The sequence below is a fragment of the Coturnix japonica genome, chromosome 5, assembly GCF_001577835.2.
Source record: "Coturnix japonica isolate 7356 chromosome 5, Coturnix japonica 2.1, whole genome shotgun sequence".
Taxonomy (NCBI): Eukaryota; Metazoa; Chordata; class Aves; order Galliformes; family Phasianidae; genus Coturnix; species Coturnix japonica.
In genome coordinates this window covers 24409007-24553185 of record NC_029520.1, presented here as the reverse complement: position 1 = coordinate 24553185, position 144179 = coordinate 24409007, and the positions used below count along the sequence as shown (strand labels likewise).

Below are 144179 nucleotides of genomic sequence, written 5' to 3'. Positions count from 1 at the left end.
GGCTTCCCAAAGAACTTACTTGTTTATATTCTGAAATCTCATGTTAGCAGCATTCTTAACAATGAAGCCTAGAAAAACACTGATATGTCTTCCTGCTCCATTCTAACCTCTGCTGCTGGGAGAGTGATAAGGAAATGCATTAAGACATGGCTACAACAATTATTCTTCTTTCTCAGACTCACTCATCTCTCCTCCTGCTTTAAGACAAGAAGGCAGTTTTAACTCAGCATCTATTCTTGAGAAAATGCTACATTGGAACAATCAAAGTAGGACAAAGAGACAGGGTCAGTCACTCCTAAATAACACAAAAGCTTTATCTTGGTCTGATGCTGGGGCTTCAGTCAAGATTTTTTTATTAGAAACCCTAAACTCTCACTGTACGGAGGCTAAAATTCAAGCATGGACAAGATCCTCGAGAATTACTTCTGAATAACTAAGGGACTTTTTCCTCCAGCATTTTTACCTTTCAAATATCCTGCTCTAAGCAAATGCAACTTTGGCATTCCTCCTGCAGATTTGTTCTAGGTCCACACTTGTCAGATGCGCATCCATCTGATCCCATCAGCCACAGACCTAACAGTAGCCCACTTCCAGCTGAGCAGGAAAATCCACTATGATACATGCTAAAAATGTGCCATAGCTTCTTAGTATTAGCTATAGTTGACTACCTGCACATCATTAGCAATCAGATATAAGAACTGCCCTAGGATCAGATATATTCCCCAGGCAACCTGATTTAGCTGTGGATGTCCCTGTTCATTGCAGGGGATTTGGACTAGATGGCCTTCAGTGTCCCTTCCAACTCTTAAGGATTCTATGATATTAGGAAATCTACAGTAAATACAAGGGAAACAAGATTGCATATTGGCTCACTTAAAGAGTATATGAGATTATTTAGAAAAAAATATGTTCTCAAAAAACATACTTTCACCTTTAAAAGCAGCAGCAACCAATATGAAATTATCACCTTTTAGATTGGAAATACAGCTCTTCCGCAGGCCAAAAACCACCAGGAAATATACTTTGTGCCTTGTTATTGTTTATCTTGTAGAGTTACATAATAAAAGCATAATCTTAATTTTTGGAACTGGTTTTATTTTTCCACAAGGAATTTCAACGTCACAGAGCCAAACAGTGTTTTCCTCGGTGCTCTCACCATTCTAGCCTCAATTGTTTATCTAGAGCAACTCTTAAAACTTATCCTTTATTTCCACTTCATCTGTATAAATGAGGTAGCTCAGGGTAAAAGAAAAGAAATCAACCAGAAACAAAGTCACTACACAATCCTCAAATCCTTCTTTAGGACTCAATTTAACTATACTGCCAATAGATTCCCAAGCAGCTAGTATCCTCTTGTCTGCTCCTCGCTAGAATAAGATAGAAAATTTCACCCTCATATTGGTTAATTTCTGTCAACCTCCATTTTCACTTCCCCCACTTCTGTTTTATGCTTCTACCTTGAAAATGTTTTAGGTTAAAGCACAGATAAAATAACATTGGTTTCTGTCTTGGGCCCAAAAATACTACAGCATCAAGAACAAATAACTGACAAGGATGGGATAGAGACAGCCACAGAATCATGTATTCAGAATTCTAATTGACAGATAAGGAGAGTTAGCAATAGCATGCTTGTTTCCACAAAGGTTTATGCAAGTCAGCAAATGGATGCACATGAAATGTTTGTATCACGTTTGGCCTGATGTACGATGAAGAAAACTACAGTACTGAAAAGCCACATCCTTCCAGTTCCAGTTTCTTCCAGAAAACAACCAAAGGCCCTAGCAAAGATGCACATGAAACAGAAGGCACCTAGCAATACAAGATGCACCTAAAACACACAGATGTAATTCACAGGCTTAAAAAGACCAGCACAAGTATCCATGCTCACTAGGTAAAATGATGCTCCTTGTCATTTGGAAACAAAGAAAAAGAAGATTCTTTCTATCATGTACAGAAAGAGGTGAAATGCGGTTCTTGTATACAACACTAATGAAGTTTTTTCTACTAGGAAAAAAGAGTTTCTTGCTACAGAAGGACAGTAAGAATTCTGGTAGCTATGTGAGACACAGTCACTAGTGGGAAATTACCTTATAATCAAGCACATACCTCTGAGGCTGGGAATGACTGTTTTTAACATACAAAAATAAAGCTGATGTAGGTGATTTCTGAAGCTGTATTTGTCTCTGACCAAGAGTAATGCTGCTTAAAAAAGCTGAATGTGAGAAAAAACAAAAGCAAATGAATATTAAAACTATAGCACGTAACATTCTACTACTGTATTTAATAAGATGGGAGTAGCAAAGTGAGCCATAAATGCATTTTGGTGTTGCTCTGTGAAACTGTGAAAGCAGAGCTGAAGAAACAAACTTTTCTTAAGACTTGTTTGCTAACCAAAAGAAATTGGAAAGTCTAAGCCACAGACCAGGTATGGAAATACAAAAAAATAAACATTTGGTTAAAACTCCATTCTGTCCAGTGAGATGCGAGACCAGAGCCTGTGCCAAGCACCTTATTCTAATCTTACCAAAGTAAACTATAAAGAAAAACATAGGAAGGCATTCTTTCTTAAAGATACCTTAATAATATAATGAACCAAAGTATTCATGAAGTCATAAAATTATCCTTTGTGACAGCATGATCATGTTTTGGTTTTGTTTGTGCACATGCTATATTTATTGCTTGTTTGCAAATATATATTTTAACATATGCCTCTCCTGTCAGTGTTCACATCCAGTTTTACCCAAATTATAGCCTTAAGCAAGTTATAAATATAGAAGCAAAGGAAAGCAACTACCCTGTAGCAAAAGGGATCAGAAATTTTCATTTCTAAATGTTCCTTTGTTTTGTGTTAAAAGAAGGATCTATATTGCTGTGCAAGATAAGCCTTCCTATTTTCCATAGAGCAGATAGAGTTTTTAAGAATATTTCCAAAACACACAGAAAACATTAGAAAGTAATAAGCATCTTTTTCCAAGAAGAAAAGTTTCAAAAAACCCAAAGAAATAAACATTAATAATAGCTTAGAGTTACTTAAAATGGCAACAAGCCAACATTGAATTCTGGGATATAGTAATTACGTCTGGTTCCATACATCTAATGGGTCTTCAGATCCCATGCTCATTCCATAGAAATGAATTAAGTTCAGATAAAAGTCAGATAAAAGATAGACAGGTGGTGGTTCAAGTTAGGAGGTTTCCTGTCATTTGCTATTTAATAAAGCACTCCAAATGGCAAAGACCTCTCTTTACATGACCTTTACTGCCTCACCTTCAGCAGAATGAGAGGTATCCAGTTTCATCCAGTAACATCTCTATGCAGCACTGTCCATAAGTCTTAAGATAACAGCATGCTATGAAGAGGAAGGCAACTACTCCCATTCCTAGAGGTACAGAAAAATAAATCATAAAAGCATACCAAACCCAAACAGGTCTTTCCACATCACTAATGAAAATTTTACTTTGAAAATACTCATTTTGTTAGAAAACAATTGCAAAAAGAATATTTTCATTGAAGTTCCCTGCCCCACACTGAATAACAATCCACTGCAATAATAATCTGAAGGGAAAAGGGTACCTATAAAAAGTTATATTTGCACCTCAGAAAAGACTCAGTGGAGATAAGGTCTACTTGATGGTGAAACTGAGCATTGTGCAGTCCATAGGAAGCAACAATATTACAAAGAATCCATAACCATTATCGCTTAAGTTTTGACACAAAAGCCTTCTTCTCTCTACCTGTCCCACATTCAATTTCTGTGAAACCAGCAGAAATGTTTTTAAAAGGAATTAAGGTTTTTTTTTTTTGCACTGTTGCTATGTCTGTGCTTTCTCCTCAGTTTTACAGGAAAAACAGGCAGACTGCCAGATAGCCTATTCTCAAGAGCTGGCAAACATATTCTAAATTTCTAAATCAGTTACATCAATTAGTGATATATATATATATATATATATATATATATATATATATATATATATATATATATATATATATATATATATAGCCAGTCAACTATTTAAAAGAAAACCTGCATGTATTTCCAAATCTGAAAAACTGATTTCACAGCAATGACATTTTGTAACTGATACTAAGAGTAATGAGGTTATTTCTTCTCTGTGAGCTCTATAATGATATTAATACGTTTTACTCCATTCTTTCATCATTATTTTAGGCTGCTCAGTAAATTTGTGCTCTCATGCTCTCTTTTTCTCAGCAGAAAGTGCAACTTATTCAGGTATTCAAGGAAAAAACACATTTATGCTTATAGCAAAATTTTCACCATTTTCCTCAAGAATTCTGCTAGCAGGTGTTTCAATGTAATGATGAAATGTTTGTCTTGCTGACAAATAAATGAAAGCCAATAGATTAAAAAAAAAAGTTATGTGAGCTTTCTGACTGGCTCATGTTTTCTTGGTATGTAGTGGACTACAGTGAAGCTCTTTTGGGGACCTGGGGCACCTCACCACCTGCAGCTGGGAAGGAAAGATAACTAATAGATTAAGGCAGGAGACTAATCAAACCAGTACAGGATAGATGGATAAATGAAAAGATTACAAGCTAGCTTGAACATTCAGATGGCCTCTGGGCCTCAAGGCACCAGTGGCAACAGCTTTCAGGATGCATACAGTAAAACACATGACAACTCTTTGCCTTGAGAGCCCTCTGCCTGTCAGAAAACATCCCACCACTCGCTAAAGCAAACAGCTTTGTTTTACAGCAGATTCCTCTTGCTCGGTACCCTCTGGTAAGTCACAGAGCTCCAAATTGGAAAGCTTACTTAGGGACTGATGCTCAAAGCCTACCTTGTTTTTATCTCATGCACAAGATTCAATTAAGATAACTGCATCTAAGGAGCATTTATCAAACAGTGTTCCTACATTGCCTTTCTAGCAGCTTTGTAATAGAGAATATCTAAGCTGGAAACCCTGATCTGGATGTATGACTCTTTACCACCAGTGTCATCCAGTTCCTTTGTTGTCCATATGGTGTTAGGGCAGATGCCATTTGGCACAAAATCCTCCTATTGTTGGCTACCCATCACCTTCACCAAGCAGTTATCTAGAAGTGAGAAAGAAGGGATTCTGACACCTCATTAACCTTCCTACACAAAAGAGCAACTCTAGATTACATCTTTGCAGATCAAATGCTGCTTCCCATAACTTTGGAATAACATTTTTTTGCATAGAAAGAACAGCTGATCCAGTTTTGTCTCAGACTTTCAAAAACGGTAAGGGAGACTGAAAACTACATAGTTTTAATGCCTTGCTTTATGTTCCTCTGACACAAGTTCCGATCGAGCTTCTCATGAGGTGCTTTTTGCTGGTGTGTGTTTGTTTTTAAAGTTCCTGGATCACAAACACATTGAGGTTTTAGAAATGGAAAGCAAAAGGATGAACAGATAAGAAATAATAAAAATGCTAAAGGTTTACATTTAACAAAAGTGCCAGAAACATCAATTTTTCTAAGTTTCTTTGCCACACACCAGAGTCCCTTGTCTACACAGTCAACAGTCTACCCAGCACTAGCAGCTAGTGTAGCATCATTAAGGCTAGCTCTGGAGAGTTCAGTGGAGTAGGCAGCAAAAAGAAATTCAACCATCAAACAAATCTTGTGGAATGTGATGAACAAGAAGCATGACTTTCCTCAATGGTAACATACTGCACTTGCCTGCTAAGAAGGTACACTTGATCAACAGCAACATTATGCTTTTAGCCTTCAAACTGAATTAAAATTACTAAGGAGAGTATTTCCCCACACATGCTGGTTTTTAACATCAAGGTTGTAAACATCTAAACACTCATGTTCTCTGTGCTGCTGCAAGAAAGTATTCATCTACAGTGCCTTCACAACAGGACTGGACTTCCCTGACAGGAAGGCAGCACTGCCAAATCAGTTATCTGCATCCAAATGGCAAGCAGGTTAGCAAAATGAGCAGAGATCTGTACAAGAAGAGTGAACAGATAAGCTGTACTCTGCAATAAAGCAAACTACCCTAACACGCTCATATAAAAAGGCCACATCCCTTATTTATAACGCCAAATGGGAACAAATGAAGCTCTCATTAAACCCAATAACACAGGCTTGCTGGGGGTGCAGACACACTTGCAGGCACTGAAGAAAACTGAGCACATGCATGCATTAGTTGTATGACTTCCTCCTTCAGGACAGGTCTTCTTACCTAGTCTTCCTTGCCAAAGTACAAGCTTTTATGAATTTGAACAAATGTTTTACATGCCTATGCTGCCTTCCACAAAAAGATCTCAAAGAACTTTGAACATACTACATAGGTCCCACCCCCCTTGTGAGGTAGGTATTATCCCTGTTATTTACAGATGGGGAAATTCAGGCACGGAGAGGTTACATTATTTGCCCAAGGTCACAGTCAGTCAGTAACTAAAGAAGACAGAATCCAGATGTTCTGATTCCTATTTGCACAATTCAACTAGGAAAAACACAAGCCTCAATTTCTAAAGAGCCTTGAACAAGTAGCAGCGTGCACAGGAACCATCTTGGCTTTACAGGGCCACTCCTAAAAAGCATGAGAAAGTCAGAAAAACAGGAAGAAGAAAGAATGAGGGAACATAACTTACTTCTGCAAGCCAACACACAGCATTAAAGAAAGAGTTCCTGTCCATTTCCCTCCCAAAGCTGAGACAACTCAACTATGAATCTGTGTTACAGGGGGGAGAAAAGAGGCAAATGGGACCACGGCTAGAAACAAAAAAACAGGCTGAAGTAAGTAGACCTAACACCCCCATTCACTATTTTGAAAGCAAAGGGTCATGGAAAAATAGGGCTGAGAGGGACCTCAAAAGATCATTGAAGCCCACTCACCCTGCCTTGAAGCCAGGATAACTACACCTACTCATTCCCAGCCTTCCAGTCTCTTCTCCAAGAAGTCCACCAATGGAGATGCCATGGCCTTCCTCAGCAATCTTCTCCACCTTACAGTAGGACATAAACAAAACAGGGCAAGCAAGTGTAAGACCGCTACTTCTGCTTCTTCAGTGGGGGCACCGTGATAGCCAGGCCTATCTAATGACACATTTCAGAGAAGGTAGTCTCCAGATATTTACTTGTTTCTTTCCTGGAATTTTGGGGAAAAATAAATACTGGCGTCTGCTGTGTTATATAGCATTTGAGTTTTGAAAACACTGATGAGTACCAGGATAGATACTTACTGCAAGTGCCAAATCCTACAAGGTCAGTAACAAAGACTTGGATATAATTTTAGCTTACTGCAGATACAAACTGCAATAAGGTGACAGGGAAGACTACAGAAAAACCCCACAACAAAGGCAGCAGCTTTGAGTTGCCAAATTACAGCCAACTGCAGACAACAATCAGGCAGTTGAACAACACCTTCAGCAGAGGCAGCACCATACGATCTCCGTAGCTTCTATCTCATTTGTCTTCAAAGTGCATTCTCAGTGCAAAAAGTAGAATTGAATTTAGAGGGGCTTACTGTCCCGAGTGAATTTCATACTAAGACCAGAATTCTTGCTTGAGTTCATATGCTGTAGCTTTGTGTGTGTTAAGTTCACTTCTGCATAGCGGAATGGTGCTGTCTTGGCTCTGTCCCTCAGCATCTATGTCCAACAATGTCCGCTCCTCTACAGGATGACTCCCCTGGAAAGGAAGCAGTGCAGGAAGTCCGGGTCTCTCTTCTACAGTGCTGCTGCTACTAGCAAAACAAGAGTCCAGATTACTTGGAGTGTCAGTACTTGAACTGTTGGCAGAAGATTCACCCTTGGCATTGCTGGGTGACACAAACCACCAGGGATCAAGCCGCTGCCGGCTGGCTGCGGGCCGAGGCCGAGGCAGGAACTCCAGTGTCTTGGGTCTTTCCAGCGTGGGGTCCTGCTGTGCATTCCATCGTCTCGGGGTTGGAGGAAAAACAAGGTTGGGATCTGGCAGGCGAGGGACCTCATTTGGATCTCTACTTGGACTAGGTGTTTTTAATACACCTATCCAGAACAGAGAATGTGAAAGAAGAGGGAAACATGTTAGATGTCACTTCTAAAAGGTTCCGACAAATCTTACTGTATGTACACTGTGAAAACATTTTCAAAGCAGAAAGCCTCCATTCAGAACCTACAATCTCCATATCTTCAAGACTGAAGAGAATAACTGGTTTCTTTATTCCTATATTGTTCTCAACACATTGTGAAACACCTGATTAACTTGCCTTGCATAAGCAGAGTATTTTGTTCATTCTCTGATTTGTTTTCTTCCTTTTCAGACTGTACAGCATGGATTTGACCTCCTATCAGAGGTAAGAACTCTCCAAATCCTTTGGAAGGTACGTTATCCATTAACAGCTTGAATGGATCGGGGAGACACTTGCACAGCAGGATGTGTGACACCTGTTTGCAGTGAGTTAGACCAACTCCCTAGGAGAGCCATTTAATAAAATCTAACGTAGACACTTTCTGTTGTTCTTGTTTGGTTGTTTCTAAAACAGAACATAACTTTTCGTGAATGTTTTAATGAGCATTAACCCGCATCTTACTGCAGACTTCCATTCAACAGACAACCTCACATTTTGTTTAGTCTAATTAAATTCATATTCTAGTCCTCTTTTTTCTCGTGAATTACTAGGGGAAAGCATCTTGTCACAGCCACTCCTAAAGACCATAACAATAAGATTACCTATAAGAATAAGAGCAAGAGCAGCAGAGGTCCCACACTGTTTTAGAGATCCGTTCTTCACTGCCTTAAAAGTTATAACCTGCTTTGAAGTTGTAACAATAATACAAACAAGTGTACAAAGGCAATAGAGATGGAATTCTGAGAAACTACTAAAAATGAACAGTGTTTGTACCTTGATACAATAACATGCTCTGCCTCACAACATGATGCAGAGAGTTCCTTGGTGTACAGGTGATGGAATAGAGACTGTTACTGTATTATTCCAGTCATTATTTTTGAAAAGACAATATCCATGAGCCCTACCTGTGGGCTGGCAACAGATGCTGTATATGCAACATGTTTATTTCCTAAGAAGTATGATATACTTCGTAACAAGTATACTATACTGTTTGGGCCCTTCTTCTGAAGAAGAAAAGGAAGATGGCTGAAAACCTACCTGCTCCCAGTGCTCCAGTTAAACAGCTACTGGAAGGGCATCCACTGGTTGGGCACCCATTGACAACTAGTCCAGTCCCTTTGATGGCCCCATCAGAAGGTGTGCGCCTGTGCCCGCCTTGCTGGGTGTGGGAAGAGACCGTCACGTGTGTGGGAGTGAGGGACTGGTTGGGGTCTTGTTTGAATCTCTCAATCTGGACATTAACTAGTGGGTTATTAATAGCTGGCAAGGGAGCCTTGACTGTCACAGGGCTGACAGGCATTTCGTATACCACAATCTCATCACTGTCTGAGCGCAGCAGGGAACGGGTGGAATTACATTCGGAAATGGAAGACAGGGAAAGAAGGGTGAGGGATGTGGATGGCTCGCCAAGCAACAACATGGGCTCGTCTTTCTTGAAGATTTTTCGAGAAGGTGGGCTAGTGCTCCTGCGTGGGCGCCCAGCTCGCTGGAAAATGCTGTCACGTTTTTTCTTCTCTTCCTTGGGCGGTTCTGGCTCCTCTTCAATCAGTAGCTGACACTTCCCTGCTTCTAGCAGATCAAACCCCAGGCCTGCAGCAGCCAGAACCGCTCCACAGCCAAGCAAGGCAACCTCGCACCGTTTGTGGTGGGAGCCACTACGTTTGAGGCTGTTGGTGGGTGTCAGCTGTGGGGTGCTTGTAGCAGAGTTCACAGGAGTGGACTCCTCATTGGCATCACTAGAAGGCCCGTCCCAGTCATCATTCTTCTGAAAGGGGATGCAGAGGTATGACTGGTTGTGCCCAGGTGAAGGGTGCACTTTGCCCTCCCCGTTAAGACATTCACTGTCTTCATCATCTGGAAAGCAAATGAAAAAAAGAGTACTTTGCATGGATGCAACACTTCGGCTAATTCCACTGTCTTACAAATACACATGGGAGTTAAGCTTCTTCTCAGAAGATGCAACCATCCTTCTCATTACAAGCACAGTTTACCAGCTGCCTAATGCTTACAAGCTATTGATCCCAAAACAGATAGGTTGAGACAAGTACCTGGAAACACCACCAAAGAAGTTACTGAAATGTTGATTTTTTCAGGATCCATTAAGGAAACGGCATATCAGAAATAATCTGTCTTTCCGTTATCTCCAAAGTTTCTATGTATGGAAGTGATGAATGAAAAGGTAGGAAAATGATAAGGATCTCTCCTTGCAAGTAAAGGTGTAACCACACTGCTCATCTAAATATTATCAGAAAAGGAGTTGAAAGGTAGCACAGAAATAAGAGGGGAGGTTACGTGAAGCTTGCTAGCTTACAAGAATAAACAAAAAAATAAAATCCAAAATGTGAAGGTTGTCATTTCACTAAGAATAAAGAAAAAGCAGACAACATCAAAAAGAAAACATTAATGTAAACATTGCTGTAAGTTGAAGACAAGGAAAAGCTCACTCATGTGAATGGAAGCACAATATCAAAGCAGAATACCAAACGAGAATATCAAGTCCAGGCAAATCCTTTACCCATCTCTGCTAAGCTGGTGAATCCTGGAAAAGCAGGTGCAGTTCTCTGGATCTTCCCTAGGTTTGGTGCACTGGATGACCACTGTTTGTATCCTTCTACCAGAGCTTTCAGACTGAAATAACAGAAAGAATAAGATGTAATAATGTGCTGACAAGAAACTAACTCCTCCCTTCTATATTGTCTATTACTCTATTTAGGGTACACATGAACCCACCTTAATTACACAGCTTTAAGATCCTGCGCTAGCAAGACATTTCACAACACTTCCCTCATTTGTAACAATGTAGCAGTCAAAAGATCTCTGATGATAAACAAAAGCCATAAATGCAGAGTAATACAAAGCACAAGGACAGAAATCAGACCAGACCGTTTCTTTTAAAACTAAAGCAAACACGCCATGGTGAGTACAAAGTAAAGTGCTCAGCAGGAGGATGGGAAAAATATCTCCAAAAACACTTCCAAGTTAACTACCAGTAAACAGGGAAAAACAAAAAAATCACTCACTGGGAATACAGTACGTTACATTCACAACAACAGAATCATGCTTCTATATTATACAAGTATATTATATTCCTCTAAAGAAAATATTGTGTTAAAGCACAAAGTTATAAGCATAAGCTAGAAATTATGGACAAAATGGGTAACTAAACACCATAATTCATTATAATCTTTTAGTTACAGACCAAAAATAGAAAAAACAAACAAAACCAAAGCAAATTCCTACATCAAAGTCATCTGAGTTTAAAGGCATCTTTCTTTGCACCTAAGCTTATTAGTAGTCCCTGTTAATAGATATTCATTGCTATCACCCCATATGTATTCTGCACCGCTTTCACAATATCAGAAACAACAGCAATAAGCTGCACACTTTTGATATCTCAACAAGCCAACTAGATTTATTTTTTAATCATCAGTAGTCTCTGAACTGATAGTTTTGTAGCATCCTACCCAAATAGCTGCTATAGTTTTGTAGCTGCTACCCAAATAGTGTCATGGGAAAGCTTAAACTGGACTATTCTGTGCTAAGTCCATCTCTTCACTTAAATCTTTTATCCCTCTATCCTCCCAAATTAGAATTGGGAAAAAACAAACAAACAAACAAAAACAAAAAATAAACAAAAAAAATCCTAAAAAGAGCAAGTACTCTATCATCTGTGGCACTAATTTTTACTGCAGCCCTATTCTATTTAAATAATATGCAGTCTGACATGATCTTTTTGGTATCCAACAGACAGGCTGCAAGAAAGAAGACAATGGACTCTTTTGCAGGCTCTGTTGGGATAAGACAAGGGAAAATGGTTTCAAACTAATAGAAGAGAAATTTAGGTTAGATATAGGAAAGAAGTTCTTTGAAATACAGGCTGTGAAGCACTGGCACAAGTTGTTCAGAGCGGTGGTGGGTGCCCCATCCTTAGAGACATTCAAAGTCAGGCTGGACAAAGCTCTAAGCATCCTGATCTCACTGTGGGTGCCCCTGTTCATTGGATTAGATGGCCTCAAGGGGTCCCTTTCCAACTCAAATGATTCTGTGACTCAATTATCTCAGCAAGAGGCAGATCATTTATGTTAACCACACTGCCCTCTCAGCAATACTATCACATTTCAAGCACTCTGCAAAACACTGTCACCTTACTAAGAGCAATCACAGTCAGGAAGTAACTCTTTCTCAGGAGTTCATGCTCAAAAGCAACTCAGTTCTGGACCTCTCAGCTCAGGACTGGACCTCTAGCAAGGGAACAAATCTGTTTAGACTTTCTAAAGTCTTCGGTACAGCAAATATGTAAGCAGATAAGCGCTCGCAAGAGGACAGGCAAATCTCCTGGGAAACAGCTCATAACCAGTTTCAAAACATGGACATCAATCTAATTCCAGGCCTTCTTCTCTTACCTGTCCTCTCCTGCACCTAACTCCTTGTGACAAAGTGAGCTTGGTCCCCAAGTGCGTCCTTTTTTCTTCTGGCCTCTCTTCTCTTCTTCCTCTCCTTCCTCCTTTGGAAGGACTGAGTTTCGTCCCCATGTTTTACTGCTTTCAGCAGGAGTCACTTCAAAAAGAGTTGAAAATAGGAAAAAAGCCAATCAGGTACACACGTGGGTCCCAATGCAACACAAACAACACAAGCCAGAATAATGCTAGAATGAAAACGTTCATTCAGAGTTATTTCCCAAAATTCTCATCACACATCAATGTTGATCTAACAAATAGATCCCTTCAAAATGACTACAGAGTTCAGTTTCATATGGTTTTCTCCTTCAGAAGAATTAGTTGGCTATCAGAAACAAGAATTGTGATATCCAACACAAACACTATGCGTTAACATTCCTTTCATACTTCTAATACACATTTATATCCCTAATTCTGGGCTATTAGGAGAACACCATTTTAATGATAAGCACCCTATGTTCTCTTTCTCCCCATCAGTAACTTAATCTACTTCAATAAAATTTCACAAATCTACTCTGCAAACTAATATTCTAAATGTTAGCCTATAAATTCAAACAATACGATCTCTGTACAATCTAGCATTAATCTTTCAAGAGCATAGGTAAGGGTCAGACTCCAAATAATACCAAACTCACCACCCTCCCAGATAATTGTCAAAACACTTTTTCTCACTCTAAATTCATACATGCAGGGCACAAAGCCAACATTTTAGGAACATTTCTTTTTACAGTCCTGTCCTAGATATGGAATCTTGGCATCTTACCACGCTGACAGACTGCACATTTCCCAAATTCAATACTACATTGAGCTCCTTACACTGTATGGCCCTGAGTCTGGGAATAATAGTAGGACTTGCAGGAGGGCTGGAGCAGCTACTGATCAAGCTCTTCCTTTTATCCATTGTTGGAGAAGCCTGCACAGTGAATTTATGCTGGAAATCTGTTACCGAAAGATAAAAAGAATCAATACAAAAACCAAAAAAACAGTTAAAATTCTTTTTTAATACAAGAAAAAAAAAAAAGAAATAACTGTTGATGGTTAATTTGTAACTATGTCAAATTTTCAGGGTTTATATAGAAAGTGTTTTACAGCTAATTGCTACCCTTTCCATATACAGTTACCTCAGGCCAAAGACCTGCTAACAAAGGAAAACACTAAGTGGTTTCTCAGACAGATTGCCAGTATTTAAGGTTTATTCAGGGTTACATTAGAAGTCATCTGTGTGTTAACACATGAAGCTGGGTAGTGCTACAGCATCAAAGCTACAACATATTTCTGATAATTTCTTGATTCTTGCCTCAAGAAATCTGAGAGCTTATGGTTTCAGCTGCAGCATTATGTAAAATATTCCCAGAGCAGGAACACCTGCTTTAAACAACCAAACCAATATCCTTTATCAAAATGATCGTTTTGAGCACTAATGCATTAAACTGCAACATTATTACTATGAATTATATATACTAACAAATGCGTAACATCATAACTCCACTTCTTGTCTCTATAATTTGACCTGATCCTCTTGAGGAATGCTAGCCGCAAAAACATCAAGTTTAGTTCCTAGATGCCAAAGGTATTCCAAAGTAAATCCAATAATTTAAAATGTGCAAGTATGAGCTCAGAGGAGACACCAAAGCTACAGGTTTTCACCTGCCCCTCCCATCTCTCCTGACACTGTTTCAATCTCACCAACCTGAAGGCAGGCTGATATTATTGCCATCTTTTAACTTGAGCCGACTCTTCTTGAACTTCCCCATGCGTTTCTTCACACGAGGCTTCTCCTGACACAGCTGGTGGATGATGATGTTGAGCTCCCTTTCCAGAATGTCAATCTCACGTTCTGCCAGCTCCTGTTCCCGTCTTCGGAGCAACTCCTCATGGTTCTTCTGTTCAACAGCAGCACGAGTCAGCTCTTCTTCCCATGTGCGAAGCTCCTGCAGGGGGATCAGAAATGAGAAAGAACAGCTACCTTGTGACCTGCGGGTTAAGGCTAACAATGCCTATTCTGAAGGTACAGCAGCACTGACTTGTGTTCACAGCACAGCTAATGCCACCATTCAAAGACTCAGCAGAACATCAATAAACTGATAACAATGTTTAAGAAATTCTGTGATTGCCATCCAAGGTCCTTCAAATCAGTATTAACATATGGACAATTTTTTTTTTTTTTAGGAAAAATTCTCTACTCAGCACTCATAAGGCCACATCTGGAGTACTTTCTGTCTCCTTAACAGAAAAGAGACATAGACGTATTGGAGAAAGGCCAGCAAGAGCTACTGAAATGGTGAAAGAACTGAAATATCTCTCCTATGAGTAAAGGCTGAGAGAGCTGGGACTGCTCAACCTAGAGAAGAGAAGGCTCCGGTATTTCTTATCAATACGTACAAATATCAGAGGGGAGGATGCAAAGACAACAGTACCAGATTGTTCTCAGTGGTGTTCAGAGATAGGAAAAGCAGCAGTCGGCACAAACACAGAAGGCTGTCTGAACATTAGGAAGCTCTTTCATACTGTGTGAGTGATGGAGCACTGGCACAGGCTGCCCAGAGAGGTTGTAGAATCATCTTCCTTGGAGATCTCAGGAGCCGCCAGGACAAGAGCCTGGGCAACCTTCTCTGGTTAGCCCTCGTCAAGCAGAGGTCGGAGTAGATGACTCCTGAGATCCCTGCCAACTTAACAACTCTGTGATTCTGTGAAAAGACACTGAATCCTAAATGCAGTGTCATGAGAAAAAATGCTGACATGCACATTTTCAAGAATAAAATAGCACAAAACCCAACTCTACCATAAAAATCAACTAAAATAAATACAACAAAGAGGTTGTTCCCACCAGTTTTCACCAAATGTGGCTGCTTCTCAGGCATAAAAAAGAAAAATGAAATTGTCTGTGAGATCTCAAAATCTTCTGTTCTTCTCACTTCACTCTTCTCACCAAAAGGACAAAAGAACTCAGCACTTGCAGTAACTATCTCCAGCTGGATAACTCCACCACAGAAGGTAAAAATCGAAGAGTTCAAATTGAATTTCATCTTATCAGAATTTTATCTTACCTCTTCTTTTTTTTCTCCAAAAGCTGCTATAGTACATGCACAGAAAATGTTTTATGAACCACTGTAGGACTTATCCCTGTTCACAAGATGTCCTCTCTTTTTCTCTGTCTTCTAAATCCAACTTCTGAGCCAAAATCAAGTCGTCTGTTTATTATGACTTTTATGTGAGAGGACGTCAACTCAAAAAACCACTACTTCAGTGAATGACTGCAGTACTTCATACCAACATCTGTAATATCCATAAGGATCTTAGCAAAGATGCAGCAAACTGCTTTCTTTCTGGCAGTACACATGAAGAATAAGACTTGAATTCTTTTCACTTAACCGATGCTCACAGTTCCTTTTATTCCTGATAGGATCTTCATTCCCTGCTGTTTACCAGGTGAATTTTAATTACAACAGCTGTTGGATTTTTCCCTTGGTAGTACTTGTGTTTATTTTATTTTATCCCCTTTGGCTGTACCCACAGCCTTGAAGACACAAACTGGGCAGAAATATAGAAGAGATGTTTGTGGAAGCACGTAGTCTGAATCTCTGTCTTATTTTTAATGTTAACAGTTATTGTTGGGCTTCTCAGTTACCACACTGGCAGTGAAATAGTTACCAGATGTATTAAACAAAGATAATTCAGAGCAGAAATTTGCATAGTGTATAACAGACACTATGCTCACTACAACATTAGAGCAGCAGCTAAAGATGCAGACGTTTATTTTACTTATGAATCTGCCCCAGCATGCATCATAACTCCCATTTACTCAGGGACTGACTACAAGCCGAAATAGAGCACATGAATTATTAATTTTGAGATGTCCTAAAACATTATCCCTGAACAGGAAGTATTCTATCAAACAGAACACAAGCAAGGACTGTTTTTCTCTACTTACCTTTTCTTTGGCTCTGAGCTGATCAAACATTTCTTGGATTTCTTGTTTCCAGTCTTCTTGAAGGGAATGGAAGGAATCTTTGGGCATTTCAAAGAAACCAGACTCTTCTATAGCGGTGAGATGGCCTAGGATACTGGCAAAGGAAGGTCGTGAGTGTGGGTCAGGATTCCAACAATCTAGAACAGGACAAAGACAAGCAACTATTAAGTATCTCTCGGTAAGAAGGCTTGAGATAATGAGTGGTACTTTACTGATCCCCAGTGGCTGAGAATGGCACATACACTATGTTACCCCATCTCCTATTTCTCACTTTCACTGACTATTGTGTGATCATAAAGTGTGTAATTTTTAAACTACCATCTGTACTTTGTGAGCATGTACATGTAAGATGCTTATACACAGTTCTTTTACCACATTTACACTGCAGAGCTACCAGCTGTACTGTAAAAGGGTATCTATAAGACCCCCTTCAAAAGCTAAGCCGAGTCACTATGAATCTCTTTCACAGAACAGAAAAACTCTCTTGCAAAGCAGCTTGGACATACTTAGATAAAATACTGGGGACTTTAAGTGAAAACACAATATTCAAGTAGATTATGACAACAAATAGTACACACTTGGGGTTTTCTTTTTTGTTGTTGGTGGGTTTTTTTTGTTATTATTTGTGAGGTTTGTTTAATAAGGCTTTCCCCCCCCATTTGCTTTTATGAGAAAACACAGACAAACAAGATTTTTCATTAAACAATCTAATGCACTAACTTAACCAATCACAGAGTTGTAGAAACACAGAATGTTAGGTACACTTATTACCACAAAAGGCAATTCAACTCGTGATGGTATGGAAAGGTTCACCCTCTTACAGCGAGGGAATCACAGAATCACAGTAGTGGTTGGAAGGGACCTCCAGAGATCATTGAGTCCAACCCCCCTGCCAAAGCAGGTTCCCTACACCATGTCACACAGGTAGGCGTCCAGGCAGGTCTTGAATATCTCCAGAGAAGGAGACTCCACAACCCCCCTGTGCAGCCTGTTCCAGTGCTCCGTCACCCTCACTGTAAAGAAGTTCTTGTGCACACTTGTGCGGAACTTCCTATGCTCGTTTCTGTCCATTTCCCCTTGTCCTGTCTCCACACACTGCTGAAAAGAAGCTGAACATTGAAAACAAATGGAAAAAGAAAACACTACAGAATAACATCACCATCTATGATCCTGTTTTTAAAAGTTACTGAATGAAAGAATCTGACTTAGCAGTGCTTTTGAATGTGAAATTATTACTCATTCAGTCCTCTCTGACTTGACCATTATTTCAACTCCTGCAGAAAACATCATTTGCTCATTCTATATTTTCCCAAACTGGCACTTACACAGGTTATTCTTTAATATGTATCCTTATTCTTTCTGGTACTGCAATATTCCTGCACATATAACTTTGACAAAAACTAAACAGGGAATTTAACATTCAAACATTTCTCAAAGCTACGGACAACAGCTTTTTTGTACAAGTGGAAGACACTAAAATGTGGGTCTCTCTCAATACGCTCATGCTACCATTACCTAGAATGGTCACTACGTATGTTATGGCACTACGAGACACAACTTGCCACATTAAGAAGCAAGAATATAAATGTTCAAAAGTTTCCTAGTCTTTACTATTAGGTAACAAGAGCGGTATTACTTCCAAAAATTTCCAGTGTTGTCCTAAAAAGCATTCGCTTAATCCATTCTATGGACTGAGATACATCAAGGAGCATGTGTAAATAAAAAAACTGAATAAAATTTCACAAAATCTGTGCAACTGCTGATGCTTCTTTCTGCACATCTTTTCTCTGCTTTGATTTTACTGTTACTGACATTTGGCATTTGGGAGCTTTGTTTTTGAAACTGCTGATATCAAGATGGTATTTAAGCATCTGATCAAGTTCCGGGAGGCATAAGCTGGAACACATTTGTCTTTGTGGATTTCAAATTGCTTCTCTTACCAAAACAGAGAATCAAGGATGTTAAAAGTGCTCTGAAGGTCCCCTGCTGCTGACCAATTAGCAGCAATGGGTGATACAGCTGGACTGTCAGTGGCATAATCTCTGCCCCCTAGCTCAGGTTTTAAGCATGGCAAAGCAAACATGACCCAAAGTAAAACAAAATGCTGCGGCCAGCCAAATGCATGAATGAGTGAGCAGGATAACTATGCAGGTGGCCCCTGGTTTTTTGTTTTTTTTTTTCCCAGGCCCAGATCTGCCATTATTTGCACTAATGAGGACAGTGGAAACGTACAAATCTTTTCTGTGAAGAGGTAAAGTTCAGCTTTTGTTTTCTCACTGACGACCACCAGAGGAGTAATTCAAAAGCAAAGGCAGCATTAGGGGAACAAGAGTTCACAGAGATGGGAAAGAGCCAAACTGAAAAACAGTTCTGGTGAAGGGGCAGAAAGTAATTGTTCCTTTGTTCTCTTCTTCTCCCTGCACATGGAGAAACCTAACATTTCAGAGCCAAGGATGCTTATCCCTGTGCCCCTGGGTTCAAGCACAGGCCATGCACCTCTATCCAACTTGCCCAAGAGAGGGCATTATTTTTAATACCATCAGCAGATACATCACTTACATTTAAGAAATTCAGGGTGCCTTGTTTTAGGGAGCCACACCAAAATAAGCCACCTTGGTAAAACACTGTACTCTAAGTTTCATAAGCTGGTTTCAGTTGCAGTTAGCCTACACTTCTGAAGGCCACAAAACTGAAGCTCAACGTTCAACATCTGTGAGTCTATGATTCCAAACCAACCTGACAATGGCCAGCAAGGTGTTTAAGCGACGACCTTCAAAACAAATTTAAGTTTTCATCTACATTGATATATATCAGGTTTTGGTGTCAGCACATTTTCACTACAAGAAAACAAGCTAGATGATGACAACAATAGCACACATAGTAAAAAATGGATGGGAATTTCATATATTACTGTTGTAACAGAATAAATGTTACAGCCCATGAACAGCTATACCAGGGCCCCATAATAACTTGCAGCATCAGATAATCTACCTGAGTAATCTATGCTCTTAGGCATCAAAACCAACAGCAGGACGCAATGCTAACCAGCACTCTAGGAACAGTACAAACTGATCTAACCATACTCACGCTGGAGATGGCTTACCTTCCATTAGTTTGGCAAAAGGCTCTGGACACGTGGAAGGGATTGGAAGAGCAAGTTTATTCATGGCAACACCGTAGGCTACTGCAAGACCATCAATTCCTCGGAATGGCACTTCCCCTGTTAGGAGCTCCCAAAGCAGCACACCATAACTATAAGGAAAGGAAAGAGAAAAGAGTATAAGAGTTTGATTTTAATGCATTCTTGGTTAAGCAAGACGACAGTACATGAGCCTATCAGGGTGCCTCTGGTACAATGACATATTTACATCTTTTCTGAATAAGTTCATTGTGGCTGTCAAACTGGCAAAGTTTGTTATTTTACCTCATTTTGTTGTGTGTGTTTTTTAAATAACAAAAACAAAGTGCAGTGTGTAAGTTAAAATATTTTGGAAGCGTGCTAACATCTATGTTGACATTCAAAAATGCAAAAATATCAAAAATATCTTTGTTGATAACTTTGGGAAATCTTTAAGGATATTGAACAGGTTCACTTGTAAAATCATTTCTTGTTCTTTTATCATGCATGTATGTTACACATGAACTAGACAGATAACCTGTGGGAACTCTTCAAGATTAATATTTGACTAAATTGCAAGAGAGGAATGTGAAGAAAAAGCTTCTTATCAGAGTAAGAATGAGAACTGCTAAAATGTGAGTGGATAAAGGTCACCTGAGGGGCATTTACTTGTAAAAAGATGCATATCACCTCCCTTCTCTTAACTGCTAACATTTCATCAAAAACTCCAGTGAAATTGTCACACAGTAATCTAACAATCCTAACCTCTACATTCATAATTCTGGATTGATGATAAGAATATAAAAAAGAATATTACTTAATATCAGGCAATAAAACCAGGATTTTTTTCTTATTTGATAGCAATAGCAATCCTAAAAGGACCAAGGTTGTTAAGTAACATAATGCAGCAGATTCTTCCTCTTGAATCCTGTGGTCACAAAGGAAAAATCCTTTACTAGCTCACCGATCCCCTCATCAGTCAGTTTTAAACCCAACCACAGCACAGAAAATATTTATACTTCAGCAGTTTCTAACTTTGCTTTGGTTTAAATACAAAGAGACTCCTGTAAAAACCACCATCAGATGAATTAATGACTAACCACAAACTGTAATCATTTCTCTAACTAAACCAAAACTGCACCTGAAGCAGTCAAGAGTCCTGTCTTACATCTTTAAGTAACCTTTGAGCAACAGCAAGTAATTTTTTCACGTAACATGGTAACTTCATTTCCTTGAGTTCAGGATATGATACAGCAAACCATCCAAGTGAAAATGGACACTGTCAGTCAACAGCAATACATTAATTTTAAAAAGTAAAGCTAAATCAGCGTATTTCAGTTTATGTAGGTCATCCTTGAAGTCATGCCTCCTATGTATATAGGAGAGCCTACCACAGAGACTACTATAGATACAATAGGCGTAATCATACGCTTGTTGATTGAGGAAATTTTCAGCTACAAAACACTATTTTTCAACATAGCCGTCACCACTATTAACTACACATTTTTGCAGCAATGAACAAGAGTCTCCATGCTGTGCTCATAAAAAGGAGATGCACCAGAGGAGATGACCCACTGTTTCACAGCTGCCTTCATGGTGTCATTTCCTATCCATTTGCTCTGCATTTCCACATAGCTTCCTTAAAAGATCCACTTTGACCATCATGAACTTGTGTAACCACTTCTTATTGTTTTTAAAAAGGGTTTCTCAATATTGTTACCACACTCCTTCAGATTAAAGCAGTGCTCTACCACACTTTATTACTGCTCTTGGGAAGACGTTAATCCAAAGCACGTATTTTTTAACTACTGGCACACTGCACCATGTTGAAGGCCTCCTAAATACACCTGAAGTTCAAATGAGCTTTTCCTCCTGAAAGCTCCCTGAAACATGAAACAGCTTTCCATGAAACAGTAACCTCAGCAGCTAAAATATGCATCTGTTCTTCATGGTTCAAAGCGTCATTTGATATACCCATTTGGAAGTAATCATTTTTCATCACCATCATCTATTTTTGCCATCTCCCCATCCCACCCCTACCAAGCCTTTTTCCTTGTGACTGCAGTCTCCCAAGTTAGAAACTCTTATTGATAACTTTTCCTAATTAAATGTGATATTTCAGTTGCTAAGGATTCCATCTTTACTGCTAATATAGTTTACTTCTTGAAAACAAAATATTGTTTTTCCATCTATGCAACCTTTTGAATTTTTTTTCCTATTTAATTCATACTTTTCATACCATAATGTCCCACTGACTATTTCTTTCCATCACAGATTTTTTATTTCTCACTACAGTAATAACCTCACTTGAAAAATAGAACTTCAGACTTTCTTTTTGTCCTCCAAGTATGCATACAAGGCACACTGGAAGAAAATGAATACTGGACTGAATATATGCCTATCTTGTTTAACTCAGATTGTTCGTTGTACTCTTTGGCTTGGAGAGCTATGAGAGTTTTGACATCAAAAGTTACCTCTTCAGTATTCTGTCCTATTACTTTATTGCTTGTTCTGGATAAAGCAGGAATAAGATAATTTCCCTCATGGAATTGTTAGGAAATACTAGCGTGCTCAAAACATCCCTGATGCAGAGTATATGTGTATATATAAGATATATTAAGATATAATTTAGATCTGTCCATGTATTATTTTTTAATATGGCACAAGACATACATGTTGCAGGAAAGCACTGTTTGTTTCTAGGAGAACCTAAAGGCATCCCCCTGTTAGCTAGTGAGCTAACTAGCTAGTCTAATCTAGCTAACTAGGCTGAGAATGCTGCTTCCACACAACTAGTGTCATTATAACAAAAATCATCCCAAGTTACTAAGCAACAAGAGAGGGCTGCTGAGAAGAGCGCTCTCCATTCTCTAGAAAAAGATTGTGAATTATAAAGCAAAAGAACAGAAGAGATTCCTATGAAAAAGGTCTGTGAAGAAAGCATCAATGAGTTGCATGCATTTTCAACTGGGAGGAAAGTGCAATTATTTTCCCAGCATCCACTGGTATTTTTTGGACTTTAATTACAAAATTGAACCATGTGATACACACCGTGTGTTCAAGTCAACTGACACTTGTATGAATAATTAACCATTTCCCAGTGATCCAGTAATCCCTTAAGCCATTTAACATCAGGTTCAATCCTACACATTGAATTCTGCAGAAGGAGGAGGCTGGAGGTCTGCAGGATTTCAGATGTGATTTTGCCACCTCCCTTGCCAACCTGTGAACTCTAAAAAACCCACTAAATACTTCTCACTGTTATTGTTCAATGGTATTTCCACTGTAGGTTCCTATTCTGCACTGTCCTTGGTGCAGCGCCTTCTATAATAAAGCAACTATCAACACACCAAGTAGACCAAAGCAGCAACAGAAACTAGAATATTACTTTTGCTAGGACAAAAAATAATAATAATAATAATTGAACTTATTATTCAACAGGTAATTCCAGAGATAACATGTAGTTATTTCACAACAGTCAGTTGTGTATGATTTTCTCACATGAATTTCTAACAGTACTGTTACTCAACCATTATCTGCCAGGAATTGGTATCTTGCCAGTGCTTCATTTCACACAGAAGTCTACAGAAGCCTGCAAGCAGTCAGCTGAGGATGAAAGTGCTTGCCAACAATTGATTCAAATGAAGTATTCTAGTGACCAAAGTATCTACATCAATGAATGCATGGAATAACTTGATCTGCTAATCAGGTATTTTTAGTTAGCTTTGGCATTCCATTCCGAAACAGAGATTCAATTCCTAATTATTTAACTGGTCTCAGAGTAGATACTGCTAAGATTAATCTGAATTGAGGAACCTTAGGAACTCAGATGAAGGCTGTAAAGTTGTGCCTTATCTTTCAGTAACAAATATGTTACTTATGATGGAATAAAAGACTGACTTAGGAAATTTCAGTGGTGGCCAGCACCATCTTCAGCCGCTACCTGCATTTGTGCAGAGGGAACACATACACAACAAGACTCTTGTTGAAAAGCTGGGCAACACTTCAGCCTGTAGTACTATTCTAACAAGCTTTTCCAGAAAAGTGCTTAAAGAAAAGGTTCTGTGACTGTTAGGGACAGAAGCATTCCAGTTTTGTTGATGGTACACAGACCAACTAGAAGGTCTTTTATCGGCAGAAAGCACCTTCAACACCAGTGATTAACCAAGAGGTCTGAAGCGGACAAGAGGAGCAGCAAATCTAACAGGATTTAAAAACTTCATCCTGTTTACAATTTCAAGCTGTGTCCATGGGTGGGGAGAGGATTTATTACATACATGCTTTGCTGCTTTCATAAAAATCAAGCACTTAACCACTGACACAGTAGTAGTGATTACACCGGCAAGCATCTACATAGATGCTGCAAACACCAAGCTCTTTTCAGCTTATTTAAGTACGATTTGAGGTTTTGGCCGCCTCAGACATAGGGTTATTCAGATAGAACATACCATAGCACTTTCAATGGTGATGACCCTGCTTAAGAGAAAGTATTCAGAGGAATTCAACCTGTTCTCAAGGAAAAACTGCTGACCATAAAGAGAAGTGATGAAAATTTACTTCTGGGAAGCTGAGAAAAAAATTGTACATGATTTACAGTCAAATACCAAACTGATATTTTTGCACAGATACAGTGGCTCTTCAGCTACCCTGAAGAAAATCCTAAACTGACCCTCGCAATTCACTCAGAGTGAAAGCCTGTTTTTTCACAGTTCCTCCCAGATTACTAACGGGTTTGCACATCTAATGACAGTCTTAAGTCAATCCGTACAATTAACTGTGCAGAACAAGCTCAGATTTATGCATAAGGCAATACATTATCTATCCATTTTGCATAACTAGATAAGGATATTTAGAACTCCACACCAAATATCTTCCTTAACAGCCACACAATTCTTCCAGCTGGAATATTTCTTCACCCTGAGAGCTTTCACACATACTTTGTGGGAGCACAGATGACCAATGAGAGATTCTTATTGCTTTAAACACCTGGTCACCTCAACATTTCAATACCTCCGCCCCACACAGGAAAACAAAATTCTATCTACTTTGTTTCAGATGTTTAGGACTAATTACGTGTCTCTCAATATCCACAAAAGTAATTATCTTAGGACAACAATGGGCAATTTACTGAATTCTGAATTTAATTCACTTAAGAGTCACAATCAAATAATTTATAAGCAATGTAAAAAAACACTACAATCAAGCTGAAACTGCAGGGAGAACTTAGAGAAGTATTGTGTGATTGTGCACATTATGTACTGTGACAAATTACAATCAAAATTAAATGATCTTGCTCTTGGTAAAATGTTAAAAGAAAAAATCAGCAACTTTAAGTACTTCACAGCCAGTAGTTAAACGGAGGCTATGAATCTTAGGATGATCTGAAGGTAAATGCAAGGAACAACAAAAATTTAGAAGCACACAGGAGGTGATACACAAATTCCTACAGGGAAAAAATGTTTACAATTAATATAGAAGTAGTCTCAAAGACAGGTACATGGAAAGCCAGTGGACAGTTTTCTTAAGCCCAGAAATTTAATATCTGTTTCATCACTCATTCCTAAACAGAATACGTTTCCTAACAGTTCCTCAATACCCAATCACTCAATGCCAAATCAATACCTCCACACATCGCTGCCTTTGGAGAACATGGAGGAGCGGATGACCTCAGGAGCCATCCAAGCATATGTCCCAGCTGCACTCATTTTGGTAGTTTTATGCCATTCCCTGGCCAAGCCGAAATCCGTGATCTTCAATATCTTGTTGCTCAGATCTCCATTTTCCACCTTTTCGAGTATCAGTACTGGAGAAAAGGGAAGGGAGGGGAATAAAAGGCATGTAAAGTAAGACTAGTATTTATACAAAAAGGTCTTCCTGGAGATTTCTCGAAATTCAAGATTCTCCCCGACTTTTGGTTATTCAAACATTTCACTTCATTACACGTTATTTCAAGCTAATCTTTTAAAGTGATAAGTGAAAAATCTGTCTAACAACTTCAAATCTAAATGGAACACTGAACCCCAGAGCAAAAACAGTGAACTATTTAATACACTATTAGTGTTCTTTAGAATAATTCTCTACTAATAGGAAGTGAACCACTGTAACTTCTAGAAATCCAGATAAGGGAAGACATTTCCTAATTAATCCTCTTCTCAACAAGCCAGTAATAGAATTGTTTTCTTGAACTGCTTAGAGGACTTTTTTTTTTTTTAAATCCAGATATACACATAGGCTGGATATACTCCTTGAGTAAACAAAGAGTGCAAGCTCTATATATGTTGTTTTTGTTTGTTTGTTTTTTAAATTCCTAATTAATATAAAAGATCAGTGATAACATGTCCAGACCAAAACTTCACCAACCCTCGCATGTTACAGACCCATTTCCCCCCCAAACTACAGCAAGGAACAAATGAAACACAAGACACAGAAGTACAGAAGCTTTGTTCAACCCTCATCTCCCAGCTATCTTTTTCTATTATTACTTCCAGCAGCTGAAAAATTGTTAACAGAAATTCCCAGCAAGTCTCTCATTGATTGCAAGAGTGAACAACTTTCCTAAGACTCATGCTCTAACTTCTTCTTTCAGCATGTAATGATTGCACCTAAATAACTGGCAGAACAATATAAATGAATTCATAATTTAATAGCAACAGTAAAGATACAGTGAAGTTGTAATGATAAACTTTGAAGCAAACAGAAAAGCGTGGGTGTTAGGCATGTTTTCACTTCAGTCCAGAAGCATAAGCAACAAATGAATCTGCACTTCACAAGGCAGATCATACGGTGTGAATTGCTCAACCACAGGACAGGGGGCCAAAGATCACAGTTTGGCTGCACACACCTTCCTCAAAAGAGACCATTTAAATCAAATTACCTTTCCCTGCTGTACATCTAAGAAAATAATTAGTACTTACACAGACCCTTTGTATCCATAAACTTTTTCTTTTGTCAGATACAGGCTGTACGATAAATTAACATAACAAAAGCCCACAGAGAAGGACAATAAAATAGCTGCATTTACTTCAAGTCTTTAATTCCTTGGTTACATCCTTGTTTTCTCTCTTATTTCCTTATAATAACAAACTCTACAACCTAAAATTACATAAAATAGTGTTAAGAATTATAGCTCTCTCTAGCATCTGAAACAGTTCTCCTCATCCCAGTCAGTACCAACAGGCTTCTGACTGTCAGGAATCTCCCTAGCCTATCTGTCAGACTTACAAGCCCAAAGCCTCAGCTCTCCCTCCAGTTTTCAATGAGGTATCTTGTAAATAGGTGAAATATCAATTCCTTCCAGTTTCTCCCTTAATCTCCTTTTTGGTGAATACAAGCCAGGCTGCTAGGACACCACACATGCATTTCACTCTTGCAGATCAATACAGCCTCTCTCTTGTGGGCTTGATACATAACCAGTTATTGCCTCCCATTTGCTTTCAGTGCAAGTCCTCTTCTGCAAGTACCACATCTTCTGCACTTGCCAGAATCTATCACAGACTACAACACAGATAAGATACTCCACGCACTTGCAGAATTTGTACTTAACTTACCTACCATGCCATCATCTGCAAACAGATGTGACCACTCAGAGCAGAACTGTTGCCAAACACAGTTATTTTTGATAAGTCAACAGAAACAGCCAGAGAGAGAGCATCTATACCAAAAAACCCAGTTAACCTACCTCTTAAGTAGCGGCAAATCACCAACATTATGTTTGTTGCCTAAAGCATGTGCAAAGCAAAACATGAAGGTTTAAACTAAGTTGTAGCAACTTCAGGTGAGGGATACCTCATGGAACATGTACTGACAGGAATAATAACCCAGAAACACTACATAAATTTGCATATATTCCTGAAATATTCCTTTGAATTCCTTTGAACTTGTCCTTCAGAAAATAAGTGCTTGTCAGGGAGGAATTCATTATAGCTCAGATTAATCCTGCCCAACAAGCCAGCCCTTCCATATCACAAGGTGTCCCAGTTGAGAGAACAAGAAAAGAATGGAGCCAAAAAGGCCCTGTTAGCTCCAAGCAACATCTGCCCTTGATCAGGCAGTCATGAAGACAAATGCACATCATTTAGATATGTCATTTGCACTACTAGGATTTTAGTAATAACTTCATTACAAGGACTCTGAAGAATTATTACCATTCATGATTCAGCCCCACTGTTTAACTTCCTAAGAGCCAGCAAAACTGAACTGCACTGAAAATACTTGGAATATCAGATGTCAGAGAACCATCTGGTGAAAGTCAACGTACTTGTAGCTGCAAGATTTTGTTAGTGCTCTGAAATTCTTTTAATTAAAGTTTCCAGAAACATACTGTTCTATTAGGAGGACAGCAAATCTAAATCAGAATGATACTGTTGTTAAATTAGTCTTAAATAAAAATGCCCTTGGTAGCACATTGGCAGCTGGAAGTCACGGTTCATTGCATTTCGCACCACTTGCGCTAATGATCAATGAAACATCTGAAAAGTCAATGGCAGACGTGTTTGTCAAATGCACAAAACCTTTCTGGAAGAAGGAATTCATTTTCAGGTATTAAGCAGCTGTGTTTTCACTCCTCATGCATCTACCAGAAACAGATTAGACAAAGATACAACGGCAATGAAAAGGCAGGAGTACACACCTTCATACCGCTTCATCAATGTACATGTAAGAATTCTGCCTGCACTGCAAGAAATCCCAAAGAGGGCTGCACTGCACTGCCCTTAGTATGCATGAAAAGAGGTACCTTACTTTCACAAGATTTTCACAAGAGAAATAAAGAACGTTATCTTTGGCAACATTAACAGATACTGTTTTAATTCTTTCTTCTCTTGTTACAATAGCTGAAGGAACCTATCAAACACAAACTTCCCCTGGAAGGCAGTAACAGTCACATTTGTCTCTACTTGTTTCTTTCAGGAGAATTATTACATTTTTCAACCACACTTTTGGACAGTTGGATTAAGCTGCCTTTTCACTCCTGAGCAGGGCCAAGTAGTGGACAAGGCGGCAGCTACAGTGGTAGGTGGGTGACACTATCAAGGAAAGGTTATAAATAAGATTAGGATGTAATTTTACTTGATGCAGAACTACGTAACTATAATAGTTAAATCACTAAGTAGCCATCTAACTACTTGCAAAGACTTAGTGAAGTTTATTCCCTAGTCTCCCACCTCCTTATCTGGGCTCATGCAGGATTTTTCCTTTATTCTCACTGCTTCACTACATCCATTCCTATTTTGTTAGGTTGTAAATTGAGAAGACCACTACTTAAGAACTCCAAGGCTGAAGAAAAAAAAAAAAAAGCAGATGAATTTAAATCCACACAAAAAACCATAGAGCTGCTTACACACAGTAGAGTCATTCTCAAACAGTACCATGATTTTTTTCCGCAGTTAAATCACTTCAGAGATACTCAACCTCCTATACAACAATCTAGTAACAGAATTCCCCAACCCCCCCCCAACAGGCCTTCACTCATCTATGCATATCTGACTCACTGTTACTCTACGATCACTGTTTTTGACAGCAGTAAAGGTCAGCAAGCAGCTACAAAGGGGAACTAATGCTTATCCTGTAGTAACTGGAATGTGAAAGACTTCTGCTGCAGCTGAGCACTCATTCTGAGTGGGGATATTGGACGCATTTTATTTCTTGCTCTATCAGGCAAGCAGAACAGATCGCTATGGCTTCACTTACCAAAATGCAAAAAAAAAAAGAAAAACATGGAAGTTTTATCAGATAACAGATAAGCCTCAAGATACTCACTTCCTCTATTAAGAAAGTTCATGAGCTACAAGAAATACCAGATATTGAGTCCAAATGCCAGATAAAAGAGCTTTTCTAAAAGAAATGAACAGAGTAAAATCTTTGAAGAAAACAATGCTCATTCATTCTGAGATCTTTCAATGCACAACATGACCAGAGTTTCAGTTTGAAAGCTGCAAGACTTTTCCACTGAAGGATTTAAGGGCAATCCACGTCCCTATAAGGAAGTACTGCCAATAAAACTTCTCCCTGACAGGGAGAAGCGTCCTCAAGTGCAAGAATTGAAGGAAACAGGATATTCTGACCTCGTTTCCAAAGGAAATTCCAAATTTACACCTTCCCCCTCCCCCCCCCCCAACTAATAAATAAATAAGCCTTACACAAGTTTCAGAAGTCATTTAGAGGCTGGGTGAAGCTGAAAGCATACCAGAGGGGGAGAAGACTGATTAACGTTAAAGGATCCAATCCAGACTCTCTCACCCAGCCCACAGCAGAACATGCTAATCCATTACATGAAACCTTGTCTTGAACAAAAGCTCTTCACTCGACCTTGCGTGTTTTCAAATGACCTGCTTTACAGACTACAGAATACAGTTAGCCAAGCTAGATCAACTCAGAAGGCACTTTCTGAAGAACTCTCCTCTGAGGAAAGGGTCCATGAATGCAATTAATACTACACTTACATTTCATCTTCCTCCCTGGCACACACACACATTGGAATTTCACAGTTACAACAGCCAATTTCAGTTTGAAACATTTTTGTACTCTTCTCCTTACAATCTAGGTAGAATCTTCAGTTTGTCCAAGTCCACTTAACTGTCTGACAGATCTATTATTAGTCCAAACGTTTTCAGCTACTGGAATGTTTTGATGTTCCTTTCAATGTAGTTTCACTTTTATTCCGGAGACCAGTTGAGAAAAACAAAAAAAAGACAAGTATTTTTCATCCCTTGCATGGTCCAATTACAACTTGTTATCTTTATTTTTATCTGGAAAATAAAAAAAGTTAGAAAATTTCACTGTTCTCCAAAGAAACATAAAGACATTCTGTCAAAACTTCAAGTCTCTTATTTAGTAAGTACTACAGTAATAGCAAGCATTCAGTATAGCACCATAGCTCTTGAACAATCCTTACTTGAACAAGAAAAGTACATACAGATGAAATGAAAATACTTTTGCATAGAAGAGGATGGCTTTGCTGAACTTCCTATGATTGTTCCAGTCCCAGTCACCCCTCCCATGAACAAGCAAAATCTCCAAAGATAAATTTCAGCTCAAATGACATTGGGGGAGGGAAACACGTCAGACAACTTAAGAAAAGGACAGCCTTCGTTTATTTCTTCACATTGCCGCATTCTCTGAGATGCATGGTCTCAAGAGCCAGAAGGCAGCTAGTAAGCCTACATTCTGACTAACAGGACAAAAAAAGCAGTGTCATTGGAAGAGGGATGAGGAACTAAGATTGCTGGGTATTTTTTTTTTTTTTTTAAATTACTAAATCCCATTGGAAGTACAAAAGCATCCTGCCTTGAGCAGAGAACTAAGCTTTCGGGAAAGGATTTCAAACACTTGCTCCAAAATAAAATCCTGTAGTGTAATGGCTTGCCAAAATTTCAATTGTAATTTTAGTTGTATCTTCCATAGTCAGCCTGCACAGCTTTGCTTCCCAAGTATCCAGATAATGAGCAATCTGCTCCTGATCCCACATTCAAAGTACTTAAAGTGATTAACAGATCCGCACGTGGACTGAGTCCGAGCTTTCCACATGCAGCCTTCACCTACCTTCTGTTGTGTACTCTGTTGTACATTTCAGAAGGAGGGCATCTTCATTCTAATGCCTGTTTGCTGCGCAGAAGGTTACACATTGCTCCCTAACATCCTGTACACCACAGAATTCAAGTCCTGCTAAAAATATTACATCTTACAAGGAAAACCAAAGAACATAAGCGTTGCCTTTAAGTAATAAACAAATACTTTCTATTATTAACCATTCTGTAACATCACATTAAAATATATACTCACACACTTTGAAATGGAGAAGTATTTGAATTATTGGCTACGTGAGGGTTCACTAAAGCCATAAAGCTGGCCAACTGTCTTCTTCTATCAACCTAGAAGAGGTGATGGATGTGACAGCACAGCAGTTCTCAGAATTTAAGCCGTGCAGTATAGTAACTGTAAAGAGCTAATGCATAAGGGGGAGGGGATAGGAAAGGCCTCCAGAGCCATAGTAAATTTAGAATCCATTCTTTCTCCTAGCCAAGCTGAAGAAGTCTTACCGCATTAGTGATCTGGTACTAAACACCTAGAATGCTCCTGGAGAACACTCAGGTGACTTCACTGGAAAAATGGTGCTGTTTGACTCCGGATTCTGATTAAATCCTACATACTGCTTACATTAGAACAACCTTCTTGCTCAGGCTTGGATCATTTTATTCTTCATTATCAGTTAAATGCTCCAAGGAAAATCATAACAATCTCTGCACTCAATACAGTACTTCGTCAAATTGTATCAGCTTAAAAGCTTGCAACAAGTTCAGTATAAGAACAGTATCAGGCAACAGTAAAAACAAATAAAAGGGAACAAGGAAAGTAGAATCACATGAATAACATTCACTGTCACTCAGGAGACCTTCCAAAAAGCTTAATAATAATGTTGGTTCGGAGGGAGCATTTCCAGACAAACCTAACCATGAAACTAATGATGGGAAAGGAATACAGAACCGTCTTGCTTTGGGTTCAAATAAGACATCTCCATGAATCAATTAACAAATACCAAATATCCTTAATTTCTGGAACAGATGGATATTCCACAATCCAGAACGTAAAAGGGGCCTTAAAAACTCCGTAGGAAGCAGCAAAAAAATCCACATCTAAAGTTTTTAGTTTTGTTTTTTAAGTCAGACTTTAGTGCAAGCATTAAGAAAACAGAAGCATATTTCCACTAATCCCAACAAATGTAAACAGGTTCAGAAATGTCCAATCAACACAAAACTAGAGCTGACTACAGTAAAATCCAGGCTTCCTTAAATACTGCAGCTTTAATTAAGCTGAGTAAAAGAAATTGCCAGCTGCTGAGAAAGAGGGCAGTCCTGCACCATTGCACAAGCCCACATAACACAACAGCTCATGCCACCAGAAAAGCTCACCAAAACCATCAGAAAGATGTCTACTTTTTGAGGTGTTAGATTGCTTTCAGTTCTGACTTATGCTCTTTAATCAGTGAGCTACAGAGTAATGCGATGAAACATTAGGCATGTCCTTCAGTTGCCAGATGACCACAATCATATCAAAGTCACGTTACATGAATGATTACAAACAAAATTTCGATCAAAGGCAAGATTGATAATACTTCAGTAAGTAGAATTAGACACAATTTTCTGTTGACGATAAAAGTTGTGATTTTTTTCCTTTCGAGGATCATTTCACAATGTTTAAAAAAAAATTTAAAAAAATCAAGGCCAATGGAAGGTTATTCTCTCTAATATCTTTTCCTAGACATACACCCAAATAGGAGAAATATTAGGAAAGCCTAACATCTCATCCCTGGAAGTGTTCAAAGCCAGCTGGAGAGGGCTGGTGATCCTGTTCATTGCATGCACCTGAGCTTCCCTGGGTTGGTCCTGCCTTTCCACCAGGTGCTCAATCACTGGTTCAAGCCATGACTTAGCATTTCCACTACAGATCTAAAAAGCCATCTTTAATCACCTCCAAGAATATACTCTGGCAGTATAAAAGACTTGGTTTTACTATATGGACTATTTTAATCAAAATTAATCACACAGCTTTTGTCAAAAATATTACTTTTATCTCACTTTCCTCTCACAGGAGAAGGACCAACCAACTGAAGCCAAATCAATAATCCACGCAGCACAGAGTACTCAGATGTCCTTAAAATAGTTTTGCTATGCTTTAGACGAAGCATTACTCACATTCATTTCATAGCACTGACAAAGGAAATCCATTTGGGTAGAAAGCACAACACTGGAGAATTACTCAGCAAATTACATTGAAGTGCGAGAAGCAGCAATAGCAGTGTAGACTTGCAAACTGCTCTGCCAACGTGCATTAACCAGACCCTGAGAAAACTTTACTCTGTGATACCATCAGTCAGATCAAGAGGTTTACATTAAGCATTTTTTTGTCTCAGAATTGACAAACAGGGAGAACACCATTTACAAATAGATTGGGATTCCAATACTGCACCAAGAAATGAGATAACCGATCACATGTCAGCAGCATTGCTATTTAATATTCAAGTCACATTGTCCTGAAATTGGACTTGAACTAGTTGCAAACCATCCTCACTTCTAAAGTTTGACTGTAGTTTAAAAAAAACAAACAAAAAACAAACAAAAAAAAAAAACAAAAAACAAAACATTTTAATTCCTAGGAACAACTGTTTATAGACCATAACTCAGCTTTATTAGCATTTTTACAAGCAAAAAAATGCTTAACTGTACAAAACTAATAATCAAAGCTATTGTAGACTAAGGAGATTTTCAGAAAGCAAGAGTTTTAAATCTCAGGATACCACAGACTCACCTTGGTCCTCCTAGGAGGTGGTGAGGTGAAGACCTTGAATGAACAGGCAAGTACTACCGATATGAATGAATCAGAACTGCTGGGCTTTATTTTGAGCTGTCCTTACCTCTTTCTTTGACCTTGAACATGTCACTTCCCTGCTAATCTGTGCCACTCTGTGGAACACAAATAGCAAAATGCTTTATAAAAGCTGCTAAGTAGCATCAGTACCCTCAGCAAAATCTTAGTGCTGCGCAAAGAACAACCATACTTTGCTGAGCCAGCTAAAAAAAAAAAAAGGGCAAATATGCTTTTGCTAGTTCTCTGCAGCATTAGTTAACTGGCATTATTCCTCTAACAATGCTGGCATATCTAATGCTGGCAGACAGATAGAAACAGCTTGATTATTTACAGGGCTTCACTGAAACCAGCAGGACTGCCTTTTTTGATCTTAGGCATTAGAGACCAAACACCTTCCTGTGGCCAGAAACATGACTCCAATCAGATGAGAAAGATGAGAAACACCAAAAGCTGTTCTAAGCACAATGATGTTTCCTTCAGTGCGCATTCCCTACTGCTTTTTTTTTTTTTTTCCTCTTTCCTCCTATAGCTCCATATTTCCATTATTTAGGAGCCTCCGCACTGGGAGAGGCCTACTAACAATTCCATAGCAGATGCTCAGTGGAGCACTGACACACAGGAGAAGAGGCAAAGGTTAACAGTACCACCAGCTGAAAAGAAAGAAGTCAGATGATTCTGTCAACAGATTAAAAGAAGATTAATTTCTCATATAAAAAGAACTGAGTCTCTTGAATCAAATGCAAGGGAAAAAAGATCCCTTCACAGCAGAACTGAACAGCTTTCCTGGGTTACCCTCTTTCTATTCTGTAGCTACATGCTAACATGTGAGATGGTAACTCCTGTGGAACACTCACCCTCTGGACTTGCTGCAAACTGACATTCAGCAGAAGAATTTCAGATTTCTAAAAATAAGACACAGGTGTGCAATCTGTTCTGTAAAGATTTCATATGCTCATTTCCCACTAACATCCAGCAATGAGAACAGGCAGCTCAGAACCTCACCTTCAAGGTTTACATTAGAATTCTAACTCAAATGAACACTGCTTCTAAAATTTACAGGACATGTTTTGCCCTGTAGATGTATTAGGACTAATAATTAAAAACAAAAACAAACAAAAAAGATAACAAAAAAATCAAATAAATTAAGAAAAATGGAGGAACAAAAATAAGATGCTTAAATTTTTTTGATTAAAAGGAAAACAAAATCATGACAGTTTGTTTTTTGGCTGAGAAAATCTCAAGGAACTACACCTGCCAGAATCCCCAAATAACGTCACTATGTTTAATCTCCATACAAAATGGAGTTGTAAACTAAAGCAATGAAAACCAGTTCTTTACTATGCCATCCAAAACGTTGAAAACAAATTGTGCTTTTTTGGGGCTACCAACTAGTTGAGTCCACAAATAGAACTGCAATACTTCAGATTAAAAAGGATATGTTCAAATCCTTATATATAATTGGGTAATTTCTCAGACTTGAATTAAGATGTTCATTTGACTTATTTCGCTATTTCAAGCATAACACAACTATTTTCAGGTTTAGCATGAAGAACTGTCCTTATGCGATCTGTATCTGCCTCAACATAGGCAGGCATCTGAAAGCAAAGCGTTATCTGATTTTCTACTACTCCAGCAGGAAATTTGACTTTAAGCCAACTGTTCCTTCCCACTCTCCCATCAAAATCCCTAACTCTCATATTGATGACTCCTGCAGCTTCAGACAGTCAGCACAAGTCCAAGACAGCAGGTGGAGATGTAGAAGAACTGTACAAGTACCTATTACTAAACTTAAACAGTACAAACCAGTAGATGAGTACAGCTGATGCTCTCACGGCAGCTCTAGAGCAGTGGTAGACGTTCAGTACATGACAGAAGTTGCCTCCAAGAGTCTTTCCCAAGATCTGGCAAGCAGAAGCTGTTCCTTCTGCAGAGATGCATTAATGTCTATCCAGTAGGTGGGTGCAAACTTGTACCAAAGTAATTTAGAAAAGCAACAAGCTTGCAATTCTTCAATCATAAAGCTAATAAATTAATTCGTTCTCAACCATCCACAGCAATAGAAAAATTAGGTAACGTAAGGTTGGCTAATATAAAGATGTTAACAAAGATGATGGTAGATAGTCAAAGGTTATTAGCAAAGGAAAACTCACCAATGTTGATGCCTTGACTGGAAATCTGAGGCAATCTCCACTGGGGAGCAATCTCCAAGAGATGCTGCCTCAGTGGTGGTCAGCCCTTAAATGAGGTCTTAAAGGAGGTGGAGTCAAGCTCCACTCCTTCCAGGAGCACAGCTAAATTACTCTCACCTGTGCTCCCGCAGCTGACCCAACACTTGCCTCAGCTGATTAATCAGTGGTTCAAGCTGTGATTTCCCATATAGGTACATACAAAACATAAATAATATATACATCATGATGCAATACTCTATAATCATTAGAAATCCTCCCCCCCTCTGTTCCAAACACAGAACACCCTGGAATCGTTCAACAGGCATTCTCGTTGATTATTCCTTTCCAATTGTTTCTTCCCAAATGAGGAAAATTCTAGCAATGTACTTAGCAGAACCTTCCACTTCTCACTGAAGATTTACAGTGCAGCACAAGTTATGGACTGCTGAATCACTGTGACAAGAGACTTTTCTTTTTTTTTTGCTGCCAGAACAGATGCTTTCTAACACCCATATCTGAGTTTCGTTGGCAATCCTGTGTGCCAATGTCCCTCTCATTTCACTGGTACTCTGTCTGGTACATTTCCCTTTCACAACTAACAGTCTCTAGTCTGAACAAAACAGCATTTTATTTTATAATTAGCTTTCCTTCTAAGCCTCAAAAACGTTCAGACATTAAGCAACCAAGTCTTAACAGCCTGCTAGGGAAATAAAGACAGTTACTTGCTTAGGTAAGCAACTCTTAACTTAATTATTTCTTTTTCACAGATGAAGCCAGTCTTTCCTTAATCAATACAACCACTTGATCTTTTTTCTCACTTTATTAATGTGCCCACACATATTGCTACTTGAAAGGGAAGAAGTTCAGGTATTAAGATTGCCTTGTCAAGAAAAAAAGGGAAACTTTAGTAGCATTAGGGTAATATAGAAACTACGAATTTTCAAATTGATTTCTATTTTCAAACTCACCAATAAAAACTAATACTTCTGGCAGTGAATGTACACTGTTAGTTCTAAAGCAAAGAAAAAAAATAAATGAAAAACAATTTAAGGCCAAAATAGCATAGGAAGATTCTGCAGACTTGAAATTTATAGCATCGTAATGGTTAATAGTAGCTCTAGCGAATCTATTTAAGATATTAAAATTCCCATCTGCCAGACCTCTGCTAGATGATACTGTCCTCAATGCAAAGGAGGGCATGTGCCTGAATCTCAGCCACCCATTTCATAGCATGACTTATTAATTCAAGTCATAAATAAAAATGGATTCATACTAACACATCTAACTAAATCACTGCAGTTAACATGCAGATAGTTGTTTTCTTTTGCCATCTAGACAAGAAATAAGTACAGAAAAAGGCCAAAGCCAAACAGTTGCAAGCTGACATCAGGATGGAGAGGATCTTTAAGCCACTGCAAAGGTCTGCTCTAACATTCATAAATAATGGTTGCATGTGTGCATTTGACTTAAAAGTAAAGTTTGGAGAAGAAAACAGATATACTACAAAAAACAAAACAAAACAAAAAAAAAAACAAAAAAACCCCACCTTATACTGACGACAACAGTGCTATTACTTTCATGAAGTAGAATTCAGAATCATAATTACTGATGCTCAAGTCCATGTAATTTAATGGGTCAGCTGCCTCCCATGTAAGGCACCACAAACATCACCTCTATACTTTGGTGTACTAGTTCATTTCATTTTCCTGAATCAACATTTCTGTCAACACTAGCTCTGTGAGGGATTAGGAGAAGTTCCCACTTGGTAGAGATTATCTCCCATAAGGAAATTAGGCTTATATCTCATACAAAAAGGAAAATATAGCAAGTAAAATAAAAGCTTCAGTGTTAATCCTTCCAAAAGACATCTTTATCCTTCAAAAAAGTAGAGAGAACATGCACGGTTTAAGTTCAAAAGCACTTTCCAACACATCAGAGCCTGCTGAAGTGCCAGAAGAAATAAGGTACTGTAGTTACGAGAACTACTACAGAAACATACTCCAGTTATAGCTATAGGTCACTTAAGTCACTTCCATGAAGAGTGTTTACATGATTTTCTGTGGTCTGTAGCACCTTACCTTAGACAACTAAACCCCTCTGGGATTAATTTAGAGGATACAGTGGTTCACAAGAAAGGATTCCTAAATTAGTGTTATTCCCCTCTCTTCTATATACTATTTCTTTCTGAAAATTTATCCCAGTACCCTTACTGTTCAGAGTATAGCACTTACTGTTGCTGGACTTCAGGTCACGGTGAATTATAGGAACAATTGCTTCCTCGTGCAAGTAGTTCATTCCCTTTGCAATTTGTACTGCCCAGTTCACTAAAATGTCAGGAGGTATCCTTTTACCAGACAACACTCTATTTAACGATCCTCCACGGGCAAACTCCATGATCAAGCAAAGATTGGGTTCCTTCAAACACACGCCCCTGAGGGCAATGATGTTGGGATGCTTTAACATTGCAAAGAGCTTGGCTTCTTGGCGGACATTCTCAATGGTCTGGCTGATGTCCTCATCAGGGTCATAGCGAGCTGCCTTAACAGCAACCTCATCTCCTATCCACACAGCTCGATATACTTTTCCGAAGCCCCCTATGCCAATGATTTCCTCCAGAACAAGTTCTGAGAAGTCGATCTCCAAGACTAGGAAAAGAGGAAAAAAAAATAAGTAAATTTTTAGAAACTATGCAGCCTGTATATTAACTCAAGGTCCATGCTGCCCAACCTCACCCTTATCCTTATAAGATGGGCCAATTTTCTACTCAGACTTGCACAGATGGAAGTAGAAGTGCCTTCTGACAATACTTCTTTAAGAACTAGTACAGTAAAAAAGAACTTGTAGTATTATTAAAACTTACATACAGCAGTTACTCAATGGTCATGATTTCAACATCACAACTGTGCATGACACACTTAAAAATATCATCATCTTAACATGCTGAAATACTATTAAGGATAAATCCAAATTTCTTGCCCTCAATGATAGTGCAATATTTTAAAAACTAAAACAAGAGACACCCACATGCTAATCTTCACTGATGTGACTACAGTGCTTAATGTTATAGAGCTAAAAGTTAACATCAAACATCTTATCTTGAATTCATCCCATATTTGAAATTTTTTATTCAACTGCCACTAACAATCTTTTAATCCTTCCAAAATCAACCTTATTCCCCCATACTTTAAAGGCTTTGCAGACTTGTTCCCCATGAGATCTCTCCGCCAATTCTGACAGTACTGACAATTGTGTGACAAACAGATGGATCAGACTGCATACTGAGTACGCAGAGCTAGCAATAAGGCAAACAATTTTTTACTACTGTATAGCGCAGATTGTGAGTAACAAGAATGCCTGTTTTCTTTTCTCTATTGTTCCACGAACAATAGAGTCAATGATAAGTCCGAGAAGAAACAAACACGTAAGCCCACAGCAGGACTGGCAGCCAGCGAGCGCAGCCAGCCCGCAGCCGGACAGCGGTGGTGCTGAACGGACAGCTCCCCCAGGGGCCGCGGCGGCCGAGCCAGGAAGAAAAGGCCTCGTTTCTTCAATGTAGACCGGCCTTCTCATCCTCAAAAGTAGTTTAACTAGGAAAAAGCTCACTTTTAGACACGCTTTTTAATTAAAAAAGTATTTTGTGTTGATTGAATTTCACAGACTCGGCTGTACTGCTACAGTAGCACACGAAAGACTCATTTCCCCTTATCTTTCTGAACACACTAACCCCTTTTCTAAGCTCAAGTTAATTTATCAGACGTGATATAATAAACTGCAGAGACAATGGGAACATACAGGGTGCAGGCTGTATAGCTGTAGAACTCAAGGAGTGCTATCATTGGTCCAGGACTGATAAGGAATTACCGAGCCTCTGTGCCATGAACCAGTGGTGAAGTTGACAATTGCAAAGCAATAGTTGTTTAATCAGTATTTATTACACCGTATGATTAAGCTACTTAGCCGAGTCTGTCATGCATAAGAGTCCATCGTGTCAATGAGGGTCCTTCAAACAGACCCATCGCTGACAGCCTCAACAGGGATGCAAGGGGAGCATGTTTGGTAGTTGTCCTTCAGGGTATCAGGGTAAGGCTCAGGTGAACACTGTCAGCATGGCTGGAAGTGTGCGGTTACTCACTACTACGACTCTCAGCACAAGCAATGTCTCAAGACCTTGCACTCCAACACCTCCGTGATACATGAAGATAAACATCAGGCAACTAAAAATAGCCCCTGCACTGAGGTGCACATCTCTAGAATGACACCCCGCTACAAATTACATCTCTGCACTACATAAGCAAGTTAACAGTGGATCGTTACTCGAAATAGCTCTCAAGTTAGCAGTGCCATCTCTAAAAGGGAGCATCACTCCTTATAAAGGGCAGATAGATTTATAACATCGAGTTACAAAATCCAGTTCAACAGCTACCAACCTTTCCACCTGTCCAAACACCACACCATCACCAGAGCCCTTTAGCATATTAAAAACTTAATGTAGGGGAATAAGTTCTATTCCATCATGAACATACGGTTGCTTACTTGAGAAAAGAGGCAGTGCTATCCTTTAGGGCAACAGAAGGGTAAGACAAGGATAAAGGGAGATGGTGCGACCCCACAACTGTTCCTGAACTACCTTGCCACAGAAAGCATAATAGGGCAGGAGAATCCACAGTTATAAAGCCTGTGCTTAAGCAGGACAAAGCAGGAGGGGAGCAGAGACTTCAAGAATTCCTGTAGGAACGTTTCTTCCCAGCTCTCACAAGGCAAAACCTAATGAACATTTGCAGCATTTTCTGCATGTGGGAAAAATACACTATACTGTTCCAGCAATAAAGCAAACCCTGCTGCTGCCCAACACTCTTCCAAGGGCAATTCTAAGAATTACTGAGCTCTGCACCTAAATGCTTTCAAGCAGATGTGGAATAAGGGGAAAAAAAAAGAAGCTATTAGTTGTATTCCTTGGAGATATGTCCCAGATAGGGCAAAGTATCTTTTTACTCCTTCTACTTCCTAGCAAAGGCTACTAATCTGAAGATTTATCTCTGCCCTCACAAAAAAAAACCCAAAATCAAACAAAAAAACCCCATAACTTTATTCTTGCCTGAATTGCCAGTATTGATAGAAACAAGATCTACTACTAACAGCCATTCCATCTTGTTTCACTTTCTGCAATTGTATGCGGCAGCAAGAGCAAGCAAAAGTAAAATGGCTCAAAGGCTTCAAAATTGCTTTGAAATTAGGTACAAACCAACCCCTCCGTACTTTCAGCATCACACCTTAATCGCGCAACTCTCAAGTAGGCCCAAATAGCCAAACTCTAATAAAACTCATTCAGAGGTGCTTCTGAGCAGTGTTTTTAGTGGCAAAAGGGAACCTGCTAACACAAATTAACAAAGGAATAAAAGATAATATACTTCTAGTCAGGAACAAGGAAAATAACTAAGAAATACTAGTAACGAATGATCACTGCAGAAAGCAACTGCTTCCCATGCAGCAACCTCTCTCTCCTTAGGGACACTCGTAAAGGGGAGCCAGCAGAGGCTGCACCGCTGCCCAGCCACGAAGCTTCAGCCGTTTGAAGGTTGACAGCCCACAAAAGCAAAGGATTTAACAAAGGGAACCGGCGATAAACGCGAACCCGTCAGGAAAGGCCCCGGTGCAGCCCCGCGCCGTGCAGGGCCGAGCCGCCTCCCGCCCTCGCGGGGCTGTCCGTACCGAGGGCCGGGCCGAGCCGCACCGCTCCCACCGCTCCCACCGCCCGGGCCCTTCCCCGCCGCGTTGGCCCCGGTCTCTGTCTCCCTCCCACCCCCATCGCTCGGCCCCGCGGCGCCCTCCTTCCCTCCCTCCTTACGCTGTATGGCGGGGGGCGGCGGGTAGCGGGCACGCAGCTCCGGGCCGCCCCCCTGCACGCCGCTGCTCACGTAGTTGCTGGGGAAGATGCCGACGCGCTGGTCGATCTGCCCCGTCCACCAGCCCTCGTCGCCGGACACCTGCGAGTCCCGGGACAGCACCTGCACCACGTCTCCCGGCCGCAGGCTCAGCTCGTCCTCTCCGCACGCCTCGTACTCGAAGACGGCCGTCCAGAGCGGCCCGCCGCCCGCCGGCTCCCCGCCGCCCGCGCCCTCCTGGCTGAGCGCTGTGAGGGGCTCCATGGCGAGGCTGCTCCATAAGGGGAGGCGCCCGCGGCAGCCGAGCGCTGCGGGGGGCGGCGGGGCCGGTACCGCCGCCTATTGTTCATGCGGCCCGGCGCCGCCCGGCAGCAGGTGCCGCGGCCCGGCCCGGCCCGGAGCCTCCTCAGCCCAACGTAGGAAGGGGTGAGTGCGGGCAGCGCGTGCCGCCGGGCCGCCGCCGCATCCGCCGCATCCCCCTCCTCCCCGCCCGCCTCCGCCTGCCGCCCCGGCCGCGCATCCCGGAGCCACCTGACTCTCTGGCAGCTTCGGCGGCGGGAGGGGAGGGGCGGCCCGGCTCCTCGCGGCGATTGGCCGCCTCTCACGTCAGTCAACGCCGCCTCTCACCTGATTGAGGCCTCGAGCTCTCTCGGACACTCCCACCCCCCCCTCGAGCCGGAGCCTCGCGCTCACCGGCGTGCCACACCATTGGGCACCGGATCGGCGGCCGCCGCTTCCCGTTGGCTGGGGAAAGCGGCGCGACGCGGGGAGGGCGGAAGGCGGCGGGACGGGAATGGGCGGGGACACCTGAACCCGCCGCCGGCTGCGGGGCGGGACCGCAACTGACAGGATGCGGGATGGGGCGGGGATGCGCCTGCGCACGGCACCAGGCGCCGCCATGTTGTGCCGTGAGGAGCAGCAAGGGCTGAGCTGCGGGCACACACAGAATCACAGAATAAGCCGGGTTGGAAGGGACCTCAAAGATCATGGAGTTCCAACCCCCCTGCCTGGCAGGGCCACCAAACATACACCTTTACTAGATCAGGTTGCCCAGGGCCCCGTCCAACCTGGTCTTGAACACCTCCAAGGACGGGGCATCCACAACCTCCCTGGGCAGCCTGTTCCAGGGCCGAACCACTCTCCTAGTCTGTTCTTTTGTTACTATACAGTGTTTTCACCGTTAATCTGAGCTTATCCAACGTTACTGCAGCTGAAAGGGACTTCCCTGCCCCACGTCACATGCCTGACCTGCTTTCCTGACTCCAGCAGCAGTGACTGCCTGGCTCTAGAGTCGTTTCAGCTCATTCATCCAGCTGAAAGCTAAGCCACCCTGTAAAGGCAGCGAGATTTCAGCCCGCTTTTCAGGTTGGTCTGACGGGAACACAGTCATTAAAGCCAACACAATGGAAGGGCACAGGATGGGGTGGGGGAAGGCAGACCTCTCCTGTTCAACAGACAGTCAGGTTAGCTTACCTCCATCGTGAAGCTGGTTGGGTTAACAAATAGCTGTAATTTTTGGAGTTCAAATAATAAATGATCAAGGAGAAATCTGAAGGAGTGGTGTTAATGTCTCTATTTAAAACACCTTCACTTTCACCCAGTACCTTTCTGTCCAGTTATGTTAATGGAAAATAATGGCTTCTTTAAACCACACAATGGGGAAATTACAGTCCAAAGTGAATGTCATCCTTTAAAAACACCTATAAAAAACGTAACGAGACACAACAAAATAAATGTCTCTCGTCTTTAGCTGATTGAAGCATGTTTCAGTGACTACTATAGGACATCAAAATCTTTAAAGCAGCGTTGATGGTGAAAACTTTAAGTAAATTGACTTTATACATGCTCAGATCGTCTGCTGCAGCAACCTAATGAGACAGAACTCTGCCCTCGTGTGGAGAGCCTCGGTATTGTGACACACGGCCTGTTTAACTTGTAAAATAGATTTTCCTTTTTGCTTTTTTCTTTTCTTCTCTCTTAGAAAAGAGAGGCCAATCTATCCCCATAGCCTTAGCTTCGAAAGCTCTGTGCTCTGCTGATTGCATTCCGTTATTCATATGCATTTAGAGCAGCCATCTCAGCTTTTGCCCTGTCTTCTGTGGAAGTGTAGACTATTAAAGCAGTGCTTTCTCTTTCCACTGACACCTTTCCTTCTCTTAACTGGACCTAGCTGTTCCATAACATTGTCTTTCTAATGTGCCACTCCGTAGTTATAAACATACACTGGTTACCAATGTCTTGGTGCTCCAGGCTGCTTCTCTGTGTGCTCTGTATAGGCAAAATAATGATAATAATCAAAATGCTACAGAAGAAAAAAGGTCTGGAAGGAAGAAATAGTACCAGTATCTACAACACAGTACTGGAAAGTCACTGCTGTTGTTCCTATAGCTTTGATGAAAACACATCTCTGCCAGCACACTTAGAAGGTATAAAAGATTAAGGAGATGCTCCTTGGTGTGTCTCCTTAGTGTAGCTCACTCCCCATGCATTTCATGGTAATTTATATTGCATCTTAAATTATCCTGACACTAATGCTCTCATTTGGCTTGTATGCATTTCCTAGGATGCATGTCAACTGTGTTCCATGGTTATAACCACAGATAGAGCCATATAAAGCAATCTGGAGATGTGTCTAATGCCAGTAGACAGTTATTTGATCAGTGACTGATAATGTCTCCTCAAATAACGTCAGCTTCACTGACGAATTGATTCTTCTATCATTATAAATTGCCTCACTGCATGGCTGTAAAACCGGACTGTGCTTTTTTCCTCACTTTCAAAAAGTACTGCTATACCAGCATCACTTTAATGTACGTTCTCTCTTCATGCAGGGGAGAGTTAAGCCACTGGCAACAGAAGCTGTACAGGCTGTGCCATGCTGGCTAGGAAGGAGGCTGTGAATCTGGGACTTCAGCATCTGAGTCAGTACAAGAGGGAGCTCTGCTCTGCTTCATCAAATATATATGCTAATCTCCCAGATGGCTGTATCTGCATGGAACAGATGACCTGGAAAATAAAACAAGACTGAAAACTCTGCACAGTGGAAATACTGGTCTAAAATGTGAGTTTCTTAAAGATTCATCTTTTGAACTCACATGTGCCACGTAGCACTGATACATTTATCAATATTCATATAAGAAAAATCAGAGAAAGTTTCAAATGAGCTTTCTAACTGCATGAGAAGATACACAGCTAAGAGAAATTAGGTCTCACTTGGGTTTAGTGAGGACTTCAAACCACTGGAGACAGAAAGAAACCTTATTCCTAATTCTAATTGTACATTAGAAAAATGATATACAAAGACATAACAGCATCCATTTCCGATACCGGCGTTCATATCCGATTTGTAACTTCATACCCAAACCATAGCTGAGCTAAGTCTGTCATTACACAGTTGTCAAATTAGATAGCCTTTTCATTTGGAGTAAAACAGTCCCTCTCTTTATTGATGCTGGTGTCTTTTTGTTCCTCTGATATGTATTCAGTAAGTTACTGCTCAGAATAAACCTCAGTCTAAAGTAAGACCAAATAGGACAGGGCTGTAGTAATTGTTTTTATTCATGTTGTCTTGAGGGAACAGGCAACATTTGCCTGCTGCCTCCTTTTATTTGCAATCACAGTTTAAGTTCTTCACAGAATTACTTAGAGCAGCTTCTTTGAAGAATAAAGTATCAGTTTTGACGAGAAAATCTTCCTTCTACATTTTCCTACAGTGCATCTACTGTAATGACTGAACTCAAACGCTGTTCTGAATACATTTAATACTTCTTAAGGCATCTGGAAGGGGATTTCCTTGTACTTACATGGAAACGGATCCAATTCTGTTTTGATCTTTCAGCGAGTGTGGGTAGAAAGACACATAGATCACATTTTTATTCTGATGCCATCTCTGGTAGCACTTGGTAGCACTCTCACCATGGAGAGCCAGAAGCATTGAACATAAATCTCATCTAAATGTTGCCACCTTTAGTTTAGAAGCATCCCCCCTTGCCCTGTCGCTGTCTACCCTTGTAAAAAGTTGGTTTCCCTCATTGTTTTGTCTAGTTATTCCTAGCAGAAGGTGGCCATCCTTGAACTGCTGATAGCGTGCCAGAAATTCCTTAGGAGGATAATGAAAGGTTGACAGGTTCCGCAGCTGAAGGGGAGGAGGATGTGCGGGGCGGCAGCTCTGACTGCGACGTGCTAAGAGTGCCGCCGGGGGGTGCTGCAGTGCCGCGTTGGCGCTGGTGCTGCCCCGCCGCGTCGGGCCTTGCGGGCTGCGATTCGGCATCGCAATGGGTTCATCCGTTGCCTGCTCTGCCGCCCGTTAAACGGGGTTGATATTTCTGTTCTGCGCTAACAATGAAGAAATTCTCTCCCGAGCTATTTTTGGTCCTGCTGGAGCCACACGCTGCTTCCTCGGGGCTGAAAGCTCATTGTTTTTATTCGCTCGCATGAAACAATTGCAGGCTACTTAGGACGTATTTGTTTTGCAGTTCCTCAAACCATTATCACCTTTTCCTGTTCCCCCTGAGAAAACGGGTCCTTGATTCTCGGCCAGGTTGCATTATTTAATTTCCTGCACGCTTTGGGTAAGATCGTCACAAAGGCGGGCACTTTTACTGAAGGAAAACAACATCTCAGAAAGAATGTGGAAGAAAATCTTACTCTGGAAAAAAATAAGCAACTTGCGCAACCCTGGAGGAATGAGGCAGTGTGAGTCACGGCAGGCACAGCTCCTCACCCTGCCCAAATCTCACCCGTTGACGAGAGGTTGCTGAGCCCTGCATGTGCCCAGCGATGATGGGGCACTCTGGGGCATAGCACAATATATAGAAGGGCATATGTGAGATAGGAGGTGTATGGGAATGGCTTAATCACAGCCTGAATCACTAATGGAGCACCTGGGGAAAGGACCCGGTCAGCCCTGGGAGCACAGGTGAAGGTGATTCAGCTGTGTGACCAGAAGGCATGGAGCCTGGCAGCACCTCTCAGACCTCATTTAAGGGCTGACTGCCACTGGGGAAGGATCTCTGGTTAGACTTCCATCCTTGGTGGAGTTTTTCCCTGTGAATCTGGAGTGTTCTGATACGGGCAAGAAGTCTTTTTCCCATCCCTTTGCCTTTCTATTGTGCTGGTCCTTTTGTTGTTACACCGCTGTTGTAATGCCTTTCTTTTTGTATTGTTCTGTCTAATTGCTGCACGAGGTTATGGGTGCCCACAGCAGGATAAAAAACCCTATTCACTTGCTTAGTTACTAGCAACGTGACTGAGCCAACCTCATCAAGGACCATGGGAAGCTTGGAAGGACTGGGTCCATAGGTTTACCTCAGCACCCTGTTCCTCCTTAGAAGGTTCAGGGAATCATGAAATTGTTCATGTTGGAAGGAACCCTTAGAGGCCATCTGTCCCAACTCACCTGCAATGAACAAGGTCCCCTACAGCAGGATCAGGGTGCTGAGAGCCCATCCAGCCTGACTTTGACCCTCTCTGGAGATATGGCATCTATGACCTCTCTGGGCAGCCTGTGCCAGGGCCTCACCACCCTTATTGTATTAAAACTTTTATCTAGATCTCCCTTCTTTTAGTTTGTAACCATTTCCCCTTGTCCTATTACGACAGCTCTCACTAAAGGGTCTCTTTCTTATAGACTCCCATTAGATACCGAGGCTGCTTCTCATGGTCCATTCTTCTTACCTTCTTCACCATGCTTTTTATTCAGTTCTTTTTCAGAACTGCTTTCATTCTGAAATCGAATCTTAGTTCAGTTCGTTCTTGTTTGCTCTCTAGTTTAACTGTTTTAATCGTTTAAACTGTGAGTGTTGCATGGTTAAAAAAAGAAGAAAAGACTTGCATTTGGGATGTGAACTTTTTACTTTTCCTTAAAAAGTGCAGGTGAATTCACTTTCATTAAAAGTTTGAATTAATTTTAATTCAGAAGTAACTACATACATATCTAGGTCCCTGGCTTCTTCCTCAGCTCTGCTACCAGTTGATTCAGAGGACACAATAACAACCAGGTTTCTATGCACAGAAGCTGAATGACTCTCAGTGCAATTTTATCCTTATTTTGGATAGAGCGTTAGAAAGAATGATAGCAACAAGAATGTCAGTTGGTGTCTAATCAGCGGGAAGAAGAAGTGAGGCTTTATTACGAAGGATAAGCTCTTAATAATGCAATCTGTTTTTCCTCTAGACTATACAAGGCCACACACGCTGCCTGTGAAGCCACCTCCTACATAATTTCCTTGCGAGTCAATCTAGCTAACCAAATTTGATGGATATTCCAGAGATATCAGTCCCTCTCCTACTAAACACTTCTAGCCTGAAGCTGATGTTCTTCCATCACTCCATTAAGCTCAGTCCCTTGCAATCTATCTGTTGTGCTTATGAGCAGATCTGACAACATTAAGCACTTGTCTCCAAGTTTATGAGCTGATGGGTTTCACAGAAACAAGAGATGCAATTAGCTATTAGGCACAGCATCTGCCAGAAGCTCCTAGCAGGCCTGCTAGTCACACAGAAGTCTTGGAGAAAGTATGTGGTGTTTAGATGTGTTGTCAGGTGCAAGGCAGAAGGGAAGGCAGAGAAAAGCTGCGTGACTGTGAACTCTGAGCTTTTCACTTGTAAGATTCATATCCCTCAAATCTAAATTGTTTCTGATTTCCTGATGTCAGTAGAAATTATAATTATGAGTAAAGATGCATTTCAATTCATAGCTAGCAAAATTATGCCTGAATCTTTGACTTTTTTATTATTTTTCTTTTAAATTTGGAAGGTTCTGCTTCTTTTCCATTATTCACCGTTTAAAGATTTACAAGCAAGAATGTAGCTGCATTGGTACTAACAAAACTGTGAAGAAGCAGCGTATACCAGAAATTCAAAATTCAGTCCAAGAGACAAAATATTTTGGCCACCTGTGTTTAATTGTGCTGTTACCACAGCAAGACTGTTTCTCATATGATTCGTGTAACACTCGGTATTGAATTAAATCTTGGAAGTACATTTTCTACAGCAAAATAGCTTTTTTTTGATTCAAGTGCTGTTTGCAACAAAACCTCTTTTCATGTCGTGTCACATGCTGAAACAATGGTGAAAAGATAAATCACTCACAATCTAATTTTAACAGCTCCACAATTTTGCAGTGAGGTTCACTAATTCCTGTCAAGTTCAGAACATTTTTAATTAACAGATGTGGGCATGTAGCTTACAGATTCCTGATGCAACCTCACCTGGCATCGCTGCGCTCCAGGAGCAGAATGAACAGAGTAAGAATCTCTCCACAAAGGGGTTCCTACTCCACCCTTCCTTTGTTTCAAAGTCGTTTCTGATTATTATTTTTTTAACTTTAGGGCTATTTTTAATGTTAGATCATTTCTATTGTTTATCTCCAGAAAAGCGTTTCCAAGCCATTTTGAAGTCATCGCTATTCTAGGAAGACCTATGAGCAGAAAAAGGTTATTTGTTTCCCAGGCAGATGTGGTCAGAAATATGAAAGTAACTGCATCAGCATCACATACCTCTGTCTAATTTCTTTGTTCTTTAACTGTCTTTTCCCTATTCATTTTTATTGCTAAACCCATCAAAGATTTCCCTGGGGCTGAACATCTCTTTCCATGCCAAGGACTGATAAAGAATGCACCAAGAAAATAAATAGGCCAGTGCTTCTAATGTGGACAATGCTCTGGAGCTGAACCTGGAGCCACGAGCCTAGCAGCTGCATGAGGAGTCTGTGCAAGTGGCCTTGGGAAACACAGATCCCTCTGGATGCCTGACAGTCCCCAGGAATCTGCCATGAGAGATTTACAAGCTGATCCATGATGGGCATCCCTCATTCCTGTGCAAGTGGTCAGGAAGAAACTGTGCCAAGTGTTGTTCCCTCTTAGATTCACACTCTCTCAGTGTCTCTTGTGAGTTTTTCCACAGAAGGGTTGGACTAAGAAGCAGTGTTTGTAGGAAAACCTGTTGGCTGGCCAAGACTTGGAATGAACCTGCCTGCATTTCTCTCATCTGTAAACTCTACTGCTACTGCTCTGTTTAGTCTCTGCTCTTGATACAAAGCTGGGAACAATCTCGTATGACAAACAAATGCAGAGGAGGAATGAATAGCCTGTTTCATCCCACTGACTCGTCTGTGAAGGAAAAAGCTCACTTGTGTAGTACTGGCTCTACAGAAGTGTGGTTTGTACAAATGCTCATTCTGTTTAGTGGATTGGGTCCTAGTAGATCTGGGTGCTGTTTTGTCAGTGATTTACTTGGTCAACCCGAGTAAATCAGTCCATTGATTTCCAATAGTGTTGAAACCCATGTAAGGGAACTAAGGAGAGCAGCTTTTCAAGTTGCTTTCATTTCCAGATGAAAAGGCTATAACCAACAAATACAGCAGTATCAGTATGTCTTAACAGATAACGCTGAGTTGAATCATGCAAAATCTGTTTTTAAGTCCACTTTTCTTGGCTGTGTATAGTTCTCCACTTGCTATGGTGCTGTTGTGCCACTACTGATAATAATCATCAAGCCTTACCTGCATGAATGAGTGCAAAGGATGCCAATGGCAGCCTCAGGAGCAAAGGGATAAATGTAGAAAGTGAAACACAGCTTGGTTTTAAAAACAGGCTGAAGACTGTCAGCTAATGCAGTTGAAAAAAATATTTGCATGAAAAATGGTGCTGTTTCAGAACCTGGGCTGTGTTTATACATGTGCATGAGCACACAGGTCTGTATATATGCATGGGTGTGCTCCATGTTCACAGGGTCCATCTTACTGAGTTGTAGCCAAGAGCGAGCTGGAAGTAGGGAGTGTGGGGAGAAGTCAGGTAGTGTGTATGTTTCTGTTTTCTTTGACACTAAGAGCTTTCTTCTACCTCTGTTTACTATGAAAAGCCATTTGCAGAGGGTAGGTTAAAACCAGCTGTCCGTCGAATGACTGCAAGGAATCTTTAGGCCATCAGGGGAAGAAGATCTTTGTAGTCGCTGTTGATTTCCTGATGAATAATTATGCCACCTCCAGCTGGCTGCTGAAGACTTTTCCTTTAAAAACCATATGTCCTCTCTAATAAAGCTCTCATCACACCTCCTTCGGGCTTGCCTTGCTCTGTTGTATGTATGCCTGAATTCATTTGGTTTGTGCAGTGGTGTGGCTGTAGGATGCCTTCCCTAAACTAATGCTTCGTAAAATTGTGGCCTAGGGAGAAAGGAATGAAAATCAGGGACAGCCAGAGTCTGTGCTTCAGTGATTCACGGAATGTTACTCACTGGTCGTTCACGTGGCTTTTCTTTTTAAAATGCTCTTTGAAGAGTTGCTGGAATCCAGGTTAGTTAGATCTGCCATTAAGTGGTGCACTTCCCCTGGATTAATCATTTTCACATTCTGAAATCTGTCAGCTGTACCTTCAGGCATTGCCAATTCAAGCAAATGCAAAAATAGTCCGATCACCTTGGTATGATTTCATCAGATCTTCTATACTAAGCAGGTCAGGCTTGCTCAATAGTTATCTGGGAGACCTCCAGAGAACAAAAAGAATATGGGAAGGAGCCAATCTTGTGATGTAGCTGAGATTTCTTGCCAGTATAAATCATAAGACATATCTGGGAGTTTAAACTTGGTTGTTATAAATATGGCACTGCTTCTTCTGAGGCCGACCTACACGAGAGCTGAAGCAGTATGTGACCAGCAACGCTACCTTCCAAAAGGGATTTAAGACTGAAATTCTGTAGTTCTTTTCTCAGATTTAAGTTGTTAACTATGGCTACATTCCACCTCGAGGCAATGAATTACATACTGTTTCCAATAGTCTTGAATGTCAAAATTATTCTTCACACCTCCTACTAAAGCACACAGTCACTGCCATGTTCCACTTCAGACAAGGCTGTATTCACTGAGGAGTCTTACATACAGAGCTAGGAAAGGCGTTGAAATCAGACAGAAATGTGAAGTTAGTGTTCTGTTTATTCAGAACGAAGATGAAATCCAAGGGAGATTTAGGGAGACTGATGAGGCTTCAGGGCCTCTGAATTAGCCTGCCTCGGCAGGCCCTGGTACGTATGTGAAATCCAGCCAGATGAAATCGTGACTTATATTGCCTACAACATTTTCACCTTGCAACGTCACTAGTTATTCTGCAGATTTCCTCAGTTTCTGCAGATTAACATACTCTCAGCTTCTCCACAGGCGTTACCACACTGACACTGCCATGGCTTCCTGCACAGCTCACTGCTATAATCTCCCTACCGTGTGCTCTGTGCCTACGTATTTTTGGCTCGTTTAGCTGCGCAAGACACCATATATTCTGTGGATAATACAGAGTTATGTGCCTGATGATAAAACAGCCAGTTCATGACTCTTCTTCCAACATTTCTCACACTGCTTCCTTGGGAGTTCTAATTTTGGCCTCATTTCATTGCCCTGAAGTCTGTATTGCATTTAATATTTAAGTTTTTCCTTTCTGACAATGTAGTGGAAACTGAAACCCTCTCCTAGGCTGGGACTCACCAGTTCTAAAAGCTTAACTCACCAATTCTAAAGGTTAGAAACAGCTGTAAGAGAGAGGAAACCCTTCAAGTGTACAAGATGGTCACGGACGGACTAGTCCTTGTGCTGTGGGAGCTTTATACTTCAGACAGAGAGTTTTAACTGTGAACAAAGATCTTAATTAGGATTTTATCCCAGTGGCATCATGAATCATTGTTTGGTAGAAATTTCTTACAGTGAGGAACTGCTGTGCTGTACTTTAAAGAATGTGGTATAAATGCTGCTAAAATACTGTCAGCTCAGTGTTTGGATATTCTAATTTTAGCCTTGTTTATTATGCTTCATCTCCATGGTGGTTTTAGGCAATTCTTGTACCAGTAATGCTAGCAAACATCTCTTTGTTCACAGAGACCTTGTGGTCATTGGGATGCCAGTGACACTTCTCTATGTGATTTCTGCATGGACGTGTTCACAGAATTAGGCCCCGTGATGTGAAAGTGGACACTGCTACAATTTTCTTTCAAGAAACACTACCAGAATCATCCTTAGGATTAAATTTTGTTTTAAAACTGCTTTCTTACTCTGGCAGTGGGAGCATTAAGCCATTCCAATTGGTTTTTCAGCCATGTTGAAGCAGCTGGAAGAGGTTAGAATAGTGAAACTGGAGCCCACCTACCTGCTGGAAGCTGAGGCAGTTTATAGACAATGAAGGGTAAGGAGGTGAGGTGAAGATACTGTTGCTCTAGTGGCCAGAAGGGTGCTATCATCGAGTTAGTAAGAATAATGTTTTCCTTAGCTCTCATGGGACTTCTTTGTCCATGTGGATCCGTTTCAAACATTTTTTCCCCTTTAAGCACTCCTTGATAATAAAAAACTGATATAAGTGCTCTTGTATGGGAAGAATCTTACTTTGGTCTGTGTATTTTGTCTTGAGAAAACCACAGGGCTCAGAGAGAGTACAAAAGAAGCTTAGCACTCAAAAAATGCAGCCCACAGCTGAGAGAAACTGCAGGAGCAGGGGTTAATGGTACTGAGAGCTTCATGGTTCAGCTGTTTGCAGATCAGTAATTAGAATCCTCTGCTTACAGCATTGATCTCTCCCTGAGCAGCACTGTGAAATACTACAGAGATCTATTAGTCTTAGACATATTTGGGTGGGGGAAGGAAATGAAACACTTCCCCCCCATGCTGTTTCTAGGTATTTGAGGGCAAGAAGTGTGGTGTTCTACTTTAAGGGAGAAGCCCAGGGCTGCTGGGGCAGGCTGTCTCCGTGAGGGGCAGCTGGAGCTGGGAGAGCACAATGTGCCATGGTTGTGATTAAGGTGGGTGCAGGCTGTACCCTGGTGCACACTTGGGGCTGTGCTGTGTGGTGAGTAATAACATACCAGCACAGCAGGGGGAGGAGGTCTCCTGGCATGTAACCTTTCTGCTGTTAAATCTTTGCCTGATATGTGCAGAAATGCTGGAGAATGTGTGTGCTTTCCCTGCTGTCTCTAAAGGGGCTGTATTCCAGGTGGGAGCAGGGGTAACGTACAGGGCTGAGTATCAGTGTGATACTCCTATGAGTAAGACTGTATCTGGTGTGACTTGTTATGGAAGGTTTTGGAGAACCAGGGAACAGAGCTGCTGAGAGGGGAGTGGAGTCTGTGAAAGGATCTGACTCTTACTTAGATGTTTCCTTAAAAGCTGTAAGAAGAGCAGGTAAGCTGCAACCAGATGCTAAGGTGATGGCAACACCTTCAGGGGGGACTTGTATTGTTGAAAACCAATTTACTACAATTAAAAATCAGGTGTTGTTGTTGTTTTTAATAAAATCTACCTTACAGTGAAACTAGGCTAACAAATAGTATTGTAAAATTAACGTTTGCTTGCTATCACCCTTGTAAATAAGTCTATTTCTTAATTCTCATATGAGGTAATGGGAGAATAAAACACATTTATCACAAGTTATTCTAATAAACTGCATGGGAAATTGACTTTTGTCTTAAAAAATAATAATAATGAACTGTCAGAGTTGTAGCTTTGGACACTGCGTCCAAACCATACTAAGAAATGTGTGTCAGCAGGGTCTGAGTTAGGGTAGTAATGCTGCTGTCTAGCTATAGATCCTGAGACAAGGAATCAATAGGGACAAGTAAATGAAAGTTGGTAATGAGCCACAAAGGCCTAGTTTGTCAATCTTCATCTGAAAACAAACACTGTATCCAGCATGGAGGCTAGAAATACTGACTCTCCTAATTGTAAAGCAGTAAATTAGTGTTTTACTTATTTTCTGCTGATTGTTTTATGAGCTACTTACAGCTTGGTATCAAACTGTGTTGATTACTGCAATGAAAATAACAAGGAAATGCCAATCACATGCTTGTTTACAGACAATGAATTCCACACAATGTAGGTAAAATATATTTTGGAACTTTCTGTTTGACCTCTTGTCCTAATCAGCTACTCTGTACAGTCATAAAGCTTAGGAGTTTTCTTTAGCTTAATTTTAAAATGATAGTTTTGGGTATTCCACAAAAGGTGTCTGGAGGAAAAAGTGTAAAGCTTAATTTCCTCAAATGCAAAGATGAGAGAGACTAAGGCTAAGGTAAAAACAGTGGTCCAAAACATGCTGCAATATTGCTTTTTGTGCAGTGACAGTGCATTAAAGCAGTTTTGTGACAGGTTTCGGTGATTTGTGTGTTAGTTTGGATTAACTTCTTATTCTTGTAATAAGAAAAAAGTGTGCTTATAAGGTCAGTCAAGAAATTGTGATAATGTCATCTGAGTATTTTATATAGCCTCCGTTTTTATCGTGCACCACATATAGCATTGCTCTGATTTTGCAAATGCCCTTTCAACCCACTGGAGTGTGGCATGAAGTGTTTCTGGTTATGATTAAAAGATGGTTCTTCCTTGGCTGAGTCCAAACAGCCATATCTGTAGATATGCAAAGAGAACCAGTAATGCTAACGTACTATGGAAGTCTTCACAATAGCCTGCAGTTGTATGGATGCTTGATCGTGTACTGAGAATGTGAGGATTAAGAGTATTTTCTGGCCAAAATAACAATTGCAGTTTTGAGTTGGTCTGTTCCTGCACAGTGCTGGCTTATGCAGTGAAATGACTCCTCTGGCTCAGTCTTGGCATAATAATTTATAAGAGAAATTCTGGAGATAAATAGTTTGCACTCAAATCATCTGAGTGCCTTAGTGCCTCCCCTTCAATATTTCATCTAAAAATTGTTCACTCTTCACCAGTATCAAGCTCTAGTTTTCCTACAGCACTTCTTTTTTCTCTTCCTGAGCAGGGAATAACATTCATCCTGAAGAAGTACTATAAGGCTAAAGCAGAGCACAGAAGATAAGCCATTTATTTGTTGGATTGCAGAGGCTCAGTACATAGTCTGAGAATACTCCTGCTGCTTTCTGTTCAGATGCACTGTTTCTCTTCACTTTTCCTATGCTGTTTTTGATGGGCTTTGTTTTTTTTCCTTAAAACCTAATCATGATTTTTTTTTTTCCTTACTTTATTAATGATGCCTACCAAGTTCATTATCAGTTTTACCTTCAAGCATGGTTGGATTGCAATAATATTATTTTCCATCTTGTGTCTTAATGTTTTCAGCCTGCCTGCGTTTAAGCAGCTGAACAATGGGATTTAATTGTCCTCTCAAGCACATCAGATTCTGCTGCTTATTTTACTCGACTCAGTCTAAATATTCCCAGGATCCAGTTCTCTCGAGCAGGGCTATCTGTGCTGAACTAGGTTATGCTGCTGTGCATCACGGTTGAGCCAGTAATATTGCAGGAGGAGGGCTAGGGAATTCCAGCCTGTCACACAGGGATTCTGTTTAACATGAATCATTACTGTAAGGCTGGGGCTAATCTCTCCAGATTCAATCAGTGGCCTCTAAACAGAAGCATAAATGTTTTTACTGCATTCAGTGCAGCCTTCAGACACATTATTAATGAATGCTATCCTTCTTTCCCCCTTTTTGTGGAGAAGGTGAACGGTTTTTACGTAATGTTAATGAAACAGCTGCTGGAAGAACTAACGCTCCATAATCCTGATGGTTACATTATCACAGTGTATTTATGGATAACACATCCTAAGAACTTCATCTCTTAACAGCTGTGTTTGTAATTCTAAAAGGTGTTTTGGCAAACGATGGAGTGAAGCATAGGCTTCATAGTTTGCGAGGTTATTTTTGTTTGATTGATTTTTCTTCTTTTTTTTCTTCTCAGCCTACAGTAAGTGGTGATGCTTGCCATGCCTGGCTTTATCCCAACACAGGGAATGCTCTCCCCTCACACATGAAAAACCTCCATTTAGCTTTTCTGTTTCCTGGGTTTGTTTTTATTGTTTTCTTTCCCCCCTCCTCTTACACATCCTTCTTTCTGCCCCTACTTCAAAGCTGTTTGAAAAGTTCCTTTTCAATATGAGCAGCCACATATTCAAAAATGCTCTCCTTGAAACAATGAAGTAAAAAATGCCTTTGTTTATATTGGGAAGAGAGCGATCATGGTTGGGGTTTTGCATCCACTCCTTCTCCTTACTTTCCTGCTGGGGAAACAAACAAAAAAAATAGATCATCTACATCTGTTTTGAGTCAGTCTCTTCTATCTTCTGGTTTTCCAAGAATAGCCAGATGCTGCTATTGGCTACCTAACTGCTGGGAGGAAAACAGAGGGGAGGCTGTGCCAGTAGCAGAGTCTCTTGAAAACACAAGCCCAAATACATGCTCATCATGAGTCACGGCTGCTTGTTTGGGTGTTGTGCTCTGCAGTTCCTCCTTAGCAGTGGCCTAGATGACTGTGAGCTTGCAGTCTTGAACCTATTGAGTAGACATGGGGGTGAGGACAAAACCTGTGTGAGATCCTTATGCTGCAGCAAAGATAGTATCTTAGCCTGCCTTCAAAGCTACTTTTCACCCAGATAGTGGCTGGAGTTAGGAAATTTAATGAAGGATCCTCAGCATTATGTCTTCAGTCCCTATGGATGAGTAGACAACCCCCCTTCCCTGCTTGGCATTGCTCTCAGGAGTCTTTCACTCATTTCTTTCTTTCTAGCTGGTGCATGGCTTTGAGGACTTACTTAAAGGAAAAGCTACAAAGCCCTGGACATGATTGTCACCAACAGCCTACCACAAAAAGCCATCTGGAAGCTGAGTTGCCATTTTCCTTGGCAAAAGCTGGAAAGAAATCCAAACAATTGTGTTTTCTTTTACATGTGTTGGGCACAGAATGGGGAAAGGCACTGTTTGGTGAAACTGGGTCTTGACAGCAAATGGAAGGGCTTTAAGCATGGTGTGCTTCCATTTTAGTCAACTCAAGTGTTTGCTATGGGATGTGGTGATCCTGAAGGTCTTTTCCAGTCATTCTGTGGTATCACCGTGCTCTGCTGCCACTGGCTGAGGAGAAAAGCCCCAAGTGGTTGTAGCTCTAGAAAATGGAGGGGTCCTAAGCTAACAACGCAGAAGGCTCATGAGCCGCACTGGGGCCGAGCCAGAGAGGAATCCCGTGTTCCACAGAGCCCAGGCAGTGCGGCCAGCAGCGGGGCCCTGCGGTTGGGGTTCGTGCCCCGCTGACGGCGGTAACGGCCGCGGCGTCGCCCTCCTCCCGCCGCTAGGAGGCGCTGCGCCCACCCCGCTGGGGATGAAGGCGGCGGGTTCCCCTCGCGCAGGCGCAGTACCGGCCGCCCCCGCCCCCGCAGCGTCGTCCCTCCCCGGCGACAGAGAGCGGGGTAGGCGTCCCCTGCCGCAAGGGCTGCCGGTCTATCGGCGGCGCGGGGGCGGGCGGCCGGCCCGGGGCCCGGACATAAGATGGCGGCGGCGTTGCTGGGGAGGCGGCGGCGGCGACGGTTGCGGTTGCGGCCGTGCGGGCTGTCGCGGAGCGCGGGCGGTGCGCGGCTCTGCCCGGGCTCCCAGGGCGGATAGAGCGGGGCCGGCTCGGCGGAGCGGGGCCGCCATGGGCTCCCAGGTGCTGCAGATCCTGCGCCAGGGCGTGTGGGCGGCGCTGAGCGGCGGGTGGTACCAGGACCCGCACCAGGGCGCCGGGGTCAACGCGCTACACCTCTACCTGTGGCTCTTCCTGCTCGGCTTCCCCTTCACCCTCTACATGGTGAGAGAGCGCGGGCCGCCGCGGGACCGGGGCCCCCTGGGCCTCGGGGCGGGCGGGCCCGGCGGGGGGCGGGCGCTCAGCGCGGCGGCGGGGGGGGGAATACGGGGGGCGGGAAGGACCGCGGGGCCGCCGCACGCGCGCCCCCTGCCCGCGGTGCTGCCCGACCCGTGCCCGCGGTGCTGCCCGACCCGTGCCCGCGGTGCTGCCCGACCCCTGCCCGCGGTGCTGCCCGACCCGCGACCGCGGGCTGCACACACCGGGCGGACACGGTGCGCCTGGGCACGGAGCTGGCGGCGGGGGGGTGTTGGCTGTGGCCTGCGAGGCAGCTGCGCTTCCGTCTCCGCCGCTGCTCCTTCGGCTTCCTCATGTGTAAAGTGGGCATTGCTACGCTGCGCTCCTGAACTCGCCGGAAAACACCCGATTGCAGTGAACGTTCTCAGAACCTGAATTTCTGGCTGATGGTTCTATCACTTTCTCTCATCGCTTTCGATAGTGGGCAGGGATGGCCTTCAGGATCTATTACGTAAAAGTTCATCGAACCACAGCACGGTGTGCTGGCTGCTACTATTTCTGGACCGTGCTGAAAAGTTCCTTTGGCGTTTTGCTGGTATCCAAACTTTAGAAAGTCTGTTTGGGAGAATCCGTGTTGAACGTACCTGAGGCTTTGATCAAAGCTATTAAAAAAGAATAAATAATGCTGACCTTTAAACCTAGGTGTTCCCTTGACATTTGGACTTGGAACAGATGCAGCAAAGGTATGATCAGTTGTGAGAGAAGGAGGCCGTTTCCTGTTGGCTGGTGCTTGTCTTTCCATCTAAGTTGTGTGCAGTTTATGGAGTATAAATATTTTGCTTTGGATTTCTCAGAAGAGCAGTGTGATCGTTCCAAGTGTGGTGTGACCAGTCTTGTAGCTTGCAGGTTCGCCTGCTCTGAATGCTCCTGACAGCCAAAGAGAAAACTGCCTTGTGGAAAAAGCTGTGATTAGTCAATGAGACCTTGGAGGGAAAAAAAACGCAGCGGGAATGCAGTTGTAGAAATGTAGAGCTGTTAGGGGAGGCATTTACTTGGTTAAATAGCAGTTTGTAAAATGGCAATGTGAGATGCTTCCTACTAACAAATAGTTGCTGTAGAAGAGGAGATTCGCAGCCCTCTATGCTTAGCTCTTAATTCACGTTTCTGTGTTGGAAACGGTAGCTATAAGGCTTTTTGTTTGAGAACTTTATACTGCTGGTAATGAAACTGCAGGCTGAGGCTTCTGAAACTAACCTGATAACAGCTAGAGGAAACTTCCTATTAAACTGATCCACTCTCAGTAAAAACAGTGAACTTCAAGTGGAACAAAGAGGCTCCTTCTCCCAAATGCAGCTCTTTTTCAGAATTGATGCTCTTCTGTTTTGATGGAATAGTTGATTTGATTAGTGCTCTCTTGCTGCACGTAAAGGTGAGCTCTATGCTGCACACACTGAGGCATCGGTGGGGCTGTATGGCTTTTATTGTGTGTAGGTCTGCTGGCTGATTAGTGTGAACTTGCACTGAGTCTCCTGCTGATCTTGAAGCAGCAGTTAAGCTTCAGTTGCCTGTACTATAGGGTAAGCTTCAGTGTTGCTTAAATGTGTTTCTTGTGTAAAGGGAAAAGATGGGCAAAAGCAAGCTGCATCAGGTTTTGTTGAGGTCAGAGAAGTTCTCTTGCTTCATAACTCAGGACAAGTTAAAGATGCAACAAGTGCCAACTTCCCTGAGAATAAGTAGGGAGATTAGTCACAAGTAGAAGCAGATTGAATCATATTTGGCTGTTTTCCCTTTTTCCACCCTGTGCAGTTCAAGTGTTGTCTAGACACAAACTAAACAGGCAGGACTGTGATGGTCATCTTAGTTCTTTAGCACCTCTAGAACTCTTTTCAGAAGAGAAAGGGGTAAACATTGAGTGGCTGTAGGACATACATAAATAAGCAGAACTCTCTAAGAAGTCTTAGGTAACTGTAATCTGAATTCTCTTTCTCCTACATATCTGTACACTTAGCCTGTAGATAACAAAGAATCAAGGAGAAATGTATGCCTAAGTGAAGCTGTGTACATGTGTACTATTGGATCTGTGGCTTGGCAGCATGCACGCAAAAATACTGCTTACTAGAGTAGTTGAATCTATTCTGTTTTGATAGTTGTATTTAGTACCAGGCTCAACTGTGCTTATTCTGTGTATCTGTCATGAGCCAATTATTTTTTATTAATTCTAATTCAAAACTCAAGCTAGGAGAAACAAATATGCTACAACATAAGGAAATCGTACAACCGGATTGCAAAATAGAGTGGTGAAGTTGGAACAAAGATACCCTAAATCCAGAGGCCAGTGTTGTGCATCACTGTTGCAGGGAGGAGGGGAAGGGAGGAGGCTGCCAAGGCGCTTCCCCTGGTTGGAATGCTGCTTCAGCCCCACCACATGCGCAGCAGGGAATGAAGTCTTGGCTCTGGCAGCAGGGAAACTTTGCCAGTGAGTTAAGAAGAGCCAGGACTGTACCTTGCTTGGGGTGATGGGCTCATACCTATGGAGCTTGTCTGTCAAAGTGGAGCTCATTTACACAACAGTTGGCTTAATAGGTATTCGATTTCCTGCTTTGTGTACATAGTTACAGAAGTAGGTCATAAATATGCAGCTCCATGTGAAAGTTGTCTTAGAAGTATCTTAGATGGATACTGTTTCTTGAACAGAAATTAAGTACTTAAATATATGCTGAGAATCCATTTTTCTCATGTTGCTCTAAGTTACACGGAGTTTCTTGTCTGCGAGAAGCTTCATTTATACACTTGAGGATTTTGTCGAAATACAGTATGACTTGTAACTGAACGTGCTTCCAGGTATCAGCAGTTCTTAAGGACCCCGGCTGTTAATAAACAAACAATGGTGATAGAGCTAGACCTGCTGCTCCTGGATAGTCTTCCTTCTTCTTCTCCAGTGTGATTGTGTCTATAAAATACTGACTTCACTATGCTTGGTCTTCAGAGTGCTTTACAAGGCATCTGTTACTGTTGAATGAAAGCTTGATTGATATTGCTTTTATGCAAGGACATAAAATCTGATTTGGACTGAAAGGCTTTGCTATGAATGTTCTTAATAGCTAACACCCACACCTCTCATTTGAAAATAATTGGGGATCTTCATTATATCTGTAATGTCTAGCTAAAGCTCTAGTGCTTTGTAGAGATCCATGAAGGTGTCTTTAATTCTTTGTAACTTTGCAGCACAACCTATGATGATTCTGTCTGGTTCCTTGTGGTTTTGTATTTGACATGCTGACTCCAGATACAGACATCTCTGCAGTTTATGTGGGAATATTTTAAAGTCCCATAACTAATGGTCTAAGGTTTTTTAGACCATTAGATTGTTCAGTCTGGAGAAGGGGCGATTCGAGATGACCTTATTGCTCTTTACAGCTGCCCTTCAGGGAGGTTGTGGTGAGGTGAGAGTCAACCTCTTCTCCCATGTAACTAGCAATAGTACTTGAGGAAATGGCCTTAGGTTGCACCATGGAGATTCAAGTTGACTTCTCTGAAAGAGTGGTCAGGCACTGGAATGTGCTGCCCAGGGGGTGCTGGAGTCACTAACACTGGAGGCGTTTGAGAAACATGTAGATGTTGTAGTGGGGGACATGGTTTAGTGGGGAATATTAGCAATAGGTGCATTGTTGGTCTGGATGATCTTAGAGAGATATTCCAACTTTGATGACTCTATGATTCTTTTCTGCTTTTTGGTTGATGACTGGAATCTAGGAATGCTCAAGTGTTTCCTACCCTGACACAGCTGAGATGGCCTTGCAGCCAGTAGTTAGCAGAAACAACATAACTGCGTTTCTCTATCTTCAGTTTCTTCACTACTTGTTTATTTTTTTACTTCTTTTATAACTCTTATAACCTGCTTTGCATTATACCCTAATGTTTAGGAAACTACATTAATAGACCACTGGTTGCCAGTTAAAGATAGCTTTCTACTGGTCCAGCTGGTTATGGGAGCTCACAGTGTGTTGCAGAGGGCAGAACCATGCTTTTGACCAATAATGAGGTAATAGCACAGCAGGCTTGTGATTCGAGTTCAAGAACACACCCAAATAATGTCTTGAATAAGAGTTCTTCAGAGTAAAATCTGAGTGAGGTTCTTTACTCTCTGTATATAGTTATCTTTATCACATTGTCTTTAAAGGTAGCCGTTTTTGAAAGTAACTTCAAAGGGAAAGGTGGTAGAAAGTCTGTGTCTTCTCCATTCTGCTCCTTCTTCAGTTTTTGATAATACTACATGACTTCCCTTTATGATACAGGGAAATGCTTTTAGCTTGGAGTTTGTCTATTTATTTGACTTGTTCAAACATTGGGTGCCTGAAGTTTTCAACAGATTGTAATTAAAGCAGGCAGGTTCTGTATGGTCATGTCTAGCTTTTTCTTCTCTCCTATGTGAGCTTCAGTTGTGACTAGTGCTGTTGAGTGTACTCTTGCCTTTGGTGCTAATGGAAGTGATCATAGGGATATGCAGTAAAATCAGAAATTCTCTGGAATGCTGTTGCAGCTACAGCTTTATAACTGCTCTGAGAACAAGTTCTAACAAGGTTTTTGTCTGGGCCTGATTAAAAAAATAAATTAAAAAATAGTGCTTTCTTACTTGTGAAAACGACTGAAACAAGACCTAGCTGTGCATTTGTAGGACTTGAATGTTCCTGTTGTAATCTTGAAGATGATATTGTACGGGACACCCAGTTACTCAGGTCTCCTCAAATGTGGTAAAATGTCAAGAGCAACTCAAAATAGAATCAGAGCATCATTTAAGTTAGAAAAGGCTTTCAGTGTCAAATCAGCTGTCAGCCTGGCCTGCCAAGGACCATTACTAACCCATGTCCCTTAGTGCCACATCCAGGCATCTCGGGTATCTCCAGGGATGGAGACTCCTGCTTCTCTGGGCAGCCTGTTCCAGTGCTAGACCAGCCTATTCATGAAGAAATTGTTACTAACATCCAGTCTGAACCTACCTGGGTGCAATCAATAGTGTTACTTTCACTTGTTTTGGCTCATGGAGAAAAGACCCTGCATAGAAGCTGAATGTTTCCAAGTTCTGGCAAAGTAGAGAAGGCACCAGTGGTTTAGGTTGGCTTGAATTCACTGTAGTTCCTGAGGCTGGAATGTAGATGAATTGCTGGCACCATGGGTAGTACTGCTGTACCACAGCATAAGACCTAAATATGAAGTATGATCGTATAGTAGAGTGTGCTGGACATGCTCAAATTAATTCCCAAAATATGCATCCTATCTGAGAGGAGCAATTCTGAATTAACACAAGGAATGAAAAATAGGAATTCATTGCATAAATCCTAACTCTCTGCAATCCTGTAGAAAACTTATGTGAGGAGGGAGAAAATGGACCCTTTAATTCTTTATTGGGTTTAATTCAAGCCGTATTCATGTTGTATGTTTTTTCTAACTTACTCTTAAAGCTTCCCTTAGCACAACAGAATATGTAGATTTTGCATTCCACATGGTAAACTGGATGCAGTATGTGACTTCATTGCTGATGGATGGAGGGGAGAAACTGAAGAGTGCTCCAAATAGAGTTAGTCAATTAAAGTCATGTCTGTACTTCTGTCATTTAGTGTTAAACTGAGTGCAGCAATGGCTTCAGAACACTGGCTGCTTGTAAAGGAGAGGCCAATTGAACTCAGTTTGTGATTTGGAAGCGGACTGCTTAGCATGTACAGGAAGCTTAAACATTTAGATTCATAGAATCGCTCAGGTTGGAAAGGGCCTTAAAGATCTTTGAGTCCAACCATTTTGCCAGAGCTTATGTGCCTGCATGAACTACTCATTTATATGTTTGGCTTAAGAAATGTTACATTGATTGTTTTTTGCTTCCTTCCAGAATGTGAATAGCCAGATTAGGGGTTGGTTTTGCACACAATTGATACAATATTAAAAAATGTTTATAGTTTTATTCCCCTTTGTTACTACAGTATTTTGTATTTGGAGATCTATTCAAATGGTGGTTTTGCTTATGTCATAGCTCAAATTACTCATGGCTCTTTCAGGACAAATATTCTCTTTAATATGTAGGAATCTTAATGCTTTAATCAGATCTCTTTAAAATGACTAGAAGTAGCTTTGTATTAATATAGGAGACTTTCTGTCCTACTCTCTGCTCATGCTTCTGTGAGATATGCATGGAACTTTGGTCGCTGTAAAGATGCCTCTGTTGGTAATGTTTATAAAGTGAGAGTGACTAGGTGGATGAAGCAAGCTGGAATTAGTCGTACAGTAGGAAACCTAAATAGGCAGTTCACTGAATCTTCATGTCTATTGAATTAATGATTGTGCTGGATAGCAAATGCTGTTTAATTCTGTTTGTCATGTGTCTGTGTGTGTGTGTGTATATATATATATATATATATATATATATATATATGTATATGTATATATATACACATACAAACATACAGTGGAAGTTTGACTAGCATGCCATACGCTTCTCTTCAACAGCTGTCAGACTTCACTTAATACCTGTAGCTGAGATGACTGGTCTGTAAGAGCCTTGTGGGTCTTGGCAAGAGCTGGATGTGAGGTCTTAGTTTAGAGAAAAGTTTCAGAGGTTGAATTTAGAACTGAGGCTTTTTATTTGGCTTTTGGCCACTTCTGTCACAACTGAAAAATTCTCTTCAGAACATCTGCGTTAGCTGTCTCTCCATGGGCATGTAACTGTCCAGCATAAATAACCCTTGTAGCACGTGGTGTTGTAGGTTAGTGTGAATTGCTGCATAGCAGTGTGAGCCACAAATGCAAGCTGATCTTTTTTGTATGTGAGTGAGGAAAGTTGGGCTTTCATGGCTGATGGGTATCTTGTCATGTAAGAGTAGCTGTTGGAAACTGACAAAACTAAGACAAAACATGTAGTCTAAGTAGTTTTCTCCCATTGACAATGCTATCAAACTGACCCTTTTCTTTAAAAAAAAACTGGAGTAGGGTAGCTGTAAGTATAATTATTATGAATGCTTGACCTTATGTTCACTAACACTTCTTTTGCTTTTCTTTTGAAAGGCCCTTCCTTCTTCCATGATGATAGTAGCTGTCTACTGCCCAGTAATAGCAGCACTCTTTATCGTTTTGAAGATGGTGAACTACCGTTTGCACAGGGCACTCGACGAGGGAGAAATTGTGGAGAGGAATGCCAATGAGCGTATGAACAGGGGTGCAAAAACAGAACAAAGCAGTGTTTCAGCCAAGAGGAAAGACAGCAATGGACCCAGGTAAGGTCTCTGTCAATGCAATGTGTACTGCTGGAAATGTTGAAGAGTTATGTAACTAGAGTAGTGGATGAAATAAATGCTCAAGAATATGGATGCAGATTTCCATGATTTTTTGGAAGGCTAATTAGGTCTAATATAAAAACAAAAAGCCTTTTTTTTTCATTTTAGGCTTGAAATGATGATTTCATGTCAACTTTGTGGTTCTTTCTTTAAAGGAGTGGGAAGATGTTGGAAGCACTGAGACAACAATATGGAAATTGTGTGCTCTTTAGGCTGCTAAATACCTAATGAACACAACCAGAACAAGTAATATTATTTCAGCAGTAGACATGGTTTTAAAAATCTAGCTTACTAAGTTTTTAGTGATAAAAGAAATGTCTAATCTGAACTTAGTTTGCTTCATTTTACAAGAGCAGGTCACATACAATACTTCACTCTAGCTGTAGGCTTGATTCAGAGAGAACACTATCCTAGGATCTTGGGATTCTGAAATTGTTCGGCTCAGTAGTGAAGATGATGATTCTGAAGTACTGTCAATGGGAATTATTACTTTCAACAGATCTTTGCTTTTGCCATCATCAAAAGAGATTTCCCTTCTCTGACCAGGTTATGTGGAGGAGAAAAGAGCAAAAGATTGCTCATCAGCAAGGCTGTTTGAACTCAGTATGTGTTATGAGCTCTGTTATCAAAACCTCTGCTGAACTCCGCATAACTGAGGACCTCTTAAGAGTTAGACTGCATGAAATAAATGAGTCTTGAATTCTTAGCTTTTTGAAGACCTTTCCTTTGTGTTTTTGTTTTTTTAAAAGGAAACAAAAACAGACCAACACAAAACCCTGAAACTTTTAGATGGAGGCATATGCTATAAGAAGCTCTGTTATCAAAAGAAGCTTCTTACTCTGTGTATCAGGATGCTTAAAATTGATGTGGTGGTGTTTAAAATGTTCAGGATAAAAGTGAAAGGACTTCCTGGTGTATATGGAGTAGCTTCCATGGAGTGAGTCCCATGTTCTTCTGTATCTGTGCTCAGCTTAGTATTATTAGCAAAATCTGTCTTCGTTTCCTTTAAAGCTGGTATACAGTAACTTCTTGTATCAATCTTTTATAACCTGACCATCTTTCCATTCAGTGTTTGGTAACTGAACCTGCTGATTTTAATTGTAACTCCATTTAGATCACCATACTTCCTACTAAAGCTGTATTGGTATGTTTCGGTGCAGTGCTACCCTAAATGTATACTGATGCCTTTTCTGCTTAATAAAATTCATGAAAGTAAACTAGTGGTCTGTTTTGTTTAAATGCAGACTTGCTAATGCATGTGTTAGATGTGATCTGTAGACTTATTTTCTTCGTTTTGTTTCTAAGCTGTGTAGGCTTTGCTTCCCCAAGGGTTGCCAGGGCTTGGCAGGTAATTAGAGGTATTGTGAATTAGTTATGGATGTTCCAGAAGTTCTATTTCTTCTGAGGACCAGTTGATGTGGGCCAGTTTACTACGTTATAAGTATTTGTGATCTCGGATATTGAGGTTAGTTTGCCATGTGTCCTGCTTGCCAACTGAAGTTTCATTTACTTTCACATGATCCTTGTTCCCACTCTCAGGTCTCTTAACTAGAACTGGGAACAAGGTCAGTGCAAGAATTACGAAGTTGCTTTTTGGTCAGCAGGATGTGCAGTACATTCTAATCTTTACCTGGAAGCTCTCAAGAATTTTGGGGTAATGTTCAAACCAGTAGAGGAGATACAGGGCAAGGTCTGCTGCTCTTTTTCTGGAGCTTTAATTGTTTATCTGTGAATGGGGATTCCAGGTTTCTAACAAAAATGGGATGCTATCATTTGTAGACTTCTATGGGCTTCTTGTATTTTATGTTCCCATTGGTTTCTGAATAGGATCAAACTAAGGCAACTTCATCCTTTTAAAAAATTTTGGCATAATTAAGCAAAGACCAATTTGTTCTTCCTTAGATTATTTTCTTTTATTCCTTACAAATATGAAATTCTTGACTTAATACCTTTGAAAGAAGAAGATAGGAATGAGAACTGTCTTCTTGCTTCTATATGACTTCTCGTGCAATTGATGACTTAATACTTATATGACATGGTGGTGTTAGTTACGCTTTACCTCTTGTGAGGTTTCATTAAAACAAATAAATAATAGGAATACAAACTTCTAATCCTGCACTGAGGGAATACTGCAGGGGTCTGGTAGGTATCAGTGGATCCACATACGTATCTTTGAACATCTAACTGTCAGTCTTGCTTTTGGGAATATGAATGCCTTCCTTCTTGTGTCAGTGACTACTATGATTCACAGTAGGAAAAGACATTAACTTGGTGACACTGTTCTCAACACCCATCAGTGCGAGGGAGCCGAATTTTGCTTGTACTTTGCCATATAAATCAGGAGAATGTGGTTTCTTAATTTGTTGCCTTTGAATTAAGAACTGTCTGCTTTAAACAAGTAGAGCAAGAAAACTTAATTAAAAAAAAAATAAATGCCGGGAAGTCTTCGACTCTTGCTTTACTTACACTGTTTCTTCTCCTTGCAGTTCTGTGCCTGACAGACTTCTTGACCTTGCAGTTGTTTGGCTTTTTAAAAGTTGTAATTACCACTTCAAGCTTTACAGGAAGTCTCTTAATGCTTGAAATTGGTCTGTTCTAGCATTTGCAATAAGTGCTGTGGTCCTTCTCCTGTTACAGCTGTAACTTTATCTTTGGCCTGGTCTCATTTTTCTGGTCAAGTCTGGCTAATCTCAGTCTTTGATTAGGCCTGTTACTGGGTTATTTTATGTACCAGCAGAAACCAGTAAAGTGAGGAGGTTAATGGTGAGGGTTTTTAACCCCTTGCCCATCTTACCAGAAGATCACAGAATCACCGAATTGAAGTACATATGATTAAGAAATACATTTAGTGTCTCTGAAGGCTGGAAGGAAGCAAAACGATGTCTATGGACAGAGAAAGGTGTTCAATAGATAAGGAATGAAACCCTTCTTCTGCTTTGTCCTGATGTCAGAACTGCTGTAAGTTCTCTCTTGAAAGTCACTGTCTGAACATCAGACCTCTTTAGCTTATAAGCCTAAATCAGTTACTAAGCTTCTGAATTCCCTTAGGCTAGCAGTCTCTTCGGACTTTCAAGTGGACTCTGAGGTGCTCACAGTTGCATGTAGTAAATGCGCAGGTTCTGGATTCCTCCTGTGTTGCAGTCTTAGTTGCACTTAGCTGGACATAATTTACTCAGTCTCCTCAGTTTGGTTACTTCTGTTTCTTGGGTTGCTTGCAAAATCTGTTAAGTGTAGTACATGCTCTAGGATATGAAGTCATCAAACTGTTAGAAAATTTTAGGTTGTAGGACTTAATAGCAGGAACAAATGGCTACTATACTGGCAGCAATCAACTATTAGGGCTCTGGGCTACAAGAGCATTTAGAATCTTCTATGCATACAGTGGTTAAGACTGGAAGTCTGTACTTCCTGCTTGTTCCTGCAGACACTGTTATTGTTTTTTTAGTTATTAGCATTTGTTAATCCATTTGTTTGAGTGCTAACTCAGAACACAGCAGCCCTATATGGACTGTTGCTGGATTGTATGGTTGCTTGTGCTGATATCTGCTGGTTCATTTTAAAACAGAAACTGCTTCCTTCCCCCACCCTGGCTCTCCTCCCCAGATCTATGCATGAAAGCTAATTCCTGATGACTTACTCTTCCTACTTCACAGAATGTACTTGAATCATTTGCAGTGTTTCTGAATAAATTATTTAAAAAAAGAAAGGAGCTTCATCTTTTTGTGAAAGCATTATTTGTTATTTCTCTAGTTGTCATCATAATGTATGTTGAACTTCAACATTGAGTAGATTTTTAGTTTAGTCTTAACTTTATATTAAGTACTTAAGTGTTCTAAAAATGTTTACGTAGGGAATACTATATTTATCTAAAGCTGATGGAAACTAAAGAAGCTGAATTCTGCATTTATTTTTCTTTTCCCCTGATTCTTCCTTAGCATTATTGATAAGGTTAGGTCAGAGAGAGCTCGGTAAACAGCAAGCAGTTACAACATGCCTGTGTCATGCTGCTGAGCTGTACCAAAATGGTGGCAGCTCCCCAGTTGGCTGAAGTTGGGCCATATTGTTCTGCTGACTCATGTCTGGTTGACTCTTGAGCTGAGTATTTTTTACTTCAGATGTGTATTCCTAACTTCAGACGTTTTGTTTTGTTATTCTTTTGATGAAGGAATGTTCAGCCTGTAGAAGCATGTGATTAGGGGACTCGTGTATGATTTGGAATGGTTCCTAAGGCTGAACCCCAATGTGATTTATCTCTTTGTGAGATTACAACAGCTTGAAACACCATACCACAATATAAACAGTATTTCAGGTCTGTTAGCCTATTGAGAGACTCTTAAAACTAGAACATACCTTGAAACTAATATTTACTTACATCTTGAAATGCTTAAATCACTAGGACATTATAATATGTGTGATATAATATATGTATTATATCTTAGTAGGGTATGTGGCTCTTCTCTCGTAGGAGAGCTGCTTCAAAAGTAATGCCTCCTGTTTTATTGTGTTGGCCCACAGTATCAGAGATGACTGTTGGTGGTACTGCTGTAGAGGCTGAACATTCCTGCAAATGTTCCGTTAGGTTTTGTTGCCATGTGACAAATGGCAGCAGAGGGGCAGTCTGTTAAAACAGCATCTGATGTGGAAGTGCATCCGAAGCAAAGGTGTGGCATTGAATTCTTCCCTGTGGAAAAATTGTACCCATTGACATTAATCAGCTCTTGCTGGATGTTTGTGGAGACTAAACAGTGGGTGTGAGCACAGTGAGGCAGTGGGTGGTATGTTTCAATGGAAGTGACAGTGGGTCACCTCCGCTGGTGGAGATGTTTGAGTCCGGCATGCGCGCTCTTGTTTGTTGCAGGTGAAAAGGCATTGCTCATGGTGGAGACAGTGTTGAAAAGGAATGTTTTATAGCTGTGAATTATCAGTAACAAATGGCACTGTTGTGCTCTTTGTATCTGTTGTAGTTTACATCAAAATTAATAGGAGGCATTACTTTCAGAGTGACCTACACAAGTAATGATTCGATATCAGACAAGCAGCAAAGTCCCTTAGGGCCTCTATCTTCCTGCCTTTCCAATAGCTTTCAGTGATGATATGCAGCTACCTGGTTAACCCATGCTTAATTTTACTCCAAGGTACAATTTAAGGAGATCTTTTTGATTTGCATAACAGCAAATGACTTCAAATTGAGTTCCTCCTGCTTTTAGAAAGACTGTTGTTGAGTGCTTTTTCTGTTGGTTGATTTCTGTATGTTCCAGTTGACAGATGTTCCAGAAGTTACACATCTGTGTTCACTTGCAGAGAAAATTTCATGTGCCAGCATTTCAGAATCCCTCAAGGTTCCTAATTCTTCATACCTTGTGCTGGCCACTAGCAGTGGAGTTGCAAGGCAAGCAGCTTCTCTACTAGTGTATGGGGTGCTCTGGTTACACTTCAGTTTTCTGCATCACATAAGCAGTGTTTGTCTAAGATACTGGGATATGCTTGAGCTTGTGAATTTTGAAAAGCAAGAAAATGTTTGTAAATCTGGACTCGGTGTAGTCAGACATATTTTATGTGTTTAACTACTAAGTTAATTATTTTTAATCTTTCCCTTAGTGACCCTGGTGGAGGAATTGAGATGTCAGAGTTCATTCGAGAAGCCACTCCCCCTGTTGGCTGTAGTTCACGCAATTCTTATGCTGGAATAGATCCAAACAACCAGGTGAGAATTGCTGCTGCTGGCTTTGTGACCATTACTCATTGCTGATTTTTATTTATTTTTAGTGTCAGTATTTGATTGTGCTAAGATCAGCAACTCGTCTGCCTGTTGTATTTAACTGCTTTGTTTGAGATGGCTCATCCAGTCTTGTGTTCTAAGAACAGCTGGCTTTTACGAGGCAAACTACTATCCCAGCAGGAAGTATTCAATTTCTGCACAGCTAGCTTCCTTCTGATTTAGGAAATGAAAATGGCTCAGAGCATGGTCAGATAAATACTAAGACCTGCTGTCATAGGCTTTTGTCTTCCTTTTTGTACCATTAGGTAGAACACAGCTACGAAGTTATGGCATGAACTAAGTGTTTGATAATGTGTCATTTAGACATTTGATTGGTAAAATTCAGCAATATTAATAAGCAAGCTATAATGGTTGAAATAGAAATAATAAAACTGTTAATCTCCCTGCAAAATCTTCCCTATTTTGATGCCTCAGCAAGGGCAGGAAGAAGGTGGTAAATATGGGCTGCCGTATTTCAGATGGAAGGGCTGGAGAACTTATCTTTCTTGGATTGTAATACAGCTTCATTATACTCTGTTCATTTTGTAGTTTCACTGGGAAGCTGTTCTGTTCTTTTATTATGTCTGCTGGATATATGCATTTGACTTTTACAGTGCTGCATGTGCTGTTCCTTTCCTGTAGCTTGCGATGACTAGCCAGTCATGGCATCCTACTTTTATTAATTTATCAGAGAATGAATAGATCTGACTGGCTGGTCCGTAAGGTTATGCTGCCAGAGAGCACTGCAGCATTCTGTTAAGGATACAGAGGCTATTTTTGGATGGAAGGGAAATCCTTGTCTTAGTATTATAACAAGTCCATCCGATTAGCTCTGTGGGCTAGCAGTGTATAATGTAGAGCAATATTATGTTGGTGTTTTTGCTACATAGGTAGGGAATGTAGTGTTCACAGGAATAGGATGTGGTGGTCCATGTAGGAGTAGGTTAGTAGTCCAGGGCTCTTGTTTCTTTGACTGGCCTTTGTTTGGAAGGGCATTTTCCACACTAAACTGTTCTAATGTTAAAGCACGTGAAGGAGCTCCATGTTCTTTTCTGTGCGCTTTAACATTGATACCATAATACAGTTTAAACCGCTGATAAAATTTAGTGCTTGCCAGTTGCCAGTGATTGAATTTGGAGCATCAAGAGGGTAAGTGTACAGGAAGCAACTGAGTTCTTTTCAGTTTACCCATGCTGGTACATTTGCATTCAGCTACAGCATCTGAAGACAGGGCGTATTACTGAGGGTGGAAAGAAAAAGGTGAAAAATTGCGAGATGACTGACAAAAGTGTGCTTGACAGTGTAACAAAGAAAATAAATTAAACAAGCTTTGCTTTTTTGTATTATGCATAGCAAAGCTGATATGCTGTATTGTGGCTGTATAAAATCTGTATGTGTGTTCAGAGAATGTTAGATTTGCTATACTTGCAGAGGGGAATTAGTAGAATTATGCTTTCTTTTCTTTTGAGTCATTTAAATTAGATAGTAAAGCACAGTTGACTTTTTTTAATGTCTCAAGTTTATATTTTGCCTTTGGAGACCCTTTCCCTGTCCTGTTTCTGAGAGATTTAATTATCTGTCAGTCTTGCTGTTTTTTGTGACGTTTTTGTAGAGAGGTGACGGTGGAAATACTACAAAAGAAAGCCTAAATTCTCTGCAGCACCTCATCAAAATGTTTGCTAGAAGTTACAGTATGTAGAAAGGCAGATTAATCTTAAGTGGCTATCAAGCTCTTAAATGAGGAGGGACCTTCGAAAGGGCTGATAATAGCAGGACACGGGGAAATGGTTTTAAGTTGAAGGAGGGAAGATTTAGGTTGGATGTTAGGGGAAAGTTCTTTGCTAGAAGAGTGGTTAGGTCCTGGAACGGGCTGCCCAGTGAGGTTGTGGATGCCCCGTCCTTGGAGGTGTTCAAGGCCAGGTTGGACGGGGCCCTGGGCAACCTGATCTAGTAAAGGTGTATGTTTGGTGGCCCTGCTAGGCAGGGGGGTTGGAACTACATGATCCTTGAGGTCCCTTCCAACCCGGGTAATTCTGTGATTCTGTGATTCTGTGTGATTCTGAGGGACGTCTGCAAGTTGGCCATTGAGCATGACTGAAAATAGATACTAAATACGACTTGAAATATGATTGTAGCTAGTTTCTAAAAATTGCTCAAGAAATGCTGCAATTTGCTTGCCTTGAGATGATTGTAGTCTATGAAATCAGAAACTTCTATCAGAATAAAAATTGCACTAGCAGGTACAAGAGGGAAGAATAAGATAATGTAAGATCACAGAGTCATAGAGTAGCTAGGGATAGAAGGGACCTTAAAGATCATCTACTTCCAAACCCCTGCTGTGGTCAGGGTTGCCACCCACTAAATCACCCACCAAGCTGTCCTTGAATACCACTAGGGATGGGGTGTACACAGCTTCTAGGGCAACCTGTGCCACACTGCTCTGTGAGTACGGAATTTCCTCCTAACAGCTAACCTAATCTCTCTTCTCTTAGTTTAGAATAGTTTCTCCTTGTCCCATTCACTGTCAGATCATGTAAGAAGTCAGTTTTCCTCTTGTTTATATGTTCCCTTTAAGTACTGGAAGGCTTTCTCTGTGATGAGCAAGCCCAATTCCCTCAGCCTTTTGTTGTAGGAGTGGTGCTACAACCCTCCGAGCATCTTTGTGGTCTCCTCTGGACCTGCTTCAACAGCTCCATGCCAATGATTAGGTTAAATTGATCTAAACTTATTCAGCACATCACCCAAGGGGAAGTGTGCTGCTGCTGCTTCCCCTGTACTGACACGTAATGTCCTTGTGGTTTTCTAATCATTGAATCAATTCTCTGATAGACCTCAAAACTAACCCTGCTGTAAGCATGCATCTCTTCCAAAGCAAACAACTGGATTTAGTTTGGTATTTACTAAGCTGAACAGAAATTTTATATTATCATGGTGCTTCCCTTAAGTGTTTTAAGCACCCATTGGTACATTGGGTACAACGCACTGAGCATTCAGCATTACAGCAGCAGTTTTTAGTGTATCACCACAGTAGTAGTTCCTTTTTCCCCATGAGGTATTTTCAAGGAAAATGTCCAGATTAGAAGCTGTGGTTTTTAAAATCAATGGAGGAAAATTGTCAAGTGTATTGGCTGTAAAACAAAGTAATGGCAGTGTAGTTGGATGCATAATTAGGTGCTTTGTCATCTGTTGGCAGAAATATTTTGAGGCAGAAATGACTTTATATTGCTGTGGTATTGTTGGAAGTGTTTGTGTCTTTAAAAGTATCCCTTGGATGTATAGGCAAACGCAACAGATACAGTTGGCTAATTCCTGTAATCCTGCAGCTTTTTACAAAATTCCCTGTTTCTAGGTTGGATCTGGATTATCTCGTCTGGGAACAGCAGCAACAATCAAAGGTGAGATTTTCAGCTGCTTCTAAAAATTACATTGTGGAAGCATTTTAAACTAACAATATTGCTTACTATGCTGTTTCCAAATACCTCATCTTTATGACTTTTTGGTGACATAATTTACTAATGGGAGGAAATGCACCTGACAGCTGGATATGATGTATCTGAAACATTCAGAGTGCATCTTGGAGCATGTGCTATGCTTTCTGTATGACATTTGTTATTTTTTTAATTGCTGAGCTGAGGAACTGGTTTGAGTGAATTTTCACCTATTATTTTGAGTCCTGTTTTAACCAGGGACTCTTCTGGTACTGAGTTTAAGTGACTTGATTATTTCTAGTTACTTAGCACCAAGTAAAAGTGTTGTCTAGGACAGCCATCGTAAACTCCTCTGACAGGAAAAGATGAATTATTTGTGATGTGGAGCATTGCTACTTTGTGTACTTATTAAGCCCATAATAAGAAAACTGGTTTTTTTCCTATTTCCTCAATTTTTTCTTTGTCTATTTTTAATATTTACAAATATTTCATTATAATCTGCCCTTCATTTTTATTGACAGCCGTTGCAAAAAGTAATATTCAAGTACACATATCTCTAGTTATATTGTATTTTTAAAAATCAATTTCATTGGGTTTGAGATCTGTGTAGTTGAATGAAAACATTCTTGTGCACAGAATAAGTATGTAGGCAATACATACCTCAAAAAGAAAAGATTGTATCTTGTGTAACTTGCAACTAGTGTCATCTGCCTTTATGTGAGGAAGTAAGGGTAATAAACTTGATGACAGATGAGGAATCTTTAGTGCATGTAGCTGTGTGTGTGTGTTAATATTTTGAGCACTAGTATTGTTCTTCCTTAATATTTACAGGAGACACTGACACTGCCAAGACCTCTGATGATATCAGTTTAAGTCTTGGACAGAGTTCTAGCCTATGTAAAGAAGGGAGTGAAGAACAAGGTAACATTTCTTTTTCCTGCATATTAAACATGGTGTTTTGTTACCAGTGACCCTTTGCTAAATGGGCTAAATACATTCATGCAGTTTCTTGATAGAATCTAAAAAACATTATCTTGAAGCTCTCTGTTTCTTTTCTTAATTACTTAAAGTTCCTGGGATGCGTAGCTTGAATCCTTCTATCTTTATTCTTGGGTTGCATGTTTCCTGTTCTTGCATCTTCCAGCAGGTGATAAATATTTACTGCATTGTCTCCTTGCTGCTGAAGGATAGCTGGCTTGTGTGTCTCTTGAGTAGTTTGTTATACTGAAGATGACGTGGAATTCATGGACTTCGTTGTTGACTAGTTTGCTCCGCTTCCCATTACAGCCAAGTGATATTTTCTAAATAGGTGTGCTATTCTGTAAAGTAAACAGGCCTGCACAGAGAGGTTATTCTATGCTAAGGGCAGCTTCCAGTGCTTGAGCTAACACAGTTCCTGTAGTTGCTTTTTCCTGATCTATAAGGAAGATGCTAGCTTACGTTTTTCATTTGTCCAGTGTTGTTTCAGGCTTCATTTTTCATTTAGCTTTGTTGCCAGGAAAAAAGAAGACTTCTCGAACTAAAATGAAATAGATCATAGCACCATAGGGAAATCTTTTGTTTCCTGATTTTTCAAGTGCCTGATGATTAACAGGAAGTTAACTCAAAAACTAGTGTAGTTCATTTTGGCAGATCTAATTTGCCTGTTAGATTCTTCAAATGTATTCAGTGATGACTGTGCCGTTCAGTGCAGAAAGCATACCTAAGATACAGCATCACAGGTGACAGGGCTATTGTAATAGGCATCTTCCTTCCGCTTTGTAATGGAACTGTTTGCTAAATCTTCTAAGTTACGCCTTATAAACATTACAAAAACATTAATGATTGTAGTAGCCAAATTGATCTCTGAATTTATTTTTTTTATTTGATAAAATGCAAAGGAAAATAGCCTGACTCTCAGTGTTACCTCCAGGTGAACCCTTGTACAGGAGAAAGCTTGTGATGGATAATGGAAACAGTGATCCTGAACAAGAGCTGATAGCAGATCCTTGTGACTTGCTTTCACAGAGCCAATGTTAGAAATAGGATATCGGTTTTGAAAGAGCAGGCAATACTTATTCTCTTTATAAAACTGCAATTCATCATTGGCTGAATTAATCTCAGTAACTTCCTAAAGAGTTCTGCTCTGATTTTGATAAAACCTGTGAGTTTGTGAGGTATTTGTTAGGTGTGGTATGTATTTTTTGTGTGTGTTTTTTGTCACCTTTAGAGTTGAGGGGATGTATTTTCTTTAATCAGCAAAGACTTTGTGAAACAGTTTACTGCCTGCAGGAGGTGGGACAGCAAACAGACCTGGGAGAATATGTATAAACCTTGAGACACATTGAGAAAGAGAAGAGGTTGTGGGCTAGTTGTATTTCTTGTCCTTTATTATCTACTGCTGCTTACAGTTTTGTTTAAAAAAAACATAACAGCTGTCAGATTTGCCTGGATGTTGATTTATTTTATGTGTTTTTAAAAAGCATTTGAAAAACAAACCAAAAATTGTAAATATTATTGTAAAATATTCATATAAATATGTGCTTCAACAGATTTGGCAACTGATCGGAAGCTTTTTCGTCTGGTGTCGAATGACTCGTTTGTCTCCATCCAGCCTTCACTATCCTCTGGACAAGATTTGCCACGAGACAACAGTGATAAAGTGTGCCTCTCGAACAATCAGCTTGTGGACCAGTCTAAAGCTAGTGCGTGTGACACAGAAGTAGCTTCACTTATAACTCTGCATTCTCACTCCTATAGAAAGGATCACAGACCGCGAGGTGTACCAAGGACTTCTAGCTCTGCTGTTGCTTTTCCAGATGCTTCGCTGAATGACTTCCCTCTTTATCAACAAAGACGAGGACTAGATACTGTCAGTGAGTTAGAAGCTTCTAAGCCCCCTTCTGCATCCAGAGAGTCCTTGGCTGAGAACTCTTGCATTTCAGGAGTTTTTCAGCTGGATGACATTCTGAAAAGCAGCAGCCCTCAACCACTGGCTAAGAGTGGGAAGAGCAAATCCCTGAAAGCAGACAAAAGTGTGGACAGTCTGAGAAGCCTGAGTACTAGAAGCAGCGGTTCAACAGAAAGCTACTGCAGTGGGACTGATCGTGACACTAACAGTACCATCAGTAGCTATAAAAGTGAACATACTAGCTCTACGCATATAGAAAGCGTGCTGTCAGAGCACGAGGAGGAGTCTCCCAGAGAAGAGAAAAAGGATGGTAAGAAAAAAGACTGTGGTGTTGACTCAGAGGATGACAGTAGTTCTACTACTGACAAAAGGACTAGTAGTGAAAGGACTGCTGTGGAAGTGAGCTCTATTAGTGGTGTTCAAGAGGTAAAGGGTTCTAATGCATCCAATGAGATGCTTGGTCAGAAGGGTCTTAGTGCCTCTGCTTCAGAAGAGGCCAATAAGAACCCACATGCCAATGAACTGACTACACAAGCTGACAGGCCACCTGGGAAGGCTGCTGAACAAAGAGATGAGCAGAGTGAGAAACTAGTTTTGTTAGTAGACTCAAGAGCTTCTAAAGAAACTAGTGGAAAACAAAAAGAAGGAGATGTTCGACCCAAATCTTCTAGTTTAATACATCGAACAGCCTCTACCCACAAGTCCAGCCGGAGACGGACAGGAAAAAAGCGGGCTAGTAGTTTTGATTCAAGTCGGCACAGGGAATATGTTTCCTTCCGAAGTGTATCTGGTACTAAACCCCACAGTGCTGTGTTTTGTCACGATGAGGACTCCAGTGATCAAAGTGACTTAAGCAGGACGTCAAGTATGCAGTCAGCTCATCAGTTCAGCAGTGATAGCTCTTCCAGCACCACATCCCATTCATGCCAGTCTCCTGATGGAAAGTACAGTGCTCTAAAGACCAAATATGTTTCTAAAGATCGTGGGGGCACAGACTCTGAAAATATTCATAAAGCCCACGTGAGCTCTGAAGGAATTAGCAAAAAACGATCTACACGTCGGACTTCTAGCACAAACAGTGCCAAGAATCGTGCCAGAGTACTAAGCCTGGACAGTGGTACTGTAGCTTGCTTAAATGATCCAAATAGTTTAATGACACCAGGTAACATAAAACAGTTAACCACTTCAAAATCTGATTTGGAAGCCAAAGAGGGAGAGGTGCTAGATGAGCTATCTCTGCTGGGAAGGGCTTCACATTTAGAGTCAGTCACTCGTTCTAGGAATAGCTTACCAAGCCAGGCTACGTTTCCTGAAGGGGAAGAGCAAGAATCAGCAAGTGGAGGTAAGTAAATGACCTGCCAGAAGTATCCTTGCCACACTCTGTTAATGAATTGAGGTATACTTAAGTGTCTTCCTGTATATGTTCTTGCCCAGTGAAACACTTTCAAAGCATTTCAATCATCCTCTCATGGAAGATCTGCAAAAATGAAAGCTGAATTCATACAGATGTTATGAAATACTTAGGTAGCCGTGTCTACTGATTTGTTACTGGCAGTCTTTGTTAAGCTCGGGCTGTGTCTTACAGTGTGATCAAATCAGACCTACTGTTGTATTAGTTGAAATCTTCAATTTGTGTACTATTTTAAGAGTTAACAATAGAATTGGGGCTGTTTGTGGTTAAAAGATTGTGCAGGTTAAAAAAAGAACGTAACACTGGATTGATTGAAGTGACTGTTGCCTCTTAAATGAACTCAATCAGGTGAATGAACTCAGTAAGTGTGATGTTAAAAAGTCCTTGCAGTGCTATCTTCGACTGTGCTTTCTCATGATGATCTGACTACTAAACTGACTTCTTCTAGAGATTTGTTTTTGCTTAGCTTTACCATTGTTCAAGTTGGCTGTGCAGTGTTGTTTCCTTATGGATTCTTTGTTTTGTCCTCATTGTGAGAACGTGCTTACCTTCCTGTGCTAGAGAGAGGAGTGTAGTTTCCTCTTTCTGTAACTATTGCTTTGTTTGCTGTAATGCAAGACTGAGGTTACGTGCATATTAATATAGATTAATGAGGGCATTTTTTCATTTTCTGGAGCTCTTGCTAGTTTTTGTTTACCACTTGTCTTAGTGTTTCAGTCTTCCTTTTTTATTCAGCTGGATTGACTGCCTTAACTGAAGGGCTCTTAGTATTGTGGAAGATAAGTGGATTTAAACTATTTTTGCAGGGTATTATAGGTTTACTAACTACTTCGTTCTCTGACATTTGCTTGTTGAGGGGGAAATACCTACCAAAACACCTGGATCTTGTTAACTAAGGTCTCAAATGTTTCATAAGTTGTCTTTACGTAAAGACAGGAATATCTGTAAGAAATTGTAGCAGACAGTCTGAATAGTAAGGATAGTAAAAGCATGGTGACTCTTGCATTTTAAAAGAGACTCAAGTTACTGGGAGGTGAAATATGACCAATGAATGGTTCTTCTCTTAACACTGGCTTAAGAGCAAACTCTACTCAATGGAATTACTTTATGGAAAAACGCATTTGTGACTACTGATCAAATTGGACTGGTTTACAGTTAGCTCACAGCTATTTAGATGCTTTCATTAAAAATGATAATAATAAAAGGTAGAGTGGAAACTTAATGACACTTTATGTGTGAGTACTTTGTTATTCCTAGTCAGAGAGTTTTGTGGTAGTATTTAATGGGAAGTTCCATTTACTAGTTTAGTGCTAAGTCCAGGTTAAACAGTTAATGCATTTTCATATTACACTTCATTAAAGTGATAGCACTTAGTCATTTGTCTAATAAAAGGCCTGCTTTATGTATCTGTGGTCCTGAATGTATGCTCTCATCAGCACACAATTTCATTTTGATTTATTACATTTTAAAACCGTTCAGGTTCTTTACTGACATGCTGAGGATTCATGTACCTTATTTTATAGAATGTAGGAAACTTCATTCAGTCATCAGTAAAAGATGAAAGAATCAGCACAGCATTGATTGGCATATATTGCCAAATATTTTGATTGGTCTTTTAATGAGTGAAATAGCAGGGAAGAGCAAATTGAACATGTCTGACTTCAATCTTAGAGATACAAAATGTATGGAGCAGCCTAAGCAGGGAAGTCTTGCTGTCATTTACATCAGTATATTCAGATTCCTCTTTGAACTTTGTTGAGATAATGGTTATTATGAAGTTGCTGGTATTTTTAGTAAATGGAGAGCACCCAACTATTACCTGTGAACTTATTGGCTGTTTTTGAGAACTGATCTGGGTTCAGGCTCTCCAGACTGATGATGACATCAAATTCTTAGTAACACGTACCCTATCTTCCCCATCCCGGGAAACTTTTCCTTTATAAGAAATGAATGTGCTTGTTTGTTTGTTAGTTACTGGAGGGGGCAGAGTTTTGTATGTGTTCTTTTCTGAAAGCAGAACTACAGCATTTCCTTTTATTTTGCATTACTTAGGATTTAAGCAGTAGCGTCTATCAAGACAGCAGTGACTTTAAATTTACCTGCTCCTGGGCTATTTGAATAATTCCTTCCTATTGTCCTTTGGTTCTGCGGGTTTGTATGGAAACCTTTTTTTTTTTGTTAGTTTTTGGGTTTGTTTTTTTTCTCCACATAGAGAACTTTTGAGTTCTGTGATGGCAGTATCTTAAGATCAAAGAAGAAAACAAGACTTTACTATGATTACTACTTATCAGAAAACGTAAATTTTTAGAATCAAGGTTACTTTATAGTCAGTATTTCCCACTATTGAGTTTTCTTCATCTTTTGGGACTGTTTTTAAAAATGAGTGATGTAAATAAGCATTGTGTATGTGTACACATAGAAACTATCTGAGAAAACTAAGATGTTATTTTATTTACATGAATTGTGGAATAAGCCTGGTTCGCGTTTGCTAAGATCAGAGGATGCTGATTGGGTCTGGCCTGGAAGTTCTCTGGTGTCATTTCCTGCTGAAATTGTATATAATTGTATATATCATTGTATATAAATATTTTGGAGTTTTTGTGGGTAGCTTATGATAGATTCCTGAAAATCAATTGGTTCTCCTGTGTGTGCCTGTAACAGAAAGATTGATACCCTTTTCCAGTCAGCAGTTTTAAGTTCCTTATTTTCAGATAGACCTTAAGTGAAATGGTGATTAGTGACTCTGTATTCAGGTCTTCAGGGAAGTAACTGAGATGTACGTTCTTGCTTATATAAACTGCAAAAACGTGTGTTACTGATGATGGCCTTTAGTATTCTCTTACTAAGCAGGATGCTTTACAAACTTTTACTTGTGTTTCTTCAACAGATAGAAGTTAGTTTGATTTTAATCTTATTATGCCAGGAAGTGGTGAGTGACTCATTTCTTATAAGATGATTACTTGTGAATTTGAGTAAAAACTGCAGTTCATCAAAATGCAGACAAACAGAGTTTGGAAATTTTGTACTTAATTATGTTCAATGTGGTGCATGCATAACAAAAATTAAATGGAAGATGTCATACTACCATCGCTTTCTTTGTTCAGCTACTCTTGAAGCTACTTAGTGTTTGGTTAATGGTTAGATGAAGATGTAAGATGTGTAGATGTTGAAATGTTTAGAGTAATGTCTGGTGATATTCTTTGGAAATACCACCTTGATAGTCTCCTGTGCCCTGTCAAATATGTGCTATTTTAGGATTGCTCTTTGTCAAGTCTTAAAGAACCAACTTAATTCTGTATGTGGCAGAGTGGTGTTTTGTAAAACTTGTGCTGACCTGAAAAGTCAAGTGCTCTCTTGTAGCCTTTATTAACTGTAGAAGATGCACCCTTAAAGGTGCTGCTCTTTTACATCTTTCTATAATTTAACAATTTCACTTATTTACTTGTTTTAAGTACTTAAAGCTTTTGTAAATAAAATAGTGTGTAATAACACTTTTCTTTCTGTACATTGCGTATTGTTATGAAGTAACAGCTCACCGTGTTGTTTTCTGGCCTATAATACATCACTGTAAACAGACAAAATAGGTTTTTGTGAGCTTGGATTAGAAGCTTGCATTTCATGTGGCATATGGAAACCTGTTCAGCTTCTCAAGTCTGTGTGTGTTTGTACATAGATGCTTTGTGTATCACTTTTTTTACCTACTGTGCTTATGTTGTGCAAAGTTCCAGGAATCTGAAGTGATTGCTATTCCTCGTGTGACAGAGCTGTTCGTGCTTCTGATGAGTTGCGTCACTGTAGAGTTAAGGCAATTAAGGCTGGTTCTGTTATCTGAAAATGAATCCGTGCTCCAAATGTTCAGCCAAATAGTTTTGCATGGGGAAAAAACATCAAACTCTGAAAAGTTTAGGAATGATAGACTGCAAAATGTGCACTGTGTTTCATGAATAAGAAAGCTTGCATGCACACAGGCTTTCTTATTCCTGTGTTCTGCAGGGCCCTTCTACAACTGAATCAAAATAAGCAGGTTTGCCAGTAGAAAGGGCTCTTCTGCATATAGGGTTCTCTGTTAAAAGCAAGAAATTGTTCTTCAGTCTTGTCGGTTTTTGTTTTGCTTTTGTATGTCAACTATCAGTGTAATTTTCTACTGTCGTAGATTCTGTGTGCAAGAAAGTAAAGAGCGGGTTTTACAGGGGTACCTCTGAATTTTGGCTGCTGTGTCATCTGAGTAGGCCTGAGATAGACCTGTTCAGCACTTAAAGATGAGAACAGCATGGGAAGCGATACACGTGGCTGGAACACAGCTCTGCAGTTTGTATTTCTGGAACTTGCCAGTGTAGTGGCATGTAGAATAAATCTTGCATCTACAAAAAAGCTCATCAATAACTACTGCAGCAAAGAGCTATTTTTGGGTATCTTGTGTGGAACTTTGTCCTACTTGTTTTGTCCGCTCTTTGGTATTTATGGATAACACAAGGACTTCTGTTAGAAGGCTTATGACCACAATATCAGTGAGCTTTCCTGGTATTTCATTCATCCAGAGGGATGAAGGCAAGAACAACAACAAAAAACCCACAAGTTTTGTCTGACTCGTAGCAGTGGCTGCTGAGACCCAGGGTTGTGTACAGTTGCCAAAAGTCCTCATTACTGCTAGTGTAAAGGTCTTCCTGCTAACCTGATGGAAACATACACCTTTAGTGCATTATGCCCAAAATATTAAGTATTTCGTGTAAGGTTATGTGGGGATGCCTGAGTGAAATCCATGATACTTGTTGGAAAAATACATTTTTTCAGCATTATAGCGTATACTAAAAGTAAAATTAATAAATAAACAAAGTGGCTTTTTTGTTTGCTTCACTCAGAAAATAGGACTCTAGTTAAATTCTTTCTAGCCTCCCAGAGCAGTAGCAGTGGTTCCTCCAAAATGCTTTGCATTGCTGTGGGACTGAGGTTTCTTAAATGTCATTGGTTGGTGGTGTTTGCGCAGCTACTTCTCACAATAATATTTTTTTACTTGATTTGGAAAGAATTGCTGGATCTTGTTGACAACTGGTGTGTGCTGATGAATTTCCTGAATGTTCATCTCCAGCAGAAATCACATGGGAACTTCTGGTACTTAATGTAAATCAAACTCTGTCTACAGTTAAGTTAGTAGGCCACTTTTTGTAGATATATCTGGATTTATTGTTACACAGATGGCCAAAAACAGTTCTGAGAGCTCTCTGTACTGTAATGGAAGTGCTACATGCTTTTGCCAAATGCAGCAATGCGATGTAACTCAATATTATAGTTAATAATAGCCCATTGAGAGCAAGCATGATCTTCTGTAACTGGTGTAATATTGAATGCCACTTGTACTGAAGAGGCTATGTCTTCTAAAGCCTTTAAGTATCTATTCCTAAAGATGTATAAATACAAATTTGAAGAATAAAAGGTTTCATTAAGAGTAATGTAGGATATGAACATTGTCTACTATGTGAGTGTACTACTACTTATTAATAATACCCAATTATAGGGTTATATCCCCCTCTTCTGTATAGAGGCAGAGAATCAGATTAGTAGATTGCTTTAGGTCTTCTGTCCCTAATCTATCACAACAGTACAGTCAAGGAGGTTGTGTAATGCCTGCAGTTTTTAATAGTGGAATAACACAAGTGAGAAGAGCAGTGAAGTGGAGGAGCTGAGACTCTGAATTCAATCTTTAGTATTACAGTGGAAATTTGTCTATGTGGCTGGTTTAAAAAAAACATTTGGTTCAGAATTCAAACCAGATGGCTTCATTGTCATGGTTGTTCCCTGCTCGGCAGGGTTTGTCTTTCCAGATTATTGTGACTCCTTTGACGTAACTATATTCTTCTCATTTCAAACCTTTCTTCATACATTTCAATCACAACTCTGAAGTCTTGGGCTTTACTTTTGGATTTTCCTGGTTTGGTTTGGTTTGTTGTGGTGTTGTGTTTTGTTTTTATTTTTTGTGACTATCTTTGCTTTCCGAAAAAGCATACTGTTGTTTTTTGTTTTTCTCTGCCCTGTTTTTCAGCAAAGCTTAATACGAGATATTCCTCTGCTTTAAGTTTCTCCTTTGCTGCCCACTTATAGCTTCCCTCAGAAATTGGCATTAGGTATATCTTGTAATTTTCCACTTTTGTTTATAGTACTATAAGCTAATGCATTGCTTTTTCAACTGAAAGATTGAAGAAATGCTTTCAGTGTCTAAGGGAGTCTATAAAGAGGAAAGGGATCTGTTGCAAATAGGGCAAGGAAAAATGTTTTCAAACTGTAAGAGATTCAAGTTGGATATAAAGAAGTTGTTTTTTATGATAATGGTGGTGAAGCACTGCCCTGTCCATGAACACACTCAAGGTCAGGCTGGAGGGGCTCTGAGCACCCCGATCTTGCTGTATGTACCCCTGTTCATTGCGGGGGAGTTGAGCTAGATGGCCTTTAATGGGTCCCTTTCCATCTCAAGTAATTCTCAGATACTTGGAATTTTTGGTCTAATAATGGTGTGTAATTCACAGTGACTAATAATTGTATATTGGAGGTATGGACCGAACTAATTCCTTCCTTCTTCTTAGGTTTTTAAAATAGTGATAAGGTACATGAGAATAACCTTTACAGGAGTCACAACTGTGTAAAAAAAGCCATAAAGTAATGAACTGTTGTGTGGGATACCAAGCTATTATTGCTGCTGACTGTCACAGACTGTTGAATTCTATGGTTTTCCATATCAGTCCTTTATCTCACATCTGTGTCATGTCTTCCCGGGAATCTTCTTACATGGAAAGAAATTGTCTGTATGTCAGAATTCCTCTTTAGCATTTTAGCTTAGCCAAAATGAAGTAGACCTTGTTAATGTAGTAAAGCTTGAAAATTCTAATTTATTTTTCTTCTTTCCAGTCTCGTGCTTCATGATTTTCAGTCTTAAAGCTTAGTTTAGAAGTTGTGATAGATAAACACAGGATGATGTAAATGTCTTTTTTGGTTTGTATTCATAAATGTTCTTCTGTAAGAGAAAACGTTAATCTTTTGTGAAAGCTAATTGTATTGTACGTTGAAGTGAAAAGCAGGCATAAGGACTTGCCTTTACTTTTTCAAAGTGAGGAATTAAAAATTTCCATGCAAACTGTTTTATGTGCAGTAAAAAGAGAAATTCCAGGAAGTCACAGCCCTCAGAGGATAATCCAGGCTGTGCTCTGGTATTCCAAGTGTGACACCATTGTAAGCTGCCATTGTAGAGTTTTCTTTAGAATACATTTGAGCTTTTTATTGGGAAAGTATCATTCCAAATGCATAATCATGAAGCAATGTCCTTATGACTTAATAAATGATGGTTTGGCCTTCCTCCAATAAGCATGGAAATGAAAGAATGAAAGGAAAATAGTAGTTTTGATGAATCTGTGTGCAGATACACAGTTGCTAACAAGTCAAAACATTTTTCTCTTTGAAATTAGAGAGATCTTATTTGGGAGTAAGTTTAGAAGAGTTTAATTTGTTATGGAGTTGTCTGTAGACTTTCCCCTCTTATTTTGTGCATCTCTGGGAAGCAGGCTTACATTTCTAATGTGTACTTTGAACCTCAGATCTGGTTTGTTTCTGTTTCCTGATCTTGAGAGTGGTTAGTGTTAGAGGCTCAAATGCGCATGGTGCCATGATGAAGAAATTCAAGTGTAAGTTTCTTGTCTTTAGTGAAATGTGGTGTTCCAACAAAAAGATTAGAAAAAGCAGGAAAATAAAAGCTTGAGAAACAAACGTTTTATAAAGTGGAAGGCTTGTCATAACTGATTAAAAAACAAAACCACAAACAACCGCACACAAAACTGAAGACACAGAGTCTGTTATCTCTCTCTGCTGGATCTGAATTTTCTACATCTATGTATAAATTGAATCTTATTTTCTTGGAATCTGGGGTAAGTGACTGTAAGCCACAGCACTGGAAGTGTGAGTTGTAGACTAGAGATGTGTTTAGAAAAACCACTGTCCTACTGAGGTATTTTGTTTAGTTTTTTATATAAGCATCAAAACATATTACTTTGTAAATATTGCAGGAAGCTTGCTTATATTAAAACATAGCTGATTTCCCCCTGGTTAAAATAGGTCTTATAGCATGGTAGTGGCTATTGGAGGAGATTAATCCTGCTACCTGCAAACTGCTTGGTTAACTTAGTTTGGTTCTATACACTTCAAACAAACAAGAATCCTTTCTGCATAACTGACTTTTTTGCAATTTTTAAGTCATGGTTTCAACATGTAACTTGAGGTGTTGTGTAATGTTCGGAGACTCGCAACAGCTCCTTGGCTGAGAAGCTCTGCCATCTTTTCAAAGCAAGTAATAGACTTAGTGATCTGGAATGGCACAAGCTACATTCAGGAGGAGCATATGTGTACTGACCAGGACTTCTAAAATAAATCCAAAATCCCTTGGCAGATTATGTAGAAAGCTACACCAAAACCTACTTATCTTAAAGCTTAATGAAATGATAGAAAAGCTAGTGAATGTCAGAGTTATTTGCCTGTGCATGTTTAAACTACAGCTCAAAGCAGATAGAAGTTTAGATTGTGGATGTTTTTTGTTTTTGCAGGGCTGTGTTTGGTTTTAAATCTTTCATTTATATTTAATTCTTTTCTTCCCTCGTTTCTCCCTGCCCCCAAGAGATTGCCTCTGTCAGTTCAGGAAGTAAACTTGCTTCACTGGTAGATCTGAGCTGCGTAGGAAGGACCTCTAGTGTTTCTATAAGCTAGGTTCGAATTGCTGCAGGTGATGTGTTTACTGAGGAAAGGAGATCAAAATAAAACCAGAAGTGTTAAGTGTGCTGCCTTGAACAATTGCAGTTGAATGCTTTTGCTAATTAACTGCGAGTGATAATTAAAATGTAAATAGAGGCCGTTGCTATCTTAATGGCAGCGAAGGTGTTTACATATCAGTTAAGATCAGTTGCTGTTCTTTATTCTGTGTAGCTTAACTGTGGCCTGGTTAGTAGAAATGTGTGGTGTTGCTTTCACATCTGAAGTCAGTAGAACTATATTTTGAGTGGATGTATGAGTTGTGTATGCGATGTGTGCACTGGAAAAGCTGAGATTTACACACTGGTGTCTGAAATCGGTGCCTGATTTTTGACCTCTTGTGCTTCAACTTAATCCACCAGAAAGAAAGGTCAGAATTCCTGCTGTCTTGTCCGGTGTTTGACTTGTCCAGTACTTAAATGTAAGAGCCAGAAAGTAATGGAAGAAATTAAACTGTGTATTAAAATAAAGCATAAAGGTTAATGATTTATGCTTTAGCTGAGTCCTTGCTGAAATATACTTAAAAGCGGTTATCACCTATTCATGCTTACAGTGAAGGACTGATTGTGCAGGTGTGGGGTTGCTCACTTTCACCACATGGTTTTCTTGAAAATATAGGAAATAATTGAATAAAGGATTTTCTCAACATTTTGGCAATAAAATGCTTGTAACTTTAAGATTGATCTTAAAGTAATTTCTTCATGTAGCTGTTAAAACGAGTTGAAGTTTCATGTACAATATTCACTTGATACTGTATGGTTTGTAAGTAAACTCATTTTAAATGCTTTCTGTACTGTTGGAGCTGTGGCAGTAGTGCATAGCAGTGGTAGGTTGCTGCTCTCTGTAGACCAGTGCTACATTCTTTTCTAGTAACTTTGGAAAACTTAATGACAGGGATGCTTTAATTTGAAGGGCTTAAGAGAATGTGGGCTGCTCTGCCTGCTGTCTTTCTGCTGCCGCTCAGTAATAAATCTTGCTCCAGCAGTGTTTTCCTTTGTTTTTGCTTGACATAATCCTTGATTTTCTCAGTCCTGTAACAGGCTTCTTGTCTACCAGGCTATAATGCATACATATATAAATATATAAAGTATATATTTTATTTTTTTTTCCCCCTTCAAGATTTTATGTTTCTCTTTGCGTTGATTTTTGTGGGAAGTTTTTTTTTTCCTTCCACTTGCCTGTGTAAGATGATTTTCTTTGTGACCTATCAGAGCCCTCTAGTGCTCCTCATTTGAATTGGTTAGGCTAAGGGTCATCTTTGGCTCCGGAGGGATACTGTGATTGTAGTCATGCTGTGAAGTCAGAAACTTAGACTGAAACTTAAGGAGCACAAATGGGTTTAGTGGAGGGAGAATTTGCAAAAGCCAAAACCAGAGGAATAACCCCCTGACTCTCTTGCATACCTATAAACTGTTTGTTTGTTTGTTTTTACAGTGCTGCTTTGTAGGTGGACCAGATTCTTTTGGAGGGGAGGTGTGGGTGGAGAGAGAAGTTGAAAAAGCAGAACCTTATTCTTATGTGCCTGCTTCTCCTGCTTTTCCAAGTGTAGTGTAACTCCTGTAAAGAGGACAACATGCATTTCTTTGTGCTTATGAGGCAAAAAAGGAATAAAAACATCACTGAATTATGATAGTGTCCCCTAAAGGGATGCGATAAAGTAAAACTCAGCTCTGCTTGTTTGGCAGAAGTGATGGAATTAAGAATTTTGTAGTGAGGGATGAGTGACAGACTTACTAGGCTGTCCTTGGGGGTTCTCTTATTATTATCTATTAAATGGGGGAAACTGAGACTAGGCTTTCTTCCCTTCCACCCTGTGTAAATGTAAGAGGTGGAATATCTGATACTTTTGATTCTTGGTTGTTTCAGTTTGGGGGAAAAATGGAGCTAGCTGTGCCTAATAGAGCCTCACACAAACATGCAGCCCTTCTATGACCTCCCCAGCTCCCTTCTGCTTTCCCTCCGTGGATCTTTACTAATAGTTCTCCTGTCTTGTAGCAATTTATTTGAACAGTCAGCGCATGAGCCACTTTTCTCGTTGCAAGTGGAATTCTTTAATTTGGGGAGGGTCAGGGGGAAGAAAGGAGTCTTAAGTTACTTTGTACGTAAAATAGGATGGGTTCTTCTTTGACCTAAAGTCTGTCTTGATGCAGCAGCACAAGCCAGCGAGGAGACTGTCACATTTCGACGTGAACGCAGCACATTTAGGCGTCAGGCAGTACGACGCCGGCACAATGCAGGGAGTAACCCTACCCCTCCTACATTGCTCATCGGATCACCCCTCAGGTAGGGTATCTAAATGTTCCACCATATTTAGCATGCATGCAGCAGACCACTTCTCCTCACACCCACCAGTGTTGCCAGAAAGGCATTTTTTACTTCCTTCCCCGCCATAACCTCCTTGAGCTGTCACTGCATGTCACTGTGGGCTTGTTGAATTGTGCATGTATATGTGGCACTATTTTCAAAATTATCAGGATAGCCAGTCTCTAACATGTTACAGTTAATTTTAGATAAATAACACAGTGAACTAATGCTAACAGACTCCATGTTTTTTTGTTTATTTTTTTGTCAAAAACTTCAGGAATTTTAAAGCAAGAAAAAAGACCCTAGAAAATATTATTTGCCTGACTTAATTTTACTTTTCTTTTTCCTTTACGAGAGTAAACCCCAGGGTCTAGTATCTTCATAATCACTTTTCATATAGTAGTTAATGAGAGGGAGGCACTTAAATACAAACAAAAACAACAACAAAGCAAACAAACTAGCTGGGACATTTTGAAGTATTAAGTAGTATGTGCAAAGGATCCAAATCTAAAATAAAGGTAAACGATTGTGTGAACATCCTGTAACTCTTTTCAGGAAAAGAGTGACAATAAAGTAATAACAGTGACTTTGTTACCAAACACACGGTGTTGCTCCATATGAAAGTTAACTGTGTGGCACTGCATGCCTCGGCAATGATGTAGTGTATATGTACATCTTGGGAACCTGTCACTAGCCCATTTAATAACAGTGCTGAACCCAGCAGTATGTTACATATAGCAACTCCTTGCTCAGCCTGTAACCTCAAACAGTAGAAATGGTGATGATCTCAAGATGATTTTGAACTTGCTTTTTAAATCTTTTGGTTCTGTGATTGCCTCAAGTATTGGAGAATCTGGCAAGAAGAACATTGCCTATGGTGTAAGGAGATATACCCATAGAAGTAATTCTTCCAGTTAACATAAGTATACAGCATATAAAGCCGTTATTCCTTCACATTCTTAAAAACACTACATACTTAAAAACACTACATACATAATATTACTATATAGCCTGAACTAACTTGTACCACTAAGAGCAGTCTACTTCTATGTTCTAGGAATATTTGTATGTTTTTTTCCACTGTAAAATACTGTAGAAGGTGAGCAGATAAAAAGAAAATAGATGGAAATAGAGGATGGGGAGAAATCTTGGTGTCTTTATGGTGCAATTGAAACAGACAGGGGCTGAATTTACTGAATTTGTAGGTTTTCCTCAGGAAAGAGAATGGCTAGAACAGTGCCTGAAATCTAACAAATAGAGGCTTGACTTCTTGCATTGCAAATTGAACTAGATAGTTCAGTGTACGGCAGAAGTTTGTTATATGATTTCAGATATATTTGTTACATTTCTAGTCTTTCTGAACAAAACATAGTGAATTACTTTTTAGCGGGAGATATTTAAACTTCCTCTTAGGTCGCTGCTGTTCTACTCTTATGTTCCATTTGTTCCTCTGTTTGTATGTTTGTTGTTTTTTTTTTCTCATGGGTGATGCAGTTTTATGTATTGGTTAGTAAAAAGTTGTGTGGAGCAATTAGAGCTCCTTACCTGAGAGAGGGCACTTTGCACAGTGAAGCTTTTGCAGCTGAATGACTGTCCTTCGGATTGGAGCTAAATTGCCTTAGGCCGACTAAACACCCAAGTGCTTACTTATCTGTTTGAAGTAAGTTCTGTTTGAACTGCAAACTATGGAGTGTATCTGAAAATTTGTATTTATTACTGTTAAAGCTTAATTTCTAGATTAGTAGTCTGACTTTCTTTTATATGGCTAACCTAATTTTTGTGTGACTGTTGTATTAATGGAAGAAATAAAAAGAACATAATTACTTGGCTGGATACCACCAAAATCACAGCAACAATGCATATACCCATGTATACTCATGGTGAGTTGCTTATGTCCAGTTTCTAATACTGCCCATCAGTATGACTTCATACATTAACTCGTAACAACATTAGATTTACTCATTTTTAGTGACTCTGATGTTATTTTTCTTTGTTCTTAACAGGAAAAAAAAAAATTAATCACCTGATCTCCTAACTATGATGTCAAATCAGATGTCATGGAGATGGCCCCACAGAGGCTGTTATATCTATTTGTTCCTTTTGTGGAATGTCAAGTAGAGGATAGATAGGTCTATAATGCCTTCATGTTTGGCAGTGCTATACACTCGAATAAAACCTGATCTAGTTAATTTTGCAGCTTTAAAGATAATTAGATGAGAGTGTACTTTCTTTTTGTTTACTTAAGTAACCAGGAAATAACAACAAAAAAGAAGCAGGAAAGAAACAAAAAAACCAAGACAACTTACTCTCCTTTTATCCTGCCTAAACACAGGCAGTGTTTAACTGCTTCAAACATATGTATGAATTTGTGTCCTATGTAGCTAGTGGTGTGTGCATGTGTGTCTGATAAGTGAATGTGAGTGTCTCAAGCAAAACTTTAAGAGTAGTTTTATTAATTAGAGAATAACAATTTCTTGAATATTTAAGCAATCTGCTGTTGCCAATATTTTGCTTTATTTTTACTGTGGCAGATGTGGATAGCCACAGAAAGGACAACTTGTATATACCTTTTGATACCTAGCTAATATTAAATGGGAAGACAGCATTGTTTTGGTGTTGCTGATAATGCTTAAGTGAGACAGCGACAGCTGGCAAGTTTGTGAGCTTCCTTAGGGCTTCTGTTGCCATGTAGCCTTGTCTAGAGCAGTAAAACATCGAATTAAGCTTCAGATTCTGATACATTAGAATGTGGGCTGCAGTTTTAACCTCGTCAGTTGCGTGCATGTCTGTTGTATTTTGCATGAGCTGTGCTTAACACCTGGTCTCATAGTTATTTTCATGTTTTGCAGTGATGTTCTAAGAAAAAGTGAAATCAGTTCTAGAGAATAGTTACATGCAACTGCATCAGATAGACATCCTCAACTCTTAGTAAGGTCTTATTCTTACAGTTGTCTCACTTCCAACTGTGGCATCACACTATGTACTAAAATGTTAAAAGCAATAGGTGGTTAAGACTGTATTTCAAAAGGGAATGCTTAAGACAGAAGGTAAAGAATTTTTGTTTTAACAAATTATTTTTAGGTAGTTTTATGTTTTATCTTGATTAAAAATATGATTTCTTAATCTGAAGAAGTGTCCTCCAGCTAATGACTGATGTAACTTCTCTAAATGTATAAAATAAGGATAATAAAACCACCAATTCTGCAGTGTAGTTATGATGTGCTTGACACTTGTATTTGGAGACGTTCCCATGTTTAACGTTAAACTGCTTTAAAAACATTGTTAATATTTGTTAAATGGCTTCTTAAAATAGTTTTGCGCTGAGAAGGTTGTGAAGAGGACTAACGTTTTTCAGCTTTAAACTTAATGCATTTCTCTGAAGATTAAGTTGAATTTCTGACTCTGGGTTTAGAAGAATTTTGTTGTGATAAGGAATACTGAGCAACAAAATCTCTGTCAGGGGCAGTACTATCAAAATAGCTTTAAAATAGTCCTAAAACTTTTGCTAATTAATAACTTGTTGGAAATATTCTAAATACTACCCCCCAAAATTTCTGGTTGTACTGGTTTAACTGTGGTTATCCACAAGGTTTGTTGTCAATGTCTGGTTTTCTGATTACTCTTAAAAGTCGGTTTGTAGGAAGAGTGCAGAGTTATAGCAAGGAAGGTGGTGATATTTTGGCAACAAAAGCAAAACAATTGAAGTCATACCTCCATGAGCAACCTAGCTATTAATAGTATAATAGTCTCTATCGCACAGAAGAGAGATCACAGGCTACAGTTAGACTAACCACCAGTAGCTGACTTCTGCACCCACAAATTAAGACTGCTAAGAATAACATCTCCCCAGCTCACCTTCAGGCCTGAAGAATAATGCTTCCAGAAGGTTGGGTGGGAACTTTGTATCTCCTAGTGTAGCATTAGTGTCCAAACAAGTTGTTGTACAGAACTCATGGGTTATCTTAACCCTAATGAATGGCTTCTGAATGCTTTAATTTTAAAATTTCCTATTAAAAAAAAAAATAAAAATCTTGTTTTGCTTCACTTTAGCTATTTCCTTTCCTTCCCGGTAATGTCTCCCCCATCCATGTTTTCTCGTAGCCTTCAAGATGGTCAGCAAGGCCAGCAGTCTTCCTCCCAGGCCAAAGTGCAGTCCCGCTCCCCCTCCCAGGCAGCTGTGCTCAGCGCTAGCACCTCCTTGCTGGTGAGAAATGGGAGTGTCCACTTAGAAGCATCACATGCCACTGCATCTGCTGTAGGCGGTAGCAGTTTGCACGATGGACTTGGTATGCAGGCCTTATGTAACCTTGGTGACATGGAAGTTTTAATGCAGCAGCTATGTTGGTAATAATGCAGTGAAAAATGGCTCAAATTAACTTTCTGTTTCTGGATCTTGTAGGTGCATTTCTTAGAAGGGAATATTGTTGATAAACATCCAGCCTTTCATCATCATGTTTCCAGATGCTTTGTCTAACAAATTTGCAATGGGAAACATACTAAGGATGTATAAGTAGCAGTGCTATGAGGTCTTTGTATTTGAACTGTATAGCACATGTAACACAAGTATCTTTGTATTGTCAAAGAGAATTGGGGTGAGATTGTTAGTAAATCTGGGGGATTTCTGATTCCTGAAAAGATACCTGTTGTGATGACTAGGAACCCTTGATCTTTCAGAACAGCCTTTGAATAGTTGTTCTTTGAAAAGAAATTGTCATGTCAAGGAGGGTAGTTTTAATATGTGCTTAAAAGTAGGAGATTGAGACAAGAAGAAAATATGGATCTGCTTGTGTCAATTGCCATCATTTCTGAAGTCTTATGGTCCTCCTTAGTCCTTCGTGGTCTGTTTAATGTAATATTCCTAACTGCTTATTGTCTTCTCTGCAGTTAAAAAAAAATTGCTAGAGAGAAGTAAGTTCAGATGGTTACAGTAGGTGACTGATCTCCTGTGACACAGTAATATGGGGGAAGGTGGGGAAAAATTCCTGGCCTGGATTTTTGCAGTTTGTGGCCTGAATTGGTGATGACTTCAGTATTGAAGTGGAATTCCTGCTCAGATTGCAATGATGTCCATGATTAGAGCCGATTTTTAGTGATGGTGTTTTGAAGGGTTGACAACTGTGATAACTCAGAAGTGAAGGTTAGATTTGAACACTGCTTTAAAACACTATCTACTACTGTAACCTTGCTCTAAAAGATAATTGATTCATCATCTTGCACCATCAGTGAGGAAGATGTCAAGAATTGCTGGGCTGTGGTTCTTCCCTTTAAAGTAAAGAGTTCAGTTAGCAAGCAGCCATTCTTCTCTACCTACTAGGAACAATTTGAGAAAAGATTAATATTAGCAAAAAAGAAAATTCTAACATGCTCTGAAAGACGTTCTTAGAATGTTACTACAAAATGTTAAATGATACGGCCTTCTTATCTGATCTTGTTTTAGATTCTGTGGCTCTGGTAGTTTCTAGATAGAAAAATCATTGCTTAAGTGTATGAATCTCTGAAATGTGAAAGCTTACCACATAAAGCTATGAGTTCTGTTAGCTATTTAATTTGAGACTTATTTCTTGTATGAAGTGGTTATTGGGATGTAGCTGAAATTCAGGGATACTGTGCTTGTATCTACTCAAAGATAGTGCTAAGACTTGTTCCTGAAGCTACTAGTGTTGTAGTTGATAGATATGATTCCTATTGCCCATAGTTTTTATAGAATTGGGTTTTACAGAATTCAGAATTTGATGTGCAGTTGTTCAATTTGAATTATTTAAGAACTTATGTTTACAGTGATTTAGTGAAAATCGAAGTGGATTCAGCATTGTATTTAGGCTTTCCTAGCAGTCAGTTTTGCTGCAATTGGAGCAGATTTGCAGCCTTCAGATCAGTTTAGCTATACAAAATTCTGATGTTCTGTGTGTACAGTATTATGGAGCAAGACATGACCACTGTAGAGCAGAAAACAGTCAGGATCTGCTCAGTTGAATAAATCCCTATTACATCTCAGATTTGTGTGTTTTGGAGCTTCAAGCATCTGTTTAGAAACTCGCCCTGTGTGAAAGCTAATACTACTAAGATCTGTTTTTATTCTTAAATATATATATATATATATATTCAAATTCTTTTGATTCTACAGCAGACTTTAAAAAAAAATCCACATTATGAACTAATGACTGCTCTCAAAGTCTTTTGTATGGTGGATAGTCTTTTATTACAGCAGAATAGCTGATAAAATGGGGCAGGCTTTCACATGCGCCATTCCTTCCTAAGGCTTGACAAGCAGGGAGATGATCTTGTGTTATTTCATAGGGAGTGTGCTTGAGGGAGAGGGGAGGCAGTAGCTTGTCCTGTGGTTTGGTTTTTTGTTTAACTTTTTTGTTTGTTCGTTTCAAAGATTTATTAATTTGATTCTGGTGATACATTCTGTGTAGGATGGATCTTAATGGGTTGTACTTAGTCATTACAAGACTGGATATAGACTATGCATTCTGAAGAATTGCTGAGCATTGTGCTGAATAAAGCAAGGGAAGCTTTGAAACATTATTTGTAGTCTTCCAGATTCCAAGTAGAAAGACTTTTATACATGACGTTGTTGCTTTGTGAATGATGAAAGGAATTTGAAAGAGTGGTGAAGGAAACTTATCAAGAAGCAGTGGAAAAGAAGTAAATCATAGGAGGAATAGACGCCACAATGGAGATGAATCATATTCTTCAGAGCATAGTATGGCAGTGCTGATGCCTTTTACTCCCTCTTCAATGTGTAAGTGATGGGTGGGATTTTTGAGTTCTTGCTTTGGAGGCTGTTAGAATTTGTGAAATAGTTGAGGCTCCAAGTACTGAACTACTGGAACAGACGTCTGGTGTCAGAAACAAGGGTGAAATAACAGCCTATTGTCCTCATGTAGGTAGTCATCTTTATGGTGCAGCTGTACTGCAACATTTGGCTCTTCTAGTTGTTATCACAGATTTATTGAAGTGTTTAAGCTTTTAAATGCAATTACATGGTGGTGTTGAAGACTGAAACTTACCACACTGCCTTTTAAGGTTGATATCTGCTGATCAATTATGTGATTAAAACAACTTAGAATCAGTTTCTCATTGCTTTTTTTGATAAATAAGTAGGCTTAATTTAGTGAATGGCAAAGTATTTTCAAAGGTATGAGTAGAAGGTAAACTCATTTCCCATCGTTCCTGAAGAAAATCTCCTTCTTGTAGTTTGTGGAATTGTGCATGTAATGGATAAGTTACACATTTGATAAATGTCATCTAAATTAAAAATTGAGCACCTTTGGAGTATCAAAACTTCTAAGTTTTAATGCTGCAGCTGAAGGTAAATTCTGACCTTGGTAAATGGTATTTCCTTGCATGCTATGGAATAATCAAATTTTGATAGCTTTGTTTGTTGTCCTGAATAGGATTTAAAGAAATATACTTACCTACTACTTGTTACAGTACTCTGATGGTTCTAATGATGACATAGGCAATGTGCAAAAAATCTTAGCATCTTTCGGAACTAGTGTGGAAGGTTTGAAGCAGAAATATTTGTAAGATGGAGAATTAAGAAATATGCTGAAAATAATATGGCTGAAGGAAAACAGACTGCCTCTTCAGGCAGATGCTGAGCCACTTGTCTTCCAGGTTCAGTCCATGTAAGCTCATTGTTCTGTTGCTTTCATTGATTCCCCTATCTGTGGGAACATCAGTCTGTGCAATATGTGAACCTTTATGTGGCTCTTTGGCCTTGGTGATGAGATAGCGTTTGTTTAAGTGCACAAAACGTATGTTTCAAAGGAAGCACGTTGCCTTCACTTCATGCCATAAGGCTGATGTATTTCAGAGTTGTGTCTGAGTATCAGTAACTTGGCTTTATTATTTTCATAATGTGCTCCAGGTAGAGTACTATGAAGAATCTGAAGCCCTCTGAGATAAAGTTAGGTGAAAAGTTACAGGCATTTCTATTTAGTGCACTAATGTTGGCTGAATTTCCTTACTTTTAAAATAAGGCTCTGTCTGGCTTGTTCTTAACGTGATAATATTACAATCCTTAGAGAAGGAAACTTTAAGCTGCTTCATTGTGATGCTATCAAAAATAACTGAAAGAATTGTAAGAGAGCTAGGAACAGGAAAGAGGGAAGATCACCTGGGTGACTTGCAGAGGCTAGGTGTATCCACATGTGCTGTAGTAGATACTTCATTATGTGAAGGATTTTATGCTTAATTTTCTCAAGTTTTGAAGTCCTTTCCATTTGATGCGTATAACAACGTGCAGGAAACATCTTGTCAAACAAATTTATCTGATGTATTATGTCAGCCAGAAGGAATGGGAAGCTGTATCTTGTAATATATTCTTGTTTCTTTGATTTAGCATCACATTATTGTAGCTAATATATTTACTGGCTTTCAGTTTGTGCAAAAACATGAAGAATGTAAGAAAACCCAGACATCATGGTTTCTTTTAAGGGCTGGCTGGTTGAAATACTTTTTCTCTAACATGGTTTATGCACAATTTTGTCCTGAGAGCAAGTGAAATCAGTAGTATTTTATCTGATATCTTCATGTTTATTGTTGAAATATTTTTTTACTCTTGAAGTTCAGAAAACTCCTATGTAAACAAAGCTATTAGTTGTGGGGAAGGAGGTTCCTAGTGTGTTCTACCAGCTTGAATTTAAAACTTTGTTGATAAATGTTCACTGCATCAAGCATTAAAAACAAGGGGATACTTAACTAAATCACTTCATTAAGGTGTTAACTAATCAGACAAGTCACTTGAACAAAAACAAACAAAATTCAGAAAAAAACCACAACCAAAACGATTGTAAGAAGTGAATCTTCTGATCCTGTTTCTTTACGAATATCTGTAACAGATGTAACTAAATATTTAGGGAGAGCTGTTGTATTATTGTGTTCTGATGCATTCTGTGCACAGCTACTGAACCACGTAGCTGCTGAGTCAGAATGGAATCTTCTTTCTCAGCACATCTGCCATATATGTATAGTTGGTGCCTCTCTGCTGAGGAGAGAAAGCCTTGTGAAGGTATTGAAAGCTCTTAGCTTGTTAGGTGTTTCTCCTGGGGCTACTTGTTTTCCTGCGTCATCAGGAGGTAGTGCTTCAGGATGTGCAGCTGAGAGGTTTACACAGACTTTTGCTTCAAATGCACCAAAGTAGTTTTTTGTTTGCTTGTTTTTATTTCCTTTTAACTGATAATACAGTTCTTAAAATATTGCATACTCTTGCATCATGAGTTGAGTAAAAGGCTTTGAGCTAGGAGAAATGGGGAAGTTGGCAGGGCTGTACAAGATGATTACAACTTCAGAATCAGCTTCCTGCATTCTAAGCAGAAATATATTGAATTCACCTTGTGGGGAAATTACAGTCCTTATCTCTCTGATCAAACTGTTGTGGAGAGAAGGGCACTCTATAAACATCATATTGTGAGGAAGGTAACTTATCATCTGAGTTAGAATCTCACTCTGCTTCTTTGTTAATTTGTATATTTAGAAATAGAGTTGGTATTGAAAACTTTCTGAATGAGCAATATCTTGAGGAGACTTCGATGCAGGAACTCCTTTAGCAATAATGGTTTATCTCACAAGGTAGATTGTGGTCTTTTGATACTTCACTGAAGTATTTGCTTCTGTTTTGTAGAGTAAATATCTGCCTTCCATTCCTTTTTATGTTTTTCTAGAGATCTGCCTAATGAAGCATCTCTGGTGACTTTGTTCACCCTTTGTGTTACTTTCCAAACAGTAGACACGTACCTCTCCAAAGAATTTTAATTTGGACACTTGAGGAATCTCTGCCATAGCATGATTCCTCTGTGTTGATGAATGATTTACTGATCATTCTCCTGAGGTTGGGAGGAAAAAATTGAAAAAGATTGTCATTGCAAGTTGTTTTCCTGGTTATTCTCTAAGGGTAGGGGGTGGAAAAAGCTCACGCTGTGCTTTTCTTGTGTTAATGGTGATATCTTATAAATATTAACTCTTAATTTATTTCTTTATTGCTGTTTACTGCATGTATGTCATATGAAAGAAGACTAAATAGCTAGTATTGTGTCTGCGCTGGTGGCATGTTACCACATCTTATATTCTGACACTGATAAAAAAAATTTAATATTTAAACTGTTGTTAATAGTTAGCTGATGTATAGAAAACTAGTGCTGGTAAGATGAAATAACATGAAATCTTGACCTGTTCTTGGCTTTTTTTCTTTTTTTTTTTTAATAGGTAAGTTCAGTTCTACGCTCTACGAGACGGGGGGCTGCGACATGTCACTTGTGAACTTTGAGCCAGCTGCAAGAAGAGCATCTAACATCTGGTGTGTGTGAAGGCCAGTCAAGAGTGGTGATTCTTGTCTTACTGCAACAAAATCTTTTATTTTAATTTTAAAAGGTTATTTATTACGAACTACAAAAGAAAGTCTATGTAAAATATTCTGTGTATATTTCTACTTTTGAAACTTTGGTGATTTTTAAGATGGCAGTAATTGCATGCGTAATCTCATCCATTTTAGTAAGTTTTGGAAAACAAAGATTAATATTGGTTTAAGTGATAAATGTCCAACTGAGAACTTGACAAATGCGCTTTTGATTGGCCTAACTGGGAGTCTTCCTTATAGAATTTAACTCAGGTTTGGGGAAAGTAGGAAGCTATTAGTAGTTACAACTTATTTAAAAATGAACTTCCAATTGTGAAGCAAATGTAAACTGATAAGTTTCTTCTTAAGTTCATAGATGGCATGAAGCAGTACAGGAAAATGTGAACATGCCTACAGTTTAAAAAAGAGAAAACTTACAGTGGAAATAGGCAGCTACATACTGGAAAGTTCATTTGCTGTTGGAAAGATATGCTTCCTTTCTCTGAAGAGACAGGAGGCAGAAGAAAGGGAATAAAAAACAAAACCTTGGCCTTAAAATCCACTTTACTACATGGGACTGCTCTGAACCTGTTACATCATGCTGAATGTTTATAAAACTCCTGCCACGTGTAGGTGGAATAGCTTTTGGATTTATGGAGTAATGGATTTCAAAGCTTCCATCTTCAAATCTTTCCCAAGAAAGCGTGCAAGTGCTTCTTGTAGGGTTGAACTTTGAAGAAAAAGTTCTGAATTCCTTGCACAAAGCTATCAATGCCTGCCTATATTGCTTGCATGTTCCAGATGCAATGGCTTTGCTGATGGCTGCTGTTGTGAAGCTGTACATGCTAATGGAAGGAACAATCTGGTCAAATCCAAATAATTGATTATCAGGATGATAGTTCAGTTTCAGTGAAATAAATTGTTAACAAATATTATTTTTATGTTAAGGCAAGGAACTGAAAGGAACTTGTGTAAGTTTGATACCAGTCTTACAGCTGTGGAATTTACATGAAAAACATACAGTCAGAAGCTATACAAAATTATGGGGGGGAAAGCAGTAGTTGGTTATGGACTCTTTTACAGCAAGAAGTTTCTCCTCCTCACTAACACATGGAAATTGTGGAGTAATTTTGCTCTTCGTGGCAGAGGTTTAAGTTTTGCTTAAAGGTCTGAAACAACTTAAGTCAGTATATTTGTGTTGAATGTGTACTACTATTGTCAGTTCTGGGACTTCATAAAACCAGTGTACAATTATCAAACTTCAAACACCCAGGAGACACCTCACTGTCTTAGAGTTGGGTGTTTACACATCAGTATCTAACAGATTACAGAACATCTTTGTGTGTTTGTTTTTGTTTTTTTAAGAGGAGTAATTTCCATCATGGTAATCTGTGTAGGACTGCCTGATCAAATCACGTGTTGAGAAAATTAAACTAAGAGTAAGGGTGAAGATTGATCCTGATCTGGTACAGATCCAATATCGATCGCAGTATGCAAGACCATTAATTGTGAAGGTTTATTTTCTTTCCTGATTATTCGTTAGGTCTATGCGAAGTGGATACATGTATTTTAAATATGTGTTCTAAAGAAAAATCTAAAGGAAGACATTTAGCTGAAGTTTACGAGTGGTCAGAATTAATTTAGGACACTAGTAAATTAGTGGCCTTTTGGAATCAAATGTAGTTTTATAATATGAAGTCTTTCCCCCTGTTCTTATAGTGACACGGACTCTCACGTATCGAGTTCTACCTCAGTTCACTTTTACCCACATGATCTAGTAAGTTTTTCTTATTTATTTCTAAAGCATGCAAAAAATCAGAAGATATGACAGTTCTATTTATCTGATTAATCATTGTATGCAGTGGTTGGTTGTTTTAAGAAGGTTTTTTACTTGAATTTCAGTGAAGAGAAACTGGTACTATTCAGCTGTCATTGTATATAAGTACAAATTCATCTTTTTGGGTAGCACTTTAAATTGTAAACATACATTTTTCCACTGATCTAAAGCATGGTAGTTTGAATCTAAATTACTGTCCTGGTTTGGGATAGTCTGAGATAGTTTGTCCAGAGGTCACTGGATGATGTGAACAAAGCTGTACTTCTTTCCACTGCAAAGATATACTGTGGCAGAAAGAAGAAATCTTGTGTTCTGAACAAAGGGAATGTTAGCAGTTTCCCTGAATGGAGTTTAGACATTTTTCATTGGAATCTGCTGTATAAAGTTTTAAATTAAAAGTGGAAAGAGTGAATGTAAAAAGGCAGAAGCTTTTTCATACTGTGAGTGGCTTTGGGATTCCATAGTTTTCTGACCTCAACATTTTATATTGTTGTCTAGTCCACATGTGTCTATGCTTATAATTCTGAACTCTACTGCTTCAGTTTCTATACAAAAACACTGCAGACGGTCATAATCTTTAAAATAATGATTCTTAAGCTAGGAAGATACAGTGAAATATATTGAAGTATCTGATAACCTAATCAAGGGGAAAGAATAAATTTTGTTTTCATGCTTGAGAAGAGGATGAGAAACCTCAATTTACCCAACCATGCTTTTGATCAAGAATGTGGTCTTCACTTAGTGCCTGCTAGAACTTTCTTTGATTTCCAGCCCCTGACATGTAACTGTCAGCGTGGTTCCATTGGGCATATGCGTGGGAGTGTTTTTGTATAAGGCAAATTAACTATATATATATAATATATAATATAGTATATGTGTGTGTGTGTATATATATATACACACACATATACTATATATATGTAGTATATATACATATATATATATATATAGTATATATATATAAGCTGAGCCCGCATATCTAAAGGGGAACATCAACTGATTACTAATGTGAGAAATGATACATTAAATTGATTCTACCTTTTAAGAGATCAGCATTTTAAAAAACTGCCAAAGAAGCAACTGCTTTCTAACACAGCTCATCAGAAACGAGCTTTTAAATTCCTTCAGAAAGAGGATGTTCCTCCTTTGTTAGTTCTTGTTAATATCTTTTTAGGAAGGAGAAGCTGGCTGAGGGTAGTTACGATGTACTGATACTTTAAGGAATTAAGAAAAAAGCTACAAAAGCGAGAAGTTTTAATTGTAATATATGACTGTATAATGTCAGCACTTTAATTATTACTTGAGTATTTTAATTTTATTTTCTGCCTTAACAATTATTAACTGATTCATTAAGTGATATTTTAGTAGTAGTATTCTTCAAGGTCAGTGCATTAAGGAGTTTGGTGGCCTGTTGGTGTAAAAACTGAGTTAAACAGTAAGCACGTGCATAATTGCTTTTTTTTTTTTTTGGCTTTGAGTATTCTCCTTAGATGTTATTACTGCTGTGAATTCAAACAAATTCTGAAGTGACAGACTACAGAATACTGAGCAACTAGAGTCAATCATAAGCAGTACTATACTAGTTAGGGTGGAGCTTTTTCTGTGTGTGTCTTGGTATATTCTGAATGCAGTGAGTTTGACCACTGATGGCTGCACATGTGGCTATGTCATGCAAAACCAACCATTCAGCATGGATGTGCATGCAGATTAGTTGGCTATAAGAAATGGACTATAATTTGTTTTAACTCAGAACTTTGTATTGTTCTTATATGCATTATTACTGCTCATGTATCAGTTTACTAGTCTTCAAATTAGAAGTTTTCAGAGCAAGTGGGTTAATATGCCTAGTATGTAAAAAAGTTCTAACATTCTAAAGTCTAAAATTCTACAGTTGTGTTGTATGGGGAACTGTTATTGCCACTAGTGCTCTTCATTTGCTGTAATAAGGACAGGAAAAGTAAGTCACAGATCTAACAGTTTAAAATCTAATTTCTTAAAACTGAAACTAAATAATAGTAGGTTTTTTGTTTTTGTTTTCAAGGCAGCATTCAATAGAATGCAGTGATGCATAAGAAACTTCAGTTAATACTGACTTTCTTTTAGCTTTCTCTTCCCCAGATCAGGTTGAACAGGCTGCTAACCATAGATACAGACCTACTGGAGCAGCAAGATATTGACCTGAGCCCTGACCTTCAGGACCACTTGCAACCTCAAGAGGAAGCAGCTCAAAAAGTCAAGCAGTACTATCGTTTTTGGATACTGCCTAAGCTTTGGATTAGCATAAATTTTGATAGATTAACTCTTCTGGCTTTATTTGATAGGTGAGATCCTTGTATGTTACTAGACCTTTGAAAGTAAAGATTAAAAAATGGAAATGAGCTGTGGGCATTCCTTTTAGGAATGCTTTTACTGTACTGTGAAAGACGAAATAATAATTCCAAAGTAACTTTTTGTTTCTAAAATAGCAAAAGCTACTCTTTATTTCTCCAGAAATGCTAGGAAAAGCCCTCTCAATTTGTGTGAGTGTGACAATGATATCGTAAGCAACAAATCTCTCATTGTTTGACTTTTTAGCTTTAAACACATATCAGTTTCTGAATAAACAAATCGATAGGTGCTAGAACCTGGCATATAGGGGTTTTATTTCAACGAGTAGACAATATACATGATGTTCCAAAGCATTTTTCCAAAGAGTCATATAATACTGTAACCTGTTTTCCCGGCTCCACTTACCTAGTGGAATAAAATAAACATCAACCTCCAGTTATCAGCTTTGGGAATATATCAAGTATTCACACTTTAGAAATGACCTTTCTTGAAGTATTGAGTACAGTAGTTTGGCTTCGTAGAGGTTGATTTCATAAGAAACTAATTGCTATCACTGGTTATTCCGGTAGCTCTTATCTTTGCTAAGAGTACTAAAATAATTTACACAAGTTCAAAACTATTCTTAACTACTTTGCTACCAACAGCGTTATCTGTTGTTAACTTCTTACCTTTGCTGTTCTCTTCCACCTTTTTTATAAACATAATTAGCTTTTAATACATTTTTTCTTTTCCCCCCCTCTCATACAGGAATCGTGAGATCCTTGAAAATGTGTTAGCTGTCATCCTAGCTATTCTAGTTGCATTTCTGGGCTCTGTACTTCTTATTGAGGGCTTTTTCAAGGATATCTGGGTCTTCCAGTTCTGCCTGGTTATAGCCAGTTGCCAGTACTCGCTGTTGAAGGTATTTCGATTTCTATCTTCACTTTGTATAAATAATAGAAATAATTTAGGTTGGATGTTGCAGGCTATTTGGAGTTGAGGAAAAACTGTGTGTTTACTGTTTTTAAAAATGAATAAGCAAAATTCACCTTAGTGGGAAGTTTGATAGATGGTTATAGAAGATTATTTCACTAGAATAGTTCTTTGTGTTTGTTAAATAATCCTTTATTTGTTGTACTCTCACTTTTTGTTTTCTGAAAGAGGAACAAAATCTTATTGGTTAAAAAAAAGCTGACAAACTAAACAAGATGGTTTAGAAAGTTTTTTTTTTCTTTTGAAGTTGATGTACCTCAGTGCTTTCTTATTATGCAATTGCTCCTAAACATGTTTTTAATCAGTTGAATTGGTATTTATTAGACACTTTTTATCAGGCTAGTGTTAATGATACGTAAGGAACATTGAAATTAAGATAGAACTATTAAGGTGGAAAGGAGAAAGGGATGGGAAGATAGGAGTAAAGTGTACTTACTGTAGAGTGGATAACTTCCCTCTTTTTGATTTCAGAGCGTTCAGCCAGATTCTTCTTCCCCTCGACATGTAAGTCATAGGCATATGCCTCTTTATTAACCCTGCAGATGTAAAATTTCCACAGAGAATTGATCTTCTTGATGTTATGCCATTTCTCTTATATGATTTCTCATAAGGCACAAGAGGCTTATATTCTCTTAGTATGTGATAAGGGAATTTATGCTATATTTTTTTCCCCTCTATGCTTTTTTTTGGTTTTTAGCAAATCCTATTCTCCCTGTTTTATTACACAATTGTGGAATGGTTTGGGGTGGAAGGTACTTTAAGGATCATAAAATCAAAGAATGGCTTTTAAACCATTATTTTTAGCATTTTAATTTGTTGTTGTAGAATGAACTAGCCAAGCTTTGCAGATATGCTGTTTTAGCCTTGTAGATCATTCAGTTGTATTAGTGTGCTCTCCTAGGCTGAGTATGCAGTACTCTAGAGAGCGTTAATTTTGTGCATGGAAGTGTTAATGTGGTAGTGCTGAACAATGTTTATATTTTATTGAGCATCATCTAGCTTGCCAAGACAAAACACTTTTGTAACATCCTAAGAAGTAAAGATGCTGTAAAGCTTTATTCCTCTTTAGCACATCATTCATATTATTTTAGGCAGTAAGTTGTGTATTTTAATGGGTACAGAAATGCTTTCATTTTCAGCAGGAGCAGTATCTGAGTAATAAACTCAATTGATTTTTAGTCAAAATATTGTTCTCTTGCTTATGAAGGTTTGGCAGAGTTTTTCTGACACTTGGTGTTGTGAGAAACATGGTATGAAGTTCAGGTGAGAATAAGTGTAAAAATAACTGAGTCTAAGTTTAATTTGTGTGCTCATTATATAGATCAAAGCCACAAAAAAGCATCCATTTTTATCCCAGTATTTTAAGGATGTTATGAAAAAAAAAATTGAGGTGACAACACATTGTAGGAGTAGTTGGTGAGCAAAAAGTAATTTTGATTCTGAAACTATAATAGAAAGGTTTTAAAAAAATAGGTTTTCTAATCATGAAATATTTCAATTTTTTTAAACAGGGTCATAATCGTATCATAGCCTATAGTAGGCCTGTATATTTCTGTTTATGTTGTGGTCTTATTTGGCTGTTGGATTATGGCAGCAGAAACATATCTACAACGAGATTCAAGTTGTATGGAATGGCTTTCACCAACCCATTGCTGCTGCTGTCAGCCAGGGACTTAGTTATAGGTGAGTTGCTCTACGCTTAATTTGATTTTATTTATTTATTTATTTATTTATTTTTTACTACACCATAGTGGAGCTATTGTATTCTTTCTACGTTGAACCTTGTTGTGATGCTGTTGCACTGTCTCCTAACTGCAGTTCATTTAGTTTTCTTTGGAAAGAGAAGCTTCAGCTTACTGATGTTTATAGGAAAATTGTTCCTTTCTATAGCTTTGCTCTTGCAAGAGTTACAGACTTGGGCAATCTGAGGTTTATCATTTATTACTTGATATATGTTTTCTTTAAAAACGTTCTGATTTTTATGCCTCATGTGGTTTTACTTTATGCTAGTAAAACTATAGTTAAGTGCCTAGAGGGAGAAGATCTTTTATTTATGAGCAGTGTTGTCCACACCATTTCAAAGCTGCTTTTTTGTAGCTTTTGTGGAGCTAATCACATACTTGTTTGCATCTGCTATGGTAAAAGAAGTTAATCCAGCAGACTTTTTTGATTTCTTGTTTTGTTTTCTTAAAACTGGCCTCATTTTTCCTTTGTTTATTCTCTGTTGACCTCAGAGATCTTTTCTCCTCCCTTTGAGTAATTTCTGTGGTGTGTATCCATATCCCCATACCTAAATAGAAAACCTTATATATGGATGGTGTGGGCATCCTGAAGAAAGACCCACTTTTTAGAAGTGCTTAATCTTTTCTAGTTTTAGAAAGATGTACTGGTATCTTCACCTACCAGACTAGTTGAAGTGTTCTGAATGCGGCTCTTATTTTATTCCTTTCCCCTATAAATTTACATATAAATCTTACATAATCCAAAGTTCTGCCTAAAACCCCTTCCTACTCTGCTTTTGGGCATCGTGTTGTTGCTGGAATGCTATTTCAGAAATCTTTGGGTTGTGGTAGCAAATTTTATTAGCACAAAGGAAATTACTCAGCTGCTTCTCCCTGCCCATTCCCAGGAACAGCAGTTAGAACATCACAGGTGTGAGGCAGACTTTGTGTTCAGATAATGCCATAGGTGTGTCCGTACTAGCAGACAGATGAGGTCTGGTAGAAATTTTCACCTATTCCACAGATCAAACTTAATCAATTAGTCTAAATCTGTTCCAGCAGCATTTTCTGTTTTCCTAAATGGTGCCCATTAGAGGGTAGTTCTGTTGAGTTCTTCAAAAGCCATGAGAAATGTTGAATTTTTGCCAGGCTGCTCTTTATGGATTGTGTTTTCCCAGATTTATTTTCTGATCTAAGGTAATTAATCTTACAGGCCTTGATGAAGAAACATTTTTAACCACACAGTGTGATAAGTGTGTTTGCCTCCTGTATAGACTTGCTTGATTAATGATTTGAGAATTCTGAAATATTTTCTTCAGGTCCTGAGTAGCTGGTCCTTAGGCATGTATTTCCTGGCTTGTATCAGTAAAAAGAAGCAGAACTTGTTTTTCCCAAGCCTTGAACCTACATGGTTTTTAAATGACTTTAGTTATTTATCTTCATCAAGTAGGAGTGATGGCCTTTATTATACAGCCATTCAGCGGATATAACATTAGAAACTTAAAATTGAGACTTGTGATTCTGAGGAAGATACCTCCAAGTCTGTGGTCACTGAAGCTACAAGTCTCTAATAAAGTAGAAAGTCCTGTTGGATTTTGTCCTCTAAAATGATTTTCATGGTTTGATACTGCGGAACTGAAAGCTTGTCACATGAGAAGCGGATTTAAACATAACAGTTGTGTGGAGGATGATAGTTTATACATGGTTTTTTTTCCTGAAGTTGGAAAGTAAGTCCCTGAGGGTGGGACTGTGACCATTCTATGTACAGAAATTGTGTCATTTATTTATCTTTATAAATTCTGTAATTCACAGAGATTTTAATGGTTCGTGTCAAGTTGCCTATTTTCACTTTAAAGTATGTAATTTGGCATCAGGACAACATAAATTTTATTTACTTATTTTTAAGAAGTGGAATGGGTAAGTGAGTAGAATTGTCAGGTATTATTAATGACAGGCAACCTAGAAATGAAATAGTTGGAATCTCTGAAATGGGCATGAACAAACAAGAAACTTCTGCATATTGGTCAACGTAACCTCTATATTCAGTCACATCTGCAAGAAATGTAGTGTATAGTACCCTGGAATTTAAACCAAAGTGTACGTTAACATGCAGTATTTTCTATATATTCATCACTTTTTCAACTTTTTTTTTTTCCTTTGTAGTGTTTACACTATGCTTCCCCATAGTATTCTTCATTGGTCTCCTGCCTCAGGTGAATACATTTGTGATGTATCTCTGTGAACAGCTGGATATTCATGTCTTTGGTGGCAATGGTGAGTGTTTGTCCACAACAGTGACAAAAGCATTAGAATAGGCTAAAGAATTTAATGGTTATGCTATCTATATTCATGGCCTATACATATGGAATATGAGTTGCATTTTAAAAGGTTAAAGTTCTTCTGATTAATTATTGAGAAACATAATTACTGTCCTAATTAGTCTGTTGAAGACTGTATTTCCTTTACTTGTTTTCATTGCAATGTTAGCCATTTGCACGTTAATGCTGTTGAATTAATGATATCGTAAATGAAGCCATAAAAATATTTTTTATCTTTTTCTAAGGGAAAATAGGTACATTTTTGTGGGTTGGGATTTTAATATCAGAACTGACTTCTTCTTTAAACAACCTGAAGTCTTCCATATTCTAACCTAATTAGATAATATCTTTTCTTCCCCTATGATATTCAGCTACCACAAGCCTGCTTGCAGCACTTTACAGTTTCATCTGTAGTATCGTGGCAGTAGCGTTGTTGTATGGACTATGCTATGGTGCCCTGAAGGTAAGCAGAATTGCACACACAGTATAAGTTCATGCTTTGAGTTTTGTTTGGTTTTTTTTCTTTAATCTCAAATATGCAGAAAATGAGTTAGAAATATTAGTCTGATTTGGTAGGGCTTTATATTTGCTTAGCTTTTGTATCAATGAAACAGATGGAAAGTAGGAACAAAGCAGACTTTGGCTTTTAAAAGGTGAGTGATTTGTTTATGTGCAACCAGGCTATTATTTGCCTAAAACACGACACTTACCTTCAGATCTGTTCTGTATTAGTTCTTGAAACAATCACAGAGCTGTCTTGTTTCTTATAAAGTAGTCATGTGTTGATGTGTAAATGTCTAAAAAAGGGTTGTTCCTACATATTTTTTCTGGTGATGTAAGCCATAAACAGCATTTTCAGATCTGTGTTTACTTGAAAAGAGAGCTAGGAAAGGGCTTCCAGTGTCAAAGTGAATGATGTATGCCTGCCTACACAAACAAGCAGCCTTTCCTTTCTTAAAATGCCATTGTATTTTAAAGTATGATACAGGTTCTGTTTATCAGTTTCAGGTGTGTGAATGGTCCAAATGCTTTCAGTTTTCAACCGATTGTGGAATGTGCTCCTTCAAATTCAGCATTACCTGGTTCTTTTTCATTCTGCAGATAGTAAAAAGGTGTTGGAGAAAATGTTCCCATCATGCCACAGAACGTTTAAGGAGTGTATGCTATTAGAATTTCTAACCTGTAGTTAAATATTGAACAGGATTTTCCTACTGGAATTCCAGTTTCTTATTTGTGGGATTGTAGAGTGATTTATTTATGTATTTCTCTTCTTGCATTATGATACATGGAGTTCTTATGTGGCAGATAAGTGTTAAACTTTGCCTCTTCCTTATTTACATTTCTTTTTTTTCCTCCAGGATTCCTGGGATGGGCAGCATATTCCAGTTCTCTTCTCCATATTTTGTGGTTTATTAGTGGCAATGTCATATCATCTCAGCAGACAAAGTAGTGACCCTTCTGTGCTTTTGTAAGTGACTCTTTTTTAATCTTTTCTCAAGAAAGATGCAATTTTCGAAGGGACTTTAGATACAGACTATTAAACTGACATTGGTGTGATCAAAAATGGTATGATACTGCTTCGGTAATTAAAGTGAAATTTTCAGATTTTGCATCTGCTTTCTTCTTTGAAGGGCAGCCTTTCTTTGCAGCCAAAGTCTGATTCAGATGCTTTCTACTTTCCAGTCATGGCCAGCTTCCTGCTGGTACATTTTTTGTAACAATGATTTGTAATGATTAAAGTGGTGCTGAAAGAACTAGTTTAAGCAGAAGCCTCATGGATTTTTCTTGGTCTATACTTTTCTCACTTAATTCGTTACTGCATTTTTCCTTTGAATGTGTGATCAAAGAAATAATTCAAATTTGATCTTGGAAACAAACCAGTAATAGTCTGTTAATGCACCCATCCAAGATGGGGAAACAGGCTTGTTCTTCTGAATTGGGGTATATTGATCTGATGTTGAGAGTACTTGTCAGTTAGTAGTTATGTATGTAAAACAAAATGCTTCCAGTAGGAGAAACACTGCTTTCACTGAACAGCCAATAGAGGCTCAGTTGGCACATATGTGATTAGGCAGTGCTTGAACTTGGATTTAAATGTAGCTATAATGCTGGATGAATTTGAGAAGTAGTCTGAGTCACATAATCAGAGCCTCTTCTGTAGATGGAGAGATCAGAGATTCTTATCTGGGTGTTCATGCAGGGTCTTCTGAGAATTCATCAGTTGGATTTAAGTCAGGGAATTCTTTGTTCTCTAACTAATGTTTTCAGGCTGTGTCTGAACTTTTGAGCATGTAGAGTTTTGTTACTTACATGCTGAAGTTTAGTTTCATGACTAGTTTCATCACAGTTTAGAAAATTCATCATTTGTCCAATTATTTGTTACCCAGTCCCTAGATAAATAAGCAGCTAGATTTATTCACCCGGCAGTTTTAAGTTCTCTCCTTAGTGGTGATCTCTGTGTGTAGCTGGAGAACTGATGTTAAGATAAAATGAAGATTTTGTTATAATAAGCTTTTCCACGTGGAAGTGCCTAATATACTAGGATTACTTTTTTTGTAATGAACTTGTAGAAGTAAATCTTCTGACTTTGTTACTCTTCTCAAAGCAGAGCAGTACATGCTTTTCAACGGGTTCTTTATGTCTTTCTTCAAGCTCTTTAGTGCAATCAAAATTTTTTCCTAATTCTGAAGACAAAAACCCTGAGGATCCTCTGTCTGAAGTGAAAGATCCTCTACCTGAAAAGCTTAGAAATTCTGTGGTAAGTAGGCATTTTTGATCACTTTTTTTTTTTTTTTAAATTCAGTCTAAACACTTTATGTTTCTATCTTATGATACTTAGTACAGCATTGGTCTGGAGCAGTAAATAAAAGATCTGGTAAATTTAACTTGTGTGAAAGATGACCAAGTTGCATAGGTCTCGTCTCAAGAGGATTAACAGCATCAACAGATCTCTCCTAGTACAGCAGACACAAACGTGACAGAATTCAATGTGTGGAAACTGCAAACAGCAGAGAAACCGCAGTCTTAGCAGTAGTAGGACAGAAAAGACTATGGGAGCTTTAACTCAATATCTTTAGTTGCTGGGAGAGTGGGAGAGCTGAGGATGACTTTCAGTATTTATTAAAAAGCAGAATTTCTTGTATTGCAGGAAAAAGAAAACAAACAAACAAAACTGTATCCTGAAAAGTTAAGACCTTGAAGCAATAATTGCTCTGCATAAGTATTTTTCTGGTTTTGGAGTAGTTAATCCTGTAATGCTTTTCTGTGTGTGTGTTTACAGTGGGAGCAAGTCTGAACTTGGAAGACTATAACTTCCAATGACCCTGAACCTATGTCGCCCTCTTGTGACTAGCCTGATGCGAATCATTTTGTTGTTTTTTGTCCATTCCCAATGTGTAGCTTCTATTGCATTTTTATTTTATTTTTATTTTATTTTTTTAGAAATAACAGAAAATTCAAGCTCATTTGTAAGGGCTTTGTAAGGAAAATTCAAGGTCATTTGTAAATGGAAAATTAGGTTAGCCCTGTCAGCTTTTTTCTCTTCTATACACAGGATCCCTGTAACCCTTAGTGGTCCAGAATGAGAGAGTATATTGAGTATATTGATTTTTTTTTTTCTTTTCAGTCCTGCTTTAAGTAGGGGACCTTCATAAGTGCCCTTATGAAATTTCTGATATCTTCAATGGTAACTATTAACGCTGACATCATTGGAGATTCTTTTAATCAGTTTCACCAATACTGCTGATGCACAATGAGATTCTGAAGAGGACAACCAAAACTGATGTTTGCTAAAATTATTTTGTTTTGACTCCCCAGAGTGAACGATTGCAGTCTGACCTGATTGTGTGTATAGTCATTGGTGTACTCTATTTTGCAATTCACGTCAGCACAGTATTTACAGTTCTACAGGTAAGGTGTTGCATCAAGTGTGTGACTTGTTTTCTGTGTACAAATGTTCTAATGATATATAACACTTAGCAGAGCCATGGCATTACCAGAATGAGCAGATTTAGATTATCCTTAAATATATAGCATGACAAGGATATGACTGAACGTTCTCACATTTCAGCTTTGTGTGTCAAATTATTTTTCATTTCTTTAAGCGGTTAGGTTTGTTGGCTTTTGTTTGCCGGTGTTTCTTGTTTGTTTGCATTAGCCCCTGATACAAACTGCCTCTGTTAATCTGCCTCAATTACATCAGTATAAAGAAAAATATAAGAGGTTTGATTATTAAAGTTTGAGAGGCTGAACGTTGACTCAGCAACTGTGTGCTAGTGTGACAATAGACTGCAGGGCAACGGAGTATCCCTTTCCAGAAATGTTTGTTTTCAAGACTTCAAAGAACCTTTGAGTTTTAAGGTATTTTTTGACTTGTCACAGTAGATAATGCTTCTGCTTTGGGTATCTTGCAAATGTATATATGCATCCTACTTGATGATGCTAACACAGAACAACATCCTGTACTTGAATTTGCTTAAGTAAAAGGCATTTGTCTAAAGCCTTGCAGTTACTGTTATTAATTCATTGTTTCTCAAATGAGTTTTTCAGTTAGCTTATAAACAGCCTTATCTCAGACAAGTGAATGTTTTTTGTACATATTTTAAAAGCATTTCTCTCTCCCAGTGCTGTACACAGTTAAAGTTAAAAGCTATTTTTAAATAACATGCATATAGGTAGCTTCAGTTTTTCAGATGCTATATTTTCAGTGTTCTATTTAGGCAGGTGTACAAGGTTTTTCTAAGGGAAATCTCTATTGCATGTTTGGACATCAGCACTCTTTGTGAATTTTACATTCTTCCACATTTGAGAAACTTGGCTGTATGATATTTACTGTTGTGTAGTGCAATAGACTTAGGCTTTGAAAGTAATTTCAGTTTTATTGAAGTATATCAACTAATTCTAAGCGATATGAGATGTTACTGTGAAATATAGTCTTCAGACTATATAAATATGGTAATATTTCCTAAGCGCCAAAAGGGAGTTTGGTCTTAATTGAAGATTTCTTATTCACCTTCTCCTTGAGAATATAAGATGATTTATTTTTTTCTTATGCTTATATACCTCCTTTATCCAACAGATGAAAATGTAAAATGGATTTGGTCTTTAGAGGATAGTAGCTTTATTATTTATGTAATGAAATACAGATGGGTAAGAGGTAATGGACTGTGAAGGAAGGTTGTTGTATTATTTTTACTTTAAAATCCTTCTAAACCTGTGAAAAATTCTTAGAAATAAAGTTTTTGTTCTTGGGCATTTCCTGTGTGATCTTTAAGCTGGTAGTATAGTTACTCATGAAGTATATTCCTAGATTACCATTATGTGAGCAACTGTCCAGGTGTTTGAGAAAGTGTTGCGTTATAATGTATGACTTTATTTTTTTATTTCTTCAATTATTTTTTTATAAAGCATGAGTCTTAATTTGTTCAATTCTTCCCCTCTTTAGCCTATTTTAAGCTATGTTCTCTATGCATTGGTGGGTACGGTAGGCTTTGTGACCCATTACGTTCTGCCTCAACTCCGAAAGCAACTTCCTTGGCATTGCTTTTCTCACCCACTGCTGAAAACCAAGGAATACTATCAGTTTGAAGTCCGAAGTAAGTATCACTAATGACACTTCTTCAGTTTGCAGTAGTTGCTGACCAACTTCTGTTAATTTTTGACAGACCTCAACTTCTTGCTTTATTATTGTCACCAGCAGAATATTTCTTGACGCCTGATTTAGTTATGTTTTAGTCGCTTGCTTCCTTGTACTTCAATTCTGTGGTGCTTTGAAGTGAATATGATACTATGTTGCATGTGCTGTATTATCACCTATTTTCAGAGCAGTCCCACTAAGATTTTGAAGACAAGTTTTTCTAAAAATTTAGGAAGTTGCTTCTTCAAAATGGTAGTTTTCAAGTGCTTCAGTGAAGCAGATACGGTGAACTCTGTTGGAGATTGCATCTTAGCATAAATTTGATTCTTACTGGTATTATTCACATGTTTAACAATTAATCTAACTGGGTACTTTTGTTTAATCATAAAATGGCTTACATCAGGAATTCAGATTCCCTGAATTTGATTTATAAGTACAATCTGATATTTTTATTATCTCCTGACAGATGCTGCGCACGTTATGTGGTTTGAGAAGCTTCACATTTGGCTCCTTTTTATAGAGAAGAATGTTATCTATCCACTGATCGTCCTCAATGAGCTTAGTAGCAGTGCTAAGAGTATTGCTAGTCCAAAGAAACTGGATACTGAGTAAGTAGAAAAGGCTGTCAAGTAATCTAAGTATGTGTCATGGTGGGAATTGAAATTGTGAGTTATGGAATTAGTGGGAAGACAGCTAATGCTATCGCCTGAACACTACATTTTTCTTCATTTGAAAGCTCGTGTAGAAATGAGTCACCTTGTTGGCTTTAAAGTAAATGGAATACTGCAGTTTTAAAATAGGAACCTACACAAAGAGAAATCATTCAAATCATAGTATATACTATAAAGATTGGAAATTGCACAATTACGTAGCAGTGTGTTAGCAGAATTTCCTTGTTGATATGCAGAGTCTGTAATATTATTCAGAACGCAAATTCAAGATGCTTAACATTATTTTTATAGTTTTGTGATCCATCAGTTACTATCTCTGAGGCTAAATAAATAGATTAAAAAAAAATCGCTGTCATTATGTTGCATTTCTCCCCATATGATCTAGGTCAGTATAGTCATGCAGGAAAATAATGATAATTGGTATACAGTAATGTCCTATTGCTGATTAATCTAGAGCACTTCCAGCAATTTTGCATTGTGATATTGATAACCTAAATTTAAGGCTTGATTTCTGTGGAGAAAACGGGGATACCTAATGTTACTTAGCAAGATAATGTTATTCCTTTGGTTAGTAACATCTAAAAGAAAAGTGAAGATGTCTTTTAGAATAAGTAAATGCTCGCATGCTACTACCATGTGAGACAAATGAATAAAATCCAAATATAAACCCCAAGTTTGGTGGAGATTGACATTGCATGGGAACAACAATTTAGGTGTTCTAAAAACATAGCCTTTCAGGCAGCAAATAAGTGACTGTTCTCTGCAAATTTCTACACAGGTTGGGTGCTTTAATGATCACAATAGCTGGCTTGAAGTTACTGCGTTCGTCATTCAGTAGCCCAACGTGCCAGTACGTCACTGTTATTTTCACAGTGCTCTTCTTTACTTTTGATTACAAAAGTTTTACTGAGACCATGCTGCTAGATCTCTTCTTCATGTCCATACTCTTCAGCAAGGTAACTTTTAACTCTGTGTGTTTCAGGTCATCAAAAAGGGAAAACTGGTTGTACCCTTAACTGATAGCTCACCTTCAGATCGTTAGTCATGTTGGCACTTTTAGAGTTCTTACATCATATTGATTAGACTTCTCCTCAAAGCACTTTCTGTTTGCTTGAGACAGCATGTGAGTCTTTCTAAAAATCTCGTGAGTTTATGTTAGTAGAACAATGTAGTGCATAATAATGTGACTTGCTTCATCATTGCATCTTTATTGTAAGTCCAAAGGCTTCTTGTATACCAGCAAGAACCCTAGGGGGACCAGTGAACTCCTCAGGATGTTTATTGTACTCCAAAGTATGTTGATTTTCAGCAAAAATTCTTATTTTTTTTTTCTTCTTTCCTACAGCTTTGGGAACTCTTTTATAAATTGAGATTTGTATATACCTACATTGCTCCCTGGCAGATAACATGGGGATCTGCCTTTCATGCTTTTGCTCAGCCCTTTGCTGTGCCACGTATCCTTTGTATTGGTGAATTTTTGGGGATGGGGGAAGGCATTTATTTATACATTCTGAATGTTATAATGATTATGTATTATGAGATACATCTCATGAATGAGCAGGTTTGTCCAATGAACGTTTATGAAAAACCATGCATGCTTCCTACCTTGCTACACTATGAAAAGCCGTACAGCAGCAGATAAAGTAGGAACAGAATTCTAACATGAGAAGCATAGGAATTAAACAACTGGGAAAATGATATAAGTTTTGCTTTGATGCACCGTTCCTTTTTTCAAGAGTCACTAACCACATGATTTCAGATTTTGAGTTTTGCTTGTGTAGGCTGGATTGAATAGAGTGTTGATTTAATATCTTGTTAGACTTGGTGGTAATTATCTGAAAATTCTACAGCAAATACCATTACCTATTTCTGTTTATAAAAGCAAAAATAATCCCTTTGACAACTGGAGAAGCTGTAAAGATACTTCGCTGCAGAAAATTTCTTGGAGACTGTTTTGGTGTTTTTTGGTTTGTTTTTTTTTTTTTCTTACTTGGTGTTGCTGTGTACTTGTTGTTATAGAAGCTTGATGAAAGTTTTTACTGCCTGGCTTTCCTTAATCTTGTTATCCTACAGATTCTGCAATGTTATTTGTCCAAGCAGCTGTGTCAGCATTCTTCTCTACTCCACTGAATCCTTTCCTGGGAAGTGCAATATTTATCACTTCTTATGCCAGACCTGTCAAATTCTGGGAAAGAGACTACAAGTAGGTGAAATAAGACCTTTAAAGATCGTATCCTTTGTTTTCTTTAAATGTGGAGCTAGGGCTAAATGAGTGTTCAGCTTGAAGCGCTGCTGTCTTATTTTCCCTGAAGAAGATTAGAGCACTGATCAATGCGCTAATAGGCAGCCCATTCTAGCACTCTTTCAGAAAAATGTTTTTCCTGATGTCCAACCCAAACTTCTCCTGGTGCAACTTTAGGCCAATCCTCTAGTCCTATTGCTAGTTACATGGGGAAAGTGCTGAATCCCACCTCAACACAGCATCCTTTCATGTAGTTGTAGAGAGCAATAAGGTCTCCTCTGAGCATTAATCCCAGTTCCCTCAGCCACTCCTCATTCGGCTTGTGCTCTAGACCCCTCAGCAGCTTCATTGCCCTGGGTCCAGGGCCTCAATGTCTTTCTAGTAGTGAGGGACCCAAAACTGGGCACGGTACTCAAGGCGTGGCCTAATTAGAGCTGAGTACAGAGGGATATAAAATAGTTGAAGAGGAAAAAAGAAAAATTTGTAGAAATATTTCACTGGGAATATTTTTATCAATTTCTGTTCATAGAAGTTCTTCCTTTAGGTTTTCTTGCAATAATAAATTCCATTAAGAACACTTCATTTTAATTTCAGCACAAAGCGTGTGGATCACTCAAATACAAGATTGGCTTCGCAGCTTGATCGAAATCCAGGTAGCTTTCTTAGGCTGACTTGTTTTTATAATGTTTTTGTTATGTGCATTCTAACACGCTCACAAGGAACAAAGGTACAAATGTCTGTTTTTTATAGGATTTGTGATCAGTTTGTCCTATGATTTTACTTTCTTTTCCCAAAACCCATTGGACCTTTGCCATCTCCTGTTATTTTTTTCTTCATCATCTCTCTCCTTACTTCATTATTTACTTTTCTATGCACTTCTGTTTCCTTCCTAACTTTGTGTATCTCTGCTTTGCTTTTTCTTCATCTGTAATCGCAGCATTAAGTTGTTCTGCTTCTTTATTCTTAAGTAACCAAAAAGCTAAACGTGATTTGAGGATGTCTCAATGTCATGGGGATGAGACCTATACATCAGTTGTTTCTGAGATACTTCTGTGCATGTTTGCTTTTGCACATTATTATATGGAATAGACTGGTGAGAGTGGCATGAGCTAAACTGAAAGAATAACTTAGAAAACAGAGGAGAAAAGGAAAAATTTTGATCAAAAGTATTGAACTTCACTTAGCAGTTATTTGGAGTAGTTGTCTTAAGAGCTGGGGTAGGAGGAGAGGGCATGAGGTTGATAGCCTTGAAACAGTGCTGTTAAGAAAAATGTAAGACTCACTGTGGACTGATAATTGACATTCCAGCTTGAGTTTCTCTGCAGATGTAAGGATGATAACCAAGATTCAATCTTCCCCTAGGTTCAGATGATAACAATCTGAATTCAATCTTCTATGAACATTTAACCCGTTCCCTTCAGCACAGCCTATGTGGAGATTTGTTGTTGGGTCGATGGGGAAACTACAGTACTGGGGACTGCTTCATTCTTGCCTCTGACTACCTCAATGCACTAGTACACCTTATAGAGATAGGAAATGGCTTGGTCACCTTCCAGCTGAGAGGGCTTGAATTCAGAGGTGAGTGTGTTGCCCTCCCTTAACTGACTATACCACAAACCAGTCTTTTGGTCTGAAAACTAAAGTTATTTTCTGTTCCATCCTATAAATTATCTGCTTTGAAAATTGAGCTTCAGGACCTTTTTATGTCCTCTAGCTCCTGAGGAAAAATAGCCTCTAACAGTTCTGATGCTAAGTTTCTCTTTACTTTTAATGCAATGTGGCTATGATAACTGATTTGTAATGCTACCTGATCAGAATGTGTGATCCTACACTGATAAATTAAACTATTCAAATCTGTTGCTACAGAAACATTAATTGGACACTAATATGATTTCTAAACACTTGTAAATGCAAGTCAACTTTAAAACAATAGTATGAAGCATTTAATTGTTTGTTTTGTTTTAATTACTTTCTCTTTCCTTAGGAACTTATTGTCAGCAAAGAGAAGTAGAGGCCATCACTGAAGGCGTAGAGGAAGATGAAGGTTTCTGTTGCTGTGAACCTGGTCACCTTCCTCACATGCTTTCCTTTAATGCTGCGTTTGGGCAGCGTTGGCTGGCTTGGGAGGTGCTTGTGACGAAGTATGTTCTGGAGGGTTATAGTATCACAGACAACAGTGCAGCATCCATGCTGCAAGTCTTTGATCTCCGGAAAATTCTCACCACTTACTATGTGAAGGTATGAGTCAAATAACTATGAACTCTGGGGGAGCAAGGCTGGGTTGTAGCTGGGAGTGGGTTAGTGCCTTGAACTTCCAGCAGTTTTCATGGATGTGTTATGAATTGTAGGTTTGTAAACAGCTTCATCACAGGAGGCCAGAATTTGCTGTATTGACAATTATTTGATATTTGGTTGTAAGAGCAGAATAACAGCCAAGAGAGAAGATGTTGTTTCCTGCCAAAACTGGACTAGAAACTGAAAGGCTAATTACAAAAATGTAGTTGCCCCTGTAAATGAAATGGTAACTGGTACAATTCTCTTGGAAAGGGCCAAAGCCATCTCTTTATTTTTTTGTCTGTTAAATCTGCGATTTTTCTGTGTAGACCTTAGATCCCTTATGTGATCTATTTCCCTATTTGTGATCTGTTGTGAAAAATTTGAAGTGTAAATTTTTCCTATACATTCACACAAAAGCTTTTCTCCAAATGTAACTGTATTAAGCTGCCTCATCTTTAAATTTAGTATTTTAATTATTTAGAAATATGCTATCCATGTTCGCTCAATAAAAAGTTCCCAATTACGCGTTTTTCTGCAGTTATCCTGCCCCATCCCTTTTTCTTTCCCTTATTCCTTAAGTATGTGCTTTAAAAACTCTCAGGAGTCGTTGAAAATATTAGCATACAGTTCTGTATTGATTTTTGTGCCATTGAATTGGTGTATCTGGGAGCTAAGTAAACGATTGTGTATCATTTTTGTTCATTATCAAGAAAATCTGTGAATGAGTTGAAAAATTTTAGAATAATATTTTTTATTGTAATGCTGACTCATGGATTTTTAACTGCCATTTCAGGGAATCATCTATTATGTCACAACTTCCCCCAAGTTAGAGGAGTGGTTAGCTAATGAGACAATGCAGGAAGGATTACGGTTGTGCACAGACCGCAATTACGTTGATGTAGACCCAACATTTAACCCCAATATTGATGAAGATTATGACCACCGTCTAGCAGGAATCTCAAGAGAGAGTTTCTGTATGATTTATTTGAACTGGATAGAATACTGCTGCTCTCGAAGAGAAAAGGTAGGCCATGAATATGTGAGGATAGATATTCATTATTCAAGAATTGTCTCATTTTTTTCCTTGTTGCCTTGGATTAGTTTTTAATACTGATCTTTTAGAAAATAAAAAATTGAAATGTTGTTTTGTTTTGACGTTCTACTCTAGATGCATGAATTTGAATAATTACTGTAAGGAAGTGTGTGATGTGACCTGTCCTAGTGCCTTTTCAATTACCAGCTTGAAAGAATCAGCTGAAATTTAGCCAACCATTTGTCTGTGTAGAGAAGTGTGTTTATAGAACTGATGCCGCGTATTTAGGTGTCAATGTTTACCAATCAACCCTAATATAATCTAGTGACAGGTTTTTATAAGATTGCCAACTTTGTTAGTGATTATTATATGTCTGTTTTTACAGATATGTAGAATAATTGTGATTTTTATTTTAAAAGGATTTCATAGTGAAAGTCTGGATAGAGTAGCTCGCGGGGTAGGTACACGCACAAGGCTTATGTACCTTTGTATGCATTTGGGTGTTTTATTCCTTAGAGCAGTTTTTTAATGTTGAATCTTTAATTCTGCTTACATTTTTTTTTTCTTTTTCTTTTTACTGCAAGCCACTGGATTCAAGTAAAGACTCACCCCTGGTTACACTGTGTTATGGGCTTTGTGTTCTGGGGCGGAGAGCATTGGGAACAGCTTCACATCATATGTCTAGGTAATAAAATCTTGTTTTAAGCTCTGCTTCCTCTGAGATTTCCTCTGAGATCCTAGATATTACATGCTGGATGAGTACCTCTTCAGGAAAGATGATGATAGTTAATTTCATCCTTCCTTAAACTGAACAGATAAGCTGTGTGACCTGTCTTCAGTAAAACATAACCAAAGAACAGCACATGAGGGAAAACTGGAATTTGAGTATTTTGTTATATAGAACAACTGAGAGGTGAACATGCTGATGTGACTACGCTTCACTGACAACCAGTAGAAAGAACTCAAAACTGATTGAGTTCTGAAAGTAAAAACAATTTTTCTTCAGTTTGGTGGAAACATTCTTCTGAGTACCAGTGAGCTTCCCCAAGATCTTAGAGATATGCAGTCACAGAAGTGATCTGAGCATTTGATTTTTTCCCTAGACTCCATTAGCTTAGTAAAAGTAAATGATGCCACAAAGTATGAGTAATCAATCAAGACTTGATTTACTGCTAAAATATCCACAACTGAGGCTACATCTCTTTCTTGTTTGGTCCACTGAGGTGTTGTGCTCCTCAGAAAGTCTTTTAATAATCTTCAGAGTAAAATCAGGCATTCCATAGTGCTCCTGTTCACTTGAGTCCGTGTAAATATAATCTCTTGCCTATATAGATAATTCATCCTCACTTTAGTGCTCATAGGCACTCTGTGTCAAGACTTTATTTATACAAATGCTCACTTTTATTTTCCCTTTTGTCTTCTCTCTTATTTATAGAGAGGAATGGTCTTGTTCCTTTACCTACAGCTTTGTATCTTCTTACCTTATTAATTACATGGATAATTCTTTCTTCCCTCCACAGTAACCTGGAATCCTTCTTGTATGGCTTGCATGCCCTTTTTAAGGGCGACTTCCGTATATCTTCAATTAGGGATGAATGGATCTTTGCTGACATGGAATTGCTGAGGAAAGTTGTGGTTCCTGGAATACGAATGTCACTTAAACTACATCAGGTGAGGAATGTCTTGTCCATAGTCACTGTCAAACCTTAATGCTGAGATACCAGATCCAAGTTTCCAGGAAAATTGGGGAGATCAAAATTAGAATGCATAGCTTCAGAAAAAGAGGACACTAAAGGGGAGGGGTATGTGACAGAAGCAGACAACTGAAAGTGGGTGAATATCGTGTCATGTCCTTCATCCCTGGATGTTCAGGGTCAGGCCAGATGGGACTTGAAGCAACCTAGTTTGTCCTTGCCTATTACAGGAGGATTGGAACTGGGTGGTCTTAAAGGTCCCTTCCTAGTAAAACTGTTCCGCAGTTCTATAAGTATAGGGTAAAATTCAACCGAATAAATAAAAGGCTGCTCCTTTGAATCATTCCTTTTTAGGTTAAAGGGAGCAAACCTTTCCTGAGGTACAAGTTGTTTGCTTTTTATACATAGTTACATCAGAAATATCAGTCATAATTTACCAATTGTTCTTGGAAACAGGATCACTTCACTTCTCCAGATGAATATGATGATCCTTCTGTTCTCTATGAAGCCATAACAACCCATGAAGAAAATCTAGTTATAGCACACGAAGGGGACCCTGCTTGGCGGAGTGCTGTTCTTTCCAATTCTCCTTCCCTCCTCGCTCTGCGTCATGTGATGGATGATGGTACCAACGAGTACAAAATTATTATGCTAAATAAGCGCTATCTCAGTTTCAGGGTTATTAAGGTAAGCTTTGTGTATATTCCACAATGGTGGAATTAAGATATACCACTACATACTTTCACTCAAACAATTACTTCGTTGTTACTGGCCTTTCACTGCTGGGGCAGCTTCTTCTACTACAGAAGTGTTTCATCGGGAAATCAGTTCCTGACTTCAAATATTTTATTTCTCATTCAGTTCCTACACTCGCTTTATTCTTACTGCCCTTTCGTGAATATGAATGGTTGTAGTTCTGTAGTGCAATTACATATACACATGTAGAAGTCTACATATAGCAAAGCAGTCTAGTCATGTTTCTCTTGCTGACACAGCATTTACTTGTCATTTATCTTTTACAGGTGAATAAGGAGTGTGTGCGTGGCCTGTGGGCAGGGCAACAACAGGAGCTTGTCTTCCTGCGTAATCGCAATCCAGAAAGAGGAAGCATTCAAAATGCAAAGCAAGCTCTGAGGAACATGATCAATTCCTCCTGTGACCAGCCAATTGGTTACCCAATCTATGTCTCACCTTTGACTACATCCTATTCAGACAGTCATGAACAGCTTAAGGAGATTCTTGGAGGAGCTATCAGCTTAGGAAATATCAGAAACTTCATAGTGTCTACATGGCATAGGTGAGCTGAGAAAGTGTACTCACGAGTACATGTTTGTGTTCTTGTATGTCATTAACTAGTTTCATCCATGCTAACCAGGGCATATTTTTACTTCACTTCTGTTTCTTAATGACTGTGGCTGTAAAAACAACCACAGCAGTTTTGCATGGCATTTAGAAACATGTCCTTCCCAGTTTCAGGAGCTGGTCCCATAGTTGGAAAAGTCCTCTTGCTTTTCTGATGGTCGTATGTACACATAGACATCTACAGCACATCTAAACAGAACATATTCAACATGTGCTGCATTTACTGTAGTCTGTGGCATATGTCTTCTGTCACCAGCTGCTTGTCTGACATGTGGGTAGAGCAGCAGGTGAAAGTATAACACAAAACAGTATTTGGATCCAAGCTGTTCTGGATCCCAGGGGCAAAGGGAAAAAAAAAAAAAAAAAAGGATTTCTTGGTGTATTTTCAGTGGGACCAAAAGAAAAAAATAATAAGTAGGAGTTGAAAGGAAGAAGGAACATGCTGTGTTGTGTGTCTGTATGAGGTTTACCAGTGAAAACAGTATAGTGAAAAGCCTGCATGATTATGTATGCTGGAAAATGTTGGTTGCCATCTGAATATTCAGAATTCACAGAAGACTTCGCAAGATGCAAATAATTGGAACATGTATTTGAAAATTGTGTTACTAAAAGTAACAAGAAACCAAATTAAAAAAAATATATATATATTGCTTATCTAAATAAGTTTTTGCTGTATGAGACTGTGTATAACTAGTATGTTAAGGAGCATAATTTACTAAACTGTTGCAAAATAACAAGATATTCTTCAAGCATTCTGTATATAGAACTATTGATTTAGAGATTAGGTTTTTTTCTTCTCTCTTCCTGAGAGCTGCTTTATCTCAGCTCTCGGTTTATCATAGCTGTTATTTGAATGGCTGTCATGAAGAAACTTACAGTCTCCCAGTAACTATGTTCATACTTGCAAAGCCTGTTGTGAGAAAATAGTAATCTCTTAAAAATCTCATTTAAAAAACCCCACAAAACTGACTTTACAGACTGTACTGAGTGTGGCATTTCTTAGATTCCTTATGCTCATATGATGTGACTTAATGTTAATTGCATTGTGTTTTCAGACTAAGGAAGGGCTGTGGAGCTGGCTGTAACAGTGGTGGAAATATTGAAGATTCTGATGCTGGAGGTGGGGCTTCTTGCACAAGTAACAATGCCACTATCAATGAGTCGCAGAGCAGCGTGTCGCAAGGAGGAGTGAATGCACCTACAGGGCAGGGACCTGGAGCAGTACAGCACCCTCCTATGGCACCTCATCCTGGGACTCATCCCACTGCTCTTCCTGCAGCTCATCCACCAACTCATCCATCCACTCTGGGTAATGTTAAAATACAGCTATAACAATTTTTCACAAGTGCAGTCTTGTAGCCAGAACTAGCCTCTCCATTCTTTGGATCTGGCCTAGGCTGAAAGAAAAGACTAGACAGACAGACATACAAATCTTGATTGTTGTTATTAACGCCTGCTTGGGTTCCTCTCACACTACAGTGCTGTTTTGTCCAATGGGAAGTTTCCAAGCAGAGACTTATCCTGTTGATGTTTAGTTATTTTCGCAAAACAGGCTACATGACTTTTTGTAACAAATCAGTACAGATTGACTCATCTGAAGACTTCTGTCTTATTGATTGTTAACATTAAACTTGATGGTTTTTAATGTCTTTGTATTTTTCTTACTTGTATACTGGAGCGGATCATTTATCTCAATTGTATTTTAGCTAAATCCTAACAGAATCTGTGCTGATTTGAAGCTAGTGAGACGATAAGCAGTAAAACCAAGAAAAAGCTTTGCAAATGCTGCCTTTGCTCAAAGAATATAAATGTGCATGTAGCTGAACGCAGTGGGTTTTTTCTTTTTGTAGCCGTGAGTACCTCTGCATCTCTGAAGAGGTTGATACAAGTTCTTTGTTTAGGAATGACACTAAATAATATTCATTAACTGCTATTTTTTACTTTAAAATTTTCTTAATGCTTAAAAATGTCTGCTGTAATGTTTTCTGATTCAGTCTGAGTCTCTGAACATCCATTCAAGTATATTAAGAATACTCACATTTTTGAAACACTGACATCTCTATCTCCTACACTGTCTTCAGCATTGGGCACTTAAGTGTTAATGTTAAGAAACGAATTGCTAATGTGGTGAGAGCAAGGCTGAAGCATTTTTCAAGTGATTTGTCTCACAGGGATTGGGAATAGGATAGAACATGAGATTCTATAATAAAATGAGTGAAATGCACTCAACTGCTCTGCTACGTTAAGTGCAAGATACCTAATCCTACAATACCATTGTTTTAGTTGCTGTTGAATTAGACCCATCAATTTTGTATCTAATTGCTAAAACAGTTCTGTATCATAAATCTAATGTATGTGGGAGGCTTGATCAAACTCTCCTGATTCTGTGTCTTTTATTTTTAGGCACCAGTCACAGCTCTCATTCTGTGCAGTCGAGCCTTGTCAGACATTCCCCTGCCCGTGCCTCAGTAGCTAGCCATTCATCTTATTGCTACGGCAGTCGTCATTCATCTCTTCGCACATCCACAACAGGCTTTGTGCCTTGTCGGCGCTCTTCTACCAGTCAGATATCCCTTCGGAACCTCCCATCATCCATCCAGTCCCGCCTATCTATGGTGAACCAAATGGAACCTACTGGCCAGTCTGGAGTCAGCATGCAGCATGGTCTGCCCTCTTCCAGCAGCTCCAGCCAAAGCATCCCAGCCTGTAAACAGCATGCCCTTGTGGGCTTTCTAGGGACAGAAGGAGGGAGTAATGCGGCTGAAACTCAGTCAGCTGGTAATGCAAGCCCTGCAAATCAAATGCAAGCCAAAAAGGATGACGTTATTTACAGAATCCAGGTGAATAGTCCAGAAGAAAAAGTTAACCTGAATTTCCTTAGTCATGTGCTTTTGTTAGTGTTATTGTGTGTGTTGCTGAAATCATGACTTTTAAGTACATGCACAGTCTGATATGTCTCTGAATACAATAGTTGTGCAGTTACAAATGGGGAACTAATGTAAGGAAATGTTTTTCTGGACAGGCACTTTTGCTGCGTGTTTAGACGTCTCTGTTTATATTACTTACTTTATAATCCTGTAGTACAGGCTTGAGAGTGTCAGCTGAACTCAGTTTTTCCTCCATGCTTAGTCTGGTTTTACTCATGATGATGCATAAAGCTGAAGAGCTTCACCTGCAGTACTGAAAGCAACTAGCGTTCTTATTTTCTACCAAGTAGATTGTCCTCTAAAATAGGTGTTAAAAATGTCGTTGCTTTCGTTTTTACATGTGTATGTGTTCTTAAATGGTTATTGCTGCAAGGCTGGCTTATTGAACAGCAAACAGTATTCTGTTGACTAAGTTAATTATTGGCAGCCTTAGCAGTACTGTGAAAAATCCAGAAATGTTCTTGCCCTTGTAGCTTTCAGTAGCTGCACATACATGTTCTTGGCTGTATATTACTGGGAAAGACCAAAAAGTATTTAATAGGTCAGGTCATGACAAACTTGACTTCATTGCTGATATCACCTCATTTTAGGGTAAACTAAATCTTTGGTCATAGTTAACTAAGTTAGTTAATGTAGACAAAGTTAACTAATTTTGTAGATTTCTGCTAAGTTCTTTTGTTTACAGACAAGGGCACTTCTGTGAAACAGTTTCCTTCCTTTGTGTGAGGATGGCACAGACAAGGTTGCTGTATGTTATGGGATATTGGATGTTATGCAATTCTCTCTATCCTTAAATAGAAAGAAGTTTTCAGGAGTTTTCTCCTGCTGCTCCTATAGAAAGGCCAGTTAACTTCAAAACACAGGGTGGGTCTCAACAAACCATGCTAGTAGGATGGTTTTTAGCCTACTAGTGAATTCTCTAAGCCTATGTTTCTTAAGGTTTAATTTTCTGCAAGTGATGAGCCTAAACTAACAGTCTGACGTCACTAAACTTTCTCTGCTACTGGACCACGTGCCACCATTGTGTATTTTGAGTTGGTTTGGACCCTGCTGTGGACCAGCATAACTGAAAGAAGGGCTGGGGAAGGGAGCCAGACAGCAGTGATCCAGTATATTGTCAGCTGTGTCTGAAACCACAGCCCAATTTCCATCATTTCTGCTGCTCAAGTGTTTTTGTAGCTTTTGCAGCATTGAAATCAGATATCGATTTCTGTGTGTTCGAGTCAGTTCTGTGGAAGTATGCAAAAGGTTACAGTTAATCCCCGTCTTTTAAATTTTGGCTGAACTAACAGTCAAAACTCAATTCCTACTTATAGTTAATGGATCCCAGTCAAGTACTGGAAGGGATCAACGTGTCAAAAAGGAAAGAGCTGCAGTGGCCAGATGAGGTGATACGGCTAAAAGCTGGAAGAAACAGCTGGAAAGACTGGAGTCCTCAGGAAGGCATGGAAGGCCATGTGAGTTTTTTTGTTTGTTTGTTTGTTTCAAAGTTGACAAGCTAATTTAATTAAAAGAAAAAAGTATCTTGGCAAGGCAGTCTGTCTGGGTGTCAAGGCTAATGATGTGCTAGTAGTAAGTTGGATCAGCAGCTGTCTTCTAAGTCACTGTTGCTGGAAGAGCAGTTGAATCCTAATTTGGAGCAGAAGTGTATTGAAAAGTTACGAGATGATTCAAATATTGTCAGCCACTTCTTCCTTACCTTCTTCCTGCTCTTGTCATGAACTGTTACCTCAGGCATTCTGCTTAGTCACCCAGCCTTCATTTTCCTTTCCTTAAACTGTCAATCCCTTAGAAAATACTGAAGGTCAATTTGCCAACCAGTCTTTAATTGAATGGTTAAAAGTATTTGGCTTTTAAATTACTCTGAAAATTGAGCCAAATTATCTTTGTTTTGTAATAAGTACTTAATTGATGTTTCCTTTATGAAGGAAATATGCTGTAACTAAAACTTGCAAAAGCATATGACTTGAAACTCAGTCTCACTTTTCCCTAGGGATGTTATATCTGCATATGAAAGTAAAAATTCACTGATTAGTTGGAAAGCATCTCCCATTGTAGATTCTTCTAGTTTTTTACCCAAGGCATACTGTTTATAGACATTCTCGTCTAAAAATTATGCAGTGAGTAATCTTCCAGTGGTAAATAGTACAAGGTAAGAGCTGCTGACTTGTACTTGCATTGGTTTACTGGTGCCGCTGTATTTTCATTTCGAATGTGTCTATTCTGACACTTTATAGGAATGATCTTTTGATAGTCTGCTTATGTCAGCTGGTGATGTCATTCAAACAGTGGATACAGGAGCTTTACATTAAGGTAGATTTGAAATACTGTTATGTGTATGTGAAGGAACGGCCCTTCCACAAATAAACTCTATCACAGTTGACCACCCTAAGGACTAACTTGTAGAACTGACTTGTATGTAACGTGTAGGAGAATGCTGTTGTAAATATTTATAAAGAAGTTGGGATTAGACAGTATGCTTTTTGGGATTTCCTTATGAGCTATTGCAGATAAATAACATAAAGATGATGAACATAAAGGGTCAGACTGAAATGTATTCTGGAATCACGAGTCCTTTTGTTCAACGCTGGACAGTTTTTTGTTTCTGTGGTTCTGCAATGTGTCTTGCAAGCTGCAGCGTGCTGATGTACAGTGGCTGTTAACAGAAAGATTGAGAGAGAGTGGATGTTTCTTGTCTATTAGTGGTGCAGTACACTGGCAGGGTTTTAGAAGAATGTCTTTTAACCTTGGGCGATCTGGTGCTTTCTCCCTTTCTTCTTATGTACAATTGTGACAAATTGATTTAACTTGAATGACATAGTTTCTGCTGCTTGTTAGGAGCATACATCATCAGTAAATCCATTGCTTCTTAGGACAGTCTTCCCTTTCTAACCCTGCACTTTCTGCAGACACACAGAACTGATTCTTACCTGTTGGGATGCTGCTCATCAAGCAGTCTGCCTGCCAAAGCATTGTTCTATTAGCATCCCTGTATGAAATTCAGCTTCAGAAAAACATGTGCTCTGGTACCTACATAACAATTATGGCCACGTTCTCAGTAGCATACAGACTTCACTACTGCATAAAAAGAGAAAAGAAGCTGTAGTCAAAAGCAGAAGAAAGCAAAAGAGGGAGCGGGACAGAGTGGTTTAAGACAAGAACAAAGAGAAAATGGATAAGAAGCAACAGCTGTATCATTCCTCTTGTTTTTGTTGTTATGGGGTTGTTTTTTGTTTGTTTTCATAGGGATATGGGATTTGGGAGTTGAATTATGACAGGTTTTGAGTCATCCTAATAAAAATAGGTATTCTGTATCTGGTTTTTTAAACTGTAAAAGTATCAAAATGTGTTGTGAGAAGTAGGGTGGGTTGCATTGATCCTCACAGCTTTGAGACCCTTAGTTAATACTCATCTAAAGGTGACTGTAAAGGAGTAAAGGAGTAAAGATGTAAAGGAGTTTGTGAGTGCTGTGTATTCTCAGTTGTTAAAAATTTCTCTATTATGTTCAAAAAGCACTTCTCCAAACTTTGCTTTTTATTTTGCTAAGCTTTGCTAGTATATTCACTGCACGAAGACTTTGTAGGGCTTCTTCAAGGAAATGAAATTTAGCCATCTTCTGTAGATTGGAGCTCCTTCTTTTTTTCCAGGAATTTGAGGTTAAGGTTTACTCTGCACTATGTTTGTATGTGCTAGAGAGCTTTTGATTTATTTTTTTTTCCCCAACACTGACATGCTCAAAACAACCCCAAAAGATTCTTATCAGCTCCTTACTATTTGCTGACTTCATTTTGCGTGTGATCATAGAAAATATTAAGTGAGAATTAAATGTACATCAGTCATTGTTTAATAGATGGTAAAGCTGACTGTGAGTTAGAATTTATATACAGTTTGTGCACATACAGACTTAGTTTCTAACATGCCTTGATATTCAGGCCTTTGGAGTAACAGACCACTTCTGATTATATCAGGGGTGCTATCTGGACTCGACTGGGAAATGCTTTGTGTCTAAGGGTGGTATGTTCCTACTCTCTCTCAGTGCAACAGTATTTCTGTATGTAACAATATATATATATATATTATCTCTAAGACCAGTTTGACACGTTTTATGCCTAACTCCTGATAAAGTTTATTCTGTGCTGTTGTGCGCTGCAGAATGCTGGGATACTTTATAGAAGCATTGTGGCTTCAAAATGATTATTTCAAAATATTCTTAATCTGTATGTGTACAATATTTTCCAGTTGTTATTTACTTTGCATGATCTGTTCAGCTCTGATTTGGCTCAAGTTGTGTTAAAATCCAAATCCAGTGCTGACTGCCCTCTGGTAAGCTGCAGATCTCCAGCAAGACTGAGACAAGCAGCTAATCAGGGGGCATGTGAACACTGAAAAGTGAGCAGCTAAGTCAGCGTAGCCCTTGTGTTATAAGTCCCTTTGCCTTGCAGGGGCCCTGAATTATCAGATGAATCTTTGAAATGTCAGCTGTTCTTATGAAACTTACTCTTTCTTTCACTTGATTTTTTTTTCCAGGTGATTCACCGCTGGGTGCCTTGCAGCAGAGATCCAAGTAGTCGGTCCCACATAGATAAGACCATCCTGCTGGTTCAAATTGAAGATAAATACGTTGCTGTTGTTGAAACTGGAGTCCTTGAACTTGGGGCTGAAGTGTAAATCTCTGAGACTTAAAACTTCCCCTTCTCCAACGACTCAGAAGAGAGAAGGGTCCAGAAGCAGCAGCTCCCAGGACATAAAACTTTGGTCCAGTTGTAGGAGAGGACTTGAAACACAGATTTGTCCAAGTCCTTTCCCCCAAATAAACAAATGTAAGAAATTTTTAAGTTGTTAGCTGCTGAAGAAACATTTGCATGAAGGATAGATTTGTTGAGACATATCTTTTTGTTTATAAATTTTGTTTATGCATTGTGTAATGCTTTAAATCAACAAACGTTTCAGTTCTAAGATCAGAGCACCTCATATTTTTCTAATTGTTTTTGCCAAAAAATGCCATGTCTTGTCACAGAGTGCGTGGAATTCATCCACCTTATTTTAAAGAAATTGACTACAAACATTCAGTTTGGTGAAACACAGTGTAAAGGTTTCAGGAGTGGCAAGAAGAGACTGAACAGATGTATAGATTCTTATTCCTTATGAGCTAAAACATTAATGAGAACTGCACTAATTTTTTACAGCAATGCACTAAAAACAACCCTGAGATTGCTGAGAACATTTATTTATATATATAAATATAAGTATATAAAATACCATTATTTAAATTGCCTTTGGGATTAATCCCCTCCCTCTCCATATACATGTTGATGGTAAGGGCTGTGCCATGGGTTTGGTTCTATGTTCTGTATTTCGTACAAGTGCATTTGCTGCATCCTCTTCACAATAAATGGTAAAATAAGAAACATCTAGACATGTACCTGAGTATCCCTGTACTACAACAGAACCTACTGTGGCAGTGGTACCTCAAATCGATACAACACATCCAGCTTTAAAAGTGGACCCGAGTACACTATCTTCCATCTATCCTCCCTTAGCTAGCTTAAGCTACCTTGCTTCTTTATGCCCAGAACTGACTGTATTGTTTCACTGGCTCTTCTCTGGCAGGTAGTTGAGTTCTGTAGGGGAGATACACAAAGGGGTTTTTTATTCTATCCTATTAAAAAAAAAAAAAAATAAAAAAACCCAACAACTTTTAAAAGGCTTTTATAGAAGGCACAGCCCTAAACGTATCACTTCTTCTGCCACCTTGCCTTTTCTTTCCCTTTAGTCTTCATTCTTTTCTATGACTTGAATTTTATTTTCTGTGATTATACATTCTATGTAAGTGTAATTTGAGTATTTATAACTGTGAAGTTGAATTATTCATGTGTTACATATCCTAGGTTTTATTGTATTTTTTTAAATGTGTGTATTCAGGGAAACAAGTAACTCAGAACTACCGTGGGAGCGTGAGAGGGAAACTGGTTTGGTTTTGACTTGCAGTTCCTATGACTCCTCTTAATCCATAAGAAAAAAAAATGTACCTATTGTGATTGTTTCCTGTTTCTGATCTGTAACTATGTAGGATTCTGTGCAGAATCTGCACGCCGTCCGAGCTTTTGGGAGCAGCCATCTTCTTCCCAGTCACCTCCGCTTCTTTCTAAGTAATGTAATCAGAAGAGACTTCTGATACACCACAGAGGTGGTTGCAGTTATTTCTCAGATAAACCCTATCCATTATGTACCTGGTGTAAGAGTGAAGTTATATGGGATGAGGGAGGGGGGAAAGAAAAAAAAGCAAGAAATGTCTACTTAAAAATCCCTGGTGTTCTGATTCAAGTCACCGTATGCTTGCTAGCTACAAAAGGGTAGTTCTGTGTGCCTGGTAGCTAAGCAGTTGTTAAAACTCCCCAGTGAATTACGCTGGGGCCTTGCTTACATCATGCACTATGCAAGTTGTGCTCCAAGTACTGTGCATTCTACAGATGCATATTACTAGTCGTTGTGTGCACTTGGTCCTGGTAGGAATGCACAGTTCTGGATCTGCCACCTTTGAAATAGTCTTGCTGTTCCACGTAGCTCGTCATATGTGCACACTGTAGTATAGTTAAATTCATCTGCCGTGTATTGGGTTTAGTACAGCACATGAACCTTGGTCAATAGTCTTCTAACTTTGCTGTCAGGAACAAAGAGCCTTTGTACATTTTAGATTGCAGGTGTTTTGTTTAAGGTTTTATTCTATCTTTGCCCATAGGTGGATTACAGGGTTTCCTCTATGACTAGGAATATTGATTGCTTCAGCAAGATTCTTGAGAAAGAAATAGGCCCTAATTGGATCTTTGTCTTAGAAAGTTGCTTGGTGGGTTTTTTTTCCTCCTGTACTGGAGCCTTAAGGTAAATGATTGAAAAGGGAACTACACCAGGGTGGGGGTTTTTTGTTGTGCTGTTCTCGTTTTTAACTCGATTGAGGCAACTTTCAGTAAGTTCACCTTGACTCTGAACAATCTATGCCATTGTCTGCAATGCAAGATAACAGCAGTGTCTATTGCTGCTGTTAAACATGAAGCGATGGCTTCAGGTAACGGAAGTAATGACTTGTTAACATAAAAATTCTAGTGAATGTGTAACTGGAATTAAGTTAGCAAACAGCAGATGGGGGAGAAAAGAAAGGCTCTTCCCTAAGGGATAAAGAGAGTTGATAGATCTTTCTGTTTTGTTTTGTTTTGTTTTTTTTAACCTTAAGACTTTTCAGCATCTTGCTTTGGGAGATGAATCCTAATGTGGCAGGGTTGCAGGCTGATGGCTTCTTCCAGAGGTACTCAGCAAACACCTGCTGTGTGACCATAGTGCGGCTCTCCTGCCTGGTTGAGGGCTGCTCAACAGAAGTCACCATGTGATTTTTTACTCTTCCATAAGGCTTTGGGAAATTAGCAGCTTTTCCTTTGGTTTTCTTGCATTCCAACCCCTAAAGGTTGATATGCGACTGTATGTTGGTTTGTGCAAGATTGTGTCTTGGTTCTGCTGTGAGTGTGACAAAACACATATAACTCCGCACAGGATAGATCTGTCCTTGGGTAGAAACTTTCTGTTCTTCTTGTTCTATTCTCTGTGATTTCCATCTTGATGTCGCATTTTCTCCCCGTTATGGGTGTAGAAAGGATGGTGATTTTCCTGGTAGTCCTGTCAGTCCAGACTGAGCCCAGCATAGAACACGGTTGCTTCTTCAAAACTTTCGTGAGAGCCTCTAGGTGAGTGCGTGAACTCTGGCTACTTCTCATTGTGTGATGTTCTGTTGCCATAAGAACATTCCAATTAAGTCCTGTTTTAGATGTGCACCGACCCAAAAGCCATTTGTTGTTTCTCTCTTTTCTTTGAAGGTGATATCTGTGTGTACATACATAAATACATACGCATTTACTGCTTCCCATGGCAAATATTTAATGTCTGAAAAGTGCTTAAAAGCTCCTGAGATCCATCAGTAAAAACAGGCCGATGTTTCAATTTAAGGCTTTGTGCAGCCTGTGAGGTCTTTTGAAAATGGCCTGAATTAAAAAGAAACCAAAAAGGTACATGACACCAGTGGTACCTATAACTGTGCCCCTTACTCTGTACGGTAATGGTGATGACTTCAGAGCTTTCCCTTATGATACACATGGCACCACCCAGCCTTGGAGCGTAGCTAGAAAAACGCTGCTTGGGCTCAATCCTTCTCAGTTAGAGGAGTCTCCGCTCACAGAATGGAGCAGGACAGATTGCATTTCTTACAATTAATATTATTCAGATATTATTCTACCTATATTGGATTTGGGGTTACACCACCATAGGTTTTATGCTCTTATTTTTATTAAGGGCTTTTATACCTATTATATAGGCTATCTATTCTTTTGTTGTCTGGCTCAGTCTTTGATAACCTAACGCAGTACATTCACTGAGGCTGGATGCTTTGAGAAACCAAACTGGCTGTTACAGGTGCCTTAGTAAAAATGTGGGTCCATAACACCTTGGTGGGAAGTAAAGCACGTGGCTCGTTCACCCCGGCATGATCTACCTATTTCCCAGAAGGTGATTAAGATGGCTGCTCCACAAGAGTTCAGGAGTGCACGTACATCGCTCACAGCTCACAAGCACCTGAAGAGGAGCAGCATTTCTACTTCTGCTGTGTATAGTTTGAACAGAGAACCCCAGCCCACCACCATGGGCAGGGCCATGAGCAGCTGGGGATGTCTTAGGTGAAGATTCCCCCTCAGTGGTGGAGGGAGAGAGAATCGTTTCAGGGGAGGAGGAGAGCTTGTAATGGACAGTGACAATATATATATTGCCTCTACCAGCAATCGGCTGCTTTGCCAGGCATAGGGATATACGTACCTGCGTGTCTGTGAGTGTGTGTCTGCGTGTGTTACTGGAAACGGCTGTAAATATTGTAGCTGTTGAAAATGGAAAAGGCAGAGAGGGTTTTTTTGGGTTTTTCCCTTTTTTGCAACCAGGCGCAGCAAAAGGGCAGTATTGACAGTGGAGAAACACTGAGAAATAAACAACTTTTTCCACGTGTTGTCATTCATTGCACTGTTACGTTCTCCCCAGCTCTCGCTCGCAGGTTCCTTTGGGTCCCTCAGTGCTGCGGGCATCTCTTTCACCGTGTGCTCTGTGGGCGTTGAGGGGAGAATCGCTTTCGGGTGTTCCTTTCCTACGGCTTCATTCCCGTTCTTAGCAGCCCGCCGTGCTTTAGCGGCCGCTTCCCCCCGTTCTCCACCAGGGGGAGGCCTCGTTCCGCCGGGCAGAGCCAGCAAAGCCTTTCTGGGCCTGTGGGAAGCACCTGGTTAGCACAGGAGAGTCTGAATGTAAAGGTGACACTCAAAGGGCCATTAAGACAGATAGCAGCTGGGCTGAATTCCTTTCCAGCCTCGTGTGCCAGGTGCTCTAGTTTAGAATCACCTTCCCTGAGAGAAGGAAAGAACGGCTGGCACGTGTGACTCCAAATGAACAGCTTTCTCCTTAATGAGGTGCAGGCAGCTGCTTGAGCAAGCAGGAGCTTTGCCGGGAGAGGTAATGAGATCAATGAGAAGTCAGAAGAGCACCAGTAAATGTGACAAATGTGTTTCTCCTCCTTCAGCCCTGAGAGCCCAGCAGAGAGCACAGCAACAGCCCTTAGCTTGTGGTTCTTCAGGACAGCAGTACAGGTATGGCACAGAGCCTGCCCAAGGCTCAGCAGTTCTCCATCCTTGGTCACATTGAAGTCAGTGGATGTTTCTGCTTTGTCCCACTGTTGTTTCTTTGGTGGTACTTCATGCTCTTCCTAAGGTCTGTTACCTGTTACGCTGTTACCTGCTCACAGGCTTCCTGCTTAGAGACACCAGCTACAAGGGCTGAAGATGAAAGTAACCAGAGCCCTCTTCCTGCTGAAGTAGAGCTCCTGTGTTCGTTTCTCCGTGCCCAACTTCTGCCACTTCACTTCTGCCACAATAACAAGCGATAGCTGGTGGCAGATTACAGGTGGAGAGCACAGGTTTGTGCAGGCATTGCCCTCCCAGCAGCATCTTTCACTGTGCTCTCATACAGGGACTGCTGTGATCTGGCTGTGGTCCCTGGAGCACAGGGCAGGGAGTGGTGGGTGCCCATGAGCCCAGAGAGGGGAAATGGGGCTGGGAGCAGTCTGAAATCCATGCAGAATGCAGCGTGATGCTGAAGCATGGCAGCTCGTGGGCAGCCCGGGGGCAGGAACACCAGCGGGGGCTCAGGTTTGGCAGCGACAGCAACTGCTGCTCAAATCTGCAGTGCCACAGACTCCCCCAAGATATTATTCTTTACTTATTTCCATGGTATCTGAGTGCCGCAGCGATGATATAAATAGACATTTTCTGGAGAAACTCTCCTCTCTGCTAGGCTACGTTTTCTGAATTGCAGTCGTGAGCCTTTTTGATTTGCAGTGGAATGGTGGGCTGCTTTGGGATGACCAGGGCTCAGAGTCGGGTTTGGTTATGCTGATCAGCGCATTCCTGATGAAAAATGATGGCCACGTTGATAACATCACCTCTGCCCTGGTGCAGAGAACAGCTGATGGGATGTGCGTGGGGTCAGGCTTAGCTCCGGCCCTTGTGAGCAGCCCCCCCCAGTCCCTTTGTGGCAGTGCAGGTGTGTCAGCACTGGGTGCTCAGTGCCCAGGTGGGCGGCAGGGTGCTGCACCCCTCTCTCCTGAGAACCACAGCCTTTGTTCTGGGATGGCACACCATGTGCTCGCAATGGCAGGAGGTGATGAGCATGTGAGGAACTGGCTGAATGGGTTGCAAGCACACCAACCTATAGGTGAGAGATGGCAGGATCACCCTCTCCATCCGCACCCACTGCTAACTATTCCTATGAGCGTATGCAAGGGGGAAAATCCACTCTGTGCTGCCCTGGGACATTCTGCTTGCACTGGGTGAACACTGAGCTGCTAAGGGATGCTTAGAGCTTGGGAGTCACTGTTTGTACGCAGCCTTTGCTCTTGGTTTTGTTCCAGTGCTTACGTGAAAAGGCACTTGTCAGAATTGCCCAGGAAATGGAAATCACAGGAAATTCAGACTGCAGATGTAGCAGCATTTTTGTTTTCCCTTTGGTGAAATGCAGCTTACAGCCCTGGGGTAGTGCTGTGGATGATGGGCCCTCAGCTGTTAGTGGTGAGGTTTCCCTATAGGTGTAGAGCTGAAGGGAGCCATAAAAGTGCCAGCATGTGTGCCTGGGGTGTGCAGAGCTCAGAGCTCCCTGCTGATCTCTTGTGGACCAGCCATGGAGGGATGGATGGCAAGGCTCTGCCTTCCCAAGGAGCAAGCAGGCTCGCAGGAAATTCCGTGCATGGTACTGCTGCAATGCTGCTTGCCAAGAAACTTTGGAATCCTTCCTTCATGTTGTTTGAAAATTCACAACGCATAAATTGCTTCTGGGATTTATTAGTGACTTGGTATTTCTTTACTAGAGAACGCTGTCTTGCAAAGTGTTCTGTTGTTTCTCCTTATGCAGGGAGGGCTTTTATTTGGTTCTGATAGAAGGAAGATGAGTGGAAAACCAGAGCTTTGCCAGCATTACTTCCAAGTGGAGCTGAATGAAGCTCTCAGGATCCATCTTTGTGTGTGCTGAGGCTGAAGCCAGCTGGTGGCTGCAGGTGTGCAGGGCTGCTGCTCAGTCCAGGCCCTTGCAGATGCCAGTTCCAAGACTGGAGATGGGAGAGGAGGTGACAGCTGCCCTTCTGCTTTGCTGCCTGACCGGCTGCCTAGTGGAGGATCCTACCTGTGGCTCTGGTGCCCAGGCTTCTAACAAACTCACATCTCTGCCAGTGTGCTCCAGATGGGTCGATATGACATCACCACTGAGTACATAGAAACCGCTATTGAGTGGATTTGCTGAAGTTATGATAACCTCAGCTCTAACACCAAAGTTCTGAGTCAACTGAAATACCATAGATCTCCTGTGATTAATAACAGTCGGGACATCTAATCAGGGCTTTAAAGCGGTGATGGTCAGGCAGGGAAAGTGAGGGTTATCCCCCGCAGGCAATGCTTTCCATGAGAAAAGAAAGAAAACAAGATGAGACAGCACAGCACAGGCCAGGGGGCAGCGTGCAGCCTTAGCCTCGCTGGGGTTTGAGATACCTCTCTGAGAACTGGGTTGGGGTGCTTCTGTCTGCTTGGGCTGCCCGGTGCACAGGGACTGAGCTGGGCTGCTGCTGTGCAACCAGCGGGGAGGGGACCTGAGAGGCTGCACTAGTGCCGCAGCCCTACCTGTGTGAGCAGAGCACAGCCGGGCATTGTTGTAGTGCTTCTGGGCTTTCCTTAGGAACAGGGAAAAGTGAGCTGTCATCTGAAAGGGGAAGCTGCGCTTTGTGGTTGGAGCCGTGTTTCCCAACCCTGTGGTTAGCAGAGTAGCGCTCCCCAAGGGGCCGCGTAAGCCAGAGGAAAACTGACAGCAAGTGCAGAAGGGCAGGAGAAGCTCTGTGGTGAGGCCATGCATTGGCCGCTTGGGTAACAAAAGGTTTTCTTCCCCTGCTCTGTGGCTGTCTCTAGTGGACGTGGTATGGGTTTATCAGGTGGATACGGGTTTATCAGAGCAGGCAGCTCCAGGCACCTCTGTGGCACTGTATTTGCTGCCAGGGATTGCCCTTCACAGGTGTCTTCAGACAGGGGAAGAAAGCCCTGGAGGAAATAGAGAGGTTGCTGCAGGCACCCTGCTGGCATTGCCTCTGCTGGCACCGGCAGCACGCTCAGCCCAGCAGCGCTTGAGCACCACGAGGCTTCGTGCTCCGCCGGAGCAGAAAAGAGTTAACTCCCCCTCAGCTCTCCTCTAGAAGAGAGAAGATGGAAATGTTTCATACCGTGCTATTTTTAAATCCTTCAAGAAATGTATTGCTAAGAGGAGAACGGCACGACTGACGTTTCCCAGAATCAGCTGATGAAAGTGCACAACGCAGCTCCTCATGGGCAGCCCAGGGAAGGTAGAACGCTCAAAATAGATTGCAGATAGAAAGGAAAAGCAGGAAACCATTACAGATCTCTGTAGGCAGCACCCCAAGGTCCATTTTGACTGCTGGCCATTGTACTTAAGGCAATAGAGAGCAATTAAACAAGGAGATGACTGGAAGGTTTGTTTCTCCATTGTATCCGAGAAGTGGCTCAGGCCCATTGCCAGTGAAAGGTGCCATCCTGAGGTAGCACAGACCTCTGTAACGGGGCCCTTGTCAAAGTGAGAGGGTCCCCAGACACTCCTGTGGGGCGGACACTTGGGTGATGCTGTTGTCTCTCCACCAGCTCACGCAGCCCATGACTCATGTGTCCTCCTATGGAGGCAGCACGTGGCATAAATGAATGCATGTACATCACGCTTAGAAGCAGGCATAGGTATGACAGCTCCTAATGGCTGCGCAGGAAGGGCTCTGATATGTTCTGTGTAACAAAATAGTTGCTGCTGTGCTTAGATAGCAGACTTAGAGCATCTTATTCCTGAGGACTTATTATTTCTGAAGGCTGTTAAATATAAATTTTGCAGTGGTTGTTCCTACTAATTTTCATGTAGAATGAATTCAGACATGAATGAGTGTGAGCTGCTGAGTGGCCTGTGTTAGCCAGGTGGTGGAGGAGGGGAAGGGCAGGAAGGGGCTCCCAGCCTCGGTGAGATCACAGAGGAGCAAGCTCACAAGTGCATGAGCAGTGCAAACACACTGAAGATGTGACTTGAGGTGCCTTTCTTGCTCACAAACATTTACACACAGCAGTTTGTAGTGAGAGCTGGCAGGGGATGGGTGAAATGCATGGAGGTGGGGAGGTTTCAGTCACTGACAGTAGCACAGAGGTGCCCTTGGCACAGCGCAGCTGTTAGGAACTGCCTGATGACCTGGTGCGGGTTTTGCAGCAGGCAGCTGCTGTGCACAAAGCAGCAGGTATGTTTTGATTCCTCCCTTCCCTACAGGGTAACCATTAGATATAAGGAGTGTATCTACTGCAGGGCAAGTAGCACAGATTAGTTAGGGATGGCAGCTGGGAGATCACTAACGTGCTTTGTTCTCTGCATAAAGATGGTGTTCATCCTATGAAAGGGATCCAGAGGAGCGGTGATAAGTTCAGCCTAACTTTATTCCACAGCTTGTGTGTGCAGGAATACAGAAGTGCAATTTACCTAGAGGGAGGTTTCTGCAACTGGAAATATTTAATTAAGTGAGTTATTTTCCTAGTAGTACTTTAAAAGGTTATATACCCAATTAACTGTGCATTAGACCTAGCCTCAGCCCCATTTTGATATGCTCAGTGGACTGTGAGAAATTTACTGTCAGCTTAAGAGAGACAAAGAAAAGGTAGAAGTGAAATTGGTGGCAAAAGGAGATTCTGGCTCCTTGTCAAAGTCCCCACATGCCTCATTACCTTGGTGTAAAGCCAACAGACTAGCTTAACAGAGCCGTTTATTGCTCCCTCCCCATCCACCTATGCTGAAAATGAAGTCCTAGCCACAAATCCCCCTTTGCTAAGCCATACTTTTGTTGTTACAGACACGTGGTATCGTTAAGGTTGGAAAAGAACTCTAAGATCATCCACTCCAACCATCCACCTACCACCACTATTGCCCACCAAACCATATGCCTGAGTACTACATCCACACACCTCTTGAGCAGCTCCAGGGATGGTGACTCCACCACCTTTCTGGGCAGCCCATTCCAACACCTCACCGCTCTTTTGGAGAAGTTTTACCTAATATCCAACCTGAACCTCCCCTGGTGCAACTTGAGGCCATGCCATCCTTCAGTCTGCTGTGCCCAGGTCATGCATTTACACCCTACTGGTGAGGGACTACCCAGAGCCTGACCCTCATGGCCTCCCCAAATGGCACCTGTCCCTGCACCAGCTGCTGCTGCTGGGAACAGCTATGAGAAGAACTTTGCTTCAGGAAGGGAATTACCTGTGACATGACCTAAAATTCAGGTTGGATATTAGGAAAAACTTCTCTTCAGGAAGAGTGGTTGCACTCTGGCACAGGCCGCTCAAGGAGGTGGTGCAGTCACCGTAACTGGAGGTGTTCATGGAACATTCAGATGTGGCACTGAGGGATGTGGTCAGTGTGCATGGTGGGGGTGGGTTGATGGTCGGAATAGAGCATCATAGAGGTCTTTTCTAACCTTAATGACTGAAATTGTCTGTCTGTGTGCAGCAGGTGGTGAGGACAAAGGGCTCAGCATTTCATTGTGGTCTCTTGCTTATCTTCCTTTATTTCATATCTTGTCCTCAGTGTCCACATGCCAGCCACAGTGGAGCCCAATCCACAATGTGCAGAGAGTTACAGTAAGGGCAACAGTTGCCCTACAGCAGCACTGTTTACAACATCCAGAACGATTTTGTATTTTGGAAAGGAAGGCCTGAAGAACAGGTGGCTGTTCAGACCCCTGTACTGGGGGCAGATGGAGCAGGACACAGAGGTGGCTGTGCTCTTCTCACCTATTTCCCTTCGGTTTCAGCAGAGACTCCTGGCAGCTGTGAGCAACTGCTTTGGGTTTTCCAAAGCATTGTGAAAGAATGCGATGATGTAGCTTTATTATTTTTAGCCTGTTTTGCTGAGCGAGTTATGCTTACACAACTATGTCTCTGCAGCCCTCCCTGCACCGCACACATGTGCACTGGTAGCCTCTACATCCACAAGCAGATTTGAAACAAAGCTGGCAGGGAGCACAGGACTTAGTGTTCATGGTTCAGACATGTGGGTAGACAAGAGACACGCTGGTGAAACTTCAGCAGCAGCTCAGCTCCAGCTGCTCCAGGAGGTGGCCCCACTCTGCCCTTGCAGGCACGAAGGCAGAAGGGTGTGTAGGGGTCAGGGATGGGACACTGAGGAAGGCTGCAGGGTGTAGGAAGTTAGTGTGTGTTGTACTGGACTCCAGCGGTGCTGGCACGGAGGGAGCTTCCTGCTTTTTCTGAGCCCTTAGTACAGGGCCCTTAGATAGAGCCCTCATCAGCCCCCTTAGTACAGGTCTAAAGAGGTTTGGCTGGAGCTTTTCTCAGTGGGAATCGATTCTGCTTGGCTGAATTAAGGAAATGCTGGTGGGACATACTCTGGCACATTTGAAATCTGTGTTTCTAGCATGGACAGGACAAAGGACACTCTGAACTGGGGGAAAAACAAGTGTGTGGGTCAGTTTTTCTATCTGTGGGAAGCAAGCTTGAAAAATGTAAAAGAAAATGCGAAAGCTTAGAGTCCTCGGCTCCATCTCCCAGGTGAAGCTGGCTCTCTTGATGTGCAGAGAATACCAAAGCTGTGAGGCATTTGTTAAAACACACACAAAGCCCCATCGGGGTGAGAAGTAATTTGCACAGTAATTGCAAAAGCGGATAAGCGAGTGTGTGCCTGCTGCCCTGCTGGGACTTGTGCA

The 144179-nt window shown here is 39.8% G+C and overlaps 2 protein-coding genes across 14 annotated transcripts in view; one reads left to right on the top strand and one right to left on the bottom strand.

The window, feature by feature from the left end:
* Positions 1-42463, bottom strand: part of MAP3K9 (mitogen-activated protein kinase kinase kinase 9) — a 44976-nt gene extending 2513 nt beyond the window's left edge. The window contains exons 1-11 of one of the 3 annotated variants that reach the window (XM_015864639.2): positions 41967-42462; positions 38353-38766; positions 25215-25395; positions 19578-19726; positions 16436-16611; positions 14195-14435; positions 13321-13443; positions 12451-12604; positions 10563-10675; positions 9086-9901; positions 1-7964 (exon numbers count right to left, since the gene is read on the bottom strand). The exon at positions 1-7964 is cut by the window's left edge and continues 2513 nt beyond it. In XM_015864639.2, the coding sequence (XP_015720125.1) occupies positions 7483-7964; positions 9086-9901; positions 10563-10675; positions 12451-12604; positions 13321-13443; positions 14195-14435; positions 16436-16611; positions 19578-19726; positions 25215-25395; positions 38353-38766; positions 41967-42267 (3150 nt within the window). In that variant the 5' untranslated portion in view covers positions 42268-42462 and the 3' untranslated portion in view covers positions 1-7482. The other 2 variants (XM_032444768.1, XM_015864640.2) reach the window with 2 other exon arrangements.
* Positions 42464-54133: 11670 nt separating this feature from the next.
* Positions 54134-134048, top strand: PCNX1 (pecanex 1). 11 transcript variants are annotated; one of them, XM_015864693.2, is made up of 36 exons: positions 54134-54154; positions 65617-65825; positions 71484-71589; positions 74993-75038; positions 75903-75992; positions 77603-79303; positions 90304-90436; positions 94559-94743; positions 100673-100763; positions 102522-102579; positions 104743-104960; positions 105715-105868; positions 106411-106443; positions 107451-107622; positions 109824-109934; positions 110350-110441; positions 111337-111446; positions 112631-112736; positions 113795-113887; positions 115422-115572; positions 116080-116221; positions 117063-117240; positions 117630-117738; positions 118358-118487; positions 119121-119179; positions 119889-120104; positions 120511-120764; positions 121597-121827; positions 122421-122521; positions 123357-123507; positions 123987-124217; positions 124553-124827; positions 125948-126201; positions 127296-127732; positions 129136-129276; positions 132347-134048. In XM_015864693.2, the coding sequence occupies exons 2-36, from the start codon at positions 65632-65634 to the stop codon at positions 132485-132487; spliced, it is 6894 nt and encodes a 2297-aa protein (XP_015720179.1). In that variant the 5' UTR covers positions 54134-54154; positions 65617-65631; the 3' UTR covers positions 132488-134048. The 11 variants fall into 11 exon arrangements, with proteins under 11 accessions (XP_015720179.1, XP_015720171.1, XP_015720172.1 ...); XM_015864685.2 differs by lacking the exon at positions 54134-54154 and adding an exon at positions 58222-58554 and having other exon boundaries at positions 90307-90436; XM_015864686.2 differs by lacking the exon at positions 54134-54154 and adding an exon at positions 58222-58554 and having other exon boundaries at positions 104758-104960.
* Positions 134049-144179: the final 10131 nt, after the last annotated feature.

Coding starts and splice junctions, on each gene's coding strand:
- PCNX1 (XM_015864684.2), top strand. CDS start 58,402: ATGGGCTCCCAGGTGCTGCAGATCCTGCGCCAGGGCGTGTGGGCGGCG. Junction 109,935..110,349: donor TCATGTCTTTGGTGGCAATG/GTGAGTGTTTGT, acceptor TATGATATTCAG/CTACCACAAGCCTGCTTGCA. Junction 117,241..117,629: donor TGTCCATACTCTTCAGCAAG/GTAACTTTTAAC, acceptor TCTTTCCTACAG/CTTTGGGAACTCTTTTATAA.